The sequence below is a fragment of the Pinus tabuliformis genome, chromosome X, assembly GCF_031772625.1.
Source record: "Pinus tabuliformis cultivar Carrire ecotype Pingquan chromosome X, CPIR1, whole genome shotgun sequence".
Taxonomy (NCBI): Eukaryota; Viridiplantae; Streptophyta; class Pinopsida; order Pinales; family Pinaceae; genus Pinus; species Pinus tabuliformis.
In genome coordinates, this window is record NC_142308.1 from 1,263,918,047 (window position 1) to 1,264,062,225 (window position 144,179).

Here is a 144,179-nt window from a genome sequence, read left to right on the forward strand (position 1 = left end):
TTTGTTCAATGAATGCACAACAGTTAGGAGCTCCTTTTTGGTCACTCTGTAGTTTAGTTCTGCCTTTGACAGATCCTTACTGATAAAGTAAATGGCGTAAGGAAATTTCTCATCTATTTGGCCTAGGACTACTCCTATGGCTTTGTGTGAGGCATCAACATGAATATGAAAAGGAAGAGCCCAATTTGGGCCTCGAAGAATCAATGTAGTGGTTAACTTGTTCTTCAGGGTGTCCAAGGCCTCTTCATAGCTTTTTGACCATACAAGCTCAGAGTCTTTGGCCAATAACCAAAATAAAGGAGAAGGCAACTTGCTGAAGTCTTTTATAAACCTTCGGTAGTATCCAGCTAACCCTAGGAAACTTTTGACATATCTCTGATTTTGTGGAGGTGGGACCCTTTGGATGATAACTATTTTGTTTGGGTCCACTTGTAGTCCTTGTTGACATATTGAATGACCTAGAACAATCCCTACAGTCATCAAGAATTCACATTTCTCAGGACTGAGAGACAGGCTCATTCCAATGCACTTGTGCAAAAATTTTCCTAAGTTAGATAGAGCCTCCTCGAAATCACCTCCATAAGGTGTGAAATCATCCATATAGATTTCTACCACATCATGGACCAACTCGGCAGAGATACTAAGGAGTACTCTTTGAAAAATGGTAGGAGCATTGCATAAGCCAAAAGAAAGGACCCTATAGGCGAAAGTACCCCAAGGATAAGTGAAGGTGGTTTTATCCTGGTCTTCAGGGATGATCTTGATTTGATTGTACCCACTGAATCCATCTAGGAAAGAGAAAAACTTTTTGCTTGCTAGGCCATCTAGCACTTGGTCAATGAAAGGTAGAGGGAAATGGTCCTTCTTTGTGGCTTTGTTTAACTCCCTGTAATCGACAAAAACACAACACTTACCATTTTTCTTTGGAACCAACACCAAAGGAGAGAACCACTCACTATTTGAGATAAAGTAAATGAATCCTGCATCTAAAAATTTTTGCAGTTCTTCTTTGAATATATCTTTAAGAGCTGGATTCATCCTCCTTTGGGGTTGTTGGACTGGCTTGTAACGTTCCTTGATATAAATAGGGTGACTACACATCGACGGGTGCACTCTCTTCATTTCTTGGTAACTCCAAGCAAAGGAATCCATATGTTCCTTTAGTATGTTGCACAACTTTTCTTCTTGGAGAACAGAAAGAGATGGATTGATTTTCAAAGTTCTCTTGGGGCTGAATTCTATGGTTTTGACATGAATAGGGTTGGAATTAGCTAAGCATTGATCAATTTGATTGTTGTTTTGGGTTTCCTTTACTACTTCCTCTAAGGAAAATGTACTAGGAGTTGGACTTTGGAGTATGTGTTCAATCAAATCATCTTCATCCTGTTGTCTCCCTCCCATGGTTATTCCTAAAGTACAGATTTGGGCGAAATAAACTTCATCTTCCTCCTCCTCTTCTAGCCACAAAGGTAAGTCATGTTCTAGAAGTGGCTAAGTAGGAGGGTATATGACTAACTTCTTGGACATATGCCCATTCTTGATAGTCATATTTCCAACTCTACAACTAATGTAAGCATCGACAGTGGCTAACCAGGGCCTCCCAAGGATAAGAGGATAGCCAATAAGCTTAGCCTTAGGCTAGAGAACTAGGAAATCTATGGGGTATTCCCAAGAATCAATGGATACCATCACATCCTTAGGGGTCACTGTGGAGTGGTCAGCAAGTTGCACAACTATTGTGGTCTTTCTTAATGAACCTTGGTGGCTGAGCTTGAGCATGGTGTCCTTGGTCATCACATTAATAACAGCCCCAATATCGATCAAATTTTGTGGGACAATGGTTCCATTGATGTGCACATCTACTACAGGGCTTTCAGGGTCCAAATACTTTGGACAAATTACTTGCCCCAGCATTAAGGTGGACAGTTTTCTAATGACATTAATGGTAGGAGAAACTCTTCTTCACCTTCCTGGATGCTTGAAGAACTTCTCCTTAATCAACTTGTTGTAAATAGGTACACCCTTAATATCTTGGAGAAGTGGAATTTTGACACATAGGTTTTTGAATTCTCCCATAAGTTCAGTCTCTTCTCGGGTAGGCTGGAGTGGTTAGGTTAATCTCTCAAGAAAGGGTGGTGGATTTACTTTAAGCAAGCTTTCCTCCCTTTCTTCTTCAAACTTCCTAAGTGGAGGTAGAGGTTGGTTTTACCGGAGTACTCTCCCAGATCTTAGGCTGATTTCCTAAATGTCCACAACATAAGCTGGATATGATGTCTCTCCAATGTATACTTGATGTGTTTGTCAGTTGCTCAAGTTTGGATTTGGCTGGCCTCTGGGTTGTTTAGATGGAGCAGAGTGTAAAATCTATGGTTGGGAAGGTGGTGAAGGCAATAAAGCTGGAACATTGTTGTATTGGGGCCTCCACCCCTGGGGCAGTGCATTCCACTAAGGTTGTGGCAAAGCATATGGTTGAAATGGCTCGTTGGCTGGCTAGGAATGATACTGAGGCGCAAAGGACCAAGGGGAAGGAGTAGACGAGGAAGGATGAGTAGGGGGGCCCCAAGGAGGTATGGATGTGGTCTGGTTAGGGTTGTAATATGTATTGGATGACCCTTGCATGCCTTACTGGTATGGCCTAGGCCCATGAGGTCTCCTTTGATTTATGTAGCAGAGTTTCTCAATGACCCCTTCAGCTCCTTAATATACAACTTTGAGTCTAAGTAAAGAGGGGCACTCATCTGTGGAGTGGTTTTCTTCATAGACAAAACAAATTTCAATAAAATTCAATGGACAACCATTCCTAGGGTGCCTCCTGGTGCATCTAGGACAAAAAATGGCCAAGGCTCTCTTTGCTTCCTCCTGCTTTCTCTTAATGTGCATAGTGTCCATCTATAGGGAAAGGGTTTGCAACATCTCACTTTTGAAATCCTCCAACATATTTCCAATTTCACCCTTGATGGATGAATTGGAAGAGGATGGATTGACCATAGGTTGACTACCCCTACCCTTTTTCCTAGTTGCCCTAGAATGGTTTCTAAAGACAATCTTAATATCCTCATAGGGTAACTGGTAGATATCCCCTCCTGCTAACAAGTGTAGGGTATCTAGAAGGTCTTCCCTTACTCCTCTAAGCAAGACCAACTTCAATGATTCATGGTCAAGTGTGCACTTGGCACTTTTGTAGCTAAGCTAGAATCTTTCTTCATAATCCTTTAGGGATTCATTATTGCCTAAGGTCATCCTAAAAATTTCCTCTTTAATGTCTTTAGACCTACAATAGTCCCGATACTTGTTGTTGAAGGCTTGTTGCATCTGAGCCCAAGTTGTGATACTATCTCCAGATAAACCCATGAACTGGCGCAAAGCTGCATCCTTGAGAGTGGATGGAAATAGTTTCAACTTCTGCTCGTCATTTATATAGTCATAGGTTCGACATATGACAAAAAAATGAAAGTGTCTGGGTCTTTTATGGTTAGGCCATGGAAATGAGGAAGGAAAGAAGGGCTTATATTTTTCATCTTAGTATCCCCATTAGTTTCCCTGATGGGGAAGGCACCTTCAACTCTTTCTCTATTTCCTCTGTAATTTTTGTTTTTAGCCATAGGTTCAGTAGGAATGGGTTCTCCTTCTTCTTCTTCCACTGTAGGTTCTTCAAATATGTCTAGTTTCTCACCTAATGGTTCCTCCAGTTCACAACCACCGAAGAATAGGGAAGGTTGGTTGTTTGAAGCAGTGAGGATATTTGGCAAAATCTTCCCTAAGTTATCATTGTTCCTACGAGGCATGAAAATAAATGTTTTTGTTTGGTTTCGTGTTTTTTTTTTCAAACTTTGAAAGTAATTATAGACAGAATGAAAACTGCTGAATGAATGAAAAATTAACTACTTGATTGAAACATTACTTGCAGAATGGAAAGGAGAGCAAAGAATGAAAAATGGAAGAGGAAGCAAACTAAATTACTTTTGTAGAAATGAAACTAAGAGCATAATATTAGAAATAAGAAATAGAATAAAGAAAGTAGTAATCACATATTAATAAGACAAATCCCTGACAACAGTGCCAAAAAGTGATGAGCACGAGTATTGCAACAAGAATGCTGCAACTCCTAGAGCTATCAACTTTACTTTATCAACGCGGGGTTCGTACAAACTTGGAGGTGACAGTTATATATACACACGTAAAAGTGATGGTTTTGCCTTTTGTCATTGTTCAACTGGCGAGAGACCACTAGGGTTTTAAATCCAGACTTCTATGGATCTAGAAGAAGCTTGATAACTAATGAAAGAAAGAGGAATCTACTCTATGAGAAAGCTTATCTACTGCAATAATGAAAGAGACCGAAACTCAATGCTAAAACACATCATTTCCTAACTAACTGCTAATAAATTATGCTATACAATAATGTCAAGCTAACATGTATGAAATTGTACTATCCTAAGCTTGGAATTTAAAAGCATCAAACATTACTACTATGCATGTAAAGGAATAAAATAAATCTATTTTCTTCTTTTTATTCTTTTTATGGAAAATCAAGTGTAAACCCTAATCTCTTTTAGTGATGTGACATGTGGCTTAGTGATGCTGGTGGATGGTTGGGAGGTTTGAGAATTGTTTGGAAGGTTTGGGAGACCCTTGGGTGACTTGGTGTGGCTTCCTAGATGTTTTCCCTCAATTTGGCCTCAAAATAGGCCACTACAGGAAAACCTACAGGATGTATTAGAAACCTACAAGATTCCTTGTATTTTTAAAGGATACAACTGAGAGAAAAACAATGGTTGTTGGAGGTGATGGAAGGCTTAGGTAAGGTGGTAGATGCATGTAATAGAGTGAAAAAAATGCCCAAGATCACTCATAACTCAAAACCAAGGTTAGGAGATGGTTGGATTCACTTAACATGCTTGGAGAAATTTCTATGTAAAATGATGAGATTGGTGAAGATCTTGGTGAAAGAAAGGAATGATTATGGGTGGATGAAGTTGGAAGGTGGTTGTCTGCTATGAGATCTCTTTATATTTCTAAAGCACTTGCTCTGCATCAAACATTTATAATTTCCAAAAAGTCATCTAAACGAGAAGAATTCTAACAAGCTAGAAAATAAAAATTTAATGAACTAGATGTCTACTTCATGCATGAAGAAAATTGTTGAATAAAATGGAATCATGGATGACATCTACTGTAAGATTGAATATGGAAGAGATGGTAATTAAATCATACACTTGCAAAAATGATCAAATGCTAGTTCAAGTACAATAAACTCTAAATCTTATGAGAAAATGGAAATTTGTCTTTTTGGGGCTGCATAAGGGTATTTTCCTCAAATCATGATCCCTGAGGGAAGAGGTGAGGCCAAGACACCTACTGACAGCTTTTTGGTGCTCCTTTTATCCTTTCTAACTTTCTACTGAAGTAAAGCACAAATGGAAGAAAACTAGTAGACAACTAATCAAATCCACAGTACTTGTAACGAAATACTTCTAGAGACAATTTAACCATGAAACTATGGAACTAAGCCAAGCATACAGATATAAGAAGAGGAGCTTGTTCTACTAGGGTTGGGACTGAACCCAAGAGCTTAATCCCTCTAAGTTAACTTAGTGTTGGATCAAGAAAAATCTCATTTTCATTATCAAAACAAAAAATTACATCATTTTAGTCCACAAGTCTATAGCTTGAAAATAACTAGTGTTTTTACAACAAAAATTTGAATCCTAATGAGGCTCTAGGCCTCTCTACTTATACCACTGAAGTCCCCAATGACTTCCTTAAATCTAGGGAGGCTCGGCTCCCAAACGTGAGATGAAATAACTCTTTGTCTATCACTAGCTTGGCTGCCTTTTGATCTTCATGACTTGGCTGATTACACTCTGAGCTGATGTGGTTAATGGAACAATATTCGAATGGGGGAGGAGTAAATGAGGAGGATTTACCTCTTACAATCTCTCTCCCTTGTCCCATTCGAGTTTCAAACCTTAGTCTTACCAAAATTCCTTGATTTTTTATTCCAAACTTGCATTCAATGCATATTAGTCCACTAGGCATAATATCTCACTTTAACTCATCTCATTAAAGAAAATATAATAAAAACATGTAATAAATTGTGAGAAGAGCTTATTTGACTAGCTAGGAGGTGAATTAAGGCCCATATAATTACCCAATGATGAGGCTCATCACTAACATAAGCCAATAAATGGTTCCATTTCTGGGATCGAGATCTATTTGAGTGATGTTCTTATGTGGCATTCGTTGAAGAAAGAAATCCAAGATTGGGTAGAACATAAGAAACACGAATTTGTAGAGAAAGGAAATAGAAACCCTCATTTGGAAGTTGAAATGTGGTTGGAGAAGTATATTTTCGAAGGTCAATACCAAAACTTCTTCAATTCGTTTCATGTTGAGTCATATGAGTGAGTATCTAAATTAATAGAAAGAAAATATTGTTTAAAGGAGACGAACCTAAGGAGTGGAATCCTAAATTAATACAATGACTCAAGAGCATCGACAATACGATCTCAAAAGTTGTTGATTTCAGGATCGATATCATTTTGTGAGGATTCATTACAGAGTTTGTGGTAGAATCGATTGTGTCCTACAATGGAGCATAACACAAAAGTTTCAAAGGACTGCGAGGTAAGTTTTTAAGATATTTAAACCTCTGGATTAATATGCTTTTGTGTGAAAAGTGAATTTTATGAATGCAGTTATATTATTAGTTACTTATGTTTATAAGATCCAAAGAACAGACTGGAATAATGAGAAGTGGATAAATATATAGAATAGACACTGGGAAGATATCTCGTGGCCAAGATACAAACAATTTTATAGAAATTACTAGTGAGTTTGAAAGTGAAGAAAACCATCCTGAGAACCCTGAAGTAACTACGCAGTATTCACCTTTCTAGCCTGAAAGTTCATTGAATCTAGAATCAAGTAGTAATCAGGGTGCTTTTGGTTTTCCCCACCCTGCTACCCCTCCTAGCCCCACTACCCCCCATCCCCATCCCCTTACAAATCCCTCTCCCCCACTGCGAAGGAATATGACCGATGATATTAAGCTACCTGTCTTTAAAGAAATTGGATCGAAGGATCCAACATAATTCTGGTTCTTATGCAAAGAAGTATGGACATTGAAGCAAGTCCATGATGAAAACATAAAGAAAGCATAGCTTGTCACAACATTTTTGGATAGAGAGCTGACATGGTACATGAAGTATTCGAGAAATCAGATTAGATCATTTGCAGACATTAAAACAACACTGGTGAAATAACTTAAGAAGAAAAAGTCTGAGTCATAGTGCATGGCAGAGTTAAAAGAAAACAAACAAAATCTGACTGAGCTTGTTCGGTAATTTGATAAAAAATTCAATATATTATTAGATCATATGAGTTTCAAAAAATATTCTAGAAACATAAGGAATGGTTTGTTGGAAATAATTCTAAAAGGGGGGGTGAATCAGTATTATTAGATCAATAATTTTTCTTTTTCATAATCATATTTATATATGCTACATTAGAGAGGGGAACTAGCGTGTACACACAACTGTCTTTAAGGAAACCAACGTTTATGCAGTAAACTTATGATTCAGTTAATTCATCATATGTTGATCTTTCATCAGTGTATCAGTACTTCATCAATCATTAAACAATAACCATGTGTAATATAAACATAATAAACCATTACACATAACCAACACACATGAACACCAAGATTTAAGGTGGAAATACAATGTGGGTGAAAACCACCTATTTTTTTCATCTCTGACTTCTTTTAATAATAAGAAAATATGTTTACAATATTGTTCTAGTGCAGGCTCATACGAGTATGTAGGCTTCTACCTATAGAAGGTTATAACCTTCTCTGATTCTCTAGCTTCTACTGGAAGGGAGCTACAACCCCCTAGCTCTTGTACTAGCCAATATGTTTACTAGTACATAGGTGCCATCCTATAGAAAACTCCACTCTTCCACCAAGGATCATGTTTCATGAATTTTCAGCCCGGATGCTTCTGCGTATAGATCTGTAAATATTGACTCAGAACTTTGCTTCAATTCCAGACTTTAGACAAACCTAGATCATGATAGATAACGAATAAAACAGATGCAAAACATTAGATCTAGCCTCAACCAATATCAAATCATTCAAGAATAAGTCATTTCGAGTCTCATGATCTTGATCCAATATTGAACTCAAGGTGCACATAAATATTTCAGATCTAGTCCCAAACATAACCCTACAACATAAAATATACTTTAGATAGAAGTATTCCTTAGAATCTTATTCACTTTCACATCTGGCCTTATGATCCACTCTTCTTTATATAGTTTTTGGCCTTTCTCAATAACATGGACCGAATTCACTTAGGACCAATACCTTGGATAAAATACCACAGACTGAATACCTCGGACTAAATACCTAGGGTCATTATGATGGTCTAAAGATACCTTGGACTAAATACCTTAGACCAAAACCATGGTTTTCAACATGTATGCGCTTTGCATTCTGTGGGAGTGTGTGTGTACATGAGACACTATTTCTGTTCTGAGTACCTGAGTTTATACGCTACTTGGACTAAGTGAACCTACCTGTATCTCTTAAACTACTCTTACATAATCTTCTTCCTTTATCTTCCTTATTCTGATCAATAGACCTTAGTTCCATCTTCCTGATCCTCTATACCATTGCCCTATTGCCTTTGAATATTCCATTTAGCTTCTTATCAAAACTGAGTTGACCTATAGAGTTGCCATCAAAGACAATACTTATATCATAATTCCAACAATATCCCCCTTTGGACTTGATGGAAACCATGATGGTGTTGACTACTGCAAGTTGTAAATACTGTTAGAGATAGCATACAACACCAAAATACCAAAATACTCTCCCCCTTTGACATCAAGGGCAAAGGGCGGACCACTCTACTCTCCTCCTTTACATGATGCTATCCATACTCCCCTTGAGTACATGCTAAGTCTGTAGAGAGATGATTCAATATAATAACATGACACTATAACTCAACAAAGTGAGTATCACCTCCCTATGACCACGAACTCATACATACATCAATTACCCAACTAAGTGGGGATATACCATATTTGACTCATCTATCCAACCAAGTGGGGATATACCAAAGTTTATACATGACATAAATACAACAATTATTACGTCATCCATCCCAAGGATATTGGGGAAATAAATTACATCATATGACCAATAGAACTCATTGAAATATAGACCATGACAGAAGAAGTTATATCACACTAATGACTGATGCAACTAAGAAATAGCTGAGTTCAACAACCATAATGCCAACAATGTGGTATGTGAATGCTCCCCTGAACCTGTGCTACCACTGTTTTTGTTAGAAAAACAAATACGTGCTTTCATCCAAGGCAACCTGCGTGTACCCACACATATACTACATGAAGCCAGTGTGTAATAAAACTTCCTCTGAAAAACTAGATTTAACAGCAGGATGATGCAACAACAACTCCCAGCTTTTGTCTGAGATAATCAAATGTTTCTATGGGCAGTGGTTTAGTGAATATATCAGCAACCTATTCTTTGGAGGGGACATAATCCAATTTGACCTTTTGTTCAAGCACTTGTTCTCGTAGAAAATGGTACTTGATGGGTATGTGCTTGGTGTTGGAGTGCATGATTGGATTCTTTGAAATACTGATGGCACTTGTATTATCACATAGAATGGAGATGGGTGGAGTACATGTGATCTGAATCCCTTGCAAATTTTGCATCATCCAAAGTAGTTGTGTGCAACAAGATGCAGTAGCCACATATTCTGCTTCGGCTGTAGATAAAGAAATTGAACTTTGTTTCTTGCTGAACCAAGATACTAACCTAGAATCCATATAGAATGCACCACCACTAGTTCTTTTTCTATCATCAAAACTTCCTGCCCAATCTACATCTGTATATGCATGAAGAGTAAGATCTACATCTCTAGGATACCATGGTCTAAAGTCCTAAGTTCCTTGAATATATTTGAAAATTCATTTCATTGCCTGAAGGTGTGATTCCTTTGGATTTGCTTGGAATCTTCCAACTATTCCTACTGCATGCATGATGTCAGGTTGGGTATCGTTAGATAAAGCAGACTGCCAATCATGGATCTGTAAGTTGGTTGATGTACTACTGTTGATTCATCACTTGAGCTGAGGCTGCATCCTATTACCATTGGAGTACATACAGGTTTAGAATCTTCCATTCCATACTTTTTCAAGATTTTCTTAAGATATTTGGTTCGTGAAAGAAAAATACCATCTTTAGTTTGCTAAACTTGTAGACCAAGAAAATAGGTAAGTTCACCAAGCAAGGACATTTCAAATTTTTGCTGCGTTACTGAAGCAAAATTCTGACATGTGGAATCTTCATTGCTACCAAAATGATATCATCAACATAAACAATAATAATTAGCAATTTATCATTTTCAATCTTTGTATATAAATTTCTATCTGCAAAACCTTTTGTAAAACCGTGTTGGTGTAGATATTTTTCAAGGCGGTAATACGAAGCCCTTGGAGCCTGTTTAAGACCATAGAGAGCCTTTTTTAGTCTGCATACAAGTTTTGCATCATTTCCAAGAATGAATCCTTCTGGTTGTTCAATATAAACTTCTTCTTTTTCTAAATATCCATTAAGGAAGGCTGATTTTACATCCATTTGGTATACTTTGAATTTCTGAAAACTGGAAAGAGCAATAAAAATTCTTATGGCTTCAAGTTTGGCAACAAGTGCAAAAGTCTCTTCAAAATCTATACCTTCTTGTTGAGCATACCCTTTACAAACAAGTCTGGCCTTGTTTCTAATGACTTCTCCATTTTCATTCAGCTTGTTCTTGAATACCCATTTAGTTCCTATAATATTTTTATCATGAGGTCTAGGAACTAATTCTCAACTGTCATTCTTTTCAATTTGCTCAAGTTCTTCATCCATGGCCTTGACCCAACATTCATCTTTGCATGCTTCATTTACATTTTGAGGTTCGGTGGAGGATAGTAATGCTAGATAGCTTGAGGTCCCTATAATAGTTCTTCTTGTCTCTAGACCAGCTTCCCCTTCTCCTAAAATTTGAGTTTCAGGATGATTTTTCTAAACATACCTGGACTGAGTCTTTTCTTATACCATTATATATTCTTCTAGTGCTTCACTGGTTTCTTCTTCAATATAATTTTGTTTTGATGTGGGAAAGTAATCCCCATCTTCCTCATTGTCATAATCTTCTATTGATTTTATCTATTTTGGATTTCTGCATGCTTCATCAACTACACCATCAATGCTTTCAAAAATTTTCCCAAGTATTTTATTATAACATTTATATCCTTTACTTCTAGAAGAATAACCAAGAAAAATCTCTTCATCTACTCTGGGTTCAAACTTACCAAGTTTTTCATCAGTCCTTTTGATAAAACATTTGCTTCCAAAAACTTTAAATTATTTTATAGTAGGAGTCTTACCATACCAAAGTTCATGTGGAGTTTGAGTGCTATTTACCTGAACATTTGCTTTGTTGAGAATAGTCACGACAGCGAATGCAGCTTCACCCCAGAAGGTTGCAAGAGTTTTAGATTCATCTAGCATGGTTCGAGCCATTTGTTGAACTGTTCTATTCATCCTTTCCACTACACCATTTTGCTGAGGTGTTCTTGCAGTGGAGAATTTCCTTTTTATCCCATGTTGTTCATAAAAGTCAAAGAATTCATCCAATGTAAATTCCCTCCTTTATCAGATCTGAGACATTTGATTTTTTGATCTAATTCATTTTCAACCAAAGCTTTGAAGGCTTGGAACTTTTCAAATGCTTCATCTTTATGCTTTAGAAGACCTATCCAACACATTTTGGAAAAATCATCAATGAACAAAATAAAGTATTCTCCTCCACGAGGTGAATTTTTCCTTGTTGGTCCACATAAATTAGTATGGATAAGTTCAAGAGGCTTACTAGTTGACCCTTCTTTTTCCATGGAGTGAACTCTGGTTTTCTTACCGATTTGACATCATTTGCATATTGTATTTTCTGGGATGCTGATATCTATAAGATCACAAAAAAACTTGAGTCTACATTCTTTTTCTTATTTGAGAAAAGATTAGATGTCCCAATCTTCTATGCCATAGCTAGTTTTCATCACTTTTGATTAGATAAAATTTTTGTTGTCCTCCTTTGAGTATGTATAAGTTGTTTGGAGTTCTTGTACCTTTGATCATGGTCTCTCTTGTATCAAGCTCACAAACAACACATCCATTTGATCGAAACACCACTTCATTTCCTCAATCACACATTTGACTGACACTCAACAGGTTATGCTTTAAACCATCTACATACATAACATTTCCAGCTTTAACCTTTTCTTTCAAGAAAATAGAACCTTTACCTTTTATGACAGCTGGAGTGTCATTTCCAAATCAGACATTCTTTTCCTTTTATAAGGCATTATATGAGTGAAGTTTCTCTTTGTCACCTGTCATATGTTTGGAGCATCCACTGTTGATGTACCATTGATTTTCTTGTCCTTCTACATACAAGGCTATACCACATCTTTATGTTTGAGATTCTTTCCTTTTACATATCTTGGGATTTAATGGCGTTTGCTCCTTTTGAGGTGTTTGCCGAAATTTTCTCTTGCATTTATATTCTTCATGACCAGAGTTGTTACAAATTGAGCATTCTATTTCATTCTCAAGAGGAGAAAAGTTATTATAGGAACTTCTCTTGATCCCTATTATATTCCTTTGATTTCATGCTTCTCTAGTCATGATGGTTTTGTAAGAAACACAATGAGCAGCTTTATGCCAAAAATTATGACATGAAAAACATTGCCCATTAAAGAAGTTTATGCAACTATCGAATCTATTTACCTATTGATTGTAGTTTCTATTGATATTCATATTTGGAGCAAATTGAGTATGATTTACCTGAGGTTGATTGTGGCTTCTATTGATATTCATCCTTGGAGAAAATTGAGTATGATTTACCTGGTGATCAACTTTATGCCTTTGCTGATGATTTTCATACTGTTCACTAGTCTTTGATGCATCAAGATATCTATTTACTCAATTTAGTGTGTCCTACATTGCTACATAAGTTATCAATCCAGGAGTTGTAAACTGATGAAGTGTAGTGCACTGTATGTGCTAGACAACCCTTTTCTTACCTCAATGTTTTCAGTTTTTATCTTGTTTTGGGGTTTTATTCTTGTTGGTCTTCCAAAATGTTTAATGGAAATGGAAATCCTAGTCTAAAGTTTTAAGAATACTTTTAAAGATCAAGTGTGGATGTAGAATTGAAGACAAGGTTTATGCTTCTTATGGTAATTTCCAAACTTAGAACTTCAGAGATCTGAAAACATGCTATCTACAAAATCAGAACTTGAACAAGAGTGTAAACATGCAGCTACATAAATCAAGCTAAAAATGAAGTACTGAAAATGAGGTTACTATCTTTGCTGTCCATCCTAATTACATAATTGAAATCTAATAAACTACTGCACTCAAAACTAAAAGGTAGAGAAACTAGAAATTAGTCAATGATTTCACCCATAATCACAATATTTTGTCAATTAACTTTTAAAACGGGGTTAAGCTAAAGACTCTAGAAATATCATCATATGGCATAAAAGAATGACATTTAAATTATCTAATTTGCACTCTAATGAAAGCAAAGTCAATTAGTTCATCTATAATCACAATATTTCGTCAATTAACTTCTAAAATGGAGTTAAGCTAAAGACTCCGGAAATATCATCATATAGCATAAAAGAACTAACATCTAAACTATCTACTTGCAAACTAATGAAAGAAAAATCAATTACTTCACCTATAATCACAATAGCTCGCCAATTAACTTCTAAAACGGGGTTAAGCAAAAGGCTCCAGAGATATCATCATATAGCATGAAGAACTGATATCTAAAATATCTAATTGTAGACTAATGAAATAAAAATCAATTACTTCACCTATAATCACAACAGCTCACTAATTAACTTCTAAAACGGGGTTAAGCTAAAAGCTCCAGAGATATCATCATATAGCATGAAGAACTGATATCTAAACTATCTTAAGCAGTAAACAAATCTCACTAAATAAAAGCATAACAACTGAAATTGAAAACTAAAGCTCAACAGAGGAAGCAAGTTTCAGATCACCACATGATGCAAAAACTACATTAAAAAGCTTGAGCATAACCAGACTTAAAGACCTATTCTGAAGTGCATTGATCAGTGTTAGTAGAGAATGTAAAGAGTTGCAAAAACATGTACAGGATTAGAATGATTAAAACCATAAGCAAAACATGAGAAATGTACAACTCAAATAAAATAAAATATACATGAAAAACTATACAAAACAAAAGAAGGGACCTCAGCTACACAGGGGCCCTCTGCACAGCTTTGGACTAACATGATGTCACTTCAAACCACACTTAAACAACCATGTGGAAAACAAAGTTTTGTATTATGAAACAGAGGAATATGTCCCTTAGTTACACAATAGAAAAATAATGCTACATCAACAGTATCAAGACTAACTATCTGCGTTGCAAATGCTTATATTTATAGAGGAAATAGATAACCGTATCTTAGAGGAATTTCTTCAGCAATGGACACGTGAACAGGTTAGAACCTGAGGATTCAGCCTCTCGGTTGCCATGAGAAGGAAATCTACACAAGGTGGATGTTGGATTGCATTATGGAGATGACCTGCAGGTGGCAAAAACAGATCCATGAGTTCAGGAACAACTTCGGGTTTCTTTTACATGGAGGAACAAAGTCCTAGTTGGTGTAGAACTCTCTGTTGACCATCCTTTGACTGGTACCTTTCTTCATGAATTTGGATAGGCAAATAGGACCTCATCCATGTGTGGATCATTCCTAAGCTGCTCATGTGTTTCATTCCTCCTACCAACACATGTAACCTACAGAACAATGAAAATGACTATGGAATTGCGAGTTAGCTACGGAAAGTGGCTACATTCCGTAGCTGATAAACAAAACCAAGATCAAATAACACACACAATGATATAATTTGAAAATCACTCAAATAAACTCCTGAAATCAACATGTAACAACTTTTGATAGCTTGTGAGGCCTTAATATGGGAAAAAAGAAGAGAAAAGGTTTAAGAAGATGTGTGGAAGAGAGTTAGTTTTGGGGCTCAACATACCCCCACTGTGAAGATGTTGCATGTCCTCATGCAACCAAAATTGTAACTATCCTCTCTTCAATTCATTTGTTCTAAAACATCTACTAAGACATCTAACCTTTTTTTCTTCTTCCTTGCTATCACTGTCATCCTGGGCTTCATCATAAGGCATCTGTACTTGAGATTAATGAGGGCTCTACTCAACCTCCTATTTTTCTTCTTCAATTTTCTATTTTTCTTGTGCCATAATCCTAAATGCAACATGGTATCGTCATGGATAATTCTGTCCAATTTTTTTTTTATTTTTTAGTGTTTCATTTTCCCTTTGGATATGTCTATTCAAGACTTCTAGCTCAAAAAATTCCTATTTTAATGACTGGATCAAAGTTTCCTGAGCTGTACTTGACTGATTAGATGAAGTTCCCTATTCTGCTGTAGTCTTTTCCAATGATTCAATGAAGTCATAGATCCATTGTTGTGTTTGATCAATTTCTGGTGTTGTCTTCCTTGGACTGGTTTCAAAATCTAATTGGGGAGAAAGATAATACTGTGGACTTTGATCGGGAGGAGTGTTGTCTGGTTACTAATCTAGAGTTTCACCTAATAGGTCTATGAAGTGAGCTCCTTTGATTTGTGTTTTCTTTAATTTTCCCTTTAATCTAGAGCTTCTTCTTAGACCTTATGAGCTTGTGTCTCCCTTTTCTATGCTATGTTTCTCCTTTCCTTTTTCTTTTGCCTTAGTTGACTACCTTTTAAGATGAATTAATCTCTCAGAAATCACTCGCTCTTCTTTTGAAGAAGGCTCAGGAGTCTGGTAAATATCTTCAATATTCCTCTTTCCTTTCTATTTTACTTGTTTTCTAATCTTAGTCAATGTTTTGGAAGGTAATTCTTCTTTACTGGTTTCCTTGGTCACATTAGTAGGAGTATGTGTTCTTTTTCTCCTACTTTTATTTGTTGAACTTCCCTCAGGCACTTCAGGAGGGTGTTGGAAGAAATTCCTAATTAGGAATTTTTCCCACATATCTTTCCTCTCTTTCAAATGATTCTCAACTAGGATCTTAATAAGGCCATGATGGTAGAGATGAGGTTCCACGTCATCTATATTCTTTTGCACAGTAGTAGACATTTTTCTCAAACTATTCAACAAGAAATAAGGAAGGTTGATGGTTTCATTCTCCAAGAAATTCATTAATAATCTGATATAATACATGTACATGGAGCCATACCTGCTCTTGCATGTAATGAAGTTCTGAATGATCAACAACAGACTAGTCCATTTATCCTTTAGGGCTGAAACAAGAATTCCTCATTTAACAATTGATATGTCCATACGTGGATTACGAAGAATTACCCTCCAGACCTTTTCATCAAAGTAATTATTCTTAAACCATCGCTCTCCTTCTTATGGAAGCTCTGTTGCTGCTACAATGGATGACTCTGTCACTGGAAATTTGACGTCCCCAATTTCAACTTCTACACCATTAAAAGATCTTACAAACATTTTTGTAACTTCCTTATTATGACCCTTGAACTTCTTATTAAACTGCAACCATCTTGGCTTCTTCAATTTGCTCTTAATTTGCAGGTATCCCTCCATGAATTTAGCTCATTTGGGCTCTGTTCTCACTATAAGACCCATTCCTCCTTCTTGCTGCAAAGATACCTTTGTAGATGATAGTTTTATGGGAGTAGAATGGTTATGTGAGCGGAAAATGGAAGAGGGATGCGGAGAAAATCAGTGATTACAAAATGGGAAGAATGTGGAGCATGAAATGAGAGTGGGTTCACAGAGCAGAAGTCTGTGTAAACAAACCATGAACTGAAAATCATAAAACCTGGTGTGAAAGTGTGGAGGCAGAGTGTCACTCATGAAAATTGTGAAACTGAACAGAGTTTGAGTTCATAAAAGGCTGCGAGTGGACGTCAGTGGGTTCATAAAAAGGTTTCAGAGTGGAACATCAGTGGAAGAGAGCCATGTTCAATCAGCTCACATATGCATGATTAGCCGTTTTAACAAGTGTAATGAGGATGTACGACTAAGTACGAGTTAAACTCAGGAGTGGATTATGAGACCGTTAGGATTGATGTGGAGGATATGGTGGAGTTAAGGTAGCCATCAAGTCAAATCATTACACATTATGGAGCTTGTGATTTACAAACTATACAAATTATGCGTTTGAAATGCTATTTGAAAATGGTTTTGTCCATACCTTGGAATCATACCTCTTTTGTTTTGCTAAATTTTAATTGGTTGCCTCTGTAGGTGCTTTTAGGTGTTGATGTCTTCAAAAGATCTTCCTCTTCCATACCTGCATCTTGCTTCTATTATTATTTGGCTAATCACTTGACTGTCACTACAGAGTAACAGAGGATTAGCTGCGGAATCAGAATTCAGCTGTGGAAACTGACATAGTGAATGAAATATGACTTGGCAAATGAATGGAAATGAAAATGACTGTATGAATGATATATGGAAAGGTGAATATGAAGATAAACTGAAAGAAATTTTATTGATGGAATCTGGTGGCAAGATGGAGTGAAATGAAATGAAATGGAATGAAACAACTATGAGTGAAATGAGATATTTTTTGGAAAATATAGGGTGTCAGAATATTTTGATTTTCGCCTTGTATTTTCTGTATAAGACTGCCAATCAGTGATTGGTTTTCAAGTTTATACATTTTTTTTTTTAGATGATGATGCAAAGAACAAAGACTAGGCTAGTGGAGAAGAATGATTCTTCTTCCCTAGCCTCATTGCAGAATTATCTTGAAAGATTTTCATAAACTCCTCCTTTGAGAGTGGCTTATGATAGATCTTCAATCTATGACCATTCACAATGAGAGGATTTTGATGCTCATTAATTGTTTTGATTCTTACTACTCCATTACCAAAAACTTTTTCAATCTCATATGGCCCAAGCCAATGATTCTGAAATTTACCTTGAAAATCTTTGAACTTTGAATCAAATAGCAATGCCCAATCTCCTTCTTGAAACTTGTTTTCCTTGATGTATTTTTCATGCCACTTAGCTCTCTAATAATGAACTAGATCAGTTCTTTGAATTGCTTCTTGTTTGATCTCATCTAGTTCATTCAACTGCTCCAGTCTATGTGAGCTTCTGATAGATCCATTCCCAACTGAACTGCCATCTTGAAGGTTTTGACTTGGAACTTAATGGGGAGCAGGACTCCCTTCCCATAAACAAGTTCATAGGGAGTGTGTCCCGTTGTGTTCCTCCATGTAGTTCTGTAGGCCCATAAGGCTTCAGGAAGCGTTTCTGCCCAATCTCTTTTGTGTAGATGTACAGTCTTGGTAATGATGCCTTCAATTAATTTGTTTGTGGACTCCACTTGACCATTTGCTTGTGGATGATAAGGAGTGGATTTCTATGCTTGACCTTGTACTCTTCCATCAGCTTCTCCATCATTATGGATGTGAATTGACTTCCCTGATCTGTCACAATTTCTCTTGGAACACCAAAGCAAGTAAAAATATCCTCATAAAGAAAATTAACTACTGAATTTTCAGTAGCAGAAAATAATGCTTTGGATTCTACCCATTTAGTGACATAATCAGTGCATACCAATATATACTTTTTCTACTTGGATGGAGGGTTAATAGGTCCAATAAAATCTAAAGCCCATTTTTCAAAGGGTTCGATGAGTACCTGAGTTTGTAATGGCATCTCATTTGAGGGAGTAGGTTTCCCTACCCTTTGGCAGCTGTCACACCTTTTGACATATTGTTTTGCATCTTTGAAGAGGGATGACCAATAATATCCTAAAGAAAGGATTTTATAAGTTGTCCTCTTGTCAGCAAAGTGTCCACCGCATAGTTCATCATGACATGCTTTGAGAATATCAGGCATTTCATCTTCCCTGACACATCTTCTGATCACAAAGTCTGGCTCTGTTTTAAACAATTCGTTAGAAATGCATGAATATCTTGAACTCTCCTGAATAATCTTTCTTCTTTCACTAGGAAATAAATGTGGAGGTAGTTTCCTTGTAATCAAATAGTTATCCACATCTGCAAACCAAGGAGTTTTAGTGGTTACTGCAAATAAGTATTCATCAGGAAACTTATCCTCTACAGGAGAATCTTCTTTGATATTCTGAATTCTAGACAAGAAATCAGCAACTGCGTTTTGTTTCCCAGATCTATCTAACACAATAATATTGAATTCTTGTAAAAGTAAGAGCCATCTTGTAACTTTGCCATTAGTAATAGGTTTGTTCATCAGATATCTAATTGCAATATGATCAGTATGAACAAAAGTTTCATAGTCTGTTATATAATGTCTGAACTTATTAATTGCATGAAAAATAGCTAAAAACTCTTTTTCAGTCACAGCATAATTTAACTCAGTGGGAGTCAAATTTTTATTGGTATAGTAAATGGCATAAGGAACCAAGTATTTTTGTCCCAAAATAGCTCCTAGAGTTGTATCTGAAGCATCTGTAGAAATATGGAAAGGATGTTTCCAATTTGGTCCTTTTAAGATAGGTGCTTCATATATTCTTGTTTCCAAAGCTTCAAATGCTGATTAGCAATTAGGACTCCACTTGAATTCACAGTCTTTTGTAATTAGTTTGAAGAGTGGAGATGCTATTTTGGTAAATTTTTCTAAAAATCTTCTATAATATCTAGTAAATTCTAGAAAAATTCTAACATCTTTTTGACAATTTGGAATAGGTAACTTGGAGATGACTTCAATTTTGGATTTGTCTACTTTAATCCCATCCCTTGAAATATGATGTCCCAAAACAATACCTTCAGTAAACATCATAAAGCATTTTTCATGGCTTAATGAAAGTTTTGTTTCTTTACATCTTATAAGGACTTTTTCCAAATTTTCCAAAGCTTCTTCAAATGTATTACCATATATTGTAAAATCATCCATATATACCTCTACACAATCATGGATTAGATCAGAAAAAATTCCTAGGCTTGTTCTTTGGAATGTTGCAGGTGCATTACATAATCCAAAAGGAAGCACTCGGTAGGAAAAAGTTCCCCATGGACAAGTAAATGTGGTTTTATTCTGATCTTCAGGTGCTACTTGAATTTGATTATGACCACTAAAACCATCCAAAAATGAAAAGTACTTTTTGCTTGCTAATGTATCTAATACATGATCAATAAAGGGCAAAGGAAAGTGATCCTTCAAGGTTGCTTTATTCAATTCCCTATAATCAATGCACACCCTCCATTTACCATTTTTTTGGTACTATCACCAAGGGAGAGACCCATCGACTATCTGAGATTGGGTAAATGAAGTTTACATTGAGTAGTTTTTGGAGCTCTTCTTTCACAATTTCCCTAAGATTTGGATTCATCCTTCTCTGAGGTTGTCTGATTGGTCTACTGTTTTCCTCAATATAGATATGATGGATGCAAGTCTTCGGGTCAATACCTTTCATATCAGTGTACTCCCATGCAAATGCAGTAGAATGTTTTTGTAAGATTTTGGTTAGCTCTTCTTGTTGTAACTTTTTCAAGTTTTTGTTGATATTCAATGTTTTACCTGGAAAAATTTCAATTGAAGAACTGCCAAAATCTTCCATAGAGTAGAGAGACATTTTCCTTGATGACAAGTATTCAATATCAAAATTTAACTGAAATTGTGTGTGATCATATTCTGAAGATGTTTCAAAATTTTCTAATGTGTTCAAAATTTGACTATCTTCACTAACTTCAGAGAGAGTAAAGACAAGTTGCATAGTATCTTCATCATCGACCCATTCATTGTCTCCCACTTTTGTAATTTCTTTTGTTGGAGGATAGAAAGTAAATTTCTTTGTTGAACTACCATCAGAAATGTACATGTCACCAAATCTACAACTAATAAAAGCATCAGCTGTGGCTAGCCAAGGTCTTCTTAAGATGAGTGGGTGTCCTCGTAGATTATTCTTGGGAGTCAAAATAATGAAATCCACTGGGTATTCCCAAGAATCTAAGGAGACCTAAATATCTTTTAATACACCATCTGGTTTGATTACTGATCTATCTGCAAGTTGCAATAAGGTAGGTGTGAATAGAAGATTAGGAAGTTTAAGCTGTTCCATAGTCTGTCTGCTCATAATGTTTATAGCAGCCCCTAAGTCAATCAATGTATTTGGAATTTCTATTCCATTTATGTGTGTCTTGACAATTGGACTACCTGGATCCACGTATTTCTACATGGTAATATTTCCCATCATGATATTTGCTATCTTTCCTACTAGGTGGATCCTTTTTGTGTCTCTTGGTTTCCTACTTGGTCTTTTGATACTCAACTCCTTTATTGTTTTTGCTAGAATAGGAATCTCTCTAATGTCTTGTAGCAAGGGAATATTGATACAGACATTCTTTAATTCATCTAGGAAATCATAGTTGGGTAACAAGATTTGTTTCTCCACCACCTTGTCAATTTGTAATCTCTCAGGAGAAGGAGGTGTGGATGTAGATGTAGGTTGCTCAACTATAAGAGTTGTGGGGGTTGACTCCTTTTGTTTTTATTTTTGAATGGTTGGGTTTTGAAGGGATGCTTCTTCAAAACTTTTATTGACTTTCAGAGAATCCTCATCAGAAGCATCTTTCCCTTGAACATCTATAGAAGGTTTTTCCTTTTCTAAAATCCTACCAGATCTAAGTTGAATATCATTAAGATCTAGAGGAACAATCATGTAGGTAGGAAATTATTGTCCTTCTACCATGTAAGCATTCCGAGGGATTTTATTGTTGGGATTTGGTAATGGTTGGGTGGGTAGTTGATTTGGTTTCTGTTGAAATGGAAGCAAGAGTTGAGGATTTTGATTTTGTTGAGGAGGTTTTTGTTATGGAAATGGCAATGAAAGTTGTGGACTTTGGTTCAGAAGTTTTCGATTTTGTTGTTGATTTTGTGGGGGAGGATAGCCCTGATAAGATGGAGGATATTGATAATATTGAGAAAATATCCCATAAGGATTTTGTACCCCTTGTGCCCATGATTGAGATTGATACTGATTTTGAGGTTGAGGCCAAGGTTGTTGCCAAGAATTCCAATTTGGTGGGGGTTGAAAATTTATTGGATTGTTAAATCCTTGATTTTGTTTCCCTTGCCAAGGTCTTCTTGAAACGAAACAAAGAGATTCTATAGAATTTGGGTCCTCCTGAAATACAGCTTTGAGCCCTAGGATTGAAGGACAATCCTTGGTCTCATGACTTTCTGAGCAAATCATACATGTTTCTACAAATTTTGCATCTAAGGGACATTCTCTTAGAGCATGTTCCTTTCTACGTTTTGGGCAAAATATGGCTAATGCATTAGCTTCTATTTTCTGCTTGTTTTGAATTTTGAGGGTGTTTAGCTGTTCACTAAGGCTCCCTAGAATGTCAGTTTTGAACTCATCAAGCATATTTCCAATCTCTACCCTACTTACCATCCCAGTTGAAGATTTGTTTGCTCTAATAAGAGAAGGATCTCTAGGCCCTTTCTAGTTTTAGATTTTCCCCTTGAGAGATGGACACATAGTTTTGCTATGTCACTTAGTGGAAGTTGAGAGATATCTCCCTTCCCCATCATGTTTAAAATATCTATCCATTCGTCTCTAATGGCTTTCAATAAAAGGGATTCCTCATCTAAATTGTTCATTTTTTCTCTCTTTAAGTTGTATTTTAATCCTTCAAGGAAATCCTCCAAGTTCTCATCTTCTTTTTGCATCATTTTGAATACCTCATCCTTATGATTAGTAGGCATACAATAATCCAGATATCTATCCAAAAATGCCTGCCTCATATCATTCCAAGTCCTAATGGATTGAGTGACTAAATCCATGAACCATTTTAGAGCAGCCCCTTTCAATGTCTAAGGGAAAAATTTGAGTTTTTGAGAGTCTTCTAAATAATCATAGGTTCAACATAAGACTTCAAACTCAAATAGAAATGTTTTAGGATCTTCACTTTGCAATCCATAAAAGTTTGGGAGGAAAGATGGTGAAATGTTTTTCATTGTTGTATGGGTTTCCTCATCTACTATAGGGAATCCAAATGAGTTATCTCCTTCCTTATTTCCCCCTCTACTTCGTCCATTGTTACCTCTACCACCTCCATTATTTCCTCTACCTCTACCTCTACTCCCTCCTCTAAATAGTGAAAATTATCTATCTTGTACTTCCTCTGCCATGATAGTTTCTTCAGAATCTTCTAGCTCTTCTATTAATGGCTGATGAGAGAGAGTCTCTACCTCTTCTTCTTCTCTAGGTAATTCTACTTCTTCTACTAAAATAGGCTCCCATATGGAGGTGAAGAATGGTTCTCCTCCTAGGTCAGATTTAGTAGATGGTGTGGGAGAATCTTCTAATTTAGTTGCTGCCCCTTGAATTCCAGTAATCCTAAGGTTGGGAGTATGAGTCTGGGATGGAGGTGTATTTTGTCTATTCCTTGAAGTAGTTGTAGTTGTAAAACTTGAACTTTTGCCCCTAGCTATAAACCTTCCCCTAGAATCTCTTTCTTTATGCATGTCATTTATTTATTTTTTTGATGTTTTTTAATTGGGCTAATAATCATTTTTCTGATCTTCCAGATCACACTAGGTGCAAGAAGAGAGCATACTTAAGAAATTATTGAACTAATAATTCTCTTTTCTAATCCTCCAGATCACACTGGGTGCAAGAGGAGAGCATACTTCAAGAAATTAATAATTTTCACTTTTTTTTTTTGAATGTAAGAGATAGGCTACCTAGTTACACTTCCCTGGAAATGATGCCAAAATTTTTAGTCAGTTTAGTGTGTTCTAAATCACTACATAAGTTATCAATCTGGGAGTCATAAACTGATGAAGTGTAATGCACTGTATGTGCTAGACAACCCTTTTCTTACCTCACTATTTTCATTTTTTATCTTGTTTTGGGGTTTTGTTCTTGTTGGTCTCCTAAAGCGTATAGTGCAAATGGAAATCCTAGTTTAAAGTTTTAAGAATACTTTTAAAGATCAAGTGTGGATGTAGAATTGAAGACAAGGTTTATGCTTCTTATGGTAATTTTCAAACTTAGAACTTCAAAGATCTCAAAACATGTTGTCTACAAAATCAGAACTTGAACAAGAGTGTAAACATGCAACTACATAAATCAAGCTAAAAGTGAAGTACTGACAATGAGGTTACTATCTCTTCTATCCATCCTAATTACAGAATTGAAATATAATAAACTGCTATACTCAAAACTAAAAAGTAAAGAAACTGGAAATTAGTCAATGATTTCACCCATAATCACAATATTATGTCAATTAACTTCTAAAACGGGGTTAAGCTAAAGACTCCAGAAATATCATCATATGGCATGAAAGGATGACATTCAAATTATCTAATTTGCACTCTAATGAAAGCAAAGTCAATTAGTTCATCTATAATCACAATATTTTGTCAATTAACTTCTAAAACGGGGTTAAGCTAAAGGCTCTGGAGATATCATCATATAGCATAAAAAACTGATATCTAAACTATCTAGTTGCAGATTAATGAAATAAAAATCAATTACTTCACCTATAATCACAATAGCTTGCCAATTAACTTCTAAAATGGGGTTAAGCTAAAGGCTCCGGAGATATCATCATATAGCATGAAGAACTGATATATAAACTATCTTAAGCAGTAAACAAATCTCACCAAATAAAAGAATAACAACTGAAATCGAAAACTAAAGCTCAACAGAGGAAGCAAGTCTCAGATAACCACTTGATGCAAAAACTAAATTAAAAGGCTTCAGCATAACCAGAGTTAAAGACCTATTCTGAAGTGCACTGATCAGTGTTAGTAGAGAATGTAACAAGCTGCAAAAAAATGTACAAGATTAGAATGATTAAAACCATAAGCAAAACATGAGAAATGTATAGCTCAAATAAGAGAAAATATACATGAAAAACTATACAAAAGAAAAGAAGGGACCTCAGCTATGCAAGAGCCCTTTGCACAGCTTTGGACTAACACGCTATCACTTCAAACCACACTTAAACAACCATGTGGAAAACAAAGTTTTGTATTATGAAATAGAGGAATATGTCTCTCAGTTACACAACAACAAAATAACGCTACATCAACAGTATCAAGACTAACTATCTGCGTTGCAAACGCTTATATTTATAAAGGAAATAGATAACTGATCTCAGAGGAATTTCTTCAGCAATGGATACATGAACAGGTCAGAATCTGAGGATTCAGCCTCTCGGTTTCCATGAGCAGTAAATATACCCAAGGTGGATGTTGGATTGCATTATGGAGATGGCCTGCAGGTGGAAAAACTTAGATCCTCGAGTTCAGAAATGGCTTTGGGCTTCTTTTACATGCAGGAATAGAGTCCTAGTTGACGTAGAACTCTTTGTTGACCATCCTTTAACTGGTACCTTTCTTCACGAATTTGGCTAAGAAAATAGGACCTCATCCATGTGTGGATCATTCCTAAGCTGCCCATGTGTTTCATTCTTCCTACCGACACTTGTAACCTATAGAACAATGAAAACAACTATGGAATTGTGAGTTAGCTACGGAATGTGGCTACATTCCATAGCTGATAAACAAAACCTAGATCAAATAACACACACAATGATATAATTTGAAAATCACTCAAATACACTCCTGAAATCAACATGTAACAACTTTCGATGGGTTATGAGGCACTGATATGGGAAAATAGAAGAGAAAATGTTTAAGGAGATGTGTGGAAGAGAGGTAGTTTTGGGGCTCAACAATAGCTTTTGGTGGAGGTTGGCAGCTTCTATGATTGAGATTCTTATTCAGTATATCCAAGACCTGTGTTTATCAGAGGAGAATTTTGAACTTTGATAATTTGATTTAAAGTTTCTGATCCTTTAGAAAATCTAAGATTGAGAGATTTTGTTTTCTCAATATCTTTTCTTAGACCCACAATTTTACATTCTAGTTTTTCATTGTGTTTTTATTTTTCAGCAAGTTGGTATGTCAAGGTATCTATGATCATGTTATTTTCTTCTAAACATATTTTGAGTTTAGAGATTTCTTCATGAAAGTTTTCCTCTTCTAAAGCATCCCAAAAATCATCACTGTCATAAGCCATGAGAAGTCCATAATCATCACTATTAGATAAACCATCACCATCCTCTTCTAAACTATCCCGAAAATAATTTCTATCATAAGCCATGAGAGGTCTATAATCTTGACCAGTTTAATCTTCATCGCTATTAGATAAACCATCACTATCTTCATGAGTATAGTAACTCCTATTCACAACTTGTTTCCTATTCCCTTTTGCCTATACCTTTTCTTTTTAATATTTATCTTTATGAGGACATCTGGCAGCATAATGACCGACTCTACCACAAACAAAGCATTTGAAATGTAGCTTACCTCCAAACCTTCTAGAACCCTGTTGAAGCTTCTTGACAAAATTTACCTCATATTCTTCTTCTGAAATGTGTCTTGATTCATTGTGTTCTTCCTTTTCTTTTCCTTTTGCTGAAGCTATAAATGTGGCTTCCCTCATATCTGATGGACCTCCTTTTCTCATTTCAAAAGTAGTTAGCATTCCGTGAAGCTGTGTCATGGTGATATTATACAAACCCTATTTTTCTTCTATGGAAGACACTTTTGATCAAATTTAGCACACAAGGATCTCAAAATTTTCTCAACTAAGGTAACCTCCTTTATTTCTTCACCTAGATTCTTCATATAATTAACAAACTCATCTATATGTATGAAGTAACTAGCTATATTCCCATCACTATGCATCTTAAGATTTTCATACTTAATTTTGAGAGTTTGAAGCTTAGCACGTTTTACCTAAGAGTCCCCTTCATAGCTCTGAACAATTTTGTCCCATATCTCTTTGGCTGATTTGAGCTGCATGACTTTGAAAAAATCTGATTGTGACAAACTTCCCAGTAAAGTATTGACATCTTTGGCATTGGTTTCATATTGCTTTTTACCTACCATGTATATAGGAATTTTTGTTGGAAATTTATATACTCCTTCCACAATTTCCCAGAATCTGTTCCAAGAGATTTTAGATAGGTTGTGGTTCTTATTTTCCAATAAACAAAGTTGCTCCCATAGAAGATTGGCAGTCTGATGGATCACATGCTTTTGTGATTATTCATCTTGATGGATCTTCCTTCAAGCGATCAAGCTTCTTTTGAAGAACTTGGCTCTGATACCAATTTTTGGAAATAATTCTGAGGGGTGGGGGGTGAATCAGTATTATCAGATCAAGAATTTTTCTTTTTCATAATCAGATTTATATACGCTACATTAGAGAGGGGAATTGACTTGTACACAAAACTGTCTTTAAGGAAACCAACGTTTATGCAATAAACTTATGATTCAGTTAACTCATCATATGTTGACCTTTAATTAGTGTATCAATACTTCATCAATCGTTAAACAGTAACCAGTGCAGTATAAAAATAATAAACCATTACACATAAGCAACACACATGAACACCAAGATTTAAGGTGGAAAACCAATGTGGGTGAAAACCACCTGTTGTTGTCATCTTTGTCTTCTTTTAATAATAAGAAAATATGTTTACAATCTTGTACTGGTGCAGACTCATACCAGTACGCAGGCTTCTACCTGTAGAAGGTTACAACCTTCTCTCGTTCTCCAGCTTCTACTAGAAGGGAGCTGCAACCCCCTAGCTCTTGTACTAGCCATTATTTTTACTAGTACGTAGGTGCCAACCTATAGAAAATTCCACTCTTCCACCAACGACCACGTTTCATGAATTTTTAGACTAGATGCTCCTGCGTATAGATCTGTAAATATTGACTCAGAACTTTGCTGCAATTCCAGACTTTAGATAAACACAGATCATGATAGATATCGAATAAAACAGACGCAAAACATTAGATCTAGCCTCAACCAATATCAAATCATTCAATAATAAGGCATTTCGGGTCTCATGATATTAATCTGATATTGAACTTAAGGTGCACATAAATATTTCAGATCTAGTCCCAAACATAACCTTGCAACATAAAATATACTTCACATAGAATATTCCTTAGAATCTTATTCACTTGCACATCTAGCCGTATGATCCTCTATTCTTTATATAGTTTTTGGCCTTTCTCAATAACATGGACCGAATCCACTTAGGACCAATACCTTGGATCAAATACCATGGACTGAATACCTCAGACTAAATACATAGGGTCAATATCATGGTCCAAAGATACCTTGGACCAAATACCTCGGACCAAAACCATGGTTTTCAACATGTAGGTGCTTTGCCTTCCGTGGGAGTGTGTGTGTACATTATTCACTACTTCTGTTTTGAGTACCTACATGTATACGCTGCTTGGACTAAGTGAACCTATGTGTATCTCTTAAACTTCTCTTACATCATCTTCTTCCTTAAACTTCTTTATTCTGATCAATAGACCTTAGCTCCATATTCCTGATCCTCTATGCCACTGCCCTATTGCCTCTGTATATTCTTGTTACCCTCTTATCAAAAATAAGTTGACCTATAGAGTTTCGATCAAGGACAATACTTGTATCATAATGCCAACACGGTTTATAGTTGTGCTACTTCCACATATAGGATTTCCTTTGTCATAACAGAAGATAGAAACTCAATTCAAAGCCTTAGAACTTACGATGAAATTATAAGCTTTTCTTATAGGGGATACCAATGCAGATATGTAGTAGATGTGGAGTCAGATGGAAAATTTGACTCTGCATATACAAGATATGAAGAAAAGTAAAGAAGTTCGAGAAGACGTATGGTAGACAAAGTCTAAAGGAGAAGGCCATTCTAAGGACAACATCCACTCTTCAGAAACTACATGGATAGTGGAGCATTGAATCCTTTGAATCTAAGATCCAGCTTATGGTGTGATATATGTAAAACTAGGGGTGAACATCATGTTGAAGACTAAATATGTTGAAAAACTATGTGCAGACTCCAAGGAACCTGTATTGCAAGTTATGAAAATCAGTAGGACATGATGAAAATAATTGTCGAGCTTATGAACTAATAATGGATCATGGCTGAGGTCAAGGTACTGGTCGAGGTGGTGGAGCTGGTCGAGGACAAGGACAAATTATCTACTATAACTGTGGCCAGATAGGAAACTTTGTGAGAGACTGCCAAAATTCCATTACCACATGTAAGTATTGCAAATTTTTTTATCATGTAAGTGAAGAGTGTCTGGTACTTATAGAAAAAATACAAGAAAAGAGAAACTAACATTCGAAACAAAAAATCCAAATGATGACTACAGAACCAAGTACCGATGAACCTCGCATAAGTATTGTTACACGAAATGGAGCTACGACTTGAAATGATAAAGAAAATGGAAAGAAGGAAGTCAAAGCTACATGGGTCAGAAAGACTACCGAAAAATCCCCAGTATTTGAAATTCAAAAGGAAAAATAAGTCTTTATGGAAGCTTCGACATCCAGTGTGCAGAATAATTAGAAGAATAGCTATGATGTATCATCTTCAACACAAGGTGAAGCTTTGAAAATACATGAAAAAGATGCAGCATATAAGGTAGATACTTTAAAATCTTTTCTTCATACTTGTATGAAATTGTTGTGAGATCAAAAATATATAGAAGGTCTTCAGGAATTGATAAATTCCTGCGCATTTAAGGAAGTACCGTGAAGTGATATGCACGAAGTTAAAAATTTATATAGATATAAGAGAAATGGAAAGGAAATGAGGCTTAGTGCACAAATAAGACTAAATATGACATGGACCAAGTTATTTTAGATCTAGGATCTGAAGCTAATGTCCTGACAATGAAAACATGGGAGTCAATGGGTAAACTGAAGTTAGAATGATCACCTATTCAACTTAGAATGGCGAACCAATAAAATATTGTTCGTCTAGGAAGATTATCAGGCATTATAGTAGCCATTGAAGGAGTGAGCACTACTACTTATTTTGAAGTAATATAAATTATGGATGATAGTAATCCCTATCCTGCATTACTTGGACTGGATTGGGCATTTACCAACATGGCTATAATCAACTTAAAAAGAGGAAAATGGTATTTGAAAGCAACAATATGAGAGTCATTGTTCCATTAGATCCATTAGAAGGAGAAAGGTATATTGAACTAGTTAAATAAGATTACAATGCCATAGACCTAGATTTCTTTTATCAAATAAAACCATTGAAGCATTAATTGAGGAATTTCAAGTTTACCACCAAAAGAGCACTCCTTATCATCCACGGGAAAATGGAAATGTGGAAGAATTCAATAAAATTTTGGAGAATTCACTAACCAAGGTAGGTAATGTAAACATGGATGACACAGATCTTATAATTCTCGCAGTATTATAGCCTTATAGGATTACATGCAAAAATTTGACTGGTCAGACACTCTTTAGGTTGGTTTATGGGAAAGAATCTATAATTCCCATGGAATACATTTTCCGTAGCCTGAGGAATTGCATCTTTTACAAATATTGTAGACCTTGACATAATGGAAGAAAGAATGTCCCAGTTACTAGCCCTGGAAGAGGATAAGATTATTGAAGGATTTCATAAAGAAGTAAAAAAAGAAAGAGAAAAGGCTTGGCATGACATGCACATTAAGCAAAAGAAGTTTAAGGTAGGAGAACTTGTTCTCCTCTATGATAGTAAGTTTGTTAAATTTCTAGGGAAATTCAAAACACACTGGTTAGGCCCATATGTTATTATGTATATTATTGATGGAGATGCAAGGCAGTTAGCGAAGTTAAATGGAAAATTAATTCAAGGAAAAGTAAATGGAAGTAGATTGAAGTTGTACAAGGACAACCCTATCCCTGCAATTTTTCCCTAAAGAAGAAACAAAGGAAAGTCTTAGTGTCACATGCAATTCAAAGTCGGAATTGAACTATAAACTGTGCTACTAAAGAAGAGCTTCGATGAAGAAAGTACTTCACCACAGTTAGAAATATTTCGAAGTTCGTAGGAAGCTGCAATGTAACAAAAATGTGTGCTACAATAGGGAATGTGTCGAAGTCTGCAGGAAAAGTAGAAATATGACCATTAAAAGGAAAAGGCACATGTAAATTCATATTTAAGATGATAGATTGGAAGAATTTATGGATAGATATGCATTTAATGATGAAATCTGAACAAAATCAGAACAAAATCAAATCTAATGATGAGGTTTGAAGGTTGGAATTGCTATAAATATATGACCTTTCTCAGATCAACAACTTTACTGAATCAAGAGGTCGAGTGATTAATGGTGCGAAGAAGTTACATAAGAGTGCGTTGTGTATGTCATCTGAGAGATCTTAGGAGGAGATTGTGCAGATTTTTCAAGGGAAAGGATTGTCTAGAACCATGGAAGCCATTGATATGTCCACAAAAATAGTAGAAACACCCATAGTGGCAACACCCATAGTAGCAACATTGACCTCTCTGAAACAACAAAAGTCACCAAGAAAGCAGAAAACCAAGGAATAAAGGTCCAAAAATGAGCAAGACAATAAGCCTCCTAAACTTGTGAAACCTCAAAAGCAACCCAAGAAGGTCAACACTAAGGAAGAAGAAGTGGAAGAAATACAGTCGAACAAAGGGGGAATAGTGTTCATATTGTTTCTACCCTCATATGTTCCATCGAGGAAGCCAAGTGCTAAACAAGTAAAAGATTTCAAAGATGCGAAGTATGGGACATTCACACCACTATTACTGGAGGATGTGTCATTTGAAGGATAGTTATATGGAAAAATTCCACAGCTAAAGTTTACAAATAATGATTTTAATGACCAGACAAAGTACCCGCAGTTCACACAAGACTAGTACTTGCAATAGGCTCAATACCCAGACAACGAAGTGACTATATCAGAGCCATAGTGGTGGGTAAATGGGTTGGCACAGTCAAGACTTCTCAACATGTTGAATGTGCCACACTTTGGCAGGAGTTCAACAAACATAGCATGTGTGCGGAAACTGTTGGTGTTAATTCATGACAGACACCTATGGATGGGGAACAAAATCCTCATAGATGGGATGTTGATATGGAGGATCACAAAGTTACCTTACTAAGGGCAGAACCCCATGGAGGAGTTCGTAGGGAAGGATCAGGATCGCACCTTGGCAGAAAGTGTGAAAAACAAGTATGGGGTGGTCAAAAGAAACAGGGGCTACGACATAAACCCAATCAATGACCAAGAAGTTTGCTTTGTGGCATACATTCTAGACAACAAGATTATGAGGAAGTGTTCCACAAATGAAGTTCCCGCGTCAGTGGTATTTTTAGACGTGGAGTGCATAAATGGATTATAGTGTAACTAAGTTGCCTATTTATGCAAAAAATTCCTGGATGACTACCACAAAGTCTAGGAGAAAGGTACCTCTTTTCATTATGCTTGGTTGATATTGATCATTTCTTTGTTAGCATTGAAGGAGCCAAAGGACACACAATTCCCTCCGGTGCCTACAGATGTTTGTGAGGCCCCGAGGTATGCTTCCATGTGGCATACCACTCAATAATCGTGAGCTCAAGAGAATAGGATATTCTTCATACTATGCTAGATGGATCTACAGATGCTCGTAAACTAGTATCTTCACCTCTCACCAAGTTTATAAAAATAGTAAAGTCCTGTGGCGAGGTCCAAGGAAGATTTCCATAAAGTGTAGATTCAGGTGCACAAAGACACAAATAATAAATGTCATGCATTTCCATACATGGTCAAAGAGGAGGATATGGTAGTGTTAGTACAGAAATGACACATGGAGTGGATGACTTCACTAGAAGAAGTAGGGGACAACACCACAAAAGAAGAAAAACTTTACACTTTGCACCATGGAAAATCTAGTGGAAATGATAAAGAGGAGGAATAAGAAGAAGATAAAGAGGAAGAAGAAGAATAATATCATGAAGAAGAACAACATCCCGAAGAAGATCATGAGGAGGAGCCCCAAGGAGGTGAAGATACAACTAAATAGATAGAGAAGGCAGAAATAGAGAAATCTTCCGTAGAGAAAAGGAAGATGCAAAGTGTAGCTTTGTCGAGCAATAGAAAGAGGTATAAAGCAGATAATACCAAGGATACACTACCGCTAGTCCTTGCTGATGCAGACCTAGATGAGAATGATGTTATAGTTCTAGAAATCACTCCGCATTAATGGAGAAAGAGAGAGGATCGCTACAGTTCACTCCTCACTGGTGTTGAACAAAGTATAGAAGAGCTATAACTATTGACACAAGCATCCAAAGAACCAGTGCAACTATCTCAAGCAGTATAGCTAACTCAAGGACTCTGACCAAAAAGGATAATAGAAATGATGTTTGGGATGAGAATAATGCTAATACCTACCATAGCTATATAGTTAGACTCCATCAAATTAAAGCAACATGTGAAGAATTCAGATCATACCAACATGAATATGGCAACACTTCCCATTCTGGCATTACATGAGTTACACCACAACATTGAAAATGAGTTAAAGGGGTGCAAAAAAGACACTTGAAGGCTGAATAGTAAAATATAACAAGAATGAGATATGCTAGAGAAGCAACTTGACTGAGCGATCAAAGAAAAGGTGTAGGCAGAGCAACAACACCAAAAACTGAAAGAAGTGTTCGAAGCCACTTGTAGATAAGTTCCATACATGAATGTTCCTAAGGAGGAATTTACAGAAGACAAGGTCATGAAGCTCAGCCTTGCAATCAAGGAATACAAGGATAAAATTTCCGAAGTGTAATTTAAATATGAGTTGAAAATTAGTGAGCTGATAATGAAGTTTTAGCCGACTATGCCACTGGAAGTAAGAAGTCAGAGGGACGCTGACCTTAATTTAGTCATGGTTAGCATCTTTGAAACATCTGTAGACTACAACAAAATACTGGTTGAGAGTTTGCAAATTTGGACTTCTCTGCGGGAAGATCCAAATATTCAGAAAATGAGGAGTGTTAGGTCCCTATAATACTAGTGATTCCCCCATTACTATTGTCATTTTAGCCCTTATTGTTATTGTTGTGTCCCTATGATCTCCATATTGTTATTATTTTTCTCCATAGAAGCCCACTATTATTATTGTTATGCCTTTATATTATTATTTTTATGTCGGCTTTGATTATATTGTGACCCCTTAGACTCCTATATATAGAAAGGAAGTTTTGTAATTTGTAGCATCCAAGAATTCTTCATTTATGCAATGTAAAGGAGGTTTCCCCCCTCGAAGAGGCTGATTTTGAAGTCATTGATCTATCTTTTCTTCTATTTTGTGACCTGGTTACATAACATTTGGTATCAGAGCCTTTGGATTCTAGGGTTTCGCTATTCCAAACAGGTCATTGTGGCATGTTTTCTATAACTTTTTTTCTACGATGTTTCTACAGTATACTTAGGGGGGATAATATCGGGTACAAAGGGAGGTAGCCAAGGGAATAATGTAATAATGGGATGGGCCATAGCAATAAATAAGGTGGTTAATCCATATCATGTAAGGGACCACAAGTAGTTAGTAATAATGTAATGGGCCCATGGTATTAGATAGATGGTATTGAGGGAACCATGGTATTAACCCATGGTATTGTATGTATGAGGCCTATATAGAGGCTAGAGACTCCCCAGTGAGAGACGTCAAGGAATATTGTATGAACAGACATATGGCTTATGAAGTGTTCTCCTTCCTTAAGGAGTGAATGTATCGTGTTGCCCTACCTTAAGGGTTTGATATTAATAAAGTAAAGCATTTCTATATATTTCTATCTTATTATTTTTGGGTATATTTTTGTTATATTATATATTTATGGGTTAGATCTATAACAAGTGGTATCAGAGCCAGGTTAACCTACGGGGGATTCTTTCTATTATCATATATTTTTGGGTTAGATCTATATCAAGTGGTATTAGAGCACTTTCTTGGGCAAAAGTGGAGATTTTCTTTTTATTTATAATTTATGCAGGAAATTTCTAGGGTGGTGAGTTTGCAGATCAGATTTGTACATTTTGCGGAAAAATCTGCAAAATCTAATTGCAAATCTGGATTCTTTATTAAAAATACCCAAGTTCAAAAAAAAATCAGCCAAATCGGAGTCCTGATGAAGGAGATATCACTGATCTAAAAATCAGTGGTGTTGTAGACTTTTTTTTGGGGCATCGAGTTTGTGGCGCAGATCTGTACATCCTGGTGCAAAATATGTAGAATATAATTGCAGATCTAGATTATTTGTGAAAAATACCCAATTTAAAAAAAAAATTAGTCGAATCAGAGTCCGAATGAGAAAGATATCACTGATTTAAAATCAGCTATTTTTTAGCGAATTTTTGTGCCAGCGGGACAATTGCAACACGAATAGGAAATTCCAATGCCTAGATTGGAATTTCTACCACATGAGAAGATGCAAAATGGATGTTCCATTTCCAAAAACAGGTCATAATAGGGATTCTGAGCAATATTGACGGAATTGTGGCCATTTCAAATTTTCACCAAGTAAGTGAATTTTTTTCAAAACCCTCTTCATGCCGGTTCTATGTTTTACAGGAAAAGATAATGGCCCTCCTATTGAAGAATACATAAAACAAAAAAAGTGAGTATGGGAAAAAGATTGGAAGGATTTAGTGTGGCTTGGTTTCAAAGATGAGGCTGCCAAATGGTGGTTCTCACTTGACAACAAGCAGTTGACCAAACTTTCAGATGTAGAATTTGAAAGAGTCCTTTTAGAAAAATGGTCTCGTGCTAGAAAAAAAGACAATGAGACACGTAAGGGGTTATTTTCTACTGGTGTCTCCTTATTTTAGGTTCATGGATTGATTCAAAAGGAGAAGATCATTGTGTCTATAAATCCTAGTTGCAAGCATAATTTTATCAATGTTAATTTGGCAAAAAAATTTCAAGTTCCAGCAAAACACATTGAAAACACACAGGTTGATGATGAGGACGTTCATGTTTATAAGTATTTGAAGCTTTCTATGGATAAGTATGTGTTGCATGGTGATTTTTATACTTCAGATATGGATAACATGGATGTTGTTTTGGGATATCCTTGGATATAATCCATGGGTACTATCAATATTAATGTGCAGAAGAAATTCCTAAAGTTCTGGTATAAAAAGAAGAAAATTACATTACAGGATATTTCCACCAATAAATAGGTAGAGTCCACGGAGGCTGAAGCAAAATATGTTCCAGGGACTGACATATCCAATGATGAGCCATTGATGGTTAACGGCCAAACAAAAACGCCAAGCCAGGTACCAGAAAAACAAGTAGAGTCCAAGGAGGCTGCAGTAGAAAATGTTACATTAGATGATGATTCAGTGGTTGAAGTAATATTGGAATATAAGAAACCACAATAGGCACCACAACATCCAACAAATAACAATCAGCCTCCATTAGGTGGTAAATTAAAGAAAGATACACTGTCGGTTAACACTTCAGCATATCGCCACCCACATCACCCCGCAAGAAAACAACCAACAAGATGGCAACGAATTAGCCACAAGGACAACAAAACCCACATAACAGATAGCGAGGAGCGAAGATCCACCTACTACACATCAACAAAAAGGAGTTTCCATGGTCAACTTCCATCTCAAGTGAGTGAGGCACCAGCGAGATCAAGGGTTCACCTTTCTCTTGGATGGATAGATGCACGTGCATGGTACTAGTGGACTACTATTTTGAGTAGATCTTATTATTTGTGTTCTTCCCATGTTTCGGGAACAAAAAATGTTAAGGGGGGTGGAATGTAGTATACCTAGGGAGGATAATATGGGGTACAAAGGAAGGTACCCAAGGGAATAATGTAATATTGGGATGGGCCATAGTAATAAATAAGGTGGTTAACCTGTATCATGTAAGGGACCACAAGTAGTTAGTAATAATGTAATGGGCCCATGGTATTAGATAGATGGTATTGAGGGAACCATGGTATTAACCCATGGTATTGTATGTATGAGGCCTATATAGAGGTTAGAGACTCCCCATTGATAGATGTCAAGGATTACTGTATATGGCTTATGGAGTGTTGTCCTTCCTTAAGGAGTGAATGTATCGTGTTGCCCTACCTTAAGGGTTTGTTATCAATAAAGAAGCTATTCTATCTATATTCAGGTCTTGTTATTCTTGGGTTTATTTCTATTCTCATATATTTTTGGCTTAGATGTATAACAATTTCAGAAGCTGAAATTAAACCTATTTTACCCGAAATATTGATGAATCTTGAGTCAAAATTTCAAATCATTTTTTGCTATAGTTTCAGAGATAGGATCCAATGAAGTTAAGGTTTTTGTAGGCTCTCGAATTATAAACAAATGTCCCTCAAGAAAGCTAAGAAGGATAATAAATTATCACAAAAGTATTATGGTCTGTACAAGATGTTTCGAAATATTTGTACTATGGCATACAAATTGGAGCTTCCTGTAGCTTCTTGAGTGCACCTAGTTTTCCATTTTTCATTCTTAAAGAAGGTTATAAGTGACAAACTCCCAGTTCAAATAATATTTCCAAAACTTGAAGAGGAAGGAAAAATCATATTGGAACCTGAAGTAGTTATAGAAACAAGACTTAATAGCTACAAAATTGATCAATTTCAGAGTATCTCATCAAGTGGAAGAACATACTGTTTAGTCAATTTAGTGTTCCTAAATTGATGTCATTAATTGTCAACCCGGGGCTCGTAAGCTGATGAAGTGAAGGTGTACTATATGTACTTAAGCAACCTCTTAGAGATTTTTGTCGTTTTGGGGGTGTTGTTTATGGACAATTTATCTTCCTAAAATGGAATGGAGTTTTATAAACAAATGAGTGATAGTGTGTGTAAGGTGAGTTCTAGATGAGTGAGAGTGTGTGATTAGTGGTTTCTAACTACTTGCTGAAAAGGAAAAGCTTGAAAGAAATAAATAACTTGAAATGACTTGAAAGCAAAGAACCACTTTCTAATGGCACTAGACACCATTCATGCTGCTGCAAATAAAAGGTAAGAAAATCACTTTAAAAACCAATGATAATGTTTATCTCTTCCTAACTCCCTGCTTCTAACACATAGTACTGTGTAAAACACGATTAGGAAGTAGCTAAAGATGAGTTAGAAAAGTGAAAAAAAATGAGAAAAATCTACTTTAAAGACTAGTTATAATGTTCAGCTCTTTCTAACTCTCTGCTTCTAACACATAGTACTGTGTAAAGCACGATTAAAAAGTAGTTAAAGATTAGCCTAAAAACTACTCAAAGCCAGCTGTAATTTATCAGTATTCTGATCTCTAAAAGATAAACAATTTGTGATAAAGAGACCATTCATATGTTAGCAGACAACTTCGAGAAATTAAACTAAAAATCAGCTATGAAAATAAAGTAAAGGCAACAACTTTGAATCTGTCAACTGAAAATACCATCAGTTATAAAGCAAATACATAAACACAAAAACAATCCCGGGTTAAAAACCTGCAAAAGAACAATACTGATCAGCTTAAAATAAAGGCTGGAAATGAAATAACATGAAAGTGAATCAAGCTGTACATGTTTCAAAGAAAAGAAATGCTGAATGGAAAATAAGGAAATGCTGAACATAAAATACTATACAAGGGCTAACATGAACAGGGGCCCTCCATTCATATAACCCAAAGAAGACTCAAGGATTTGAAAACTTCAGAACAACGCTGTCTTCTATTACTCCATATGCAGAAAATTACAGTCAAGAGTGCTAGAACAACACTATCAAAACAGAGTCTTGGAATGCACTAAAATTATAACAAGTTCATAAAACACAGCAACTAAAAAGTAACATTAAGCGTATGCAAACGCTAGTTTTTATAGGCATCTAAATGATGGCCTAATGCGTAAAGCTAGAAACTGAAAATTAACTAATCTGTCATGCGTAATAAAGGTGCAGCAACACGTCATGAGTTTCGTGGATGAGCTGGAGGTTCTGGTCGTTATGGGAATTGAATCCAGAGTTGGATTATGTCTTCCACAACCTGCGTAACACGGACAAATCACCAGTTGTATTGACGTGACCCAACAGCTTACGTATCACCGTTTAAGCTGCCTTTGTTGACCGTGGCTTGACCCTCGTTGATCGGAGGTGTAGATGATGTGGCTGACCGAACTAACAGCACAGGAACCTCGAGCACCTTTATCCCTACATGCCCATGTGGCTCGTTTTGCAAAATGACACATGGAACCTTGAGATTAACAAAAAGGCTGCGGAATCATCAGATGGCTGCGGAATCGCTGAATGGCTGCGGAATTGCCAGACAGCTGCGGAAACTCTGTAAATAGGTCAAAATCTAAACAAAACAGTCACACATTAGCAAAGTTCACTTAATCATGCTTAAAGACATTAAATGTAATGATCTGGGTTGGTTTGCAAGGAAAATGAGGCAAAAGAGAGAGATGAGTGAGGGAAAACTGTAGGTAATGATGGATAATCAAGTGCAAAGTAGAGGCTCTACATACCCCCACTACGAGGGCATTGCATGTCCTCATGCAATCAAAAACATTGTTCAGTCCACCTGCTGAGATGCCTCTGCTAAGACATCCAACCTTCTCTTCTTTCTCTGTGTGGCCACATTGACTCTTGGTCTTTTCATCAAACATCTGAATTTTAGATTGATCAAAGCTCTGTTTAACTTTCTGCATCTCTTCTTGAGCTTTTTGTTTTCCTTTTGCCAAAGGCCCATATGAAGCATGGTGTTATCTTGGACCATCTTGTCCACATTGCTCTGTTCCTTCAGTCTTTCATTTTCTTGTTTGATGTGGCGATTTAGTACCTCTAGCTCAAATACTTCTTGCTTCAGTGATTGCACTTGCTGTTCCAAAGGTTGAACAGTGCTCGGACCAGTAGCCGCTTGTTCTAACGTCTCCAGGTAATTATAAACTTTTTGCTGATCTGGGTCAACCTCAGGTGACTTCTTTGGACTGGGTTCATACTGAAATTCGGATCCATGTTCATATTCAGGTTCATGCTCAAAAGGGCTTTCCTCACGTGGAGGACTGGTCTCAACATACTCAGCGTGTGGAGGGCTTTTCTCAAAGTCAGGACTTGTAGCAACCTTTTCAGGTGTGCTCAAGTCAATGATGAGTGACTTTTTACCCTTTGTGGCCCCCACTTTGTCTTGTATCCTTCTGCTCCTTCTCACGGTGGTGGTGCTCTGCTTTTCTTTTTGTGCTTTTTGCTTTTGTTTTTCCACCTTCTTTGAAAGGGCAGTTTCATGGAGTTGGGCCAACCTTTGTGCTAAGGGCTGAGTGTCTTCTTCACTAGAATTCTCAGGAGTAAGGTAGGTTTCTTGAGCTATGGATTTTCCTTTATCTTTCTTTTGTTTCTTCCTACCCTCTTTTCTCTTTTGAGCAACTTCTTGGGCAAGTTCTGAAAGGGTTTCTGTGATGATTCTTTGGGCTGTTTGATCAATGTCCACAGCAGGCTCAGGATCAATTTCATGTTCAGAATGATGTACATCAGTTTCTTCTTCAATCTGTTCTTGGACAGTTTCCTCTTGGACAATAGTTTCAGGGGTAGCCTCTTTTCTTTTTCTTCTACTCTTTCTAGGCACAGAGGTTTCTCCTGCTTCTTCAAAATGGTTTCTCACAAGAAATCTCTCCCAGGTATCTCTTTTTGCTTTCAACTGTTCTTCAACTAGCATCTTAACAAGACCATGATGATACAGATGTGATTCAATGTTTCTTGGGTTCCTTTGGACAATTGAACACATTTTTCTAAGACTTGAGAGTAGAAAATATGGAAGGTTAATATCTTCTCCTAAGAAATGCATCATGACTTTGGCATGGTAAACATATAAAACTCCAAACCTTCCCTCACAAGTAAAGAATTTTTGCACTAATAAAAGTAAAGTTGTCCATTCTTCCTTGACATAAGTAACAGGAATCCCTTTTGTAAAAATGCTGGTATCCATACCTGGATTCTTTAAGATTTGCTTCCACTGTTGGTCTTGTACTGATCTGTTTTTAAACCATCTTTCTCCAGTTTGTGGGAGTGAAGTGGCCTGTGCTATACTGCTCTCAGTGACTGTAAACTTTAGGTCCCCTATCTCCACTTGATTGTCTTTGTCTCTAAAGGAACGTGCAAAGGCCTTCGTAACCTCTTTGTGGTAACCTCTGAATTTCTGGATGCATTGGAGCCAGTTTGCTTTCTGTAAAGCCTCCTTAACTTGAGGATATCCCTCCAGAAATTTTGAACCCTCGGGTTCTACTCTTAAGAGTTTACCCATTGACTCTACGGCTCTGTTCTAAGACTTTTGGAAAAAAGGTTACACGGCTTCAACAATGGCCTTAACACAGTAAATTTACGGCTCTAATGTAACAGCCGTAACATACGTTCACTGATAATCAGAATTAGCAGAGAGGAAGAAGTAAAACAGAGTATGGCTAAGGTAGCAGCGTAGTGAGCACAGCGGAATAAGGGAACTGTGGAAATGAAACAGCGTGAATGGAATGATACGAGCGTAGGAGGGTTATGAAACGATGGGTAGAAACGGTTAGGTCCTTAGGTTTCGGTCATAGGTTTACACTTGGCTGCGGGATTATGACTTAGAGAGACGTAGTACAGTAGTCTACGTCACTTAGGTACGAAAATCTTAATGGAAGAGCAACCGCAATTGAATTTCAAAATCGTGATGAACAAGACCGATAAGTGTGGGGGATACGTGGATTTTTGGTCGCATGATGGGAAAGACTGGTAATCATTACATTAAATGGCAGAAAACATAACCCTGGAAACTTTGCAAAATGAGATAACCGTAAGTTTAGGATTTAGATCATACCTCAGATCCGCGCTTGGATTGCCTTTGATCATTTTCCACTAACCCTTCATTGTTTTATTGCTGTTGCATGACTCTTTTCCACTTATTGTTGATGACTTCTGAACTGTAAATTTCTTTTCAAACAGACTGTGTTTTTTTTTTATGCAGGTGCAGAGAGCTGCGGAATGGCTGAATGGCTGCAGAATTGCCAGACAGCTGCGGAAACTGCAGTGGTACCCTCCGGCTGCACAAAACAACTTCAGTTATCTAAAAAAAAAAACTTTATTGATGGAATGAAATGTAATGAATGGATGGATGGATGGAAAGAAATGAGGTGAAGTGAGAATGATTAAGTGAATGAGATGGTGAATGAAATGGATGAAATGGCGAAATGAGATGGAAGAGAGAGAGATTTTTTTTTTTTGGAAAACATGAGGTGTCAGGTGACCCTGATTTTCATCTTAGGTTTTCTGCATGAGACTGCCAATCAGAGATTGGTTTTCAGGCTCATACATTTATTCTTTTTTTTTTTCTCTTTTTTTTTTTTTTTTTTTTTTTTTTTTTCAAAAACCAAAGATTAGGCTGATGGAGGAGAAGAATCCTTCTCCACCAACCTGATTGCAGAATCTTCTTTAAACAACTTGACAAACTCTTCTTTTGAGAATGGCTTTTGGTAGATTTTCAAACGATGGCCATTCACAATAAGAGGAGTATGAAATTCATCAATAGTTTTCACTCGAACTGCTCCATTGCTAAAGACTTCATCAATCTCATATGGCCCAAGCCAATGAGTTTGAAACTTTCCTTTGAAGTCTTTGAACTTTGAATCAAACAATAGAGCCCAATCTCCTTTCTGAAACTTTCTTTCTTTGATATGACGATCATGCCATTTAGATCTTTGGTGCTGAACTAGATCGGTCCTTAGAATTGCATCTTGTCTTATTTCATCTAGCTCATTTAGCTGGTCCATTCTGTGTCTTTGGGCTTCTGAGAGGCTCATTCCCAATTGGACTGCCATCTTGAAGGTCTTGATTTGGAACTCAATGGGGAGCAGGACTTCCTTCCCATAAACAAGTTCATAGGGAGAATGTCCTGTTGTGTTCTTCCATGTAGTTCTATAGGCCCATAAGGCTTCAGGGAGCCTTTTCGCCCAATCTCTTCTATGAAGATGAACAGTCTTGGTGATAATGCCTTCAAGAACTTTATTGGTAGATTCCACTTGGCCATTTGATTGCGGATGGTATGGAGTAGATGTTCTGTGCTTGATCTTATATTCCTCCATCAGCTTCTCCATCAATTTAGATGTAAACTGGCTGCCCTGATCTGTCACAATTTCCCTTGGGACACCAAAACGAGTGAAAATATCCTCAAAAAGAAATTGAACAACTGAATTTTCAGTGGCAGAAGGCAATGCTTTTGCTTCTACCCACTTAGTAACATAATCAGTACAAACCAGTATATACTTCTTTTGCTTTGATGGTGGATTAATTGGTCCAACGAAATCTAGAGCCCATTTCTCAAAGGGTTCGATGCATACATGAGGCTGTAGAGGCATTTCATTTGAAGGAGTTGGTTTCCCAACTCTTTGGCAGCTGTCACACCTTCTAACATACTGCTTTGCATCTTTAAAGAGAGAAGGCCAATAATATCCTAGAGAAAGGATTTTATAGGCTGTCCTCTTGTCAGCAAAGTGCCCGCCGCATGGTTCATCATGACATGCCTTAAGGATGTCAGGCATTTCATCTTCCCGAACACACCTTCTGATTATACAATCTGGCCCTGTTTTGAACAATTCATTAGAAATCCAAGAATAATGTGCACTCTCCTGAATGATTTTCCTTTTCTCATTAGGAAATAAGTGTAGAGGAAGCTTCCCTGTAACAAGATAATTAGCCATATCTGCATACCAACGAGTCTTGGTAGTCACTGCAAACAAGTATTCATCTGGAAACTTATCTTCTACTGGAGAATCTTCATTAGTGTTTTGGATTCTAGACAAGAAATCAGCTACTGTGTTTTGTTTTCCAGGTCTATCTAACACAGTAATGTTGAATTCTTGTAAAAGTAAAAACCATCTTGTAACTCTACCATTAGTGACAGGTTTGTTCATTAAATATCTTATGGCAGAGTGATCAGTATGGACAAAGGTTTCATAGCCGGTTATGTAGTGTCTAAACTTATTGATCGCATGTACCACAGCTAAGAACTCTTTTTCTGTAACAGTATAATTTAACTCAGTGGGAGTCAAATTCTTACTTGTGTAATAAATGGCATAAGGGATCAAGTCCTTTTGTCCCAAAACAGCTCCTAGAGTTGTATCTGAAGCATCAGTAGAAATGTGGAAAGGGAGTTTCCAGTTTGGCCCCCTTAAGATGGGTGCTTCAGATATTCTAGTCTTTAAAGCTTCAAAGGCAGATTGACACTCAGGATCCCATTTGAACTCACAGTCCTTGGTAAGCAATTTGAAAAGAGGGGATGCTATCTTAGTGAAGTTTTCAATAAATCTTCTGTAATACCCAGTAAACCCAAGAAAACTTCTAACATCCTTCTGGCAATTTGGAACAGGTAACTTAGAGATGACTTCAACTTTGGATCTATCAACCTTAATCCCATCTCCTGAAATATGATGTCCTAAAACAATCCCTTCAGTAAACATCATAAAACACTTTTCATGACTTAAAGAAAGATTTGTTTCCTTACATCTTACCAGTACTTTTTCCAAATTTTGCAAAGCTTCTTCAAATGTATTACCATAAACTGTGAAATCGTCCATGTATACCTCTACACAATCATGAATCAGATCTGAAAAGATTCCTAGTACAGCCCTTTGAAATGTAGCGGGTGCATTGCACAATCCAAAAGGAAGTACTCGGTAGGCAAAAGTTCCCCAAGGACAAGTGAATGTGGTTTTGTCTTGATCTTCAGGTGCTACCTGAATTTGATTATACCCACTAAAACCATCCAAGAATGAGAAATACTTTTTACCTGCTAACGTGTCTAGTACCTGATCAATAAAAGGTAGAGGGAAATGATCCTTTAAGGTTGCTTTGTTCAATTCTCGATAATCAATGCAAACTCTCCATTTACCATTCTTTTTGGGCACTATAACCAAGGGAGAAACCCATTGGCTATCTGAAATGGGGTAAATGAAGTTTACCTTGAGCAATTTCTGGAGTTCTTCTTTCACGATTTCCCTAAGGTTTGGATTCATCCTTCTTTGTGGTTGCCTAATAGGTCTGCTATTTTCTTCAATATAGATGTGATGAATACAAGTCTTAGGATCGATTCCTTTCATGTCAGTGTATTCCCATGCAAAGGCAGTGGAATGTTTTTGCAACAGTTTGTTAATTCTTCTTGTTGTGGTCTTCCCAAGTTTTTGTTAATGTTCAATGTTTTTCCTAGAAGGATTTCAACTGTAGAACTACCAAATTCTTCCATTGAGAAGAGAGACATCTGTCTAGAGGAGAGATATTCAATGTCTGCATCTAACTGAAATTGTGTAGAGTCATATTCTAAAGGTATTTCAAAATTTTCTAATGTATTTAGAATTTGACTATCCTCACTGATTTCAGAGATGGTTAGAACAGGTTGAATAGTATCCTCATCATCAACCCACTCATATTCTCCTATTTCTGTCATTGCCTTTGCTGGAGGATACAAGTTGAATTTCTTGGTGGAATTACCATCTGATATATACATGTCCCCAGACCTACAACTGATGAAAGCATCAGCTGTGGCCAGCCAAGGTCTTCCTAAAATAAGAGGATGTCCTCCTAGATTGTTCTTGGGAGTTAAAATCATAAAATCAACTGGATATTCCCAAGAATCTAGAGAGACTGGAATATCTTCCAATACACCATCAGGTTTAATGATTGATCTATCTGCAAGCTGCAGCAAAGTAGGTGTAAAGAGAAGGTTAGGAAGCTTTAACTGATCCATGGTCTGTCTACTCATGATGTTGATCGCGGCTCCTAAGTCAATCAAAGTATTTGGGATTTCAACCCCATTAATATGAGTTTTGACAATAGGGCTACCGGGATCCACATATTTTTTCATGGTAATCTTACCCATCATTATGTCTGCAATTTTTCCAACTAGATGTATCCTTTTAGTATCTCTGGTTCTTTTTCCTGTTTTCTTCAAACTCAACTCCTTTATTGTCTTCGCTAGAATGGGAATTTCTTTAATGGCTTGTAACAAGGGAATCTTGATACAGACATTCTTCAATTCATCTAGGAAATTATAGTCAGGCACCCATATCTGCTTTTCCACCCCTTTGTCAATTTGCAATCTTTCAGGAAAAGGAGGTGTAGCTAAAGGTGTAGGTTGCTCAACTATGGGAGTTGTAGAGGTTGATTCTTTTTCTTTTTCTTTTTGGATATTTTGGTTTTGAAGTGATACTTCAGAACCTCTATTGACTTTGAGAGATTCTTCCTCAGAAATGCTTGGTTGTTGAACACTTGTAGAAGGTTGATCTAAGATTCTACCTGATCTGAGTTGTACTTCATTGAGAGGAACAACCATATAGGTAGGGAATGGTTGACCTTCCATCATGTAAGCATTTTGAGGGTTCCTATTATTTGGATTTGGTAATGGCTGAGAGGGAAGTTGATTTGATTTCTGCTGGGATTGAAGTGATAGTTGAGAATTTTGATTTTGTGGAGGAGGTTGTTGTTGTTGAGGGTATGGCAATGATAGTTGTTGACCTTGAATTGGAAGTTGTGGGGCTTGCTGATTCTGAAATGATGGAGGATATTGATAGAATTGAGCAAATCTCCCATAAGGATTTTGCATGCTTTGCATCCATGCTTGAAAAGCATTTTGAGGTTGAGGCCAAGGTTGTTGCCAAGGATTCCAATTTGGTTGGGATTGAGAATTCATAGAGTTGTTAAACCCTTGATTCTGTTGTCCTTGCCAAGGTCTCCTTGCAATAAAACAGAGAGATTCAAGTGTATCTAGATCCTCTTGAAAGACTGCTTTGAGGCCAGGAATTGAAGGACAATCCTTGGTCTCATGAGTTTCTGAGCAAATTACACATGTTTCTACAACGTGTGCATCTAAGGGACATTCCCTTAAAGCATGTTTCTTTCTACACTTCGGGCAAAAGATAGCCAAAGCCTCAGCTTCTGCTTTTTGTTTATTGTGAATCTTAAGGGTATCAAGTTGTTCACTAAGACTCCCTAAGATGTCAGTTTTAAATTCATCAAGCATACTGCCGATTTCAGCCCTACTCACTGATCCTGTTGCAGATTTATTTGCCCTAAGGAGAGAAGGATCTCTAGGCCCTTTTTGAGTTTTTGATTTGCCTCTTGAGAGATGGATACAAAGTTCTGCTATATCATTGAGTGAAAGTTGAGAAATATCCCCTTTCCCCATCATGTTTAGGATATCTATCCATTCATCCCTAATGGCTTTTAATAAGAGGGCTTTTAAGGTCTCTTCATCCAAGGTACTCATTTTTGCTCTTTTCAAGTTATATTGAAATCTCTCAAGTAAATCTTCTAAGCTCTCATCTTCTCTTTGTATCATTTTAAAAACCTCGTCCTTGTGATTAGTAGGCATACAATAATCCAAATACCTATCCAAAAATGTCTGTTTCATTTCATCCCAAGTCCTAATGGATTGAGTGAGTAACCCCATGAACCATTTCAAGGCTTGATCCTTCAGTGTTGAAGGGAACAATTTGAGTTTCTGGGAGTCATCCAGGTAGTCATAAGTTCGACACACCACTTCAAACTCAAATAAGAATGTTTCAGGGTCCTCAGTCCTTAACCCATGGAAGTTAGGGAGGACAGATGGTGATATGTTTTTCATGGTGGCTCGGGAATCCTCATTAACAATGGGAAACCCAAATGAATTATCCCCATCTCTATTTCCTCCTCCAAGGGGACCTCTAGCTCCATTATTGTTATTGTTGTTTCCTCCTCCTCCTCTACCTCTACCTCTACCACCTCCTTCTTCTTCTGCCATGATGATTCTCCTAGGGATTTCAAAATCTTCCGGTTCCTCTACAAAAGGTGAATGAGAAGAGATTTCTCCTTCTTCTTCAGATGATTTCACTTCCTCAATTACAATTGGTCTTTCTGTAGGAGAAAGAGAAGAGTCTCTTCCTGGTTCAAACTCAATAGAAGGTGTAGGAGAGTCAACTCTTGGCTCTTGAATTCCAGGAATTCTAGGACTAGGAGTTTCGGTTGGAGATAAGGGGGGTGTCTCTTGTCTATCCCTTGAAGCAGATGGACTTGTAAAAATTGAACTTCGAGCTCTAGCTAAAAACCTTCCTCTAGAATCTCTAGCTCTATGCATGTCATTTTTTATTATTTTCTTCAAGTCAAGTTAATAGTTCTTTTTCTGATCTTCCAGTTCACTCTAGGTGCAAGAAGAGAGCATACTCAAGAAACTACCAAATCAATAACTTTCTCTTTTATGATCCTCCAGATCACCTTGCAGTGCAAGAGGAGAGCATACTTTGATAGGTTATCAACTTCTTTCCTTGAAATTTTTATGTTTTTTTTTTTTCTAAGAATATGGCTACTTAATTTCACTTCCCCGGCAACGGCGCCAAAATGTTTAGTCAATTTAGTGTTCCTAAATTGATGTCATTAATTGTCAACCCGGGGCTCGTAAGCTGATGAAGTGAAGGTGTACTATATGTACTTAAGCAACCTCTTAGAGATTTTTGTCGTTTTGGGGGTGTTGTTTATGGACAATTTATCTTCCTAAAATGGAATGGAGTTTTATAAACAGATGAGTGATAGTGTGTGTAAGGTGAATTCTAGATGAGTGAGAGTGTGTGATTAGTGGTTTCTAACTACTTGCTGAAAAGGAAAAGCTTGAAAGAAATAAATAACTTGAAATGACTTGAAAGCAAAGAACCACTTTCTAATGGCACTAGACACCATTCATGCTGCTGCAAATAAAAGGTAAGAAAATCACTTTAAAAACCAATGATAATGTTTATCTCTTCCTAACTCCCTGCTTCTAACACATAGTACTGTGTAAAACACGATTAGGAAGTAGCTAAAGATGAGTTAGAAAAGTGAAAAAAAATGAGAAAAATCTACTTTAAAGACTAGTTATAATGTTCAGCTCTTTCTAACTCTCTGCTTCTAACACATAGTACTGTGTAAAGCACGATTAAAAAGTAGTTAAAGATTAGCCTAAAAAGTACTCAAAGCCAGCTGTAATTTATCAGTATTCTGATCTCTAAAAGATAAACAATTTGTGATAAAGAGACCATTCATATGTTAGCAGACAACTTCGAGAAATTAAACTAAAAATCAGCTATGAAAATAAAGTAAAGGCAGCAACTTTGAATCTGTCAACTGAAAATACCATCAGTTATAAAGCAAATACATAAACACAGAAACAATCCCGGGTTAAAAACCTGCAAAAGAACAATACTGATCAGCTTAAAATAAAGGCTGGAAATGAAATAACATGAAAGTGAATCAAGCTGTACATGTTTCAAAGAAAAGAAATGCTGAATGGAAAATAAGGAAATGCTGAACATAAAATACTATACAAGGGCTAACATGAACAGGGGCCCTCCATTCATATAACCCAAAGAAGACTCAAGGATTTGAAAACTTCAGAACAGCGTTGTCTTCTATTACTCCATATGCAGAAAATTACAGTCAAGAGTGCTAGAATAACACTATCAAAACAGAGTCTTGGAATGCACTAAAATTATAACAAGTTCATAAAACACAGCAACTAAAAAGTAACATTAAGCGTATGCAAACGCTAGTTTTTATAGGCATCTAAATGATGGCCTAATGCGTAAAGCTAGAAACTGAAAATTAACTAATCTGTCATGCGTAATAAAGGTGCAGCAACACGTCATGAGTTTCGTGGATGAGCTGGAGGTTCTGGTCGTTATGGGAATTGAATCCAGAGTTGGATTATGTCTTCCACAACCTGCGTAACACGGACAAATCACCAGTTGTATTGACATGACCCAACAGCTTACGTATCACCGTTTAAGCTGCCTTTGTTGACCGTGGCTTGACCCTCGTTGACCGGAGGTGTAGATGATGTGGCTGACTGAACTAACAGCACAGGAACCTCAAGCACCTTTATCCCTACATGTCCATGTGGCTCGTTTTGCAAAATGACACGTGGAACCTTGAGATTAACAAAAAGGCTGCGGAATCATCAGATGGCTGCGGAATCGCTGAATGGCTGCAGAATTGCCAGACAGCTGCGGAAACTCTGTAAATAGGTCAAAATCTAAACAAAACAGTCACACATTAGCAAAGTTCACTTAATCATGCTTAAAGACATTAAATGTAATGATCTGGGTTGGTTTGCAAGGAAAATGAGGCAAAAGAGAGAGATGAGTGAGGGAAAACTGTAGGTAATGATGGATAATCAAGTGCAAAGTAGAGGCTCTACACATACCCGCCAAAGATTCCACATGGGAGGGTGAGAATTTTATACCAAAGCATCCATAACTATTTAAGCATTAAGGAAAACACTTTTTTGAAGGAGAGGGGCATGTTAGGTCCCTATAATACTAGTGATTCCCCCATTACTATTGTCATTATAGCCCTTATTGTTATTGTTGTGCCCCTATTTTTAGCATATTTTCATTATTCTGCCCCATAGAAGCCCACTATTATTATTGTTGTGCCCTTATATTATTATTGTAATGTCAACTTTGATTATATTATGACCCCTTAGTCTCATATATATAGAAAGGAGGTTTTGTCATTTGCGTCATCCAAGAATTGTTCATTTGTGTAATGTAAAGGATGTTTCCCACTTGAAGAGGTTGATTTTGAAGTCATTGATCTATATTTTCTTCTATTTTATGAGTTGGTTACATAACAAGGAGGAAATGCAGTAGAGGCAACAACAATTAGAAGAGATTCGAGTAGATGCAAAGACATTTCCTATATCGTAGAACCTCACAAAAATCAATTAATTGAAGGTGTTGTAGAAGATAATTGAAGAGTTGAAGAGGTAAGACTAGACATTGATTGAAAGAACTCAGCCTTGGTAGGATGATGCCTCCATCTCTCGCAGACAGTAGATGATAATCTTCAGGAGCTTCGACAGAAGGAGGCAACATTGCTACAAAAATTGCAGAACATGTAACAAAAGAATTGTTGGAGGAAGCATCCAGCAAGGATAAACAAATGATAGAAGTGCTCCAAAAATTCAATCAGGCCTACAATAACATTGCAGAAAAGATGAGAGGCACAACAGCTAAGTGACTTGGGACAAGTCACAGGTGAGAGTTGGGGGTCTATTGGACGCAACCCGACTTGGCCTAAATTTTGTTGAAGACTCTATATTTTAGGGAGCGGAGTGCGAAGTAAGATGTAGCAGAGTGCAAAGTGGACCACATAGTGGAGCAATGAAGCACCAAAAAGAGACCATGCAGTAGATATACTATGCAGTATATGAACCTAGGATCATATCAAAACTCCTCCCTTTTTGTAAAGACATTTAATGTTGAATGCTTTTGGACAATAGTCCCTTGTATTTTGGAAACCACGGTATTGGGTCCATAGTAATATAGCAATGTAATCCTTTAATATAATAGTATATAGGGATGAATAATAAATAAGGGAAGAGGCAATAATTATTATGAAAAATAATGAATTGAATGGTTGAATCTTTGTGAATGGGTTTTGTGGCGAAGGAAAGACTCTAAAGTTGAGTGCGCAGAGGCCTAACTCTGCACTTGAGTGCACAGGTCAAGAACTTTTTTTTGTACAAATTCTATATAATTAGAAACAATTCTTATGGAAGTAGTCCCACATTGGAATGAACCACGATAAAACCTATTGTTCATGTGTTTTCTTGCTTGCTATCTGCACTTTATTTCAGTACTTTGAAGTTTATGAATGTTTATGATATGCTAAGTAATGAATATAATTCTGTGAAGTAATCTATAAGTGTGAAGTAGTTCATGAATGCGAAGTAGCTTATTGTAGCATAACATTTTATTGGTGTTCTATGTATTCACAACATAGTAATGTTTATAAGGTGAAAAGGTAATGCAAAGTAGTTTATGAATGTTCAGACATAAAAAAAATAAAAAAAGTGCCACATCACAGTATCCCTCATGCTACAAAAACCTAGTTCTGCAACCTCCCATAATCTCTTTGGGTGAGACTATGATCTTCTTGCAGGTCATTATCAAGAGGGCCAATGGTTGATGGTTTTGTTCGTGTGCAGTAAAATCTAAACTTGGGTCAGCCCAACCTAAGCCAACAATTCTATATTTACATTGATGTACTACATATGTTGAATTGAGAGGACACATTGGTCTTTCATTGGAAAGTGCATTCGTTATTGTGCGAGTGAATTTCCAAATCCAAATTGTTTGCATGAAAATGGGTTCTCTAAAATAACCTCCAAAATATTTGTGTAGGAATTTTATTCTATGTATTGATATTATCATTGGCTCAGTCCATTGGAATTTGGTTGTCAATCATGTCAATTGTCACAACAACTAGAGCAAGCCCTACATTTGTTGAGGTAAATGAATAGGAAGTTCAATGAATTTTCTAATGAGACCATCATCCACTGATTTTACTCATCATGTCGTTTCTAGTGATATTTCACACACCACATGAATCCTCATGGTTGAGGAGATATGCCTCATCAATGTTGGATCCATAATTGTGTGGTGAAGATGCCCCAAAATAAATTATTTAAGGGATGCTTATGATTACTTAAATTTTGGCATCCATAATTCAAAAAAATATTTGTTAATTTATGTTGGTATCGAATTGGCCAAATTGACCTTGAAAGAAGAAACATTTTCATGGAGAAATCAATGTCAAAATATGGTTTCTTGATGATGTGGAAATGTAAAGACGCTACTAGTGCTATGTGTCTGATGTGTGCTTGACAATGCTCTTTCCAAATGGCTTGTTGATAAGGAATCTTCAATGATTTCATGTCTTGAGTTTTGGTTGCAAACTAGTGTCCTTTTTCTTTCCCTTGGTTGATCATCTTGCATACTCGACTACAAATATATCTTTCAACATGCTTCCCTTCTGCATCTCCTTATCCATCATCCTATCATGTTGTGAGAGAGTAACTAAATCTACAATTCACTCATGTTGAGATGCCATCCATATGAAAACCCCCTAGTCTAAGATAGTGCATTATGATCCATTAACTAAGCCGAAACTAGGTTACGGGATGAGCAGAGGGGCTCAATGACTATGTAGTTGTGCAGTTCAAGTAGTCAGGGGTGAATCTTAAGCCCTGACACTGTGATGTGCACAGTTCAAGTTTGGTGGAGGGAGAAAACTATGAAATTATGGAAGTCAGGGTGACATGCTAAGTAGATGGTCACTGGGTTAGCACATAGCATAGCTCTGGGGGGCAGGGAGGCTAGTCCACTATGAAATTGCACAAAACAAGAGCTCAAGGGATGAGCTTGAGGCTAGAGATTGCGTAATGTGCAGTTGAGGCTAGGCTGGGAAGATGAATTTCTCAATTATGGGGTGCAAGGTTGGGCTTGAGCACTGGAATTGTGTAGTGAAATAGTCTTGGTAGGCAAGAACTACGAATTGCATAGTTTCAAGGGATGAGGTTTCATCTTGAGTTTTGGAACTATGTAGTGCGCATTAGAGGAAGGTTGGATGAGGGTAGGTTATTAAGACATTTTTGAAAATTAGTTACATGTGGGACTAGTGAGATTGGTGAGAATAATGACACGACTTAACTAAAATAACACACTTAGAAAATTTGACGAAACAACAACATATATCTACCAAAACATGTTAACAACATATTTCCCTCAATGTGACAACTTTGCAACGAATTTACAACAAGTGCAATAGTAAAGGTACACTTTGTGATGACCATGACTGATGAGCACCAGTATTGCACCAAGGATGCTACAACTCCTGGGCTACCAACTTTACTTATCAACCCCAGGTTTGTACAAACTTGGAGGTGACAGTGTTATATGCACAAGTAAAAGTGAAGGTCCTACCTGTTGTCACTGTTCATCCGGTGAGAGACCCCAGGGGTTCCAAGCTAGACTTCTATAGAGTCAGAAGAAGCTCGATTCTTTTACGGAGGAAGAGAAAATCTATTCTAAGAGAGCTACTTTACTGCAGTAATGAGGAAAACAACAGATAATGCTAAATCACATCATATCCTAATTAACCATTTAAGTAGCTATTCTAAGAAGAATTTCTAAATCAACACTAACCTAATGATTCTATCTAAGTTATAGAAGTAAAGAGCATCAAACCATAATAATGTGTGAGAAAGAAAACTAAACTAATTCTGTTTTCACTTTTTTGGGTTTTTGGTAAAATCAAGCATGGAATTTAATTGTTCTTGTGGATGTGACAAGTGGATGGAAGGTGGTTGAGGATGGATAAAAGGCTTATGGAGTGATTAGATGGTGTGGAAGGGTCCTAGGAGTCATTTTGTGACTTCCTAGAGGTTCCCTATCAATTCGGCCTCAAAACAGGCCGTTTTAGGAAAACCTACAAGATGTACTAGAAACCTACAAGATGATCCTATAGGAATTACAGGAAACCTATAGGATACAGTCGAGAGCTAATTGTGAGGTGTTTGAGGTGTTGAGAAATTGGAAAAGGGTGTGTGATGTGTGGGATAGGGTGTTAGAAGGTCTAAGAACACTCAGGAGTCAATATCCAAGAGAAGAGATGGCTAGATTCACTCAATGTGTCTAGGGGCATTTCAATGAAAAAGGAGAAAAAAACTAGTGAGGGTGATGGTGGAACAAGAGATGGCTGAAGTTGATGAGGTGGAAGATGGATGCTAGTGATGAAGTCTAGACCTCCTCCTAAAGTACTTGTAGTGCTTAAAACATGCGTGCCTTTCAAGAACTAGGCAACAAGATACATCTTCATAAACTAGAAAAGCATGAATGAATTTCCCATATTATGCATGAATAAAGTGCTAAAGGAAATGAGAAAATGAATGAGATCTTATTGCAAAAATAGAGTAATGGAAAAATATGACAATGAGATGAAACAAATGCTGAATCAAGATAACAAACTCGAAAGCTCATGCAAGAACTAGAAATCTGTGTTTTTGGGGCTGCTGAAGGGTATCTTCCTCAAGTCATGGTCCCATAGGAGGAAGTGAGGCTGAGGCATTTGCTGACAACCTTGTGGTGGTGCGTTTTCTCCTTGCTAAACTGCTAGTTGATAGAAGGCACAAATGGAAGAAAACTAACATACAACCAATCTAATCTACATTGCTGTAATGGAAATGTAACTACTTAAGTAAATGAACAATCAAACTATGAATCTATGCTAACATACATGTACAATAAAGAGGAGACTTGGCTGCTAGGGTTGGGCCCTAACCTAAGAGCTTCAGCCCTCTGACCTAACTCAGTGCTGGATCAAAACAAAACTCATTCTTATTATCAAAACAATGGATTACATAAAAAACTGTCACAAGTATTGTAGCTCGAAAATAGAGTTGAGTTTTACAATTAAAAATATGAATCCTACTGAGGCCCTAGGCCTCTCTACTTATACATCTAAAGTCTCCAATGGATTCCTTAAAATTAGGGAGGCTCGGCTCCCAAACTTGAGATAAACTGGTGCTTTTTCTTTCACTTGCTCGGCTGCCTTCTAGTACTCATGATTTGGCTATTTGCACTCCGAGCGGATGGAGGAATATTCGAATGGAGAGGTAGTAAATGAGGAGGATTTACCTCATATAATTCCTCTCCCTTGTCCCATTCGAGTTCTGATTAAGGTCTTTGCCAAAATTCCTCTCTTTTATCCTTTAATCCTACATTAAATGTGCATTAGACCACAAAGAAAAATATCCAACTCTAACTCACCTCATAAACAAAATATAATCAAAAGTATGCAATAAGTTGTGAGAATAGTTGATTTGACTAGGCTAGGAGGTGAATTAAGGCCCATATAATTACCCAATGATGAGGCTCATCATCACCCCCCTATTGAAAGTGTTGCTCATCCTTTGATCAACTTGGTCAATGTCCATGTCCTTCATGGCTCTGGTAGCCTCTCTCACATCTCATGTCTCTATTGTGGTCTCTTCTTCTTATTCATAGAAGCCTGATTTATTTTCTACTTCTTCCCACTGTCTCTTTTCCTCTTTTTCTTTTCTCCCTTCTAACATCCCTAGGAGTAGTGGTGTACTAAGTTTTAGGCCTATCCAATTGACCTTCAACCTTTGCATTGATTTCTTATACATAGATGTCTTGTTGAGTGCCTCTCTCAACCTTTGAGGGGAGTGATATTTCATGATCTTCAAGTTGTGTGGTAGTGTGCCCCATCTCCTTAGGCAGGCATGTACACTATCATCTCCTAGTAGCCTAAACATATCCTCAAAATGTGAAATTGCTTATTCTTGGGTAGTAAGATATCTAGGTGCCAGCTGAGGGTCATTTGTAATCAAATTATGGGTGCTGATTATGCCCATGGGATTTGATTGTTCAGCTTTGATGAAGAGAGGTTCATTTTTCTCTCTAGCCAATATTATTTTCATCTCTACAGCTCTTGATTCCTCATGGTTCATCCATGATGCCAAAGCCATTAATTGTAGATCTCCTAGCTTGGCATTAGGATCCCAAACTTTCATGTCTGTGAGTTCCATGTTGTGCAAATAAAAGTCAACCATGTTGGCCCTATCCTCTAGTGTACTTTGATCACAAAGATTAATAAACTTCCTGTAGTCCTGAAATGGCATGGTGCCCCTTTGTGCTAGTGTTTTAATCTGAAACTGCAGCCACTTTTCTTTGAGGTAAATAGCATAGGATTAAGCTAGCATCCTTCAATGGATGACCTCCAAGGAGAGGTTGGCCATACATTCTAGTTTGTTCTACCTTTCTTGTAGTTGTCCCCTCAGCCATGCATTTTCCCTCTCAAGTTGGTCTCTCATGATTGCTTCTCTGTCCCTTAAGCCACTTAGCTCTTTGCCCATTTCTTTGAGCTTCTATTCCATGTGCCCAATGTATTCCACCCCTTTTGAATTCATGATTTGCATCCGTTGGTGGGCTCTGGACCTCTCCTTCTCAAGTTTGAAAAACAATTGGATGGAAAAATTTTGAGGTATCACCCTGCCTCCTTCAATAAACTAGTAGTAGGAGTCTAGGTTAGGTTGGGGGCTTGGTTCCTTTGTTTCAGGGTCTTCTTCTTTTATTTCTTGCTACTCCCCTACCTTACCTTCCAATATCTATGCTTCTTGTAGTTTTTTGAGAGTATCCTGTAGGATTGTTTTTGCTTCCTGTAGGTTTTGCTATGGATCTTGTAGGATGGCCTTACCCTTTAAGGAAGTTGATATGGTACTAGGCCTCCTTACATAGGTGATTGGTGACTTAGGGGAAGACATTTTGTCTCTTGGTGTAGTGGAATCTTCAATCTCAACTGGAATTTTTGTCGACACTTGTGGCTTCCCTTGTTTGATTCTTGTGCTCTTTCTTGTTCTGAAATATAGTGGGGATTTCCTCTTCTTTTCCATTTTTGCTTGAATGGGGTGCTGAGAGTAGTGGCGGAAAATGCTACCTCCCTCTCAGTAGCCTCTGGGGACACCCTAGGTGAATCCTCTTTGTGTTATTCCCTTTTTGTTTTAATGCCTTCTTCCTCTCTGTTTTTCTTATCTCCTTCCTCTTGTTGTTCTTCCTCATCTCTATCAGTTTCTTCCTTAGTTTCCTTCTCTATTCCATCATTATCCTCCTTCTCTTTTCCCTCTTCTTCTTTTGCTTCATCATGTTCCTTTGTATTAGTCTCTCCTTAATCCATCTCATCCCTATGTAGCTCTATATCTTCTTCTTCCTGTTTTGCCTACTCCTCACTGGTAGAGGGACTAACACCATAAGTGAGGGTTTTGATGTCATCCTCTGCTGGCAAGTCTATGAATATTGACCATGTTATATGGATTCTAAGGTTTTGGAGGGCATCTTCAATGAGGATCCTGATCAACCCATGGTCAAACAATTGTTGGGAATTCGCTTCCTTTACTTTGTTGCTGGAGTCTATGAGTGGCTGCATCAAGAAATAAAGTATGTGTTGAGTCAAATTAACATCTTAGATTGCTATTCATAAATTATCAATTCGAGTATTGTAAACTGATGAAGTGTAGTGCACTATATGTGCTTAGTTAACCTTTTTCTTACTTCATTGTTTTATAGTTTATGTTGTTTTTTTTTTTCAGTTTTTGTTTCTTATGCTTAAGGAAATTAATCTAAGAAAGAAAAGTTATGCTTCTAGATGAAATCTCTAAATGTTAATGGACAACTAAATCTAATGACTTTTAATGTTAAAATCTAATCTCTAAAGAAGGGAGAAAAGGAAATGAACATTAGATAAAAACAAATCAAAACTTTGAATAGTTAGATTAATCTAGGCCGGTAAAATGTATATGAAATGAAAGCAAAAAAGATAATGCTAGTTTAAAACAATACAAAAACAACTATGATCTACTGCAAGCTCAAATACCATTGGGAACAATCAATATAGGAGTATGTCGAAATCATATTCTTGAAATGACTTAAGCAATTGAGTATACAATAGATGTGATCTTAAGAAAGCATGGAAATGAATCTATCACTGTTGCGTGAACAAACACCCAATTTTAGTCCAATTAGAAAATGGTAGAGCCAACTTCTTGAGATGATTTAGCGAGCATAGGAAACACAATCAATTATTCTAATTTGAAATGGAAGGAAAATACAAAACATGTAAAGGAAAACTAATCTACTGTGTGCTGTAATGCTCCAAGCACCAATTGGAAAATAGGAGGACTACTTTCTTGGACTATTTTGCTAAGCATAGATTACACAGTTAGATATGCTAATTTGAAATGGAAAGAAAATAGAGTTTATTGTGTATGTAATTCACCTCCCACAGTTGCTAAATTCACCAGATTTTAGGGCATTTCTAGTTCATTTGTTTGTAAATGGAGATGGATTTTTATAGCCTACCTCTTTAGAATGGTGGCAGTGGACAATTCCCGTGATATCCCGTCTTTAGCTCTTCTCTACCTATCTTGTACACTGCCTCTGTGTATCATGTAGGCTGATCCCATAGACTATATCCTGTAGACTCTTCCTGTAGGAATTCCTATGCATGCTCCTGTAGAAATTCTCTTGCAGAACGATGGATCCTTCCTTCCGGTGGGTCGCCAAAGTTATGAGAGCAAATTGAGTGAGGGAGTTTTGAGGAGGTGAAATGCATGAATGCATGCAAACAATGTTTTATTTCCCTTTATGGTGTTTCGGGGTGAGGTGGTGTGCTGGCAGCCGAGATACGTTGCCATTTTTGGACCATTGGCCCCCACTACCACCTCATCATTTCCCACTCCTTGTAATCAGCTCCCACCTCGTAGATATGTAGTTAACCACTTATTGTCCTAATCCTCTTTTGTCTTTGAGTTCACTACAACCACGTGTGAGAGGACACTTGATTTTGCATGTGATGACTGAACGAAGGTGGCCAATTTAACTGGCTACCTTTTCACTTATAAACCAACTATCTTGTAACACTTACAAATTTTGATTAAATGATGCATATGAGTGAGTGAGAGGGATACTTACCTGTGGTTTTGATGCCATACCGCAGTTGTTGAAGATTAGAGGTGTTGCATTGTTTATTTGTTACATGGTAATTCTTCTTCCACCTCTTGCTGTCTGCTGATGGTTTCTTGGCTTTTGCAAGTTTCTGTGACTAAATATATGATGCTATTGCTGCTATGGACCTCTTGGATCATCCTAGTGAAGACCTGTAGCTGATGATTGACATTCTGTGGGATAGGTTGCTCATGGAGGTTTTCACTTGAGTCCTTATTCTTTTTTCTTTTTTTTTAGTGACCTTATGAGGGAGGAGCTAGAAGTTGCTCTACCATCATCATTGTTTTCTTGATATTGTCAAAGAACTCTTTCTTTGATAAAGGCATCTTGTATGTTTTCAATCGGTGTCCATTGACAAGCAATGCAATGACTTCTTCATCTATAGTTCTAATTTGCACTGAACCATTATCCTGGCATCTCTCCACCACATAAGGTCTGATCCATCTTGTCCTTAGCTTACCCTTGAAGTCTTTATACCTAGAATCATATAACATTGCCCAATCACCCTCTTGAAATTGCTTCTCCTTAATGTGTTTATCATGCTAGATCTTCCTTTGAAGCTGAACTATCTCTATATGTAGGAGGGCTTGCATTCTGAGTTCATCCAAGCCATTCAACTGGAACAATCTTTCTTTATGTGCATGACCGAGATCCAAATCTAGTTGGGCTGCCATCCTCAATGTGTTATATTCAAACTCAATGGACAACAAAGAGTGGTCCAATAATAGCTTGCTTGTAACACTTTGAATGTTGTCCTCTTTGTTGCGAAGTGACCTCTATAAGGCGCATCATGGCAGGTTAGAAGGATGTCAAAAACTTCCTTTTCCCTTACACACCTTCTCAATATTTGATCTGGGCCAAGTTTGAAAAGATTCCCCCCAATCCAAGTGAAGGGGGCATTTTTCCTGACTATCTTGCTCTTTTCTTTGGGGGCAAGTTTGGTGGGAACTGTTCTGACACCAAATAGTTTGCTATATTAGGAAACCATGGAGAGAGAACTGAAATAGCAAACAAGTGCTCATATGGTAACTGGTCATCCACCATTCCTTCTTCACCTGCAGGCAGATTCAACCTAGATAAAAAGTCTGCAACAACATTTTCTTTACCAGGCTTATCAGCAATGGTTAGATCAAACTATTGTAATAAAAGAAACCACCTTATAATTCAAGCATTCACATCTGGTTTGTTCATTAAATATTTGATTGAAACATGGTCAGTATGCAAAAATGTTTGATAACCTGTAATGAAATGCCTAAATTTGTTTAATGAATGCACAATAGCCAGGAGTACCTTTTCAGTCACTCTATAATTTAGCTAAGCCTTTGATAATTTCTTAGTGATAAAATAGACAGCATAGGGAAGCTTCTCCTCTACCTGACCTAAGGCTACTCCTATGGCTTTTTGTGAGAAATCAGAATGAATATGAAAAGGGAGTGCCCAATTTGGGTCACGCAGAATTGGTGCAGTGGTTAACTTAACCTTTAGAATGTCTAAGGCCTCTTAACAGCTTTTTGACGATATAATTTTAGAATCTTTGGCCAATAACCCAAATAAAGGAGAGGCCAACTTGCTGAAGTCTTTTATGAACCTTCGGTAGTATCTAGCTAACCCCAAGAAACTCCTGACATCTCTCTGATTTTGCGGAGGTGGGGCCCTTTGGATGATTGCTATTTTGTTTGGGTCCACTTGCAGTCCTTGTTGAGATATTGAGTGATCTAGCATAGTACCTTCAGTCATTAAGAACTAAAATTTTTCCGGATTGAGAGACAGGTTCATTTCAATGCATTTGTGCAATAATTTGCCTAAGTTAGTAAGGGCTTTTTGAAAATCACAGCCATAAGGTGTAAAATCATCCATATAAATTTCCACTGCATCATGTACTACTTCGGTGAAAATACTCAAGACCGCTCTCTAGAAAGTGGCAGGAGAATTTCATATGCCAAAAGGAAGGACCCTGTAGGCAAAATTACCCCAAGGATAGATGAATGTGTTCTTTTCCTGGTCTTCTTGGCAGATTTGGATTTGGTTGTACCCACTGAATCCATCTAGGAAAGAAAAATACTTTTTCCTTGCCAAGCCGTCTAGCACTTGGTCGATGAAGGGTAGGGGAAATTGATCCTTCTTTGTGGCTTTGTTCAACTTCCTATAATCGACACAAATCCTCCACTTACCATTTTTCTTGGGAACTAACACTAAAGGAGAGACCCACTCACTATCGGAGATAGGGCAAATGAATCTTGCATCTAGCAATTTTTGCAGTTCTTCTTTGACTATATCTTTAAGAGCTGGATTCATCCTCATTTATGGTTGCTAGACTAGCTTGCAACCTTCTTTGATGTATATGTGGTGAGTAGACACTGAGGGGTGTACTCCCTTCATTTCCTTGTAACTCCAAGCAAAGGCTTCTAGGTTTTCTCTCAACATGTTGCATAGCTTTTCTTCTTCGAGAGCAAAAAGAGATGGATTAATTTTCAAGGTTTTCTCTGGGCCGAATTCTATGGCTTTTACATGGAGTGGGTTGGAATCGACAAAGCATGAGTCAATTGGATGATTGTTTGGGTTTCCCTTACTTCTTCTTCTAATGGTAATGAACCGGAAGTTGGACTTTGGAGCAGATGTTCGATTAAGTCATCCTGATCTTGCTTTCCTCCACATATGGTTGCTTCCAAAGCATAAAATTGGGCAGAGAAAACCTCATCTTCTTCTTCCCCCTCCAACCATAAAGGTAAATCATGCTCTAGAGAAGGTTGAGAAGGAGGGCATAGGACTAGATGTTTGGACATATGCCCGTTCTTGATGGTCATATTCCTAGCTTTGTATTTAATGTTAGCGTCGTCTGTGGCCAATCATGGCCTCCAAAGGATGAGAGGATAACCAGTAAGTTTAGCCTTAGGTTGGAGAACTAGAAAATATGCAGGGTACTCCCAAGAGTCAATGGAGACCATAACATCCTCCACAATTCCCTCATGGGTGACTGTGGAACGGTGTGTAAGTTGCAGAACTATTATGGTCTTCCTCAATGACCCTTGGAGGTTGAGCTTGAGCATGGTGTCCTTGGTCATCACATTAATGGAAGCCCCAAGATCGATCAGAGTGTGTGGGACGATGGTGCCATTGATGTGCACATCTACTATAGGGTTTTCAGGGTCCAATATTTCAGACATATTACATGCCCCAACATTAAGTTGGACAGCTGCCTGATGACATTAATGGTAGGGGCATCCCTTTTTCTTCTTCTGGATGCTTGAAGCATTTCTCCTTAATCAACTTATTGTAAATGGGAAAATCTTTTATTGCCTGGAGAAGGTGGATCTTTACACATAGATTTTTTCAATTCTCCCAGAAGTTCAGTTTCTTCTAGGGTAGGCTGGAGTGTTTGGGCTAATCTCTCTAGAAAGGGTGGATTTACTTTAAGGTTGCTTTCCTTTCTTTCTTTCTCAATCTACCTATGTGGAGGGGGAGGTTGGTTATCTTGGAGAATTCTCCCAGATCTTAGGTTGATCTCCTGGATTTATATAGCATAAGTTGGATATGATAGACTAGTCTCCACTATATACTTGTTGAGTCTGCCTATTGCTTGGGTTTGGAGTTGGCTAGGCAGGCATCTAGGGTTTCTTGGGTGGAGTAGAGTATGGTCTAGGCCCAAGAGGTCTCCTTTGGTTGATGTAGCAAATATTCTTAGTGAACCCTTCAGCTCCTTGATATATTGCTTTGATTCTAGGTAAAGAAGGACACTTATTTGTGGAGTGGTTTTCTTCAGAGACCAAGCAAATCTCAATACAGTTCAATGGACATTCATTCCTAGGATGCCTCCTCATGCATCTAGGAAAAAAGATGGCCAAGGCTCTCTCTGCTTCCTCTTACTTTCTTTTGATGTTCATGGTGTCCAATTGCAAGGCAAGGGTTTGCATCATCTCACTTTTGAAATCTTCTAGCATATTTCCAATTTCACCCTTGATGGATGAGTTGGAAGATGATGTATTGGCAATAGTTTGACTACTCGTACCCTTTTTCTTGGCTGCCCTAGAATGGTTTCTAAAGGTAGTCTTGATATCCTCATAGGGTAATTGGTAGATAAATCCTCCTGCTAACAATTGTAAGGTACCCAAAATATCTTCCCTTACTCCTCTAAGAAGGACCAACTTTAGTGATTCAGGGTCAAGTGTGCACATGGCTCTTTTGTAACTGAGTTGGAATCTTTCTTCGTAGTCTTCTAAGGATTCATGCTCGCCTATGGTAATCCTAAAAATTTCTTCTATATTATCCTTTGACCTATAGTAGTCTTGATATTTGTTGTTAAAATCTTGACGCATCTGAGCCCAAGTTGTGATACTATCTCCAGGTAAACCCATGAACCGGTGCAACGCTACATCCTTGAGGGTAGATGGAAACAGTTTTAATTTTTGCTCGTCATTTGTATAGTCATAGGTTTGACATATAACAAAAAACTCAAATAGGAAAGTGTCGGGGTCCTCTGTGGTTAGGCCATGGAAATGAGGTAGGGAAAAGGGGCTTATATTTTTCATCTTAGTGTCCCCATTGGTTTCCCTAATGGGGAAGGAGCCCTCAACTCTCTCTCTATTCCCTTTGTGATTTCGCTTTTCAGCCATTGGTTAGTAGGAATGGGTTCTTCTTCTTCTTCTTCCCCTATAGGTTCTTCAAATATGTCAGGTTTCTCATCTAAAGATTCCTCTAGTTCATAGCCACCGAAGAAGAGAGAAGGTTGACTATTTGATGCAGTGGGGGTATTTGGCAAGAATTTCCCTAAATTGTCCCTATTCCTATGAGGCATGAAAGGAAATATTTTTGGTTTGGTTTTTGTAAGTTTTTTTTACCTGGGAAGTACTTTGCAGAAATGAAATTGTTGATTGAATGAAAAATCACTGACATAATGAAGAAGCTACTTGCTGAATTGAAATTTTACTTGCAGAATAGAAAAGAAAGCAGATAATGAAAGATGAAATAAAGGAAGCTACTAGATTACTTTTGCAGAAATAAACTAATGGCAGAAAATTGAAGACAAGAAGTAGAAGAAAAGAAAGTAGTAATCCCATTCTACTCAGACACCTCCTTGGCAACGGTGCCAAACAATGATGACCAGTAGTATTGCAGCAAAGATGCTGCAACTCCTGGGCTACTAACTTTACTTATCAACCTGGGTTCGTACAAGCTTGGAGGTGACAATGCTATACGCACAAGTAAAAGTGAGGTCCTTCTTGTTATCACTGTTTATCCGGTGAAAGACCCCAAGGGTTCCAAGCTAGACTTCTATAGAGTCAGAAGAATCTTGATTCTTTCATGGAAGAAGAGAAAATCTATTCTAAGAGAGCTACTCTACTCCAGTAATGAGAAAACAACATGTAATGCTAAATCACACCATATCCTAATTAACCATTTAAACAACTATGCTAAGAAGAATTTCTAAATCATCACTAACCTAATGCTGCTAAGTTATAGAAGTAAAGAGAATCAAATGATACTAATTTGTGAGCAATAAAACTAAACTAAATTTATTTTCATTTTTTTGGTTTTTTTGGTAAAATCAAGCATGCAATTTAATTGTTCTTGTGGATGTGACAGGTGGATGGAAGGTGGTTGAGGATGGCTAAAAGGATTATGGAGTGATGGATGGGATGGAAGGGTCCTAGGAGGATTTTTGTGACTTCCTAGAGGTTCTCCATCAATTCAGCCTCAAAACGGTTCGTTTCAGGAAAACCTCCAGGATGTACTAGAAACCTTCAGGATGATCCTATAGGGATTACAAGAAACCTACAGGATACAACTGAGAGATAATTGTGAGGTGTTGAAGGTGTTGGGAAGCTGGAAAAAGGTGTGTGATGAGTGGGATAGGGTGTTAAAAGGTCTATGAACACTTAGGAGTCAATATCTAAGAGAAAAGATGGCTAGATTCACTCAATGTGTCTAGGGGGATTTTAATGAAAAAGGACAAAAAACTAGTGAGGGTGATGGTGGAACAAGAGATGGTTCACGTTGATGAGGTGTAAGATGGATGCTAGTGATGAAGTCTAGACCTCCTCTTGAAGTACCAGCAATGCTTAAAACATGTGTGTCCTTCAAGAACTAGGCAACAAGATACATCTTCATAAACTAGAAAAGCATGAATTAATTGCCCGTATTATACATAAAGAAAGTGTTGAAGGAAATGAGAACACGAGTGAGATCTTATTGCAAAAATAGAGTAATGGAAAAATATGACAATGAGATGAACCAAATTCTATATCAAGACAACAAACTCCAAAGCTCATGCAAGAGCTAGAAATTTGTGTTTTTGGGGCTAGTGAGGGGTCTCTTCCTCAAGTCGTGGTCCCAGAGGGAGAAAGTGAGACTGAGGCATATTCTGAAAACCTTGTGGTGATCCTTTTTCTCCTTGATAACCTGCTAATTGAAAGAAGGCACAAATGGAAGCAAACTAACACACAACCAATCTAATCTACATTGTTGTAATGGAAGTGCAGCTGCTTAAGCAAACGAACAATCAAAATATGAATATATGCTAACATACATGTACAATAAAGAGGAGCCTTGGATGCTAGGGTTGGGCCCTAACCCAATAGCTTCATCCCTCTGAGCTAACTTAGTGTTGGCTAAAAAAAAAACTCATTTTTATTATCAAAACAATGGATTACATAAAAAACTATCAAAAGTCTGGCAGCTCGAAAATAGAGTAGAGTTTTACAATCAAAAATCCAAATCCTACTGATGTCTTAGGCCTCTCTATTTATACATCTGAAGTCTCCAATGACTTTCTTAAAATTAGGGAGTCTCAGCTCCCAAACTCGAGATAAACTAGTGCTTTGTCTTTCACTTGCTCGACTACCTTTTAGTCCTCATGATTTCCCTATTTGCACTCCGAGCTGATGGAGGAATATTTGAATAGAAGGGTAGTAAATGAGAAGTATTTACCTCCTATAATTCCTATCCCTTGTCCCATTTGATTTTTGACCAAGGTCTTTGCCAAAATTCCTTGATTTTATCATTTAATCCTGCATTAAATGCACATTAGACCACAAAGCAAAATATCTAACTCTAACTCATCTCATAAACAAAATATAATTGAAAGTATGTAATAAGTTGTGAGAATAGTTGGTTTGAATAGGCTAAGAGGTGAATTAAGTCCCATATAATTACCCAATGATGACGCTCATCAGTGATGACACTTGTGTGAAAGTTTTTAAAACATTGAGAATGAGTGCGACATATGTTGACATGGTTTGAAAAAGTCATATGCAGAGAGGTATCCCCTTGAAACCATCAGAACAAGCTTATATGCATTGTGCAACAACTAACATGTGAAAATACAACATGTTACCTATCTTGCAAGAGGGACCAAAACAATTCAAGAAAACACATGAAATGCATTTCAATGTTTGTGACAACAATATACAAGACCAAGGAAGGCTCCAAAATTGAGCATAGGACAAAATTTTAGAGGTTTTTGTAGCAGCGACAACAAGTCCATTCATCTCAAGTGTTAAAACTTAGTTCTAATACCATTCCATAATACGCATAATTCCCTTAGGGCCTTTCTAATAGTATGGAGCATACTGAACCAACCACGTAGATCACCTTAAGGAAGTTGGATTATCAAAATTCGTCTTATTTTAACCAACTTAATTTTTTCTCCTTACGTCATCATCATCTTCTACTCATTGAGAGATTTCCAATGATATAAATTTCATGAAAATCTATGTTCTAGACATAAATTTATTTCCTTCAAAGGAATTTTTTCCTCTTAAACCATGTCAACATCCATTCTATCGACATGTGAAATGAATGTTTCCATGTGTCACCAATGTAACACATCAAGTGTGCAAGTTAGATGCATCAATTAACTACTTAGAATCTATATTTCAGATTTCAATTTCTTGTACAATGACTATTCTTCATTCTTTCAGATTCCCAAATTATTGGATTTTTTGGATTCATTATGACTTGGGAAAAGGAACTCAATCAACTTGGTCAAACATCTATATATATATATGGATCTATATGTTTCCAAAAATTACAATTAAATAAAATTCTAGATTTATGTATTATCACTATAATCAATGGGTCAACTCTTTAGATATCTTTATCTGGAAACTCTCAAAAAATTCATTTAAAAAATAATAGATTTCTTAATATCCAATTTATTTATTTTTTCATATTCAACTCAAAGTCCATATATATTAGTTCCATGTCACCTCTTCCACAATGATTATCACTTGGCCTACAACTCAACAAAGTCATATTCTAATATCCATGTCGGCATTTGATGGGCCTCTAAACTAGACATAAATTAAGGCCCATGCCTCTAATTTAAAACATAAATTAAGGCCTGCGACCATCCTTCAACACACTAAACCTCTCTTTTTGCATTAGATAATTTATTTTTAACTTTAAAATATTCATTAGGAAGGTTTATGAATAATTGGATATTTGTGCCTAATATTATTTATTTTTGTAGAATATTATGAGAATATTGGGCATATTATGAAGAAGTGGAGGAGGAGATAATTTAGGGACTTATTCCCTACTACTGGAGGATTAATAATAAATAATAATTCAACTAGATATTAGGGAATTATGGCACAAATTGTGGAACTCCAATGATTGAGCAAATTCACCAATTAAGGGAGCAAATCCACTAATCAAGAGATTTCGGTGGGGAAAGTGTCCTCCATCCATGGGGAATGATTATTAATCATTTTTTATAAGTAATAAATAGAATTTGTTTCTATGGAATGATTGAGAAAATCTACGAATGTGTTCCCTACCATTTAATGCAAATTCCTAGTATTGGGGATTAGATCCACTAATCAAGGGATTTTGGTGGGGAAATATTCCTTGATTCATGGGGAATGATTCTTAATTATTTTGTATAAGTACCAAGTCGAACTTTCCTCTAGAGGGGATTTTTCATTAGTGTTATTGTGGATAGAGCTTGTATTTTTGTAGCTCCATTATATTTTCTTACAAGGATGTAATTCTATTGATGAAAATAATGAATATTGGTGTCATGTTCAACCTCTAAATCTTGTTCTTCTCCATAGGTCTCTTAGTGCTTGGGCTTGGCCATCCCAAGAACCTCATAACCCTTTTGTATCATTTCCTTTCCTTCTTTTCTTTGTTTATTCGCATGCATCTCTAGTTTTTATTTCTTTCTATTTTTTCATTTAGTATTAATGATTTCTTGTTGTAGGATTGAGTTAAATGGTGATGTGAGTTCTTTTGCAGGATCATAAGAATTACTTCATCATTGGAAAAGTTTTGGAAGTTCATAATAATCATTGAGTTTCTTGGATTAGTCTTCTTATTCCCAAATCTAGATTGTTGGACTTCCATTTTCACAAAGAACAATAAATTTCTGCTATTTTTTAGAGCACGCTAATGAGCTTCAATTGAATTAATTCTACTTGCATTAAATCATAAAAACTTTATAGTTCATAACAAAAATTACCCCATTTCATTTGCACTTGATTTGTTTAGGCATTTTTTAGATTTATTAGCTCACTAGTTCTTGAATTTCTAGATTTTCGACTAGTAATGTTTTTTTTTTAATTTTTTTTGCATAGGTTAACATAGGTATTTTTGAGTGATTCCAATTGGAATAGGGACTTAAGGCATCCTAGTTATTAAAAAAAATCGTCCCATCCAATTTTTATTTGATTTTGTTTCCAATTTCATCATTTCACAAGGAAACTTCTCCAAGCTTTTTAAGAAAATCCATCCATCTCCCAACTTTGGTTTAGAGTTCTGAGTGTTCCTAGGCATTTTCTCACTCCATTCCACCCCTCTACCACCTTCCATAAGCTTTTCATCACCTCCAAAAACTTCCATTTTTCTCTCCGCTGTATCCTGTAGGTTCATTGTAATTCCTACAAGATCATCCTGTAGGTTTCTAGTACATCTTGTAGGTTTTCCTGAAATGATTTGTTTTAAGGCCGAATTGATGGAAAACCTCTAAGAAGTCACCAAAAGCCTCCCAAAAATCTCCCACACCATCCAACCATCTCCTAACCCTTCCATCCAACCTCCAACATTCTTAATTCACCTACCACATTACCAAAGGAAATTAGTTTGCAGACTTAATTTTGCATGAAAAGACAAAAAGACAAAAACAAATTTATTTCAGTCCCTTTACTTGCACATTAGTGATGTTTGGTGCTTCTTACTTCCATGCTTATATAGTAGCATTTGGTTCATGATAATTTAGCATTATTTCAAAGCATATTTTCTTGGTAGTTAATTAAAAAAAGGTGTGATTTAGCATTGAATTTTTGTCTTTTTTGTTGTACTTTCTTTCTTGCAATAGGTTAAGGTTTCATTTTGAATATTTCATTTTCTACAATTACTTTAGGATTTAACTTCAGTACATGCACTCTATTACATCATGACAACAAATGAAGCACACATTGTATGCTACACATATAGTGCCAACGCCTCTTCAGTACAAACCTCGGGTTGATAATTAAAGTCAGTAGCCTTGGGAGTTGAAGCATTCTTGTTGCAATATTGAGGTTCATCACTTTTTGGTGCTGTTGCCGGGGAAGTGTCAAAGTATGCATTGTTTTATTCCCTAGTTGATTCATTTCTTTTTAATTTTTGCAAAAACAAAAAAAATATTTTCATTAGGCATATTTAATTTCAAAAGTAGAAAATTGCATTGCATTATAGTTTTCATTCAATCATAAAAACAAAAACAAAATTCTCCAACACCAACCCACCCCCCCATTTGATCACATGGTGCAGTAAGAGCCATATCACCATTCACTCTTGCAGGTAGAACAATGTAAACTTTGAAACGGGAACTATAAACTCAAAATGGGAACTCTGGCGAAAAAACCCCGAAAATACATGAAAAATAGTGCTAAATACGAAAAGTGTGTATACTGGAATGGAGGTTTTTTTTTAGGTCAATTTTGAACATGTTTTAAAAATGGCAGTGAAAATGAATTTTTGGTGCAAAAATTATGCAAAAAAAGCCTGAAAATGAAAAGTGTTGACACTGGAATGATGACTTTCTTTTAGGGTCAATTTTCAACATTTTTAAAAAATGTCACTAAAACCAAATTTTTATGTGCAAAAATTATGCAAAAAACATCCTCAAAACAGAAAGTGTTGATGCTCTAGTAACAATTTTTTTTCCTAGGGTAAATTTTGAATATTTTGGAATAATGGTGTAAAAGATTCTATCATGACTTCGAAAAACATTAAAATTTCAAAAAAATAATAAAAACATAAAATTAAAAATAAAAATAATGAAAAAAACACAAAAAGTTAAAAAAAATCAATCATCAAAATGTTAAAAGAAAACAAAATTAACCTATAGAATATAAGAATTAAAAAGTTAAAAAATAAAAAATATAAAGAAATAAATAAAAAGAAAAACATATTTTCAGAAAAAATAACATTTTTTTTTTAATCTCGTAAACCATAAAAAAAATTGGAAAGAAAAAACCAAGAAAAACAAAATTTAAAAAAACTATAAAATTAAATATGTAAAAATAGGAAATTTTTAAAAAGCTTTTAAAAAAAATAAAATTAAAAACTAACTAGATTAAAAAAAATTAGAAAACTAACCAAAAAAAAAAAACTACTATAATTAAGATTAAAAACATTTAAAAAAACTTTAAAAAACAAAAATATGCTGAAATTAAAAATTAAAAAAACCCAAAAAACAATTAAAATTTTAAAATATATACGTATTTTAAAATTAAAAAAAAAAAATATATTTTTAATTAAAAAAAAAAAAAATTCAAATTTTATATTAAAAAATTTAAAATTTAAATTTGGGTTTGACAATAGTTTAAAATTCGATTTAAAAAAAAAAAAATAAAAAAAAAAGCATTTAAAATTAAAAAAGCTAAATATATTTTTGATATTTTTTAAAATAGCATTTAAAATATTTAAATATATATATATATATATATATATATATATATATATAGATATATATATATAGGAGTTGTCTATAATGCGACTTTTTGAAGATTCCGGTGACAGAATCCGGCCGAAGAAATTGAGGTTAAATCTTGATTTCTTGCAGTTAAAATGGTTTTTTAACTGCATATTTGGATTCAGCACCCTGAAAAACCCCTGGGACGCTTTCATTGTGCAAAAACTAACTATCAAACTTGTGATTCCAATAAATTCCTGCCGGATTTCGACCGGAAAAATCCGCCGAAAAAGCTTTCAAAAAGTCGCCTTATAGACAACTGCATATATATATATATATATATATATATATATATATATATATATATTTTACAAATGTATATAAAATTTAAAAAACGTTTAAAATTTTAATATATATATTTTTAAATACAATTAACATATTTAACCAATTTTATTTTTTATTTAAAAAAACAATTTTATTGGCCACCGTCCCCATGGGCGGTCAGGTGGTGGCTATCCAATTCTCAGAATCAGATAGCCACCGCCTGACCACCCCCACAAGCAGCCGGGCGGTGGCTATTCGATTCTCAGAATTGGATAGCCACCACCAAGCCACCCCACGGGTAGCCGGGCGGTGGCTATCTGATTCTCGGAATTGGATAGCCACCCCCATGGGGTGGCTGGGTGGTAGCTAACTGATTCTTGGAATTGGATAGCCACCCCCATGGGCGGCCGGGCAATCTCTATCCGATTTACAGGCAACTGGGCGGTGGCTATTTGAGTCTTAAAATTGGATAGCCACCACCGAGCCACCCCACAGGCGGAAGGGCAGTGGCTATCCGATTTTCAGAATCGGATAGCGGATAGCCACCCCCACGGGTGGTTAGGCGGTGGCTATCTGATTCTCGGAATCAGATAGCCACCCCTACGGGTGGCCGGGCAGTGGCTATCTGATTCTCAGAATCAGATAGCCACCCCCACGGGTGGCCGGGCGGTGGCTATCCGATTCTCGAAATCAGATAGCCACCCCCATGGGTGGTTAGGTAGTGGCTATCCGATTCTTTGAGCTCGATAGCCACCACCTAACCACCCGTGGGGTGGCTATCTGATTCTTGAAATTAGATAGCCACCACCCAGCCACCCATGGGGGCATGGCCCTGGGCGGCAGAGCTGTGTGCATAAGTTTTTTAAATTTTAATCATAAGTATATATTTTTTAAACTTTTAAATGTTTTTTTCTTTAAATCCTATATATATATATATATATATATATATATATATTAAATTTAAAATGATTTTAAGTTTTGTTTTGTTTATATATATATATATATATATATATTTTTTTTTTTTTTTTTAATTTGAGTGTATATATATATATATTTCTTTTTTATCTTTTTTCTTTAATCATGATTTTAATATTTTTTTTAGATTTTTATTGGCATTTTTTTTTTCTATTTATTTTTTTAATATAGTTTGTTTGTTTGTTTTTTTTTTTTTTTTTTGTAGTCTTTTATTAATGCTTTTTAAAAATTTTCTATTTTTAGTTACTTAATTTTATAGGTTCTTTTTTTTTTTTGCTTTTTTTTTCAAATTTTTTATGGTTTACGAGATAATTTTTTTTTTTATTACATTTATGGTTTTTTTATATATATATATTTATATATTTTCTTTTTTTATGTCGAAGAAAAATTGACATAAAAAAATTTAAAGTGTAAAAAAACTGTAACATTTAAAAAAATATCGACATTTAATACATTAGAAAATTTGAAGTCAAAAATAGGTCTTTCAGAAAAAGGGTCTGATGCAGAATCACCACTTTTTTAAATAAGCATGCAAATCACAAACATTTTAAAATGTAATGTACATAAAAAAAATTAAAATGCCAAAAACTATGCTCTAAAAAAAAAATGTGTGTTCTACATCGCCCATTTTCAAAATCGAGTCATTTTTTTGCTATCTCTACAAAACAGGTAACAATATCAATTCTTGTTTCAAAGTTTACATTGTTGTAGAAGAAGCTGGTGAAGAATGTAGAAGAAATCAATGGTGATGATGACAATGAGGAAGATCCTATCGGATTTCCCATTGAAGATACTGATGGAAGTGTGCACATGAAGAACATCCCTCCATCTTTGGATATCATGGTCTAAGGTCAGAGGATCCAGAAACCTTTCTCTTCGAATTTGAGATTGTTTGTAGATCTTATGGTTATTTATTAAAAACTCAAAAATTGGGATTGTTTCGGGCAACATTGAAGGATAAAGCTCTTAAATGGTTCATGAGTGTAGGGACTAATTGAATAAGATCTTGGAATGATATGCACAAGATATTTACACAAAAATATAAAGATCATGATATTAAAAAAGAAATCTTTAGAATGAATCAGAGAGAAGATGAGAGTCTTGAGGATCTAATAAAGAGGTTCATGTACAATGTTAAGAGGGGAAAACTACATCATTTAGGATCTGACACACTAAAAACCCTCTTACTTAGAACAATTAAGGATGAGTGGATTGATCTTCTTGATATCATGAGTAGAGGTGATGTATACCAATTATCATTTGATGAAATTTGTGAAACATGCAAACACATATCAAGAGGAAAAGCAAGGGTAGGTAAATCAGCATCAAGATCAGTAAGTCAAGCTAGTTTGATGATTTTAAAACAGAAATTCTTAGAAATCTAACAAAACAAGTAGAAATATTAAGAATGCAAGATGAAGGAAAAGAAAATTCTTATATTTGTGTTGCAGAATCACATGATGTTAAACATTAACCATCATTACCAAGGTTGAAGAAAGTTCACCAAGAGGACAATGGAGCAAGTCAATTGCCAATGCATCAATGTTATGTAGCTCCAAGAGGACCATGGTAGTCTATTCAGCCTGATATGATGCAAGAGCTTAATTCACAATTTCAAGCCTATGCACATCCACCTCAAAGTAATTGGAACACACCCTTTCCTTGGCAACATTGGTCATCTCAGCCCCGAAACCAATCTTGTCAAAAAGGAAGGAACTTATAGGAGCCATCCACAATATCCTCGATATTTTCCTCAATATCCCCCATACCAAACTCCATGTTATCCTTACCAATCAGCTCCAACACAACCACAACTCCATCCACATCCATCTCAAATATACACTCCCACTCAACTACCTATACCACCATTCCCAAACCCACACATTGAAGTAGTTCAACCCACTTACAATGTTGAGGTACAACACTTCCAAACATCTCCTCTTGAGATCAATGGTATTCACCATAGCTCGGGAAGAGTATTGCAAAAAAGGGATTATCCTAGCATCATTGAAGGACCACATCCAAAAGAAGAAGACTCAAAAGAGAAGATCAAAGAACCATGGGTTACATTTGATGAAAAGCAGATAACAAAATCAGAGAGTGAGAAAGTTCCCTCATTGTTACCATCAAATCCTCCATGTATTCAAGAGATCAATGAGAAAAAAGAGAAAGACTTGAAGGTCATGGTAGAGAAAGACACACAAGAAAATCTAAATCAGCAAGTGGACTAGAGGAATCATGACTATATTGAAATATGGTTCCAGACAGTCACTAAGTTACAGCATCACTCTCTTCTTCAACTATGCTTGACCCTTTCAAAGTTAAATAATTTGGTCTCTGAAATCTAGGTACATGTCAAAGCGTACATTTCAAGCTTCCACATCATTTTGTCTATCATCTTGATGTGCACATGGCTCCATTGGAAATATTCTTATACTTGAAAGTGATTTTGTTTTTCAAGGAGGGTAGGGTAGAAGAAAAAAATGAAAAATAAGAGAAAAAAATCTAAGGTGAAAACTTCCTTGGAGGCACCTCGGATTGGCTCATTGATTGAAAACCTCCATGAAGCAGTCAATGGGTTGGGAGAAAAGAGAAAAAAAGAATATCCTAGGTGAAAACCTCATTTGAGGTGCCCAAGAAGACCTACTAGTTGAAAACCTCATTGAGGTGGCTAGTAGGCCTAGAAGAAAAAAAAGAGAAAAAATAAAAGAATTCTTGCTCCATGCATGCATGTACTCTTCAACATCTCCAAGCAACAAGAACAAGTTGGTACCAATGGAAAATTGGTCGAGCCTAATCAAAAGAAGTCAAATTTTGACTTTCTCCTACTTCACTCAAATGCTCCAACAAGGCCAAGGCCATGCCAATCCATCACCCTCAACTATCTAACCATCCACCCATCATTCTCAAGCTTCTACCACTCATTTTTCTTTCTATCCTAAAAATCCTACAAGATGCTTTGTTTTACTATAGGATACAAAAATACATAGAGCAGAAATTTGTTTTTTCCATAACTTAAAAACCATGCTTCCATTTCCTAAGCTATTTTAGGGGGAGATGTATATGCATGATGGTGACATGTTCAAGTAATTTCAACAGATTCCAGTGCACGGTTTCAAGGAAATTGGCCTCCATCACCTTCAGCCATTTTTTCATTTTCTCAATATATGTGCATCTATTTAAAAAGTTGTTTCATGAGGACATGCATATGGATGATGGTAACATGCCCATGAAATTTCAACAAATTCCAGTGCACGGTTTCCAAGAAATAGGCCTCCATCACCTTCAACCATTTTTAGTTTTTCTCGAGATCCGTCCATCCATTGACCAAAATTTCTCTATGGAGAGGTGCATAATGATGACGACAACATGATCAAAAAGTTTTAGCTCAATCCAGTGTACCGTTTGGGAGATATGGATAAAACAAATCGTTGTCTTATAAATCTACAAGATATAGAACAACATCTACAAGATTGGCAGTGAGTAGTTTTAAAGGAGATATAGAGGTCAAAGAAGCTCCTTTAGAGCTTAGAAGCAGTATGAGGATTATCAATATCACCATCAAACACCGGCACATCAACATGAACTCAACAACAACATGCATGTCTCTCCAACAACCATCAGGTAGGGACATGTATGAAATATTCTTGGCCTCTTCCCTTGAGCATATTATACTTTTAAATTTGTTGTCAATGCATGAGAGATGAGGTTTTATAATCTAAGGATTGGTTAGCAGTCTCAACTGCATTCAACTAGTTAATTGCAACTCACTCTACTCATGCAATGTTGAAAAGTCAAATTATGAAGGGTGATGATTTCAAGGGATGAGGACAGCAGTTAAAAGAAGAAATTTTTGCAAAGGCCAAGGTCACCACAACACTTCAATCTCTCCATCCACTTCATATTCACTATCTATTCATCATTCATCCATCCCATTTCATTTTTGAAAAAAAAGAGAGCATCGTCTCCATCTTCATGAAATTTCCATTTGCAGGTCAGCAAGAAGAGAGCAAAGGAGGATCACAAATAGACCCCTGTCACCCACATTTTTATTTTACCACTCATTACCATTCATTCCTCCACCATTTCTGTCATTTTTTCCACTCCCTTACTTCAGTTTACAAAGAGACTGTGTTTTCTACTGGATGATCCTGTAGAAATTACAGTGACCCAGAAATCCTACAGGAGGTGTTCAAATGGCAGAACAAGGTAGCAGAAGGTTGATAAGGGTGTGGAATACCTTTCCAAACTAAAAAAATATTCAAGAACTCATCTTGAATAAGGGAAAGAAAGCAAGCTAATGGTCTCAAGAAATAATGATTTTTCTTTGAACAAATATGTTTTTGGGCTTGTCCTTGTAGAGCTTACAACCAAGAATTTTAATGCAGAAGAGAGAGGCCACCAAGGGCATGGATGAGGCACAATGAGGTTTTTGGACTGTTAATATGTCATTATTATTATCACTTTCTAACACCTGTTTCATCTATTTCTACTCTTATTTATCATGTCATTTATCATGGTTTATCATATAATTCAATTTTATAATTATTTATGCTCTTATGTATAAATATTATTTCTTTTCCTTTATTTTTAATAAATTGATTATTATGCATGATTTCACCAAATATGGTTTATTAATAAATTTGTTGTAACATCACTCACCATTTTAGCCTCCAAGATATTTTCCAGATTGAAGATTTGATCTCCAGCGCATCATTAAATGTGCCAACTCAGAAATTCACTGGAATAAGAAGTGACAATTTTGAATTGGATGTTTTGGGCAAATGGAGAAGAATATTGTTGGGTCCCTATAATACTAGTGATTACCCCATTACTATTGTAGTTATACCCCTTATTTATATTGTTGTGCCCCCATTACCCCCATATTGTTATTAATGTGCCCATAGAATCCCTCTATTGTTATTTTTGTGGCTTTATATTATTATTGTTAGGTCGGCTGGATTATATTGTGACTCCATAGACTCCTATATATAGAAAGGAGGTTTTGTCATTTGTATCATCTAAGAATTGTTCATTTATGTAATGTAAAGGAGGTTACCCCCTCGAAGAGGCCGAATTCTAAGGCGTGGATCTCTCTTTTCTATCTTTTTGTGAGCTGGTTTCATAACATTTGGTATCAGAGCTTTGGATTCTAGGGTTTCGCTGCTCCAAACAGGTCATCGTGGCATTTTCGCTATAACTTTTTTCTGTGATGTTTCAGAAGTTGAAAAAAAAACCCATTTGAGAAGAAATCGTGCTGAACCTTGGGTCCGAATTTCAGAGCTTTTCGCGTGATTTTTTCGGAGATATGATCTCAGGAAGTTGGTATTTTTGCAGACTCCAAAATTACACTCAAAACAGGTGACCTGGGGAAAATCATCATAACTTTCTTTCTGAGCATCGGATTGAAATTTCGTAAGAAGGTACAGAAAGAGGACAGACTGTAGTTTTTGTTTATATATCTTTCAGAGTCAAATGTTGAAACAGTGACACGTGGCACTTCATACAAGTTCGCTCTACTGAACTAGTCTATAATCAGGGCACTGCGGGAGATTGGGCATAACTCTTTCTTGGAGAATCCAATTTGGTTCAGACTAGTGGCATTGGAAAGAGGACATAGAAGGCTACTATAGGTCACAATTTCAGAACTGGATGATTCGAAATTATAGAGATACATCAGATTCAATATCAGGCTTCTACAAAGTAAAAAAAGGTGTGTAGTTTTTATTTTTTATTTTTTCATAAGCTTGGTTTGAAGGAATTCAAAGGGCATAGTAAAGCATTATTATCGGTAACTAATGCCCCGAGGAAAGAAAATGAAAACACCTAGTAAGGAACCTGAAAGCTCTAGCATGACTCATGAAGAAGAGGAAGAAATGCAACATGATATATCAAAATTACAAGACCAAGTGCAACAACTGTCCCTTGCACAAAAGGGAACAAAATCTAAGATGGATGGTTTAAAGAAAGATGTAGAAGCTAAGATGGATGGTTTAAAGAAAGGTGTAGAAGCTAAGATGGACTGTTTAAAGAAAGGCGTAGAAGCTAAGATGATTGACGTGGAAACTAAGATGGATGATTTGAAGATAGATTTGAAGACAGACATGGACGAATTGAAGATAAATATGAATAAGTTGCTACAAGAAATTGTCCCTAAGGGTGAAAGGGTACTAAATGAAACTCATGATGAGAACAAAAGAAATGTTAATCATGATTCCATAGACGCTAATGTTGGATTGAAGAATCACCATATTCCAAAAATCGATATGAGGAAGTTTGATGGCAAGGATCCCGCCACATGGATATTACAGATGGAGCAGTTCTTCGATCTCAATAATGTGCAAAACACACAAAAGGTACGTATGGCAACTTTATATTTGGAACCAAGTCAATTTGTATGGTATCAATGGCTTTGCTCTCGTAAACAATTTATCACTTGGGCAATTTTTACGGAAGAATTGATAGCACATTACGAGGATACAAAAAGCAACACTTTTTTTAGCCAATTGATAAGTCTCAAACAAAAGGGTTCAATAATGGAGCACATTGAGGAGTTCCAAAAATTGAACATAAGGGTAAAAGATATTCTAGAGCAGCATAGGATTGATGTGTTCATAGGGTCTTTAAAGGATAATATCCAACATGATGTTCGACTTTGGGAACCTGATTCATTAGAGAAGGCATTCAGGTTAGCAAGAAAAATGGAAAACAAAATTATGGCAACCAGGAAGCATACCACTCACAACTATAAAGACGGAAGTGCAGTTGCCCCTAGTCTTCCACAACCTATAAGGTTGACACCACAACAATTGAAAGAAAAAAGAGCAAAAGGGCTTTGTTATAGTTGTGATAGCAAATACACTAAAGGTCATAAGTGTGCTGAGAAGAAATTATTCTACATAGATTGTGAAGAGGAAGAAGAAAAGGAGCAAGAAAGGTCAAAAGAACAGGATATGTTCCAGGAACAAAGCCTAGATGAAGAACAAATAAATTCGACCATATCTTGTAATTCATTGGCGAGAATTACCACTCCTCAAACCATCAAGATAGAAGGACAAATCAAGAAGAAAAAGGTGATAGTGTTGATTGATTCAGGAAGCACCCACAATTTTATTCATTATAGGGTAGCAAAAGAATTGAATTGCTTCCTATATCTAGCACCAGAGTGTCAAGTGATGATTGCAAATGGAGGAACAATAAATTGCTCTGGAAAGTGCCATAATATCAAGCTATCCATGGGAGAATATGTATTGACTAGCCCAATGCTTTCCATTCCAATGGGAGGTGCTGATGTTGTACTGGGAGTCCAATGGCTACAATCCTTGGGTACAATAGCTTTTAATTTTCAAGAACTTTTCATTAAATTTTCTGTGGAAGGAAAGGAAGTTGAATTAAGGGGTATTGTAGGGAAACCAGGAAAGATAATCAGCTCTAATGGTATGACAAAGCTTCTAAAAAAGGAGCAAAGGGGTGTAATTGCACAATTATGTTCGCTAGATGTTTCCACATTAGAATCATCTATTTCTCCAGATCTCCAAAAAGTCCTGGACAATCATTCCAAGGTATTTGAGACTCCCAAAGGTCTCCCACCTATGCGTGATCATGATCATGCTATTCATCTGATTCCAGGAAGTGTTCCTCCAAACATCAGGCCGTACAGATATCCCTATGTCCAAAAAAGTGAAATTGAACGTATGGTTGCAGAAATGCTAGAGGCTGGTATAATTCAACCGAGTCAAAGTTCTTTCTCTGCTCCAGTAGTATTGGTGCACAAGAAGGATGGATCACGACGCATGTGTCCGCATTATAGGGAGCTCAACAAGCTCACTATTAAAGATAAGTTCCCCATTCCTGTCATTGATGAATTACTGGATGAATTGCATGGATCAATTTACTTCACCAAGTTGGATCTTCGTTCAGGATATCATCAAATCAGAATGAAGATTGAAGACATTCCGAAAACGGCATTTAGAACTCATGAGGGTCATTATGAATTTTTGGTCATGCCTTTTGGTGTTAACAATGCACCTTCAACATTTCAAGGTTTGATGAATTCAATTTTCAAACCATTCCTTAGAAAATTTGTGTTAGTATTTTTTGATGATATACTTATCTACAGCAAGTCTTGGAAGGATCATGTTGAACATGTTGACAGGGTGCTACAACTATTGGAAGAGAAACAATTATATGCCAAAAGATCCAAATGTTTCTTTGGAGTCCAGGAGGTGGAATATTTGGGTCATATTGTATCTCATGAAGGAGTTAAGGTAGACCCTACCAAAATTAAAGCCATTAAGGAATGGAAAATCCCCACATCCATAAAGCATTTGCGTGGATTTCTTGGGTTGACAGGGTATTATCGCAAGTTTGTTAAGAATTATGGGAGAATAGCAGCACCTCTAACGACATTATTGAAGAAAGATGCATTTTCATGGACTCCGGAAGCAACAAAGGCCTTTGAACATCTTAAAGAGGCAATGTGCCAAGCACCGGTCTTAGCTACACCGGACTTCACAAAAACCTTTATTGTGGAATGTGATGCCTCAGGAAATGGAATTGGTGTTGTTCTAATGCAAGATGAAAGACCCATTGCTTTTGAAAGTCGTCCAATCAAGGGAAAGTTTCTAAGCAAAGCTATTTATGAGAAGGAAATGTTGGCAATACTCCATGCACTTAAGAAATGGCGACCCTACCTAATGGGGAGACACTTCAAGGTAAAAACGGATCATGATAGCCTTAAATACTTTTTAGAACAAAGATTATCCTCTGAAGAGCAACAAAAGTGGGTCACAAAGATGTTGGGTTATGACTTTGAAATCATCTACAAAAAAGGGAAGCAAAATGTGGTGGTAGATGCACTCTCAAGAAAGGATGAGGATGTGGAAGCATTTTTGTGCGCTATTTCTATCATCCAACCAGATTGGATAAATGAAGCAAGGGAGGAATGGAAGAATGACGAAGAAGTGTGGGCACTTATTCGAAAGCTACAACAAGATTCCAGTACGTCTGATACATTTAGCTGGAAAAATGATTCGTTATGGTACAAAGATTGCTTATACCTCTGTAAGAATTCCCAGCTAAAACAAAAGATTCTTATGGAATTGCACACTTCTCCCTTAGGAGGGCACTCAGGATTTTTAAAAACTTACCACAGGGTTAAGAAGGAATTTTTTTGGGATGGCCTTAAATCAGATATTCAAAAGTTTGTGGCAGAATGTTTGGTTTGCCAACAAAATAAAGTTGAAACAATTAAGACACCGGGTCTATTACAACCTTTATCCATTCCAAGCCAACGTTGGGAGAAGGTATCAATGGATTTTATCACAGGTTTACCCAAGTCTGAGGGAAAGAGTGTCATCATGGTGGTAGTTGACAGACTTACCAAGTATGCACACTTTTGTGCATTATCACATCCATTTAAAGCCAGTACAGTTTCTACTGCATTTATGGAAACAATTCAAAAGCTACATGGAAACCCAAAGATTATTGTAAGTGACAGAGATCCCATTTTCACTGGAAATTTTTGGACACAATTATTTTCTTGTCTTGGTACTCAGTTAGCTCATAGCTCATCTTATCATCCTCAATCTGATGGGAAAACTGAGATAGTAAACAAATGTTTGGAAGGATATCTTCGTTGCTTTGTATCTGATAAACAGACACAATGGGTCAAATGGTTGCCTCTGGCTGAATGGTGGTATAACACTTCTTTTCATACAGCAACAAAAATGACCCCATTTATGGCACTTTATGGGTATCAACCACCATCCATCACATCATATTTAAGATAAAATTCTAAGGTTCAGGCAGTGGAACATCACATCGAACATCAACAACAAGTCCTCCAACTCTTAAAGGGTAACCTCGTGTTGGCACAAAATAGAATGAAACAACAGGCAGATCAACATCACAGTGAAAGAAGTTTTGATGTAGGTGATTGGGTATTCCTACGCAACAACCATATAAGCAAATTTCCCTCAAGCAAGCTAAGAAGGATAATAAATTATCACCAAAGTATTATGGTCCGTACAAGGTGTTGCAAAAGATTGGTACTATGGCATACAAATTGGAGCTTCCTGCAGCTTCTCGATTGCACCCAGTTTTCCATGTTTCATGCTTAAAGAAGGTTATAGGCGACAAGCTCCCAGTTCAAACAATATTGCCAGAACTTGATGAGGAAGGAAAAATTATATTAGAACCGGAAGCAGTTATAGAAACAAGAACTCGACAGCTACGAAATCGATCAATTTCAGAGTACGTTATCAAGTGGAAGAACTTATCCGCTGAAGATTCCACATGGGAGGATGAGAATTTTATGCAGAAGTATCCAGAACTACTCAAGCGTTGAGGACAACACTTTTTTGAAGGAGAGGGGCATGTTGGGTCCCTATAATACTAGTGATTACCCCATTACTATTGTAGTTATACCCCTTATTTATATTGTTGTGCCCCCATTACCCCCATATTGTTATTAATTTTCCCATAGAATCCCTCTATTGTTATTTTTGTGGCTTTATATCATTATTGTTAGGTCGGCTGGATTATATTGTGACTCCATAGACTCCTATATATAGAAAGGAGGTTTTGTCATTTGTATCATCCAAGAATTGTTCATTTATGTAATGTAAAGGAGGTTTCCCCCTCGAAGAGGCTGAATTCTAAGGCGTGGATCTCTCTTTTCTATCCTTTTGTGAGCTGGTTTCATAACATATATGGAAAATCTGAAACATGGGTTTTGTCTAGAATGGACCAAATTAATTTTGTAACAAGCTTTTTTCCCAAATTTGGTCCGTACTAACAGAAACGGAAGGTTCTCTGAAGATGTTTTTCTTAGATTTGTTGTGTGGCCGTTTTCCAAATTATCTCAGCTGTAATACCAAATTCGACCTATTCCTATTGAATGCTAATGGAAAGATATCTCAGAGATGATCTTGTTGATCTATTTGTTGTAAACAATCCAATTTCGTAATAAGAATCATTTTATAATCATCACGGTTGTAACTTCTCTTTTCTCGCTGTGTATTTAAATCAGAACAGAGATTAGAGAAGAGAAATGATGGATTCATGATTCATGATGGATGATTAGAAAGAGAATTAGATGGATTGTTAGATTAGAGATAGATAGGGTAGGATAGGAGGAATGGGAGAATTACTATTGAGAAATTGTAACTGTTATCGTTGACTCTCTTTGTTGAATCAGAGAACGAAACTATTGTAATGTTTATGCAATGATTAACATATAAAAACACTTGCAGTTCCTTCGCATCTTCCGAAGTAATCTGGTGGTGCTTCACTAGTGGCTAAGGGCCCGGCCCTGGTGGATCCACTTGCTTCTTGTATCATTATTTTACAGTTCCATGTGATGGTTTGATTTCCTTTTCATTTCTTTAATTTGTTTTATTCAGCAATCTTCCGTTTCTGAACATTCCGCTAAATCGCCCTATTATATCAAAATCATGATTGGATTGCATTGAGAGCAAGATTATTATATGTAATTTAAAATGTCATACTATTAATTCTGATATAATACTTCACTATCCATTTCAGATTTTGTTGTTCATTTATAACTACGACCGTTGTTCATTTATCACTGCGATTGTTGTTCATTCTGCTAGATTAAGATTGTTAATTCAATTACATTTGAAATTGTCGTGTATTTCTATTTAATTAGCCCTGCTGTTCAGTTATATTTGAGATTACTGTCCAATTTTAATAATTTAGCATTACTGTTCCTTTCCATTAATATTTCATTTCTGTAAGATGAGTTTTGCTGTTTAGTTTTCCAATAGACTTAGTTGTTGTTCCCTCTATGTAAGGATTTGATTTCACCTTTTAACTAATATTGCAACAAGTGTGTTTTAGTGAGAATTTCCAATTGAATTGCCATTTCCAGTTATTTGCTTTAGTGTGGATTGAAAGATCAACAACTGTAAAAGACACTGACTACCGCTGTCTAAGTTCTCAGATTGGAGATCTTTCCTATGGTTGATTTTCATTTGCATCAGTTTATAGGGGAGAGAGTTATCATTATTGAGTCCTTGACTGTTGATTGTTTGAGTAAATGATTTAGTTATAGAATATTCCAGTTTCTTGCTGTTCTGATTAGATTTTATTTCCAACATTCATTTACTTTTGCATTTTAAGCACTATACTGCAAAACATTACTCTTGAGCAAGTGACCCCCTCAAACTGAGTACACTCTTGAAATAGAAAATCGTCCCTGGGTTGAAAATTAATGTGAAGATAATTAGGAGTTAAAAAGACACCTTTTATCACTCAACATTTTGGCACCGTTGGCGAGAAGAGTGTAGCCATTTCTAAAGAGTAGTGTGCATCTGATGGGTGCCTGTTAGGAAAGAGTTGGGTATTACAAATGGAAGGTAAGAACCTGCGTACGAAGCATGTAAAAGCTCTGCTCCCCTGCCCGCTTTCCAACAGGATTATTAAAGAAATTAGGGTAGAAATAAATGTTTGAATTTCTGTGTGAATGACTAAGAAAAAAATAGAAAATTTTGAAAAACAAATCTCATGATTTCACTTAAGTGGTGATGTAAGCACCACCCATTTCACTAACCAATTGACAGGAACATTTGAAGGAGGAGCCTCCAAGAAACACATGAAAAACATCTTCTATTATGTTAAGAAATGGCTCACATTTCTACTTTTGAATTCCTTATCAAAGATCTAGGAGGAGTGACACAAATGCACATAATTTCCCCATCTTCACTACCAAATTTTCATGGATTGACTAATGAAGATCTAGATAAATTCTTATTTGAGTTTGAAATAATTTGTAGAGGATATGATTATTGTACTAATGATCAAAGGTTGAAAGTGTTTCCTTTTGACTCTAAAAGGCGAAGTTCTCTGATGGTTCATGAGCCTAGGTGGGAACTGCATCCAAACATGGGAGGACATGAAGAATATATTCTTGAAGAAGTACCGAAACTATTGCAAGGCCAATGAAGATATTTCAATATAATACAAGAGGAAGATGAAAGCTTGGAGGACTATGTAGAGCAATGTCATTACAACCTTCAAAAATCAAAGCATAAGCATTTGAAAAAAAGATCTTAAAAACACTCCTACTTAAAGGAATCAAAGATGAATTTTAGAACTCTTAAATCTGATAGGAAAAGGTGATGTTTTTCAGTTATCATATGATCATGTTTGTGAATTATGCATAAGGTACTCAAGAGGAATCTCCAAGGCTGGTAAGAATTCTAGAGATGTTTGTTCTTTCTTTTCCAAATCTACTACAAGAACAAGAGACATAAGAGTTGAAATCAATGTTTTATTTGAAAATTTTAAAGTTGATTTTATTAGCTCTCTAAATTCACAATTGGATATTTTGCAAGTTCAAAAAAATCAAGAATTTGATAAAGTGTTTTGCCCTCATTAACGGAAGGAGCATCTCATAAATAGTTGTTCTTACTTATCTAGGATGGAAGTATCATATCAAAGAAATGAGGAAGCTGCAATAAGGTCAAAACCATGGAAATCATGGCTTACATGTATGGTTCAAAACACTTCCTCTCCATTTTCTTACTTGCATAATGCATTATGAAATACTAATGTGTTAGGGCAACCATGTCAATCTCAATATAACCACCACCAATCTTGTCTACAAGTTTGACATGGTTCACTTTATGATTACATGATTATTCTCCCTTATCTTGTAGCACAAACACATTCTCCATATTCTTCACTAGCTATTCCACAACATATGGCTTGCATATCAAAGTCATCCACTCAACCCAATTATCTACATCATCAAAATGCTCCATTCCGTACACAATTTCCTGCTCAATTCATTCCACACCCTCACCATAATAAACCAGTACAACATGCTTACAGTGTTGAACTGCAAAATTCACGCACTCTTGCCACACATTCTATCTCACATACACCATTTGAAAAAACTTACAATGAGATTCAAAATGTTTCAAATTCAAAAATTGTAGAAGTTATGGAAGAAAATGAGGTTTCTTCTAGTCTGCATCAATAAGCCGTTTTAAAATCTCAAGAACTTTATGATATGATGGGTATGTGAAATCAAGAAAGTAAAGGATATATTGAAGATTGGTTTCACTACATCACTTGTTTGCAGAATCACTCCATACTTCTGTTAGACTCCGTCTCAACATGAGATTGATTCTTCTTCAAAACAGGGTTTTGAAGAAGAAATCATTTAAATGTGCTGTTTAGATTATATAATTTGTTCTCCAGCTCTTCAAAAGGCCGCAGCAAACTTCAACGCTCCTATCCCTGCACAAGTACAATTTGAAATATCATCAGCAATCAGAGGCAATTAGAATGTTTGTGGAGGTTGTTTACAAGCCACAGTTTTCCAAAATTTCACATAGCTGTAGAAGTGGTAGAGGACAACATTCAGCTCTAAAACACATTCAAAATCAGATTCATAATCCTAATTGGTGGTTCAGCATTGTCATACAAAAGAAACTTGATGCTTTAAGTCATGAGAAAATCTGCAGAAACCTTGTGAAAGGTCATCAAGGAAGGTGCATGGAGGATGTTACTAAACAGGTGCTCCCTGTACTGAAAACAAAGGCCAAGGTGGATGTGATTTGGCAGGAGGGTGGCCAGCATCTGTGCATCTAATAGGGAAGGACATATTAAGATTCCATGCAATTTACTGGCCTGCAATGTTAATGTCTGCAAATCTAGAACTTCCAAAAACTGTCTTTGGTCATGGATTTCTGACAAAGGATGGTTTGAAGATGGGAAAATCCTTGGGGAATGTTCTCGAACCAAAGGATCTGATTTACAGGTGGAGAAGGTACGACTCAATTATATGAATCTTTCCTTCAATTCAGCATGTGAAGCTCTTATAGATATTGCTAATGCTAGCAATGTATATCTGGATGAGCATACTCCATGGTCTCTTTTCAAGAAAGGGGATTCTAGTGCAGAAGAGGCTGCAAAGGACCTAGTGGTAATACTAGAAGCAATGAGAATTATAGCTGTTGCATTATCACCAATAGTTCCAAGATTATGTCGCAAGATATATTTGCAACTTGGCTATCTCGAGGATGATTTTGAGAAACTTTCTTGGGGCAATACAGCATGGGGAGCTCTCAAGGCAGGTCAAGTCATGGCGGAGCCTGAGCCTGTTTTCAAAAGAATTGAAGATTTACAAGAGGAAAAGCTCAAAATCATTAAAGCAACAGAGAAGAGTGGAAAAATTAAGACAAAGGCTCAAGAACAAGGCACAGCAAATGCATGCATAGATCGCAAATTAACTTATAATGTGTCTACCATCACAGAATTCTAATACTTCAAACAGTAGATACCAGTATATATTTCCAGAAGAAGCAGAGATATGAATGAAAATTGATTGCAATGTGTACCAAGTGGAGGAGACCCTGAGAGATTCGTTTAGTGAAAATGGGAATGTCTTGGGTGCAAAAAGTCGTTTATAAGCGTAAAGATGGAGTGCTTCGTCCACCAAAGCTTGCGTGAGCGCCATAAACTTCTTTGCGAGGTCGTGAAGCCTTTAAAGGGTCGGTTAGAGCTATTGTTACCTGAAGGGAGTTTGAATTCATGTCGCTCTTTTGGTGAACCTTGTTGGTCCTTTATTGCTGCTAGTGTTGAAGAAGTTGCTAAATTTTTACAAGGAACTGTTGATAACAGAGATGAAGGCATAATTTTGAAGGATTTAGATCCAAAATGGAAACCTAGTGACCGCAGTGGAAAATGGCTCAAGTTGAAACCAGATTATATAAACACCGGATCTGATCTTGATGTTCTCATCATAGGTGGTTATTTTGGATCTGGACGCCGTGGAGAAGAGGATTGATTCCATTGGCCATGACAGTAAATTCAACGTAGAAGATGAGTAAATTCCTCGCATTATCGAACCAGATGGCACGTCTCCAAGACCCTGTGCTCCCTCTCTTCATAGATTCAGAGATTTCGAGTGCCAACACGCTAGCTATCGACTCACAATTCATTGCTATTGGAAGTTGTTGAAGATTGGGATTCTCGATTGCTATAAAGAACAAACCCATGTTGTATGACAACAATTTGCACCAGGAATTATTTTGGAAGGATTGCTTAGTTTGTAACTGATGGATCTAAGGTTGGGGCATCTATTGTTTGTTGTCACTAGGTATATTGCACTGCTACTATTCCTGTGGGTCCCCAAAATGACTGAGAAAGAAGTGGAAGCTTCCTGGAATGACAGGTCTGACTTTTGTGTTCATTGACTACTGGAAATGTTGTGCTCTCCATCAGGAATATCACCAAGTAAAACACGCAGTTGGTGTTAGTTCTGTGTAACATATAAATTAATGCTTTACGGGGCTCCTTTTTCCCATGATACGTTCCACTACTTGTAACCGGGGGGTATGTATGACACTATAAAGATTTTGACTTACTTCTTACTATGAGATGGGTGTTCTGCTCCAACCCTGGTCGAAATAACAAGCCCGTGCGTCTATGGGGATGAGGTGTTTTTTTTTTTTTTTGGCAAGGTTGTGAAGTGTCCATATTGTATGATAGCCTTTGCTGTTGTCCAAACGCAACATGAAATTCAGGTTGTCGCCTGTTCAAAGTGCCGTTACCAATATGAGCTTATGTCTGGTGAAATTGTCAACATAGAGTCAGAATCAATCAGATTCGAGCACCAAATGGGCTCGCTTTCACACACAGATTTGCAACACAGTCCGTTGATCTTCCAGCACAAGAAGGAGAAAGAGTAACAATTGCTTTAGCAGCACCATCAAATGTTGAAAGAGCCATTGGTCTTTTCAGATTGAGTACAAGGACTCCTGGACGCAGACCTAGAGTGCCAATGTGCACATTCCAGATGCGGGATATAACTTCTCTGTAAAAATTAGTGACTTTGAAGGGCACAGTTTCAAAGCGTTGGGGGAGGAACTTGAAATTCATATGACTGTCGGGTTGATCCATCTTATATTGGGGCACTGTAAACCATGGAGGGACTCGGTTACTGGGACCTTGTATTGTTCATTTATTCCATATACGCCAGAGCATTTGTCTCATATATTGCCAGTTTTAAAGGATAGCAGGCAGAACTTTAAAGTTGGAGATCGGGATGGGATTCTTCATATTTCAATTATAGCAGCGTTTAGGGGGAGCAGAAGAGGTGTCTGTTTCAGCTGATGTAATCTTCAAAGGTGGCTTTTCAGTACCTGATGTGCATGAGTTAAGTTTAACAACAAATGACAAATGTAAAATAGGGAACCACGCCAAGGCACTAAGTCCGATCCTCATTCAAGCCACAAAGATATCAACCGTAAACAGAAAAATAGGAATTAATTTCCTATTTCAAGACCGCAGAAACCAAAAAGAGATGCGCTCCAGGATTAGTCAATCAGAGGATTTTAAACCGCATTGAGTTGTTTATACATAAGTCGTTGTTTTATAGAACCTTCTGCATATGAATTAAAGCTATCAGTTACGTGGCAATCGTTGCAAAGTGGCATTCAAAGGTGCGATTACTTATTTCTATCATCCGCCAGTTTTCATGGGCCATTCGAAATCTTCACGCTGGAATAATGGAAGACTGTTCTATCTTTAGGAGCAGATGGAGGATTCTCCTCTATTTTTATTGCTTTAGTTAAAACAGCGCCCAGATTGTGGGTCAATCTGTTTTTTTTTTTTTTTTTTTTTGTTTTAGAGTAGTTGATAAAAATAATAATTTTGTAATAACAAAGAGGGAGAGCGGAGGTAGTTAGTTAAAAACAGCGCCCCTGTTTTGGGCAGTTTTTTTTATTTAATGTATTAAAAATTCATTTGTACAGGGGAGTTTTTTTTTTTTTGAGAGTGAGTGAAGAGAGGAGAGTTTTTTCTGAGCGCTGGGAGCTGCTGGAGAAGCAGAGAGCTTTGTAATGTACAGTTTTCTGCAGAGAATTTAATGGAATTTCACAGCTCTGTTTGCTGAGATTCATGTGGTATGTTGATTTAGCATGAGTTTTTCCCTTTGTCTCATATGTAATCAGTTATATTCCATTTCATTTCATGACCCTTTCAAGCTGAACAAATGAAGTGATTAGGTAGGAATTCATAGTATTATATGCTCCTCCTATAAGTTTGTTCGCATTCGATGTTTTCTACTGTTTAAGGAGGATTCAGAGTTATTGTCTGCCCTCCTTAACTCCTCACCAGTCTTGCCATCCCGTTTGAAACCAGATTTGGTGTTAAATTGCATGCCTACCTTGCCTCAGTTGATACCTGTGTAGTCATTATATTTCTCTGTTTGAAGCTGTGATTTTCCCCATGCAGCCCAGAAAAGCCCCGTCATTCCATCAAAAAACCAAAAATCATTAAATCAAACCCCCTATCAATTTACTAGCCTAAAATCCTTATTCTTCATTGGTCAGCTTAATCATATTGAAAGATCTATCGAATCTGACCCGAGAGAGCCTTCTCATACCTCGTAGGGCTAGCTACGAGGTGAAATGGTTTGATGTAGCCTTGAAGGTTTACCTTTTCAGCCTGAGGTGAAATCTCAAGCGCTAACATATTGGCGACCATACTGGGGAGAACAAACTTGTTTGTGGGTTGATGTGTTTGTTTCATAAGTCTTAGACGGAGCCTGAAGTTACGCCAGAAGCCTTCGAAAACGCTCTTGTTTTACATCAGCGCAAGTAGATAAACGCTGCTTCAGTCTATCTCCGTGGGATTTGTGAACATAGCACTTCGATTGTATTTTACCCCAGTACATGTATCAAATTCAGATCTGATGCTGATGGTGGACAGCGATCAGATACATATGCAGGCTGAATCATTCACCTGGCGACTCCAACTTGATCCAGACATTCCAGTGCCTGTTGATATGTTCATGCAATGGTAGGGTATGTGGCAGACCCTGCACTTTGTGAAGTTCTAGATGGAGTTAGAGAGATGTTAGCGGATATTGAAATTAATGAAGAATTTTTCAGTATTTTCCTTCAATGTGTGAAATCTCCGAAGCTTCATCTTGAAGGCAAAACTAGATTTTATGAGTTAGTTGTTGAAAGAGTTGAAAATGAGATTCAGTATCTCGATGAGCAGATCCACTCTTATGATTTCCAAGACCCTAAAAAGTTTTTGGAAATCCTTCCTCATTCGAAACAAGCAATAACAGATTTGCCTATAGAAGTACACATCGACAATGTGCAGCTGGAAATATGCATTGTAGAGTTGGGGCAGCCAACAGAGGCCGGTGTCCGTGATCCTATTGCGGCCTACATGGACACATTTTTCAGCTTGATTGACCGATCGGGCTGTCTTCTCCGTGACCAGGCTCAGTATGTGCATGAAGGGCTGCCAGCAATTGCATTTGTGACTTCGTGGCAGCATTCTCAAGCGGCTTCATTGTCAGGTTTAATTGAGTGGTTAATATGGCATTTTAGCATTACTTGATCTATTCTTTGTACAGCAGATTAGAATAGGTTATGTACATAAATAAGCAGCCATAAGGGCATCATCTTGTTTCAGTTGGCTTTTAGTTTGATTGAGTTCAGTTTCAGTGTGAAAATAAGTCTTCAGCTGTGTTGATTTGTTGGGATGATGACTCCATTGCCCAATGGTGGAGGCACGGTCTGCTCTCCCAAAGTTCTGCGGTTCTTGGCACCTCCAGGAAGCTGCAGCTGCCATCCCAAGTGGAGCCAATGTTAGACTCCGTCTCAACATGAGATTGATTCTTCTTCAAAACAGGGTTTTGAAGAAGAAATCATTTAAATGTGCTGTTTAGATTATGTAATTTGTTCTCCAGCTCTTCAAAAGGCCGCAGCAAACTTCAACGCTCCTATCCCTGCACAAGTACAATTTGAAATATCATCAGCAATCAGAGGCAATTAGAATGTTTGTGGAGGTTGTTTACAAGCCACAGTTTTCCAAAATTTCACATAGCTGTAGAAGTGGAAGAGGACAACATTCAGCTCTAAAACACATTCAAAATCAGATTCATAATCCTAATTGGTGGTTCAGCATTGTCATACAAAAGAAACTTGATGCTTTAAGTCATGAGAAAATCTGCAGAAACCTTGTGAAAGGTCATCAAGGAAGGTGCATGGAGGATGTTACTAAACAGGTGCTCCCTGTACTGAAAACAAAGGCCAAGGTGGATGTGATTTGGCAGGAGGGTGGCCAGCATCTGTGCATCTAATAGGGAAGGACATATTAAGATTCCATGCAGTTTACTGGCCTGCAATGTTAATGTCTGCAAATCTAGAACTTCCAAAAACTGTCTTTGGTCATGGATTTCTGACAAAGGATGGTTTGAAGATGGGAAAATCCTTGGGGAATGTTCTCGAACCAAAGGATCTGATTTACAGGTGGAGAAGGTACGACTCAATTATATGAATCTTTCCTTCAATTCAGCATGTGAAGCTCTTATAGATATTGCTAATGCTAGCAATGTATATCTGGATGAGCATACTCCATGGTCTCTTTTCAAGAAAGGGGATTCTAGTGCAGAAGAGGCTGCAAAGGACCTAGTGGTAATACTAGAAGCAATGAGAATTATAGCTGTTGCATTATCACCAATAGTTCCAAGTTTATGTCGCAAGATATATTTGCAACTTGGCTATCTCGAGGATGATTTTGAGAAACTTTCTTGGGGCAATACAGCATGGGGAGCTCTCAAGGCAGGTCAAGTCATGGCGGAGCCTGAGCCTGTTTTCAAAAGAATTGAAGATTTACAAGAGGAAAAGCTCAAAATCATTAAAGCAACAGAGAAGAGTGGAAAAATTAAGACAAAGGCTCAAGAACAAGGCACAGCAAATGCATGCATAGATCGCAAATTAACTTATAATGTGTCTACCATCACAGAATTCTAATACATCAAACAGTAGATACCAGTATATATTTCCAGAAGAAGCAGAGATATGAATGAAAATTGATTGCAATGTGTACCAAGTGGAGGAGACCCTGAGAGATTCGTTTAGTGAAAATGGGAATGTCTTGGGCGCAAAAAGTCGTTTATAAGCGTAAAGATGGAGTGCTTTGTCCACCAAAGCTTGCGTGAGCGCCATAAACTTCTTTGCGAGGTCGTGAAGCCTTTAAAGGGTCGGTTAGAGCTATTGTTACCTGAAGGGAGTTTGAATTCATGTCGCTCTTTTGGTGAACCTTGTTGGTCCTTTATTGCTGCTAGTGTTGAAGAAGTTGCTAAATTTTTACAAGGAACTGTTGATAACAGAGATGAAGGCATAATTTTGAAGGATTTAGATCCAAAATGGAAACCTAGTGACCGCAGTGGAAAATGGCTCAAGTTGAAACCAGATTATATAAACACCGGATCTGATCTTGATGTTCTCATCATAGGTGGTTATTTTGGATCTGGACGCCGTGGAGAAGAGGATTGATTCCATTGGCCGTGACAGTAAATTCAACGTAGAAGATGAGTAAATTCCTCGCATTATCGAACCAGATGGCACGTCTCCAAGACCCTGTGCTCCCTCTCTTCATAGATTCAGAGATTTCGAGTGCCAACACGCTAGCTATCGACTCACAATTCATTGCTATTGGAAGTTGTTGAAGATTGGGATTCTCGATTGCTATAAAGAACAAACCCATGTTGTATGACAACAATTTGCACCAGGAATTATTTTGGAAGGATTGCTTAGTTTGTAACTGATGGATCTAAGGTTGGGGCATCTATTGTTTGTTGTCACTAGGTATATTGCACTGCTACTATTCCTGTGGGTCCCCAAAATGACTGAGAAAGAAGTGGAAGCTTCCTAGAATGACAGGTCTGACTTTTGTGTTCATTGACTACTGGAAATGTTGTGCTCTCCATCAGGAATATCACCAAGTAAAACACGCAGTTGGTGTTAGTTCTGTGTAACATATAAATTAATGCTTTACGGGGCTCCTTTTTCCCATGATACGTTCCACTACTTGTAACCGGGGGGTATGTATGACACTATAAAGATTTTGACTTACTTCTTACTATGAGATGGGTGTTCTGCTCCAACCCTGGTCGAAATAACAAGCCCGTGCGTCTATGGGGATGAGGTGTTTTTTTTTTTTTTTGGCAAGGTTGTGAAGTGTCCATATTGTATGATAGCCTTTGTTGTTGTCCAAACGCAACATGAAATTCAGGTTGTCGCCTGTTCAAAGTGCCGTTACCAATATGAGCTTATGTCTGGTGAAATTGTCAACATAGAGTCAAAATCAATCAGATTCGAGCACCAAATAGGCTCGCTTTCACACACAGATTTGCAACACAGTCCGTTGATCTTCCAGCACAAGAAGGAGAAAGAGTAACAATTGCTTTAGCAGCACCATCAAATGTTGAAAGAGCCATTGGTCTTTTCAGATTGAGTACAAGGACTCCTGGACGCAGACCTAGAGTGCCAATGTGCACATTCCAGATGCGGGATATAACTTCTCTGTAAAAATTAGTGACTTTGAAGGGCACAGTTTCAAAGCGTTGGGGGAGGAACTTGAAATTCATATGACTGTCGGGTTGATCCATCTTATATTGGGGCACTGTAAACCATGGAGGGACTCGGTTACTGGGACCTTGTATTGTTCATTTATTCCATATACGCCAGAGCATTTGTCTCATATATTGCCAGTTTTAAAGGATAGCAGGCAGAACTTTAAAGTTGGAGATCGGGATGGGATTCTTCATATTTCAATTATAGCAGCGTTTAGGGGGAGCAGAAGAGGTGTCTGTTTCAGCTGATGTAATCTTCAAAGGTGGCTTTTCAGTACCTGATGTGCATGAGTTAAGTTTAACAACAAATGACAAATGTAAAATAGGGAACCACGCCAAGGCACTAAGTCCGATCCTCATTCAAGCCACAAAGATATCAACCGTAAACAGAAAAATAGGAATTAATTTCCTATTTCAAGACCGCAGAAACCAAAAAGAGATGCGCTCCAGGATTAGTCAATCAGAGGATTTTAAACCGCATTGAGTTGTTTATACATAAGTCGTTGTTTTATAGAACCTTCTGCATATGAATTAAAGCTATCAGTTACGTGGCAATCGTTGCAAAGTGGCATTCAAAGGCGCGATTACTTATTTCTATCATCCGCCAGTTTTCATGGGCCATTCGAAATCTTCACGCTGGAATAATGGAAGACTGTTCTATCTTTAGGAGCAGATGGAGGATTCTCCTCTATTTTTATTGCTTTAGTTAAAACAGCGCCCAGATTGTGGGTCAATCTGTTTTTTTTTTTTTTTTTTTTTTTTTAGAGTAGTTGATAAAAATAATAATTTTGTAATAACAAAGAGGGAGAGCGGAGGTAGTTAGTTAAAAACAGCGCCCCTGTTTTGGGCAGTTTTTTTTTATTTAATGTATTAAAAATTCATTTGTACAGGGGAGTTTTTCTTTTTTTGAGAGTGAGTGAAGAGAGGAGAGTTTTTTCTGAGCGCTGGGAGCTGCTGGAGAAGCAGAGAGCTTTGTAATGTACAGTTTTCTGCAGAGAATTTAATGGAATTTCACAGCTCTGTTTGCTGAGATTCATGTGGTATGTTGATTTAGCATGAGTTTTTCCCTTTGTCTCATATGTAATCAGTTATATTCCATTTCATTTCATGACCCTTTCAAGCTGAAACAAATGAAGTGATTAGGTAGGAATTCATAGTATTATATGCTCCTCCTATAAGTTTGTTCGCATTCGATGTTTTCTACTGTTTAAGGAGGATTCAGAGTTATTGTCTGCCCTCCTTAACTCCTCACCAGTCTTGCCATCCCGTTTGAAACCAGATTTGGTGTTAAATTGCATGCCTACCTTGCCTCAGTTGATACCTATGTAGTCATTATATTTCTCTGTTTGAAGCTGTGATTTTCCCCATGCAGCCCAGAAAAGCCCCGTCATTCCATCAAAAAACCAAAAATCATTAAATCAAACCCCCTATCAATTTACTAGCCTAAAATCCTTATTCTTCATTGGTCAGCTTAATCATATTGAAAGATCTATCGAATCTGACCCGAGAGAGCCTTCTCATACCTCGTAGGGCTAGCTACGAGGTGAAATGGTTTGATGTAGCCTTGAAGGTTTACCTTTTCAGCCTGAGGTGAAATCTCAAGCGCTAACAACTTCAACGATTTTTGACACCATATTTTCAAGGGAAGTTGGCTTCTCATACCCTAATATTCATTAATATGCATTTTTTAAATTTGGGTATGTACATATTTAAAGCCTTATTTCGAAAATGGTTCCATTGGAAGTAGTCTTATGCGTAATCATATTCATTATTAAAATCAAAATAGGTTAGTCTAAAACATAAAATAAAAAAGGAAATAAAATAAACATATTTTTTTAATGTAAAAATAGTTGTTCTTGTTGCAACAGGCTGTGGAAATCAACATCGGTGATAAATGTTTTAACTAATTTGTGTACGTAGATAGATTATAATGGAAATAATAGTTCTATAAACACTCATATTCATTTTTATCACCAATTTGGAAAAAATTCTTGAATATCATATTTTTTTAGCATGTGGGCTTGATGAAATTTCTGAAAACACAGTCAGGATAGTCATGTTTTGAGGGACCAAATGACAATATTTTTAAAAATTGTTTCTAAACTAAGTAGCACTTGATGTATTATTTCCAACCAAATTTGAATCACTCAATTTTTGTTTGAAACGAAAAGGTTAGAACCAAAACATTGACAAGGTGTCTAGCAGGCAGCTCAGGAACAGAGTTGGGACAGTCCATTTTTGAAGGCCTAAATGATTGAATTTTTAAAACTTGTTTCTATGGTAGATTCCACTATGAATATAGTATATAATATAATTGGAATCGCTAATTTTTGATATTGTACGAGGAAGTTATGATCAAAATACTAACTGTTTATCATAAATCAGCACTCTTAAAACTCTGTCTTTCTGGCTGTTCCTTAGAGTATTTGACCTATGAATTCTTCTTTTCTTCAAAACCTATTTCTATTAGAGATAAATATATGAATTGAATTTCATTTCAAATTTGAATCATTCGAATCCGACATCAAACAAAGAATCTATGCTTAAAATATCCATTGTTGTTCTAAGTGGGGTAATTGAAAATGAGTCTATTATGCAGGTTGTTTTAAGTAAAATTGACATATCATATCATTGAATTTTTAAAACATACTTTTATTGGAGATACATATTTTAATTATCTCTCATCAAGCTTTGGAATCACTCAATTTTGATGAAAAGCAAAGAAGTTGTGATTGAAACACCGCTAGTTAGTATGGTCGACCACTACTCTCCTGCAGGTGACAAATACATTTTACTTTGTTATTTTCTCCATGGATTTGTTATATAGACTAACTACCTGTTGTTTATTTGCATAATTATTGGATTAGAAGATCCTAATCACCTCTCTTTCTCGATGATTTAATGCTTTATTACAGGTAGACACTCGTTTTTTGTAGGTTCTAGGAGAATAAAGAAGGTCAATTTATGGACGAGCGATTCTTGAAAGAAATTTTAACGAAACAAGGGAATTTCATTTAACTCATTACCCAATGGATTCATGACAAAAGAAATGAAGAATTGATTTCAATTTGAAGATTCATGTCATGTCTCTACTACCAAAACATTTTTCAAAGAGATCATTTCTTTCTTTGCCTTAAGAAATAACATCAGAGTTATTGTAACTTAATTTATTTATTTACATACTGTTTTTAAATAAAATGTTGTTTCTTTTCTGATTTATCTTATATTCTTGTGTTTCAGGTTTTGCTTCCTTCAAATTGTAACTCATCTTAAGCATCAATGCAGTGAACAACTAATTCGTTTTTTGCATTCCTGCATTTGATGTGTTGTTCCTCTTAAGGGACAGTTGTTGTTCCTCTAAAGGAACGACAGTGGTCCCTCTTTAGGAACAACAATTTTGTGCAATTTGTATTTTTTCTGTTTCTTTCAAAGAAAAAAACACTTTCATATGATTGTGCATTTTTGTTGTTCCTTTGAAAGGAATAGCACTTTTACATTTTTTCTGTTCCTTTCAAAAGAACAACATTTTCGCATTTTTGTTGTTCCTTTCCAAAGGAACAACACTTTTACATTTTTGTTGTTCCTTTTCAAAGGAACAACACTTCCACATTCTGCTATTCCTTTTCAAAGTAACAACACTTCAGCATTTTTGCTGTTCCTTTTCAAAGGAACAACACTTCCACATTTTTGCTGTTCATTTTCAAAGGAACAACACTTCCACATTTTTGCTGTTTCTTTTCAAAGGAACAATACTTTCACATTTTGTTGTTCCTTTTCAAAGGAACAACACTTTCACATTTTTTTTGTTTTTCACAGGAACATCACTTCTGCATTTTTGCTGTTCCTTTTCAAAGAAACAACACTTCCACATTTTTGTTGTTCCTTTTCAAAGGGACAACACTTCTGCATTTTTGTTGTTCCTTTTCAAAAGGAACAACACTTTTTTTGGGGTGTACTTTTTTCTGTTCCTTTTAAGGAACAACACTTTTTTTGGGTGTATTTTATTTTGCTATTCCCTACAGAGAACAACATTTTTTCACGTACATTTTTTCGCTGTTCCCTAACACTTGTGTGTATTTTTGTTGTTGGCATGCATTTCCTTTGTTGTTCCCTACATAGAAAAACAAATTTTCGAGTATTTTTGCTATTCCTTCAAGGGAGCAACACTTTGAGAGCATTTTCAAGAACATCCCTTCCTTCCTATTGTGGGATTATTCTTAGTTCATCTCAACCACATTTTACTGATTCCTTTTCATGGTATGAAGTATACTACTTTTATGAGGACAAGAATTATGGATTCTATTGAAGCAAGTTAATATCATTCACGTTATGATCTTTAACATGACAACTCCTTGATGATAGATTATTTTCAAAAGGAATACAGTTATTTATATACTATTTTACTACATTGTTTTCTGCTGTACATGATACTGATTGATGATCTTAATACCATGTTGGTTCCACCCTTCCTGGTTATAATCTTCTCTATCTATACTAAATGAGATTATGGATATATTTTTTTCTATTGACATGTTCAACTTCTTCCACCATCCTTACTCTTAAGGAGTACTGAGCCTCTCTGTTTTTATTATAAAAATGTGTAATAATAGCAAAATTTTGTTTTCAGATAGAGGATAGGGTGTCTCATTACGAGCCGAGCTACCATGCTCATAAGGCTGTAACAAATTGACATTCCCATTATAGCCACCACACTAGGGTTATGATCCATTAGATAGCAAAATTATCCTTGGAACAGGAGGTCTCATTACGAGCTGGCCTAATCACTTTTGCTACATCCTAGTGAATGGCAGTGTGGTTATCTGGTTACCACGCTAGCACACTGATCTCTTCTGTAGAACAACACTAGAACTCTCCATTTATAAATTGAAGATCCTGGGTCATATGGGTTAAAAAGCAACCCTGCTGAGGCTATAGACGCCTTCTGGCAGCAGAGGCTCTACTTGTGGTATTGAAGTTACATCTTATCGTCAATTATCACTATAATACCCTTTTCTTATTCTTTATTTTTATCAAAGAAGCTATTTCCTTAAATTTTTCCCTGTTTTGAATCTTTACGCATGAGAAATTGTTTTTCGAGCAACCACATCATTTTAGCTATAATACTGTCAGCAAAGCATCTTTTTGGAATATTATTGTCCTTTTTCTTTTTCCACATAACTTATCATCAATCCAAATCATCCTATCTCTTATTCATAACTATCTTTATATACTCTGCTCTCATTATAAACATACCTCTAGCTATCCTATTATTGATATGTGTACTCTGCTTCATTTACTGTTGTATTGTTCATTCCCTTGCCTTAACCTTAGCACAACACCTTTCATATGCTTTATGGTCATGGAATTCCTTTTCCAATTAGATGGGGGAATGTATGCATTATGAGATAACTTGTGATATGATTACTGCACTTTTCCATAACTTGTTGATTTGACAAAATATTAGTATTGCATGTATACAAAAGTTTTTCTGATTGAAATTTTTGCATGCATCTTATCTGTTTCTATTCAAAACTAACACTCTGGATTCAAGAACATTGTATGCAAAATAGTGATTTGTTTACAAGAGAACAACAAGCATGGGGGGAAACTCTATTCGCAACATGACCACACTATTGCAACTAATAGAAGAGGCTCGAGCAACTCGCGAATGGGAACAATTGTTCAAGCATGATGTGCTTGCCTAGATTCCACCTTTTGCATCACTTTCAGCATCAAATCTGCCTACATCAACTTCAACAAATGCCAGTCCATACATGTCATTCTAAAATTTTTTTCAAAGGTAAAACTTGAGGTAAAATAAGATAATTTTCTGATTTATTACAAATTTAAGAGAATTTCATGAAAATACATTGAGCATTATTTATCATCATTCATCCCACATCTTTACCATTTTTCAGAGACATACCATCTTTCAGTTTGGAGAAGTGTTGCTTTCATTCATTTCTTTCTTATGACCATGTCATTAATATTCTTTATCATCCATTGATATTCTTATTCATTCTCAACACCTCCCTTATTCCGTGTTGTTTTACACCAAGCATAGAATTCAACAGATGGTAGCAACCACCTTAATTTGTTTTCTAGCATTGCATGAGGGCATGCTAATTCTTTAGTTTGGGGGAGGAATTGCTACGCATGATGGATGTTTTCTATTTTCTTTCTCATTTAAGGCATACATTTTCATTTTTATACAGTGCACAAATTGATTTCCATATATTTTTAAAACTATGAACTCAATTCTTATGATTTCTGGATAACAAAGACGTATCATTAAAATACACAAACCCAAATAATTTCAAGTTAAATTAGTTCATAAAGTTTCATAAATCATGCACTATCACCTATAGCCATTTTGTTTATATCTCATGATCCGTGCATCAAAACGATCTGATTTTAGGATCATAGAAGCATTAATATATTATAAATCTACTTGCAAAATCTAGTTTGTTTTTGAGAAAATGGTTAATGAAGTTTGTTGTTACTTATATCATATTTTTCCACAACTTCATATACATATAGTTGAACGTCAATGAAAAGATTGTTATGTCTTCATTGCTAAAATTGAATATTCATTATTTGAGGAAGAATTCATTTGTTCCATCCATTTCATGAGTTGGGATGGAGAATTTTTTAGTGCTTGGTTAACACAAAGTCTTTGGGTTGCATGAGGACATGAAATATATTCAGCTTTGGGTTGCATGAGGATATGCAATATATTCAGTTTAGGGGTATGTTGGGCCATTAATATTTCATTATTATTATCACTTTTTAACACCCGTTTCATCCATTTGCTGGAATAAGAAGTGACAATTTTTCATTAGACATTTTAGGTAAATGGAGAAGAATCTAGAAAATACGAAACATGGGTTTTGTCCAGAACGGACCAAATTAGTTTCATAGTGAGCTACTTTCCCAAATTCGATCTACACTAGGAGAAACGGAAGGTCCCTTGAAGATGTTTTTCTCAGATTCGTTGTGTGGCCATTTTCCAAATTATCTCAGCTGCGATACCAAATTCGACCTATTCTTGTTGAATGTTGATAGACAGATATCTAAGAGATAATCTTGATGATCAATTTGTTGTAAAAAATCCAATTTTGTAATGAGAATCATTTTGTAATCATCATGGTTGTAACTTCTCTTTTTCTCTTTGTGTATTTAAATCAGAATAGAGATCAGAGAAGGGAAAAGATGGATTCATGATTCATGATGGATGATTAGAAAGAGAATTAGATGGATTGTTAGATTAGAGATAGATAGGGTAGAATAGGAAGAATCTGAGAATTACTATTGAGAAATTTTAATTGTTATTGTTGACTCTCATTGCTGAATCAGAGAATGAAACTACTGTAATGTTTATGCAATGATTAACATATAAAAACAGTTGTAGTTCCTTCGCATCTTGATCCGGATTTAAACAGGAACGCAACAAATTACAGAGATAACCATATACACAAAGATGCAGCGGAAATAATACTTCATTTCATTAATGGAAAATACTGAAATATGCTTACAACCAGAAATGGAAATAAACCAGCTAGGGCGATGATAGCTTATCTCTGAGAAGAGATGTGATGGCTACATGCCTCTAAACTGTTTTACAATGAGGCTCAAAGGTCTATTTATTGTTGAGAAAGAGTGAAAAAACCCTTAACATTCCAAAACCTAACCCTAGAAGATGAAACACCAAACTATGGGCCCCGTTTGGGGTAAGTTGGTACATCAACTTCCCGGGGTCGTAACTTTGGCATACGATCTCTGTTTGACGCATACAATAGCTCGTTAGAAAGATCTATCCGAGCACTATCATTGTTGGAATGGGCAACATTAATATGTTGCCCCCAGATTCCCCAAAAAATGTCGTTTAGGGCCTCAAAACGGCTCCGGAAGTTCAGGACCCGAAAAACTGCTAAAAATAGTAAGTTGTGCTACAATTAAGGAAACTGAAAATGCTGAGAAGAACAATGGTGGGGGTCCAGGTGGACTTGGCAGGTGGCCACCAATATCCACCTGGATCATTCCTCCCCCCTTAGGAAGCAATGGTCCCCATTGCGTTGAGCTCCTCCATGAGATGAGGAAACTTTTGCTGAACTTGTTCCCTGGTGAGCCACTTGCCCTGCTGAAGGAGTTGGCCTGCTTTGACAACTCGATACAGTTGGATATTCTGTTGGCGAGTGTTATTGATCTGTGTGTCCATGATCCGATCAGTTGCAGCTTGTTCCATTCAATCTGGATTTAATTCTGTGGGTTTGAGCTGTTCTGCAATGTCGGATGTGTCTAGCAATGGTGGAAAGTATGGCCGAAGGCGGTCCACATTGAACACTGGGTGCAGACCAAGGAATGGGGGAATGTTGAGCTCAAATGCATTGTCTCCCATAGCCTTAGTAATGGTGTATGGACCATATCGGAGTGGTCTCAATTTCCGATAGGCTCCAGTAAGGCGTTCCTTTTGCAAATGCAACTAGACTTTGTTGCCCACCTGAAACTTGTGTGGCACCCGATGTTGATCATGTCGCTGCTTGTACTTGGCATTTGATTTCTCAAGAATGTCATGGACCTACTGGCGAATGTGTTGGATGCGCTCAATGAAGCTGGTGGCCTTATCTGTTTCGGACTGGACATGAGCTGAATTTATGTGAGTAGCTGCAAGTGGCATGGCCACATCAATGGGGCATAGTGGCTGGAATCCCAAACCCACCTGAAAAGGGCTATGGCCAGTGGAGCTGTGAAGAGCTCGGTTGTATCTGTGCTGAACATAGGGGAGGCTCTCGTCCCATGTGTGTGGATGCTTTGAGTTATACATGCGCAGAATGTGCACAATCATCCTATTGACAACCTCTGTCTGGCCATCAGTTTGAGGATGGAAGGCTGTGGGCTTCGTGAGTTTGGTGTCCAGCATTGACCAGAGACTGGACCAAAATGTGCTGAGAAACCGACTGTCCCGATCTGAGATGATAGACTGTGGGATCCCAAAGTGCACCCATACTCGTTCAAAGAAGAGTTTAGCAGTGGCTTCTGCTGTGATATTCTTCTTGCAGGCCACCATAATGGCCATCTTCGAGAACCTGTCGACGACCACAAAAACACAGTCATTTCCATGCTTAGTGGAAGGAAGGCCTGACATGTAATCCATGGAGATGGATTCCCAAGGTCGACTAGGGGTAGGCAACGGGGTATAGAGGCCGTGCTTCTTAATGGTCGGTTTGGCAATGGCACAGGCAGTACATGATCTGATGTACTTCCCAACATCCTGTCGAAGATTCGGCCAATAGAAATAATTTTGCAGAACTGCCACTGTTTTCTCGACCCTGAAATGCCCCGCAGCCCGACTGTAGTGGGCTTCCCAAATCATCTTGGCACGCTCGCTTGAAGGAACACAAAGGTGACCGAGGTGGCATAATAGGGCATCCTGGAGGTGAAAATCTGGAACATGCTGACCCTCCAAGAGTGTCTGGTATGTGTGGCCGAATTCTGGGTCACTTTTGTAGAGAAGTGGCCAATCAGAAGTCTCGTGCTCACAAGAGTTGAGCACGGTGGTTAACGCCATGATCGGTGGTCGACTGAGGCAATCTGCAACATTATTGGTGCTGCCCTTCTTATACTTGATATTCAAGTGGAACTGTTGTAGGTATGTAGACCACTTCTGATGGCGATCATTCTGCAATTTCCCTTGGGTCTGTACGAACTGCAGGGGTCGGTGGTCTGTGTGGATGACCGTTTCCTTCCCCAAAATGTAATGCTTCCATTGTCGGCAGGCCTGTACAATGGAATACATCTCTTTATCATAAGTGGGGTACTTTTGGACTGTGTCTGAAAGTGTTTCACTGTGATATGCCACTGGATGTCCATGCTGAGTAAGGACTGCCCCAATAGCATAGTCAGAGGCATCTGTCTCGACCTCAAATGGTTGTTGTAAATCTGGTAACACGAGCACTGGTGCCGTGCAGAGGCGATCCTTCAACTCCATGAATTCCTTCTGTTGAGATTCAGACCAAAAGAATTTTGCTTTCGCCCCTCCCTTGGTGACTTGACTCAAGGGCCAAGAAATATGAGAAAACCCCAACACAAATCTGCGGTAGAAGTTGGCAAGACCTAGAAAGCTGCGGAGCTCTGTTAGAGTGGTTGGAGAGGGCCAATCCCGAATGACTTGGATCTTGGCTGGATCGACATGCACCCCCTGTTCATCAATGATGTATCCCAGATACTAAACCTGGGTCATGCCAAAAGTGCATTTCTCCAAATTGGCACATAGCTTGTGTTGCCGCAGTGTTTGGAGAACCTGTCGGATGTGGTGGAGGTGCTCTTCCCAACTCTGGCTGAAGATCAGAATGTCATCCAAGTATACTACTACAAAGGAGTTGGTGAATGGCCACAAGATGTCATCCATTAGCCTCATGAAGGTTGCAGGAGCATTCGTCAATCCAAAAGGCATAACCAACCATTCGAAGAGGCCCTCCTTGGATTTGAAGGTAGTCTTCCACACATCAGAGGGTTCGATTGGTACCTGGTGATATCCTGACTTCAGATCGATCTTGCTGAAATATTTCACCCCCTTGAGTTGGTCTAGGAGGTCATCAATCCGCGGGATCGGGTACCTATTACGGACAGTGATCTTGTTCAGCACCCGATAGTCAATACAGAGTCTCCACGTCCCATCCTTCTTCTGTACCAACACGATCGGGCTCCCACAGGGCGATGAACTCAGACGGATGTGACCTTTCTGCAGGAGCTCCTGAATCTGCCTCTTGATTTCATCGTTCTCCAGAACGGAGCGCCGATAAACTGGTCCATTGGGTAGCAGCGCACCTGGGGTCAGATCGATGGAGTGCTTGACCTGATAGTGCAGAGGAACCCCTGCCGGGGAGGTGAAGATGTCCTCGTACTCCTCCACAACCTTGTCCATCTGTAGTTGTCATGCAGAGGGACCCTGTCTGGAGGCCGCGGCCACTGTCTTCTTCTTTCCTTGAGGGCATATCATCAGGAAGACAAATTTCCTGGTTTTGGAAATGATCTTACTGCATTGTTTTGCAGTAATCAAAGAGATGGCGGTAGGTGGTGCTACCTCTGGTATCCTGTACAACTTATTTCCCAATGTAATAATAACAGCACGGGGCCTTGATTCATACACAGCATGTCGCTTCCACAAGTATGGTTGTCCTAGTAATACATCACAAACTTCAAGGGGAGCAATGTCACACAATACCTCATCCGTGAAGGGCTTGATGTTGTATGGAAGGCGACACTACTGGCTCACGCGAAGATCTCGTCCTTGGTGAAGCCACTCAATGGTGTATGGTTGTGGATGTGCTGTGGTCGGTAAGCCCAACTGCTTCACGACCTCTGCCGAAATGAGGTTCTTTTGACTCCCGCTATCAACAATGAACTGTATCGGGGAGCCCTTTACCCACATCTGGGAGTGGAAGAGACGCTCCTCCTCTGGATCTTCGGGTTCATTTTTCTGGATCTTTGCGGTAGCAACAGTGGCGCTGGTGTCACACGGAATCTGTCAAGGGTGCGGACACGACTGACCTTCCTAGAAGTCTAAGACATTCTAATGACAAACAAGACAAAATGGAGTGATCTTTCTCTAAATACACCTTTTACAACATGAAAACTACAAGTGTTTAGGCTTACCTTATTCCAAAACGCTGTTGTTGAAGTCCGTTCTTGACGATCCGGATGAGCTCCTCCTTCAAGTCAATTCCTGCAACCACAAACAATCAAACAATTACCAAGCACTTGCATTTCATATAATAAAACATATATTCAACATGCAGACCAAGGAACACATGAAATAACTCATTAACACAAGTTATTGAGAAAAATAAACCAGTTTGTATTAATAACGAAACAAAGAAACTCTTACAACCTGGCCTTGGTGTTGTGCAAGTTCCTCCCAGGGTCCATCAAGGGTTTTCCTCTACTTTGACAAAGCTCACCCTCTCCCAAGTAGAATCTAGTGAAGACAATCTCTCCTCACAAAGGCTCTAATGGAAGACCTAAATCCTGCAGCATTTACCCAAAGAAAATGTATAGCTCCAACCTCTTCTCCCTCTGGCTCAATGTCTTTATTTATAGTGCTGTAAAGAGGTTATTCAGGTCCACTATCAATGGGATCATCCCCCTCTTTGGGTGGGATAGCTCCCTTATTGATGGGATAAGTTCCCCCTTAATAGAGATACATGAACCAACTGGAGGCGCATCCATTTCATCAAACCGACCTCTAGAATGTTCTAGAAGTAACCACAAGTAACTTTTTCAAGATAAAACTCGCGCATTTTGCCTTTTACAGAGGGACGCACCTGTCCCTTAACATACAGAGCGTCCATGGACGCAGATTTTGTGAACATGGTCAGCGTCCCCGCAGGTAAGGCTAGAGAGAACCTGCGACCCCAGAGATAAACATAGTTTTTACAAGACTTTCTCTCTTTTTTGAGTTTGAGATGGATAACAGAGGCATGAGACTTGCCCAAGAGGGTAGCATGACTGTTGATTTGAGCCATACTAACTGTAAGTAGTCAAGGTGACATTTTTTAGTGTAACAGATTGCCCCCTAAAGTGCGAAGCCTGGAATAGTGTAGGGTTTTGTAATTCTAGGAAGGGTGAAGCGCTTTATCATTTCAAGGATTGTCTTGTGGATGGCCTGGTTGGAACCTGCAATTTTCAACACAAAATACATGGATAAGATTATATCATCACTGAGGTAGGCATTCCCATACTCAGATTCAAAACTTTAACTAATGGACTAACTATTCTGATACAGGAATGATCTTGCAGTACATCATTTTTGTAGACTTTTGTAGACACAGTATGGACGCAGCCATCTGTTTATGATTAGTCTACATAGATAATGAATACAAAACTCCTCGCAGCCTGGATGGTAGAAACTAGATCCAGGGTCTTCACTTCTACTTCCCGAATTGGTACGATTCTAGCCATGTGATTAAATGATTCGATGTCGAACATGTTAGAAACCACTTGATTACCAGTCGATGATGCAAACTGTTAACAAGCGTGAGAGAAACCACCAGTGATGTCAATGGTTCTCAAAGTACCAAGCACAACCCGTGAAATGTGAATAGATGTTTTGATGTCGAACACTTCACGGAATCCTCTGATCGAAAGTCAATGATGTAAACTGACGTCAAAGGCGAGAAACCTGCCATTGATGCATGCAGACTTCAAGGTACTGTCGATTCCTAAGTCATCTTTCTAGATAATGTGTCGATGTCGATAGAAAGCGACCCGTTGCAGGCAAGCCCGCAACACGAAATCATTGTTCAAGTTGAAGAAATGTTGCTGTAAGGACTGACTCAGGGATGGTCAAATGGATGACAAGTATTTTGCAGATGAAAGTTTTTTCTTGCAGACCTCTTGAACACATAACGACACAACAGATGGCTTGGTGACGTATAACTCAAAGTTAACCCCTGGAACCCGGTTAAAGACTTTCAAAGTGATTTGGTCAACTGTGAGGTAAAAGATTTCCCAACCCAGGTGAATGAAAAGTGTCGTGTTCAAGAGCGGTAATAAAGTTTCTTCTGAGACAAAAGGTGATAAATAGGTTCATTCTTCTCTTTTTTCCCCCACCATTTCTGGCAAGTACCTCTTTATTTTTAACAAGCTTGAGGAGGATAACATATGCTTGATTATAAGCTCATCCTTCGGACGAGTCCAACCTAGTTTAAATTCGAACCCTAGGAAGGAGTGGTTCGTTCCTGTTTGTAATTGAACAGGTCCTCTACTGTAAAAGTTTAACGAGCCCAGTATAGGAGAAACTCGGCGTTTTTCAATTTTAGAGAGTCTGAAAAAACAAAAGGAGACTCCACGTTGAACTTTTTCGTATATTTGTGTCCCTCAAGCCCGAAAAAGTATAAAATAATACCTGGGGGAACCGCTTGATCTTGCGACCAAGGAGTACTTTCATAATAGTGTCGTTGACCTGAAAAGTAAAAAGCGATCAAGGACACGTCGTTTTATTTCCTTATCGAGTTTGAAACGAAAAAAACCCGGCAATCTTTTCCTGATTTTGCGGTCAGAAAAGAGCTAAAAGGGGACCGTCTTTTAATTCCGTTTTAACGAGTGTAAAAGAAACGCTCGGCGATCTTTTCATGTTTTAAGAGTCTGAAAAGGGCTTAAAAGAGAACTCCAAGGTTTCACTTTTTCGTAAGTTTTAACGAGTTCGAAAAAGGGATAAAAATGTACTCATGGTTTTCACTTTTTCGTAAGTTTTAACGAGTTCGAAAAAATGATAAAAATGTACTATTATGGCCGACTTTCAATTTTATTTACGAGTAGAAAAAGACGGAAAGATCTCGGCATTTTCATTTGTTTTACGAGAATGAAAGATAGCAAAATAATCTCGGTATTTTCATGAGTTTAACGAGTCTTGAAAATAACTGAAATTGACTCGAGATAGGTTTCATTTTTACAAAAGCTTGAAACAGAGAAAAACTATGCTTCAGATTAGTTTCATTTTTTTTACAAGCTTGAAACAGAGAGAAAACTATGCTTGATGCCCCCTAAGCGTAACTGCTAGAGCGCATGCCCCCCAGCTTCATTTCATTCAACCATTTGGATGAAATGAAGGTTTAGTGACGAGATCATTTAAAAGACTTTGACCTAAAACTGTAAGAAAATTATGCAAAACACCGAAACAACTAACCTAAATATACAACTTAACATTTACGAGATCTAGTCAATCTCTCGACTCAAGTAGAGGAGGATTTGTTTCATTTTTTAACGAGCTTGACACAGGAAAAGAACTATGCTCGGATTCGGTTTCATGTTTACGCAAGCTTGAAACGAAAAACTATGCTTGTTATAAGTTCACATGCCCCCAGCATAATGACGCAAAACGAGGTACATGCCCCCCAAGCTTCATTGCATTCAATGAGGTGGATGGAATGAAGCTTTACTTTCAAAATCTTGGAAAGACTTGAGGGAGCTGTTTCATTTTTTTTTTAGTGAGGTTGACACAGGAAAAGAACTATCCTCAAAACCCTTGTTTCATTTTTTAAACGAGCTTGACACAAGATAAGGAACTATGCTCATAACTACTCTCTACAATCTACCTAACAAAAACTCTACTCTAAAAACCTTGATTCATTTTTTAACGAGCTTGACACAAGACAAGGAACTGTGCTCTAAAAACCTTGATTCATTTTTTAATGAGCTTGACACAAGACAAGGAACTATGCTCTAAAATCCTTGTTTCATTTTTTAACGAGCTTGACACAAGACAAAGAACTATGCTCTAAAATCCTTGATTCATTTTTTAATGAGCTTGACACAAGACAAGGAACTATGCTCATGACTACTATCTACAATCTACCTACTTAACCTACCCTTGTTTCATTTTTTAACGAGCTTGACACAAGACAAGGAACTATGCTCAAAAAATTCGCATGCCCCCAGCATAATGATGCAAAGCGAGGTACATGCCCCCCAGGCTTCATTGCATTCAACCGGCTGGATGAAATGAAGGTTTACTTTCAATATTTAACTTGAAAAGGGAGTTGTTTCATTTTTAAGGAGGTTGACACAAGAAAAGAACTATCCTCATACCTCATTCATTTTTTAACGAGGTTGACTCAGTAACAGGAACTATCCTCATACCTGATTCATTTTTTAACGAGGTTGACTCAGTAACAGGAACTATCCTCAAACCTGATTCATTTTTTAACGAGGTTGACTCAGTAACAGGAACTATCCTCAAAATCCTACTTTCTACAATCTATATAGCCTAAAATCTAGCTGATTCATTTTTTAATGAGGTTGACTCAGTAAAAGAACTATCCTCATACTCACTGATTCATTTTTTAACGAGGTTGACTCAGTAAAAGGAACTTTCCTCATGCTCACACTGATTCATTTTTTAATGAGGTTGACACAGTAAAAGGAACTTTCCTCACAACTCCTTGTTTCATTTTTTAATGAGCTTGACACAAGACAAGGAACTATGCTCATGACTTCCAGTTTCATTTTTTAATGAGGTTGAGACTAGAAGAAACTATCCTCACACTAGCTTGTTTCATTTTTTAACGAGGTTGATACAGGAAAAAACTATCCTCGTAACATTGATCATGGCTTCCAACTGGAAGAAAGACATGTCAATGGACACACCTTGATCATGGCTTCCAAAAGGTCTTCATCCGAAGGAAGAATAGTTTTTTGGAAGGAACACACGTCAAGGGACTCAAAAGGCATAAGAACATCGTGTTCAAATAATCCCATAGAGTTTTCCATGTCAATTACCGGATCTAAATCAACAGTGAGAGTCTCACTTACATCAGTAACTGAAAACATGGGACCAGTTGCCACATAATTAACCCGCGGCAGGGTAGATACCACTTTAGAATCAGGAACATTTAGGGGTGTCATATTATTGGTAGTTGAGACAAGACTAGGGAACGAAAGCTGGTCTACAGTCACAATACTGCCATTGTGAGGGAAAGACATCACGCGAAAGAGTGTCGATACGACAGCTTTCATTGCATAAACATAGTCTCGCCCAAGGAGTAAATTGAAATCCAAGGGACCTCGAACTACCATAAGATCAATACAGACAGTTTTACCTTCCAAGGTAATAGAAAACTTAGGAAGGATCCCTAAAGGTTCACTAATGGTTCTGTTAAAAGCTTTCAGATTCTGCGTAATAGGTGCAAGCTGAGGGGAACCCAAAGCTTTCCAAACAGCTGAGGATAAAATACTAACAGAAGCACCTTCATCTACCTGAGTACGATGTATGTCCCTACCACCAGCCTTGACAATGATTTGGAAAGGGATGGAGGAAGGAAGACGAGGTTCTGTCAGTCTATTCCAATCAAAGGAAAAGACCTCAGTACTTGGAGGGGGTTCTGTAGAAACAGGTGAAATGCCCCCCGGCATAGAAGAATCCGATGTAACAAGAAGAACATCAGCGGTATGAAATTTACTCTCGAAAAGGAGAGTGTGATCGACCGAATGTGAAATTGAATCGACCACTTGATCAACTAATGGATCATCAACCTGAGTGACATGAGTTTCACTCTCCAATGGGAGAGTGTGATCGACTGTACTTGAATTTAGATCAATCACTCCGTCAGTTGACGGTAGGTTGGGAGAAAGTTTACGGTAGCCACTTGGAAATTCTTGCTGTAGAACAGTAAGTTTTTCCAACAATGTTGAGGCTTCATCCATGTGAGGGCAAATGTGAGTTTGATGACTCCCTTTGCATAACTTACAAGGAAACCTAACTTTACCTTTTTTCCCAGGAACCTGACTATCACTGGTTGATGGATCAACGGAAAGTTGATGGGATTTTTCTGACCATACTTCCAAGACCTTTGGAATACCAGGACAATTGACAAGGAAGTGGTCACCCTTACAAAGCCTGCAAGGGTATTTGGGTTTACGATGCATGTCGGAATTTTCCTCAACACAACTAACACTTACAGCCATGGTTGGTTGGTTGACTTCTTTCTTATCTTGCTTCTTCTTCTTCTTCTTCTTCTTCCCTTTCTTCTTCTTCTTAGACTCCTGGTTACTAACATCAAGGCTTTTACCAGGCGAAGAGGAAGAAATGGAGGAAGAAAAATTAGGCGAAGAAGGTAAAGGGTCAACAGAAGGTTGGTGATGTTGAGATGGTGAACTTTGTTGAGGTGAAGCATCCGGTTGAGGTGGAACAATTGGAGTACTTTGGGCCAACGAAGTTGAAAATAACCATATCGGTAATCCTATTGTAAATCCGGGTAATGACAAAGTAGCCATGTAAGGAGGACCAACATTTCCAAAGTAAGGAAAAGTACTAGGATTCTCATTAGGAGGGGTTCCTAGGTTGATAAATTCCGGAACATTTGCCATTATATTCAACTTCAGTGAATTTTATTAACAATTTTAAACTAAAATTAACAATTCACAATTTACACCTAACAATTAAAATTCACAATTCACACCTATGGTCTCTAAAAGTAAAAACAAACAAATTAACATGCGCTATCAAATCTAGGAGTCAAACCACACACAAACAGTATTCTTCCGGACCAAAAACGCTAGTTGGTGATGAAGCCCAACCTCGCTGGATTCAGTACAGAAATGGCGGGTGGAACAGTTACGCCGACAACCTGCTTAATGAATAGACCGGACCAAGTTCCTCCACTTTAACCGTCTCGAAGTGAAGCGAACCCCCCGGAAAATCCAAGTGAGTATAACCGACGTCTGCTCCAGGTACAGTGGGACCTTCCCTCCACCGTCACCTTGGGTAGAATCCTAAAGATTATGGTCACTAAGGTTACCAATCACAACAATTACACCTGGGGGAACAGTCTAAACTCCGACAGCACGCAAGGGCAGAGTAACAAGCTCAATCCCCTTACCGGCTCCTTGACAGTAATCCAAGGTTTACCGATAAGTGACCCCTGGCTTCTCGACAATGGTTAATCCGAGGTTTACCGTTTGTAATACGTACTGTCTGGCGTCGTTCCCAACGAGGGAGGAATGATCCCCTCACTGGTTCGGACACGAGCTCGTGCTTCTCCTTTAAGAGGAGCTTTCCCAGAGTGCAATTGAAACAATTGGATTTATTCTACTCAAGATAAACTATCTGTTTGGTTTTGTAGTCTTGGAGAGTTAAGTACTCACCTACTCCAAGACCCTAGCCTAAGCTATGTTGGTGTTTCAGAGCCCTAGAAATGTAAAAATTACTAGATGAATTTTAATTAAGCGCTGTGTTATTAAGGCTGTTATTACTCAAATGGGTAAATGGAGATGAAACCAATGGTGTTATGACCCGACTCAACTGAATGCAATCGAATATGATAATGCAATCCTTTCAATTCGATGAATCCTAACTAGAGTAAGGAGAGAGTTTCCATTCACTTCCAACAATGCAAAAAATTGATCATTAAGAGAAAATTTAACAAATTCTCTAATGCACTAATTTCATCAAGAAAAACTAATGCAAATCAATTCCAAACCAATTTTTATTTTTATTTTTGTGTAAATTCAAATCAAAGAAAGCTGATCTAAATCTACGATTGATTTTTCAGAATGTAAACTATGCAATTGTAATCTATGCACAATTCACATGAAAAGTATGCAAATGTAATCTATGCACATTTTTCAATAATATTCTGAAAATGAGAATTCTAATTGTGCAAATGTGATCTATGCAAGAGAATTCTCAAACACAAGACGATTCTAATGTGATCTAAGAACCAATCAAGTGCAAGTTGAGAAAATTGGGTGAGAGTTCCAAAGATCAAATAAAAACACTCAAAGGCGATTAAACAAAAGCAAAAAGATGCAAAATTGTGAAAAGACTGAGACAAACCGCCAAGTAATGACCAATGGAAATCAAATCAAGAATTTCTCAAAAAGAGACTCAAAACACCCAATTGATGAAAGCTAAGAGCAGGAACAAGCTTAGGTGAAGATTCTGGACAAGGGACTAATGAATCTGGGCAGAAAAAACTAAGAAAAAACAAAATCTAAGAGCAAAAAAGGCAAAAAATGGAATTTTCTCAAATTTTGGCAGGGGACGCAGGCAACCCGTTAGCACAGGTGCGGGCCCGCTCTGTGCACGCAGCAAAAGTGCGTCCAGGGACGCACTGTGCAGCACTCAGAGGGTGCGTCCGTCTGAAAAACTCAAGAAAAACCAAAATAAAACTAATCCTAAGCTAACCCACCCAGAGACAGAATCACAGAGCCAAAACCAGAAAAATAAACCAATTTTCTCAAAGCAAAATTCACATAAAGGAAAAGACTTTTCTCATCAATGGAATCTATCCCCAGCGGAGTCGCCAATTTGTCACACGGAATCCTCTGATCGAAAGTCAATGATGTAAACTACAAACAATCAAACAATTACCAAGCACTTGCATTTCATATAATAAAACATATATTCAACATGCAGACCAATTTGTCACACGGAATCTGTCAAGGGTGCGGACACGACTGACCTTCCTAGAAGTCTAAGACATTCTAATGACAAACAAGACAAAATGGAGTGATCTTTCTCTAAATACACCTTTTACAACATGAAAACTACAAGTGTTTAGGCTTACCTTATTCCAAAACGCTGTTGTTGAAGTCCGTTCTTGACGATCCGGATGAGCTCCTCCTTCAAGTCAATTCCTGCAACCACAAACAATCAAACAATTACCAAGCACTTGCATTTCATATAATAAAACATATATTCAACATGCAGACCAAGGAACACATGAAATAACTCATTAACACAAGTTATTGAGAAAAATAAACCAGTTTGTATTAATAACGAAACAAAGAAACTCTTACAACCTGGCCTTGGTGTTGTGCAAGTTCCTCCCAGGGTCCATCAAGGGTTTTCCTCTACTTTGACAAAGCTCACCCTCTCCCAAGTAGAATCTAGTGAAGACAATCTCTCCTCACAAAGGCTCTAATGGAAGACCTAAATCCTGCAGCATTTACCCAAAGAAAATGTATAGCTCCAACCTCTTCTCCCTCTGGCTCAATGTCTTTATTTATAGTGCTGTAAAGAGGTTATTCAGGTCCACTATCAATGGGATCATCCCCCTCTTTGGGTGGGATAGCTCCCTTATTGATGGGATAAGTTCCCCCTTAATAGAGATACATGAACCAACTGGAGGCGCATCCATTTCATCAAACCGACCTCTAGAATGTTCTAGAAGTAACCACAAGTAACTTTTTCAAGATAAAACTCGCGCATTTTGCCTTTTACAGAGGGACGCACCTGTCCCTTAACATACAGAGCGTCCATGGACGCAGATTTTGTGAACATGGTCAGCGTCCCCGCAGGTAAGGCTAGAGAGAACCTGCGACCCCAGAGATAAACATAGTTTTTACAAGACTTTCTCTCTTTTTTGAGTTTGAGATGGATAACAGAGGCATGAGACTTGCCCAAGAGGGTAGCATGACTGTTGATTTGAGCCATACTAACTGTAAGTAGTCAAGGTGACATTTTTTAGTGTAACAGCTGGGATCCGCATCAATGATCTGCTTCCCTTTTTCATTCCCCTTATCGGGTTCTAACTCAGAGTTGGAACATGCATCTGATTTTGAAACCTTTAGCTCAGCCACCAGTGACTGCTTGGCCCGACACTCACTTGTGTTGTGAGTGGAGCTCTTATGGAACTCGCACCATTTTCCAGTGTCCTTTCTCGGCTTCGCAGCGCTGTTCCTTGCTTGCAGCTTCGGCTGGTTGTCTTGGGTTGTCCCACCTTGCCTTTGTCCTTTGTTCTGTGGTTTAGGGGCACCTTTCCCCTGCTTTGTATTCACAGATCCAAAGTCTCGCTTCTTTTGTTTAAACTTCTGCTCGACCTTGACGGCATATCGGTATGCTGCGCCAAGAGAGGAGATGTTTAGGAATTGTATTTCTTCCTGGATGTACTTGTGTAGGCAGCCACGGTATTTGAGTATCAAATGTTGCTCCAAATCCTTGATACCCAACTTTGTGCGAAGGGTATGGAAAAGATTGGTGAACTCCGGCACGTCTTGTTCCCTTCCCTGCCGCAGCGTGGTCCACTTTATGTATTCATCCTCATAGCTTCCAACAGGGTAGTACTGTTCCTTGATGGCATCCCGGAATGAATCCCAGGTGGGTGCGGCTGAAAATAGTGAGCCATTACTTTCATCCTTCTGCTCGCAGTAGGTTTCCCACCAGTCCTTGACGTGGGGGGCTGCTTTGAGAAGAGCAAAAACAATCATTTCCCGACTCGAAATTCATGAACAGAAAAATAACCCTCTAGCAGATTTAACCATTTATCTACGGCATCTGCGTCTATCTGACCCTCGAATACGGGGATTTCAAAATTAACTTGTACCTTAAAGGGTGTGGCGTTTCCAGAGTAGTTGCTGGAAGCCGATGCGTTGCTTCTGGGTAGCCACTGAAGGATCTGGGCAAAGCTGTCCATCATCGCGTTCCGTTGTCGCTCGAGGGCTTCTTCGAGCAAGATTTTGATGGGATCTCCTGCCCCCTCGTCTTTCTTCTCATCCGCCATGGGAGGCCATCGAGATTTGCGAGGCTGGTCTTGCAAAGGTTCAACCAGTTCAAGCCCTAACTCCTTATATCCCGACATTGTTGGGGACATGCAAAGAAAAACAGAGAAAGAGCAGACCGCTCTGATACCACTGATCTGGATTTAAACAGGAACGCAACAAATTACAGAGATAACCATATACACCAAGATGCAGTGGAAATAATACTTCATTTCATTAATGGAAAATACTGAAATATGCTTACAACTAGAAATGGAAATAAACCAGCTAGGGCGATGGTAGCTTATCTCTGAGAAGAGATGTGATGGCTACATGCCTCTGAACTGTCTTACAATGAGGCTCGAAGGCCTATTTATTGTTGAGAAACAGTGGAAAAACCCTTAACATTCCAAAACCTAACCCTAGAAGATGAAACGCCAAACTATGGGCCCCGTTTGGGGTAAGTTGGTACATCAACTTCCCGGGGTCGTAACTTTGGCATACGATCTCCGTTTGACGCATACAATAGCTCGTTAGAAAGATCTATCCGAGCACTATCATTGTTGGAACGGGCAACATTGGTATGTTGCCCCCGGATTCCCCAAAAAACGTCGTTTAGGGCCTCAAAATGGCTCCGGAAGTTCAGGACCCGAAAAACTGCTAAAAATAGTAAGTTGTGCTACAATTAAGGAAACTGAAAATGCTGAGAAGAACAATGGTGGGGGTCCAGGTGGACTTGGCAAGTGGCCACCAATATCCACCTGGATCACATCTTCTGAAATAATTCAGTGGTGCTTCACTAGCAGCTAAGGGCCTGGCCCTAATGGATCCACTTGCTTCTTGTATCATTATTTTACAGTTCCATGTGATGGTTTGATTTCCTTTTCATTTATTTAATTTGTTTTATTCAGTAATCTTTTGTTTCTGAACATTTCACTGAATCACCCTGTTATATCAAAATCGTGATTGGATTGTGTTGATAGAAAGATTATTATTTATAACTTAAAATTTCATGTTGTTAATTCTATTATAATACTTCACTGTCCATTTCAGATTCTGTTGTTCATTTATAACTACGATTGTTGTTCATTTATAACTGCAATTGTTGTTCATTCTACTAGATTAAGACTGCTGATTCAGTTACATTTACAGTTCCTGTGTATTTCTATTTAATTAGCCCCGCTGTTCAGTTATATTTAATATTACTATTCAATTCTAATAATTTAGCATTACTGTTCCTTTCCATTAATATTTCATTTCTATAAGATGAGCTTTGCTGTTCAATTCATTTTTGTTAGATGAAGCCTTGTTGTTCAGTTTTTCAATAGACTTAGTTCTTGTTCCTTTTCTGCAAGGATTTGATTTCACCTTTTAACTAATATTGTAGCAAGTGTGTTTTAGTGAGCATTTCCAATTGAATTATCACTTCTAGTTATTTGCTTTAGTGTGGATTGAAAGATCAACAACTGTAAAGGACACTGATTACCGTTATCTAAGTTCTCAGATTGGAGATCTTGCCTATGATTGATTTTCATTTGCATTAGTTTACAGGGGAGAGAGTTATCATTACTGAGTCCTCCACTCATGATTGTTTGAGTAAATGATTTAGTTACAGAACATTTCAGTTTCTTGTTGTTCCGATTAGATTTTATTTCCAACATTCATTTAGTTTTGCATTTTAAGCACTATACTACAAAACATTACTTCTGAGCAAGTGATCGCCTCAGACTGAGTACACTCTTGAAATAGAAAATCATTCCTGGGTTGACAATTAATGTGAATATAATTAGGAGCTAAAAAGACACCTTTTTATCACTCAATAGAGGTCACTAAGTTGCTCAGAGAATGAGAAACACTTTCAACAGGGAGTATGATGGGCCTCTAAATTAGACATAAATTAAGACCCATGCCTATAATTTAAAACATAAATTAAGGCCTATGACCATCCTTCAGCATATTAAACCTCTCTTTTTGCATTAGATAATTTATTTTTAACTTTAATATATTCATTAGGAAAGTTTATGAATAATTGGATATTTGTGCCTAATATTATTTATTTTTGTAGAATATTATGAGAATATTGGGTAGATTATGAAGTGTTGGAGGAGGATATAATTTAAGAGCTTATTCCCTACTACTGGAGGATCGATAATAAATAATAAGTCAACAAGATATTATGGAATTATAGCACAAAGTGTGGAACTCCAATGATTGAACATATCCTCCAATCAAGGGAGCAGATCCACTAATCAAGGGATTTCGGTGGGGAAATATTCCTCCATCCATGGGGAATGATTCTTAATCATTTTGTATAAGCACTACGTCAAATTTGTCTCTAGGGAATGATTGAGAAAATCTAGAAATATGTTCCCTGCCATTTAAATCAAATTCCTAGTATTAGAGACTAGATCCACTAATCAAGGGATTTTGGTGGGAAAAACTTCCTCCATTCACGGGGAATGATTCCTAATCATTTTGTATAAGTGCCAAGTCGAATTTTCCTCTAGGGGGACATTTTTCATTAGTGTTATTATGGAGGGACCTTTTTGTAGCTCCATTATATTTTCTTGCGGGGATGTAATTCTATTGATGAAAATAATGAAGATTGGTGTCATGTTCAGCCTCTAAATCTTGTTATCCTCCATAGGTCTTTGAGTTTTCTTGGGCTTGGCCATCCTAGGAATATCAGATCCCTTTTGTATCATTTCTTTTCCTTCTTTTCATTGCTTATTCACATGCATCTCGAGTTTTTATTTATTTCTATTTTGCATTTAATATTAACGATTTCTTATTGTAGGATTGAGTTAAATGCTTGATGTAAGTTGTTTTTCAGGATCACAAGAATCACTTCATACTTGGAAAATATTTGAAAGTTCATAATAATCATTTAGTTTCTTGGATTAGTCTTTTTATTCCCAAATCTAGATTGTTGGACCTCCTTTTTAGCAAAGAATAGTAAATTTCTGCTATTTTTTAGAGCATGTTAACGAGCTTCAATCAAATTGATTACATTTCCATTAGATCAAAAAAAAAAAAATTTCATAAAAAAAAATTACCCCATTTCATTTGCACTTGATTTGGTTAGACATTTTTTAGATTTACTAGCTCACTAGTTCTCGAATTTCTAGATTTTCGACTAGTAATTTTTTTATTTTGTTTGCATAGGTTAACATAGGTATTGTTGAGTGATTCCAATTGGAATAGGGACCTAAGACATCCTAGTTAAGAAAAAATAATTCACATCCAATTTTGACTTGATTTGATTTCCAATTCCATTATTTCACAAGGAAACTTCTCCAAGCTTTTTGAGCAAATCCATCCATCTCCCAACTTTGGTTTTGAGTTAGGAGTGTTCCTAGGCATTTTCTCACCCCATTCCACCCATCTATCACCTTCCCTAAGCCTTGTATCACCTCCAAAACCTTCTTTTTTTCTCTCGGCTATATCTTGTAGGTTCACTGTAATTCTTATAGGATCATCTTGTAGGTTTCTAGTACATCCTGTAGGTTTTCCTGAAATGGCCTGTTTTAAGGCCGAATTGATGGAAAACCTATAGGAAGTCACCAAAAGCCTCTCAAGGGTCTCCCACACCATCCAACCATCTCCTAACCCTTCCATCCAACCTCCAACATCCTTAATTCCCCTGCTACATCACCAAAGGAAATTAGTTTGCATAGTTGATTTTGCATGAAAAGACAAAAAGACAAAAACATATTTATTTAAGTCCCTTTACTTGCACATTAGTGATGTTTTATGATTCTTACTTCCATGCTTAGATAGTAGCATTTGGTTCATGATAATTTAGCATTATTGCAAAGCATAGCTTCTTGGCAGTTAATTAGGAAATGGTGTGATTTAGCATTGAATTTCCGTCTCTTTCCTTATACTTTTTTTTTACAATAGGTTAAGGTTCCATCTCGAACATTTCATTTTTTGCAATTAGTTTAGGATTTTACTTTAGTACATGCACTCCATTACATCATGAGAGAAAATGAAGGACACATTGTATGCCTAACATATAGTGCTGACGCCTCTTAAGTTTGTACGAACCCCTGGTTGATAATTAAAGTCAATAGCCTTGGGAGTTGCAGCATTCTTGTTGCAATACCGAGGCTCATCAGCATTCTCCGACAATAAGTAAACTAATGTGGCTTGTATTTTGGATGTCTAGACTTTTCAGGTTTTCTAGATTCATATTGAAATCATAAACTTATGGATTCCTTTGGATCCACAAAATTCCTCAAAATGTCAATTTTTCAAAACTATAGATTTTTGAACTTCTCAGGATTCCATGTCACCTCCACCATAATGACCACCACATTGTCTCTTTCTTACTACAATGATTTTTCAACATGTTTCATGTGAATGGCACATCATCCAAACATTTGCTTTTTCCTACATCAACATGCAATGTCACCAACATGTATTGGATTCTTCCATATGAGCTACATGTAACCACCATGTGATTTTCTATTGGTATCTATATCCAAGTTTTTCAAAAGTTTTTGTTTGAGTTATTTTTTTATTCTGATTCCTTTGTAATGATTATTTAAAGGTTCCATCAACTCTAAGTTCTATCAATATAGGTTCCACCACTGTAATCCTTTGACATACAAGTTTAAATAACCTTTATATAAAGTTTAGATGCTAGGATATCCAAACATGCAAATATACAAAACATCTAACTTCTATTAGTTCCCACATGAAAAATTTTTTTGGACAGCCAAACATCGAATATCTAGTTCATTCATTTTTTTTAGGATTCTTCCATTTAGTACATTTTGAGTAAGTCCATGGTCGTGGCCCCCACAAGCCCATGTGACTGGAGTTTGGGGCTAAAAAATTTCATTCTTGAATTGCCAAAATTTCAAAATTCTGATAGACCTTTCAAGTCTACTTATAAGGATTGAAACCAACTTTTATAACGAAAATACCTTCCTAGAAGACTTATAAAGATATAAAAATCCTCATTCTCCTATAAAGGCATCCAAAACATTGTCAGTAACCATATATCATGCTGAAGTGAAGCCAAATGGATACCCAATAGCGAAATTGACAAAATTTACCAAACTGCTATACTTTTACTCTCGAATTAGTTTTTATCACTGAAGGCTTCCAATGTAAAATAATAATTTCAACATAATTCGTTGAGTTCACAATTTCATAAGTGGGCTTTCTAACTACTTGTATTAGCTTTCCTATGAAGACTCTTCCCTTTAAAAATTCACTCTAAAATTAAGGATTTTATTCTTGCATTAAGAAATAAGAGTGACACATCAAAAGAAAATATCTCAAGTGGTATATAGTAGGTTTAATTGCCCCTCCACCGTCATTTTATTCTTAGAAGACATGTTATCCCATGTGGAAAAAAATTGAACAAGTTGAAAATCATGATGAGTAATTCCTATAAGCCTGAAGGGAAAGGAAAATTTGAATATCTTGATATTGAGCTGAATAGTGGTATCAATTGGTATTTTATCCTAGGTCTTTTCCCAAAAAAATCATTCTCAGTTACCGATTCACCAGTTACCATGAAAGAAAATGAAAAAGAATTACATAGGATTTGAAATCTCATAACAATTTTCATAGTTTCCATAGTCAATTTATGCTTGTTCACACATCATAAATTTGACCCCATATATTGATATAGAACCATACATGTGTGAGACCCATTAGGGTCCTCTAAATCATTTTCCATGGATTTATTATTACAAAAACCATTGCAGATACAATATATCACAAGTAAGAATTTTTTAAAATATTATTTATAAATTACAAATTAATTTATATAAGGACTGCAACCAGTAACCAAGCATGATTCAAAAGTACTCAATTCATCCACATATTCATACCCAACAATAGAACATAAAATAATTCATGAACCTTCAAACACTTACATGTGTGTGTTTTGATACTACAATCAAGATCGAAAAATAGATTTATCTAAATTGTTTTAAGCTTTTTCTAAAATTGAAAAAGGGAGAGCCAGTATCCACTCATCCATAGGCTTATTTTTACTATGATATTATTATAGTTGACCATTCTTGAGCCAAATTTGATATTGCAATAGGTAGTCTCATTCAATCATCAAATTGTTAATTACAAGGTTCAGATATGAAGGAGAATATCCTTCTCACATATAAATTAGGTTGTTGCCTTATCAACCCACTAAGTCAAGGCCTAATACTATTCATATATTTTCCATAATTGGTAACACTTTTTTGCATAGCAATACATTGACACCTCCCTTTTCTTAGTGCTTCTCATTCTTACTCAATAAATAATTCAAAAAAATCATCTTTCTCATACTACACAAGCTAAAGAAACCAACCCTTATTTCTCATACACAAAACAAAACACATTTCATTTTCATTCTCATCCATGGATTCTTCTCTATAAAAAAATAAAAATCTACATGTATGAAATATTGTAACATACCTCCTTACACACCATAAAAATTAATTTCTTTTATTGTTGAATGATAATTTAGGATATCTATTTCTTACTTTATCACTTAAAGTTTCATAGAGTTACTTATAACTGACTTGTAAGTGCCTTCATATTTATTTATGTGATACTATGAGTTAGAACTTCAATTGTAACATAAGAAATCTAATTCCTTTTCTTATTCCAGTTCTCATTATTTAAATCATATGAAGTGAATTACCATTTTCAATTTATAATGATATGGTTCATTCCTAGACAAGTTCATCTACATTATGTATCATGTCTAATACTTTATTTATCTCTTCAATTGAGCCCACTAATATGCATTGGGGGTATAGATGTATGAATTATTAAACCATATATATTTAACCCTTTCAATACCCATATATCTCTTAGACATTGTTCTATTTTCATACACATACATTCCATGGTACTTATATGGTCCTCATGTAACTAAAAGGTTGAGGGTTCTTTCCCTCTTTTTTTTGTTCTTAATTGAATTTGATCTGTCATACTCATTATGACTTGTAACTATGGTATAAGGTATATGTATACATATGTTATTTTACTACCCTTCACTTCATGTAGTGCATGAGTTGAGTTCTGAGGTGGTTGATCCTTACACATGGTAATGCATCTGATAGGACACATATGTCCACATATGTGACTATCCATGTGCATTCACATGCTCTAACATCTAGGTGCAAAATTTGAAGTTAAGATTTGATGTTTTAATCTAATGTTGATAATTTATCCAGAGTTCTCAAAAGGGTAAAGTGTAGGTTTTAACCTTGTACAAAAATTACCTCCATACAAATTATAAAAATATAAAATAAACAATGGCGAGATCATAAAACATAAAACATATATACACAAATATTTTCCCCTCAATCCCAAAACCGAGACTACCAGATTGATTTTTCATCATGTTCTTTTCAATGATACAATGCATATATATACATGTCGAAGAATCCATAAACTCTAATCCATTAACCCTGGATTAGAACATAACCATAGTTCCATTGACTAGATCTACAAGATACCATGGGCATAAAACCATCATCACCAAAGCCATTTGCAAAACCCATGTGGAAAACCATAGGTTGGTCCACCCACCTAATATAGAGTCCAATTTTTTTTTCCCTAGGGCACTGCCCCAGAGCCTGTAGAGGGTGGCTACCACCCCCCTCAAACCCCTTGACAAGGGGGGCTTCTTCCCCCTGTGACCCCCCCGCAACACTAGGTGCATAAGGGGGAGTTAGTCACCACCCCTCTAACCCACTAGCTTCACTACTAGGGCTAGTCGTGGTAAGAATATAACACACACGCAAAATTATCCCACTTATTGTTTTTCTTCCACAAGGGGCCATAGGAGAGCTTAGTCATTGGTGCAACCCTACAATTCCCATTGTTTCTCTATAGCAAGAGATCTTCTCAGTACTCACAACCTTTGCAATGCATCTGCAGTATTCTTCAATGTGTCCACCTTTACCAGCAACACCTTTTTGTCCTCAACTGTATTTCTCACAAAGTGATATTGAACATCAACGTGCCTTTCCTTTGAGTGATAGTAGGGTTATTTGCCATGAAAATTGCACTTTGGATATCACAATCTATCCTTATAGATCATTGTACCAACCCCATACTTGAACATAATCTCTACAACCAAACTACTTCCTTGCTTGCATGAGTGGTTGCCATGTATTATGCGTTTATAGTTGAAAGTTCCTCTACATATTGTCTCTTACTCATCCAACTAACTGCACCTCCAAATAGGTTAAACACATACCCACTTGTATATCTTCTCAGATCTAGATCTTGAGCCCAGTCTATATAAAAGAAGCCACAGATTTCCAAAAATCTTTCCATTCTTGTTCTTCCTTGGCAGCATAGACCATAATCACTAGTGCCATGCAAATACCTGAAAACCCACTTCACTGTTATCCAGTTCTCCTTCCTTGGTTTTGAATTAAAATTGCTCAATACTCCCACTACATGTGCAATGTCTGGTCAAGTGCACACCATTTCATACATTAGGCTACGAGCTGCACTTGTATATGGAACAAAGTACATGTCCTCTTCCTCTTCTTGTGTCTTGGGACACTGTTCAACATATACTTTATAGCTACATGAATAAGAACCTTCACTGATTTAATATCCTGCATATTAAACCTCTATAGTATTTCCTCTACATAGTTCCTCTGGTTTAACTAGAGCTTCCTCTTTGCCTGATCTTGTTTAATTTTCATGCCCAAAATATAGTTTATAGCACCAAGATCCTTCATGTCAAATATGGAGGAAAATTGGGTATTCAATTCTTAGATAATTTATTTGTTAGTTTCAATCAGCAACATATCATCCACATACAGGACCTAATAAATAACATGGTCACCAATTAATTTAAAATACACACAATGATCTTCTTTGCTTCTGGTGAAGCCAAGTCCTTCATAAGTATATCAAATTTATGATACCACATTCTTGGTGATTGTTTTAATGCATACACAAATTTTTTTAACCTGCATGCTAGTTCTTTCCTACCCTTCACCACAAAGCCTTCAGGTTTCTTCATGTAGATCTCTTTTTCTAGATCCTCGTGAAGAAATGTTGTCTTCACATCCATCTATTCTACCTCAAAATCAAAAGGAGAAGGAACAAATAAAGGTAATATAATAGGATCTACCTTGACAAAGGAGAAAAAATATCACCAAAATAAATTCCTGACACCTGAGAATAACCTTTTCCTATCAACAGAGCTTTATATTTCTCCATGTTGACTTTTGCATTCACCTTATACTTAAACACCCATTTGCTTCTAATGGGTTTCCTTCCAGCTGACAACTCCACCAGATCTCAAGCCTCATTTTTGTGCAAAGATGTCATTTCATCAACCATGGCCTCTTTCCAGAGTTTTCCATCCTCTAAATCTATTGCCTCCTTAACAGTTATAGGATCATCATTAGTAGTAAATAAAATTTTGAATAGAAAGCATATGGACTATACCTTTCTAGATACCTTATTTCTCGAACTATTCTTCTCACAGCTGGAGTTTGTGGCTCTTCATCTTCTAGTTCCTCTTCATCTGTAGAGTTCAATTCTTCCTCATTTAGCTCAAACTCTATATTCTCAGGTTTCTTTGGTAGGAATTCATGTTTAATAACATCTTTTACCTTGCTAAACATCACATCTCAGTTGTACACAACCTTCTTTGTTTTTGGGTTCCAAAGATTATAACTTTTTATACCATCCTTATACCTAATAAATATGCACCATTTAGATTTATTATCCAATTTAATTATTTTCTCCTTCGGAACATATACATATGCATCACATCCAAATACCCTCAGATGTGAAAGAGAGGGTTTCTTACCAATCCATACCTCTTGTGGAGTCTTATCCTCCAAAGTTGATGAAGGTGATTAGTTGACCAGGTAACATGTAGTCTCCACCACCTCTGCCCATAATTCCTATCCTAACTTGACACCACTGAGCATGCTTATTTCCTTTTCCATCAACATCCTCTTCATTACTTTTGAAACTCCATCTTGTTGAGGCGTGTATGGAGTAGTCTTCTGCCGTGATATACCACACTTCTTATAGAACTCTTCAAATTCCTTCTTGCATAACTCTCAACTGTTATCTATCCTCAACACCTTTATCTTATTCTCTGTCTGGTTTTCATTAGAACCTTGAATTCTTTAAACCTATCAAAGACTTCAAATTTCTTGCTGAGGAAATATATCCATGTATTCCTTAAGAAGTCATCTATAAATGATACATAGTACACAAAATTACCCAATGATGGAACTGACACAGGTCCAAACACATCACTGTGCACAAGCTTTAATATTTGTTTCACCCTCTTAGTAGCACAGGGGAAACTCACCTGATTCTTCCTCCCATATACACAATATTCATAGAAATAAAAATACAGAGAGAAATTAGACATAGCTTCTACGATACCATTACCATGAAGTATTTAAAGGCCCTTTTCTCTAATATGTTGAAGCCTTTGATGCCATAACATCGTCTTTTCTCTAGAGACCATAAGGTTTTCTGCTCCACTTTCAGGAACCAAAAAACTGTTGAACCCATCAATAACAATGTTACGCAGAATGTTGCACAAAGTTTCAAACTGAAATCCTCGTATCAATACCAGTGCTTCCTAAACTAGCTTGTAGGTATCTTTATTGAACATTGTTTTTACACCTGCATCATCCAACTTGCTTACAAAAACCAAATTTCTGCCTAGTGTAGGAATATGGAGAACACCCTAAAGTATTCTAATCCTTCTATCTTACAACTTCAACTTGACTTTTCCATGACCGACCATTATAGTCTTCCTATCATCCCTTAAGAATACATCACCACCATCCTATTTCTCATATTCGTAGAACCAATCCTTATAGCGAGTGAAGTGAAAGGATGCACCTAAGTCAATCAACCATGCATCATTATCTACAAGTGTACTTGAAGAAGAAACCAAGATATACACCTTCATCTGAGGTGGTTTTCACCTCTGTAGAAGGAGGATCGTTATATCCCTTTCCTTTCTCATGAGATTTATATCTACAATCTATTTTGAGGTAACCTTCCTTTCCACATTTCCAACACACCTTTATAGGTTTTCCTGGAGATTTAGATCTCCCTATAGATATAGATATCACACTTGAGGACTTATTTTTGTTTCTATTCTGGGAACGTCCTCATACAGACAAGGCATCACCATTTTGGCTCTCCATATTTTTTCATCTCATATCTTCCGAGAGTAAAGATGAGACTATTTCATCAAACTGCAAGGAAGTTGCATTGCTAACTATTGCAACAACTAGACTATCCCATGAATCTGATAGAGAACACAACAAATTTATCCACTTATCTTCATCTATAATTATAATATAAACATATAACAACTAGCTTACCATAGTATTAAAGGTGTTCAGATGCTTTGTCATCGAGTCTCCATCCTTCATCCTCAGGTTATACAACTTTTTCCGTAGGAAGAGTTTATTCACTAGAGACTTATATTGGTAGAAAGTCCCTAAATTGTGCCATAAAGCCTTCAATGAAGCCTTTCGTAATACATTCAACAATATTGAATATGACACACACAAATGTATTGTTCTCTTTGCCTTTTGATCCAATTTCGCCCAGTCTTTAGCTGACATTGCATTGTTCTAGTACCTAGATGTACCACGATCCATTGATCTTTATCTACCAATAGATCCTCCATCTTGGGTTTCCACAACTCAAAATTCTAACCATTAAATTTCTCAATCTATATCTTACCACTGCTCATCATATTCTCTCAAACAAGAATCAATCCATAGATTTCCCACTAAACAGGGTCTACCATAGACCCGAGAAAAACCCCTCAGTAGCAGAGGCGTCAGTTGAAACAACTATGATATGAAATGTAGGTTTTAACTTTAACCCCATACAAAAAATACCCGCATAAGAATTCTAAAAACAAAAAATAAAGAATGGTGAGAGTATTAATCATAAAACATATATACGTAGAGATTTTCCATTGGGTCCCAAAACCAAGAATAACAGATTGATTTTTCATTATGTTCCTTTCAATGTTACAATACATATATATACATGTCGAGGCATCCACAAAACCCAATCCATTAATCCTGGATTAGAACATAATCATAGTTCCCTTGACCAAATCTACAAGATACCATGGGTAGAAAACCATCATGCCCAAAACCATGTGCAAAACCCATGCACAAAACCATAGGTAGGTCTGCGTCCAAAAACAATTTCCCCAAGGTGTTGCCTTGGACCCCATAGAGAAGGGCTACTTCCCCCCTCTAAACCCCGACAGGGGGAGCTGTTGTTGCCCCTCTAACCCCCCATCTTCACTATTGGGGCTAGTCATGGAAAGAATATAACATAAACCCAACATTATCCCACTTGTTTTTTTCTATAGGGGGCCACAGGAGAGCTTAGTCATTGGTCCAAACCTACAATTCCCATTCTTTCACTACACTAAGAGAACTTCTCAGAGCTCACAGACTTTTTCAATGCATCTATAGTATTATTCAAAGTGTCCACCTTTACTAGCAAGCCTTTTTGTCCTCAACCATATCCCTTACAAAGTGATATTGAACAAAATGTGCTTTGTATTTGGTTCATTTGGTTCATTGTATTTTCCTCTATGCAACTAGGGCATTTCCCTCATATGCTATGTATGTATGGATTTCTTATGTCACATATTTTGTTCTCCACCTATGAATATTCTTATTTCTAGGTGTTAATAGACTTACACAAAGAGGAGACACTTTCTAGTTTGGTGACATAATGGTAGCAATTTTCCTTGCAAGTTCACACTAAATCTTTGCATTGTAATTTTTCCCTTTGTTATTATACTATTTTACTAATGATTTGCATGTCTCTGCTGCATATTGTAGGAAATAAAACCTTTTGGAGGAAGAGGTTGAAATCTATGAACATTCTTACACTCATTTCCACTAGTGCTTTTATTTCAGCAAGTCATTCTTCGCCTAATATTTTCCTGAGTTTCTAGGAGATTTCCACATGATATTTTGTGATTTTTTTTTCAATCATTTTCTCTTATAGTTTTCTAGGAGCTTTGTGTGATAATGGAATTCATGGACCCTTCTATGTTACATTTCCCTCTTACTTTGCTAAGTTCTCTTCTTTAAATTTAGGACATACACTTCCTCATCCATTTCCAGGGTTGTGTCAACATTTCAATCTCAGGTCATGTATCCTTAAGTTATATTAGGGTTGTATCCAAAATGGCCATAGGCCAAATCTCTAGAATCCTTTTGATTTCATATTCTCCAATTTTATTTTTAATTCCTTCTCCTTCTTCATATGCACATTATACACACTTTAGGGTATTACCCTATTAACCTAGGGTTTATAAGTTAAATCCTCAACATACACAATATTGGAGATTTATAGCTTTTCCAAGCCACAAGTAGTCATGGAAAGGGTATGAAATCCATTTTCATGATATTTCATAGATGTTTTTCACATTTTATTTGAGTATAGTTTATTTTCCCTTTTCTGGAGTGCTCAACTAACTCTGAAACCTTTTTTAATTTTTAGATAGATGGATTGAGGCATCATACTACGATAGGCAAGTATATAATAATTTTGTTGCTTAATTTATTAGTTTTTATTGTTTTTACATTCTATACATATATTTTTATTTTTTTATTTTTGCCTAACTTTGGGTATCACTTTGTTGTAGGTATTTACTCATAAGGCGTGGTTTTACTATCACAATTTTCTTATGGATGTACCTATATCAATTAGGGCCAACATTGACCATTTTATGTGTAGGTCAACTGCACTAGCCTACTGATTTCTTTTCTCACTTATGACTTAGAAGTCTTCATTGTCATTTCCTCAACAAGGACATGACGCTGACATCTCTTTTGTGGGTTATGAAATTTTTAAATAGTTCTCTCCTTTAGAATTTTTAGGCCTGATGGTCAGTTAGTCTTTAACGATGTAATTGTTTTAAATGGACATGCACCTATGAGTATATAAGATCCCAAAGACATTGTATCATTTTAAACTTTTCTATAATCCATATATAATTTTACAAAATATTTATATAGAGTTAATATGTTTTGTCTACTCATTGTAGTAGAACTACACAATATCATGTTCTTGTAACTTACTTCCAAAGTTCTTATTTCTTATTTTTTTTCTAGCACAGATGGTTTTGTATAAATTTTTATGCATTGATTATTGGTATTTAAGAACTTTAATAGATACAAGCTAATAAAATATACATGCCTCTCACCATCTTTATTTTATACTTATGTGTTTAATTTTTTTCTGAGCTTCAACTTTTATAGACGTATAACTTTGTATTAATGGGACTTTAGAATAAAGGCATATTACCACTCTTTCCAATATGCAAACTTAAATTTCAATTTTTGTTTTATGTATAGTTTTTATTCACGAAGTATTAATTATAGACCTTCATTTAAATATAGTCCATTATGGTAATCAACATCAAAAAAATACTTTGTGTTTATGAAGTTTATTTACATGCACCTTCTTGGCTTCATTTATCCTATGATGGAATTATTACTATGTTTAAGCTCTTGATTGTATATACACTAGTACAAAATGGTTGATCAGTTGTTAAAAAAAAAAAACTAAAATTTGCATATAAATGACCATTTTTTAATCGGTGACCGATAGTGTCTAATTTACAGTATCTTATAATGGTCGTATTTACCTTAATCATTAATTCGTTGTTTCAATTTTATCATCTAGTGGTATATTTATTCATTAATTTGGTCATTAATTTAGTCAATGATTTAGTCATTAATTACCACAATTAGTGTCCAAATACACAAAAAAATATACTACTACATGATCACATGGGAAAACCAATTAATGAACAAAGAAATATGACAAAAATGTTGGTCATGTTATAATATACTGTAAATAACCCACTAATAGTCATATATGTGAAAATTTTAGTCGTCATTTGAAACCAATTAATGACCAAAGAAATATGACTAAATTACAGTCAAGTTATAAGATACTGTAAATAGCGAGTAATAATCGTATATATGAAAAATTAGTTGTCATTTGTAGTTACAAATTTATCATTTACAGTAGTCGCTTGTTTTTTTGGTAGTTTTGTATTCATTATATAAATGCTTAATTTAGTAGTTTATATTCATTTCATTTTCCTTTCATTAATAATCATTATAAACGACTAATTTAGTCTCTATATATTCATTTTTTGTGTTCATATTTAATCAATATAAACTACTAATTTAGTATTTTTAGACTGATTTTATGTATTTATGATTAATCAACATAAATTAATTGATATGCTTTTGCAACTAAATTTAAAAAAAAATGTCTTACAATGACCATGTTCATTTAATATGAAAACACAATGTTACATATGTTAATTACAATACTAAATAATATCAAGTACAACTATAAATAATTTGAACCATATAAATTATATTATATAAAATGTCAAGTATTACAATATGAATTTCCAACTTAATATTGGTTGGACTACAATTTACACGTGAAATATCGTTTCATCACTTTAAAACATTATTATTGTGTTACCAAGGAACATTATCATTATGTTACAAGGAATTGCGGGTGAATTAACCAACTCTAAAGACCTTACCGTTATTTTTTATGTGTGTGTCTCATGTGGGATATTGGCTTTAAGGGTATCACTAGATTGGTTCTCTTCTCTCCCTTTTTATGCATTTGTTACTCTAGTGCTTTTTTTCCCTGAATTTGTCTACTCCTATATTGATACAAAAATATGGTTACAGAGAGGCAGAGGCCTCAAGAGTTATAGCCAATGAGACGGCATGCTTACAAAAATCGCTTGAGTAACTGACCAAAAGACTTGCATTATGACTAGCTTTGAGACTTGATATAACTAGAAACTATAACTGAAGACTAGGACAGATTGAAAGGAACCAATCAAAACTTAGTACAACGCAACCTCTACAAGATCAGAATCTGATCCCTGAACATATTGAACTAAGACAGTGACCAAAACAACAACATAAAGCCGCCCGTGCAGGGGAAACCGACATTTCAAAAATTGAAAAAAAATCAGAAACTGAGAACTGAAAACATGAAGTGACTATATGTCTGGAAGGGCTTGAGCGACTTCTTTCGGCAGATGAACAAAACCAGAAGGTGCACACCCGTTCAGTCTTCATGTGAGGTTGGAGGCGATTCTTCAATAATGCGGCAACTAAATTGGTTTGGGTCTTCAGACTTAGAGGGTTGGCCCTCTTTACTTGAAGGACCACCACCAGCAGGAGCGCTCGGACCAGGGTCCTTTCTCTAAGCAGTCACATTCTAGTTTTCCATCCTCGGTTCCAAAGGAGCCCCTAAACTGACAACCCCCGAACCCACAACATCGTCACACAAATCTACGGTGACCGACACAATAAAGGAGGAGTTGCCTAGAGTGAAAGGGAAGCGGAAGCGAGCTGCATGAGAATTGGATTGATGAGAGTGCACTTCGGTGATGAATTGCCCTCTTCCTCTGCCATGACCACTTCTGGTCACAGGGTATCTATCAAAGCAGTAATTTGAAGCCTCAGATGAAGGGTCTGAGGTTGTAAAAGAAGGCTGGCGGGAGACACCACCTCAGGAGCTGCCTCTTCTGCAACTCATCCTTGAGTGCACTCTGGGTATTGTGAGGTATGCTCGAAGTGTTGAACAAACAACCATGGAGGGGGTTGAAAGGTGGCGACAGAAGAAGTTGTGAGGAGCTTCAACCTTGCTGAACCAACATAAGCACAAGGGAAGAGCAAGAGTGAATAACCAGTAGAGCTTCATAGCTGATATACTAACATACTGGTTAGAGGGAGAGAGCTGCGTTAATGCAGCATTTAAGTCGATGGTCTGAGACATAAATTCTTTCCTCATATAATGCCGGTTGGCGAGTGTGATGAACCATGCATCCACCCTCCACGCCGCCTTCGTACTCCTAGCTTGACTATACACCCGCATCCGGGGTTGTCGCTCTAGTGTTATTATTCTCCTCTTTCTTCAATTCTTGCTTCTTACCATCAATACCCAGTTGCTGTTATGAAAATGAAAGAGGATAAAATTCAAAGTATAAGATATGAAACACAATGAATACAGTAATATAAACTAAAGTAGACTATAAAATATTTATAAGACATATACCTCAAAATACAAAATGTCAATGCCATTTTTCTCCCTAGAAAAGAGAGAAACTTGAACAAGTTTTCTTCAATTCGATGATAGTAGCCACTATGTGGCTAGCTGAATTGTATAAGAAAAAAAGATAAAACTTCGCTATAGAAAATAACACCTTACGAACATAATATTTAACCTTTAGGAAAATCTTAGGAACAATCATGCCAATTGAGTTACATGCTAAAAATCGCAGGTTGTAGATAACTTGTGAAAACAAAGGGAAAGTAAAAGATAACATATGATCAATAATGTATGATAGCTGGATAGAAAATTGCATCATAGAAGAAAAATTTTCTCCATGAGGCAAGTATCATATATTATAGGAAGCATACATATTAATCATTCAAAGTGATGGAGCTGGTATCATGCTAGCACCTTGCATACTTCCCCTCTCTTCATCGGTTTTATGAATAGGTGATATTAACTACCAATGAATAACTCCATAGGGATCAAGGATAATAGATCATGTGACCTTCTTGGACATTATGTCCTTCGTAGAAAGTGTGTCAAACAAACTGAGCTATCCTTTGGGATCAAAATTGATGTCTTTTCATAAATAGGGAACACAAATTTATGATACAAAACTTATTTAGAAAATGGAAAGTGGCCAATATAAATTATATTCCAACCAATGGTAGAGTAGCCTAAAATTGGTTTTCTCCTCACTACTTCATTGAAATGGCATATCTATCAAGTGCCTCTCCTCCTTGAACAATTATTTGGATGTGTCTAACCACTCTCTTCCCCTCCATCAGGAGGTCAATAAGGAGGAAATCAAGGATCACATAAACTCACAATACATGCTACTTAAACCTCCCCTTCTCAACTCTTGGAACTATAATGGTTTTAGAACATTTTTTTTTATCACCGAGGGATGCTATTATAATTCAAATAAAAAATTAAAACAATAGTATAGCCTACATTGTCAAAGAAACATCACCAACTCTTTAATTAATGATTATGATTATTAATGTCCACCAAGACAAACTTTAGTTAAATGGATCTTTGGAAAAATTATAAGGAATTGATTGGTTTCCTTTAGAAATTTATTTTTATAAGAAATAAATTCAATAGATATTTTCATACATGTCCATAGTTTTGCTAAGTAAAAAAGGTTGGAAAAGTTGTTATTATTACAAAATTTTGTAAAAAAAAAAAAAAGGTGAACACTATAGAGAGGTAATCCATCCCACTAATGCTCTCACCCATGAATGCTTAATTGCGAAGTTCTATTGGAACCAATACATTATTTTTTTGTTTCAAATTTGCTTATATTTCTAATTGTACAAATGGTCCATAACAAGGTATGCTTATGGGATTTGACAACCAATAATTATATCAACATTTTACCTCCTTCATTCAATTGAACCCAATATTAGTTTCTAGAACACCAAAATGATAATTGACCCTCCAATTTATGTGTTTCTATTTATAACTCCAATTGCAAACATAATATAGACAATATCAATGTCTATGTACTAAAAAATTTCCTTCAAAGGTGCTTTTTCAATATTGAAGATGCAATCTGGTGTTAAAGACCCATCAGGTATCCCTCTAGAATTCAACTCAGGTTTCAATACAAAACTTAAACAATTCAAATACCCACTATATCCTTGCTCAATTGTAAATACCCATTACCATCAATGTTATCTCAAAGGTGATTTACTTCTATGTATTTTAAATTTAAAACAATGAAAACTTACCGTTTGTATCTGCTCCAAATCTCATCGGTTGACCATGCCTTGATCAATGGTTCAATGCCCAGGGCTTGCATTACATGGTAATATCTTCATACCTTCAATAAACCTTAACACTCCACCCTCCGATACTTATAATCTCTCTAGAATTAATAACATGAGCTTCAAATTCCTTTACAAATGGACTCATATATGTAATCCCATAACCACATAAGAAACGATTTAGGAATAATAAGAAAAAATGATGGTAAGAAACAATGCTCTAATGTTCCAACCTCTTGCTACAAGATAACGTCTCCACACTCTAAGGAAGAACTCCATGCTCTTAATTCAAAATTAATACCAACATAGCATGCAGGGGCATCATACCCATAATTTGTATCTAAGGGACCATATTGTTTCAAGAAATTAATTTATTCTAACTAGAGAAAGCAATTCAAGGAAACTAAACTTCATATTTTTGTAACACATTCATCCAAAACCTCAACAAAAACCATGTCACATAAAACATAAAATTTGTAAAACCATGACATCTGTGTTTGATGGTTTCTAACTGGCTAACCATGCATCTACACATTTGTTTTATGGAATCTAGCTCACACTTTTGGTGTTCATGGTATATCAAATAATTTCAACTGATATCCATATGTTCTGAGGCTCGTATTAGACAAATGCACACAATGTTTAAAGCATGTTTTTCCTATAGTGACTATGTTGATTACAATAACACCATTGATTTTTTGTTGAACAATAGATTATGCACTTTATCTTGTTTTTAGTGTGTGTAACAATTTTGGATTGAAATATCTATGTTTTTTTACCACATAATATACCTTTTTGAAACTTCGTTTGCAGTCTTGTGTATGCCCTATGTTCATTGAAATAACATTCTTCCATAAAATGGTTCATGTTCAACATCTTCCTGGTGTGAATTCTTTTATTTTTGTGGTCCTTCAATTTTCTCTCTAGGTTTACAACAAACTTTATATTTCTAGCATATTTTCTTTAGGATTTATGTGCCTTACTAGCCATATTTATTTTGTAATCAACATTTTGGTCTACAACCCACTATATTCATTTATGGTTATGTTCCTCCAATTCTAACTTTGTCAACACACCTCTAGAATTTGCTTCTAGCTTCATGTAATTCTACTATAATTTGTCTCCAACCTTTAGCTTTCATTTTTCAGCATTACTATTGTTCCTTCAATCACATCAACAAGATGTGACTCAAGTAGGATTCCAATGCTTTGGTTTGCTTTCATATATGGGTTGGCAATGTGTGGGTGTAGTAGATGATGTTACCTTACACTTTTCTTCTGTTGTTTTGGGTTTTGGTGCCATTCAAAATGGACTCTGTCATTGTGTTCTTGAAACTTGAAACTAGTGTTCAATATGGGAATCATTGATCATTTATTGTCAAATTTTCTCCTTACAGAAGTTTCTAAGCTTTTACATTATAAAAACCTTTCTATCTTGATATGTATATCTTCCAAATTCAACATTACAAATAAATTTTAAACATTATATCCTATTAATCGATTCCTTTGTCCTTTATGAAAAAATATCGTTAAGTTAAAACACCAAGATCTTCATGGGTACCATCCAAACACCTAGGTATTCATAGGTACCACTCAAACATCAAGATATTCTATGGTCTAACTTGATTTCTCTAGCACCATGTTGATTTTGGGGTGCACACATAAAAGACACAACAAAATTTGAGAGAATAATAAATGCTATATTAATATTGCAGAATACACAAGGTGGGGTTCTTGAGGAAGGATGTCAACGATGCATGTACTACTCTATCCTTTTATTGTATAAACCACATTTCAATATTTGTAACACTGTATATGTTTATGGTGGTTTAACTACCTAAACATTGACTATATCTAGGCTCTCCAACGTCCAAGGCTCTCCAACATCCAAGGCTCAATTCAATCAGTGAACTATAGTGTTTTTATTGGACTATGATGCCATATGATCTCTAACTTGTAAGCAATGCATGTCTCCAACGAATCCAAGTAATGACTCTAGTCTCCAAGCAACAACTCCTCCAAGCAGTGGCTCCAATGATGGTAGTAGCGACTTCTCTAGGCTCCAATAGAGGAATGAAAAAGAACAAGAGGGTGGTGCCATGAATAGGTTAAAAGCCTAAATGTTAATAGTTAAAATGTGATGATTTACCCAAGTGAAACAAGTTAAAACCAAAATTTGTTCCTTGCATGGCTTTCTTAGTGTGGAAAACATTTAAATTCCCTAAAATGGCTCAGAAACTAGATTCAATGTTTCCAAAAAACAGGAAATGGTTTGAGAATGTTTCATGGCCATTTCAAGTCTTTTTGTACTCAAATCCATTTCTAAACAATGAATGCCATTTCAGGTGTTTGTGATAGGCATTTCCAATAACTTAGATATATGGATGATGCAACAACTAAGATGGAATATGTGGGATGTGATCGAATTGGCAATCATGTCTTTCTTATGGAGACGGTTTTGAAGAGAAACTTTTCATAAGGGAAGATAATCAATTCAACTTGGATATGAAAATATTAATGTACATGTATAAATTGATTTATTATGAAAAACATGATGCTTTGAATAAATAACTAAGGGTATTTCATATAACAAATTAAGTGGATCATTGAATTCCATCAGAGCCCTCGTCCAAGACCTTCCTTAACAACTTTCTCTACTTCTTATCATCAGATGAAGCTTAATTTTACAATGATTAAGTGTTATTTTATGTCATAGTATACATCACAGGGCCTGATACTTTATAAGATGAGGATATACTAATACTGCCCATGCATATGGAACTCCACTGTGTTCTAGTTGTGAATACAACAAACGAACATGGAAAAAGATATTCTATCTCACACCCACCCCCCAACTACTTATCTTAGGGATCAATAACCGTAATATGCAAGAAAAAACCTAATTAAATATATTTAGTATCAAGAAATTACATTCCCCAAGAAGTCAAAATACTGTGATTTTTTTGTTATTTTAATCTTTTTATTTCATAATTTTATGAGTAAACACGAAATGGTTGATATATTTCTTACCCTTGCTTTGCTTCAATGTCTCTGTTGAAGTCAATATTGGGCTCAAAATCTAGCACTAATGCTGGAACCTAAAGTTGACATTTCATTCGGTGCATGCCATCATGAAAAATGTGTAGTCAACTTATGTCATACTGCATCTTGTTAATTCCCAGCCGGTTTGTGTCTATGATATCTATGGTTGATAAATAGTAAGAAGGCTTAAAATTACCTCCATATTAGTTGGTGCTAGAACTGAGCTCGACAAATTCTAGTTTCATTGTTCTTATGGAAAAAGATTCCATTATTTCTCATACAGGTGAAGAATGCACATATGATGGCTCACACCACATGTGTCTATGTTATCAAGGGTTGGTAAATATTAAGAAGGTTTTAGAACCTCTCCATCTCACTAGGTGACAGAATTGAGCTCTGCAAATTTGTCCTGCTTTGTTTCAATGGAGAAGATTATTTCCCATATATCTGAAGTAAGAATGCATGCATGATGGCCTACACTACATTTTTATAAGTGTAGATGACCTAAGGAGACCGTGATCCTAGTTTATTTTCTTCATTATTCATTTATTTCTTCTTTGGAAACACCTCCTTTAACCATCAATATCAAAGTAATGTAAATGTACATATTGGGCCATTTTGACAAAAAAAGTTGGTTGTGACCACAAGTGAAATTATACTATGCTAAAGACACCCTTATAAATTCTATAACTGTAAAAGATGATAAGACATATGAAATTGTTACTCCGACATGGAGTAAAACCATAATTTTCCAAATTAAAAAAAAATTGAGTTCAATTGTGTCGAAGGTTGCAAATAGGAATCAAGAATAAAAGTTTTGAGAAACCTATGTTAGAATGAGACAAAACAGGGAACTCAAATTTGAATGGCTGAAAAAAATCACAAATGCCTTCCTCAATTTGCAAATGAATGGTTAGACAACGATAAAAAATGGTTCCTCTCTAAACAATGAAATTATCTCCAACAACAAATTGTGTCTACTCAGTAGTGAAATTCAAACCCTTAACAAAATGCATCTAAGAAGTCACTTAATAAATGAAGAGAGGGGGACTTTTGAAGAGGTGATAGAGGTTTAGTTATTTTTTTTCTTTCTTTTAATTTATTTCTCTTTTTTAAAATGTGGATCACACTTGATGCTGACTTGGTTGAGTAAGTGAGATAGGGTTTGAATACTAATTAGTCAAGTGACTTGATATGATCAATGGAAATGAACCAGCTCAATCCATTTTCTCACTGAGCTCTTGGCAAGTCAATAAGACAATTCAATTCATTTTCGTTCTTAGCTGAATCAATCTAAACCTCAAGTAGGAATTTTTAAAATATACAATTGATTAATATGCACCTAATACTCAATGTGTTCAAATTCATAAAAATAATGTAAGTTAAGGTTGTAGGAAATTACAAATATGGCAAAAGCTACCTTGGCTTTGTTGCTTGACAATTTTGTTTTCTCTTAAAATAGAGTGATAAGAATTGCAAATTGAAAACACCAAGGTGTGTATTTGATTTAGGTACCACAAAATTGTATGTTCTATGTTGTTCTTATAGCCATAGGACCAGGGTCCTCTAGAAATACCACAATTTAGTAAATCATGCTAATATCACAAAGAAAAATCATGCTTGGAATGGTTCATACAAAGGGTGTGAGCCACAAATTTAACCTTGATAATGAAATGGGAATAGTCTACTCACAGTGAAATATACTTTGGAGTATATAGTATGGGCTCTCTTAATAATATCCCAACTTCTTGACCTAACCTTGGGTTCCCAAATCTCTTAACCATAGAGAGAAGTTTGTTTAATGATTTTCTCAAGAAATGCAACTTGAACAAAGTGCCCTGAAAATGGTTTGGAATCAATGACACTAAGTATTTCTAGGGATTTGTAACTCTTACATAGACACAAACGGTATACTAATCTCAAATTGAAACTGAGACCTATAAACTAAGTCCCTAAATAATTTTGGTCTCAACATGGTCCCTCTAAAGAAGAAATGAATCATAGATATTGCATCTTTTGCGGTATTAATGACCATGATTTTATCTTTACTGATGTTAACCACAAGCTTGTGAAAATTACAAAATGATGCAAGGCCCTTTAACTATGTTTACAACCCCCTCAAGAGAGGAGGCTATGAGGACTACATCATTGGCAAAGAGAAGCAATGTAGCTAGGACAATGTGTATAAGGAAGTTATCTTATGCAAGGTTACTCTTCTCAAGGAATTCCTTAACTTCATTAATACAACATTTGAATAAATTTGGTGGAAGGGGAACCCCTTCTTGACTACAATAGTTATTTGTATGAATCATAAGATCATGCATGTTCTTTGAAGGGCCACCTATTGTGTCAGTCTCTCATAGAGTTTCATAATAATAGTGATAAGAGTCTTAGAAACTTTGATGTTACACAGAGCTCTTAGAGAACCATTACCTTGGGGACAAAGATAAAGGCCTTCATGAAGTCAACAAAACAACAATAAATGTTAGAAGATTGCTTCCTTTATTATTCAATGATTGTTTGGAGAGTGAAGATCAGAATATGTGCTCCATAGTTTGATAATATTTCCTAAAGTTTGCACACCTATTTCCTTTTAAATGGCTCCTCTCCAACAAATCATATTGCAATATATTCATAGCATAAAAGGAATAAACACTTGTGGTGGCTTAACATTCCATCAAATTCACCCATGGATTTCCATCATGTTGGTTGTTATTACATGCTTTTTAAGTGGGAAAAATACTTTAACCTATGACTTTGTTTAGTATTTGTTATAATTTCAGTTAGAATATAATGAGTTGTTATTTCATCTATCGTATGGTAAATCTATGAAATATAATGTCATATTTGTGGTACTGGATCAATTGTAAATATTTATAGAATCAAGTTGTGGTACAATATCATTACATTGTAGTTTGGGCTAGGAAGATTGGATAGCTACCATTCATATTCTTTTAAGGTCGGCACTTCACCATACAAACACAACCATTCAACAATAAAGCATTTACACTTAATGTTATTCTTTCCACCTAGAATCGAGAAGTGCATATGGTATTGGGAAATGTTACAAGTTTAAAAAATGCCACTTAATTAATGTGTAAATGAAACGATGTTATAAATGCATTGCAAATTAACTAGTTTGACATAGGACTATAGGAATATTTTTTTTTTAAACAATATAGATACTATTGTTTTTTTTTCCCATTATTTGTTTCTCACCTTATCGAGGTCACGAGTTCTTGGGTGCACCCACACTTCATAAATAAAGAATAAAAGAATTAAAATGGTATATAAAAAATAAATTTGGTTTCTCGAACTGGGTGGGAAAATACTAGAAAACTATTTGCAACTATGTTGCATTATTTTTGGGATGTGGAAATGGTAAGTACAGGGGATGTGTCCCTAGGATGGATATAGGGCACCCTCAATTTTATAAGGGATGGTGGGTTGGGGATGTCAATTATAATGATAACAATAATAAATTATTATAAATTAATAATTTAGTATAAACCTTTGTAGTTCCTTGTAAGCATAACTAGTTATACTATGGTACTATGTACATCCCTCACACTTTTCAGTTTTGAAAAATATCGTGCATTTTAAAAAAGGGTGGAGAGAAATTCCATTATTCGCCCACAGAAATATGAAATATGAAATTTTTTTTTTAGGAAAATTAATTGTAACTATTTTCAGTTTGCAATAAGATCCATGGAGCGTCTATGAGACAAATAATCGTCTCTATAACAACTTTTCTTCCTCAAATTTCTTTGTTAATGATGATTATGGTAAAACTTAAAAGGCATTCCCTTCTTAAGAGGTATTCATATTTTTGTAGTTGTGTTGAAAACAAATATGGTTATGTAAAGAGATTATATTCATATTTCAGATTAAGAATGCGATTGTTAGTAATTTATTGAAACATTTGTAACGAATCTTGGTCACTACTATTTGACTTTTTTTACCTTTTCATAAATTTTTAATTCAAAATGATTGATGTTGGGATGGAGGATGAATTGGACTTAAATGACTCCTAGAAATCCATACACAATATGTAAAAGTTGAAATGGCTCCAAAAATGAGAAGAATAAGAGAAATAACCTCAAGGATCAACCCTTTCAAATGTTGCATTTCCTAGGCTTTTGACATGGGGGCTTTGCTTTTTGTAATGTATTTGCTAAAAAGATGAAATTTAAATTAGAGGAAATTAAAAGCAAAATCCACCATACAAAATTTTCTTTTTGAGATACAACTTGTATAGCAAATTTAGAGTTGGTGTAATACAAAAAAAATAATGGGAAAAATGATAATATTGTTCATTCATCAATTTCCATTATCAAAAGTGAAGATACATGGCCATAGTCTCCCTGAACATTTCCCAAAAAATTCCTGGAATATGTCATCAACATGCTACAAATATGGCTAGAATCTGTTGGGGATGACCAACAAGTCCCCAAGTGCTTTATGAGGTGTCCAACAATTTGGGGATGTTACCTCCCCAAGGTTCCCCAAGTACCCAAAACACCAGAATGACAGGTATAGGTCCTTTGTGTTTTTTGGTGGTGGTGGTGGGGGGGGGGGGGGGGGGGGTGGTGGTGTGGTTTAGACTAGTCCACATGAAACATAGATATTTAGATATTTGAAGTAGCTTCCATATAAGAAATGCCATGGGAATGACTGCAAAAATACAATTTTAGTTACATAGAATGGAACTGTATGTTATTGTTTGCCTCCAGTTTATATTTGGAAATTCTTATGATTATCAAGAACCATAATGATCCAGACTTATGCTGGGAAAGATAAAATAAATATTTAAACATAAAAATAGAGATGCAGCAAAAGTAAAACTTCACTTCAGTAATATCAAATGAGAATGGAAATAAACCAGCTCGAGCGATGGTAGCATATCTCTTAGAAGAGATGTGGTGCCTACATGCCTTTGAACTATGTTACAATGAGGATCAAGGGGATTTTTATTATTGAACATTAAAGGAAAACCCTAAACAACCAAAACCCTAACCATAAGAAATGAAGCACGAAGAGTTTGTTGGCCCCATTGGGGCTAGTTGGGAAACCAACTTCCCGGGGTCGTAACTTGGTCATATGATCTCTGTTTGGCATGTATGATGCTGTGTTGGAAAGATCTATTTGAGTACTACATGATTCTACATAAGATTATTCCTATGGAAATGGGCCTACTACAAGCCTGAAAAAGATCATTTAGGGGGTCAAAACAACTCCGGAAGTTTAGGACCTAAAAAATTACTAA